This window comes from Nomascus leucogenys, chromosome 17 (genome assembly GCF_006542625.1).
Source record: "Nomascus leucogenys isolate Asia chromosome 17, Asia_NLE_v1, whole genome shotgun sequence".
Classification (NCBI taxonomy): Eukaryota; Metazoa; Chordata; class Mammalia; order Primates; family Hylobatidae; genus Nomascus; species Nomascus leucogenys.
Window position 1 is genome coordinate 11,324,439 of NC_044397.1, and position 144,179 is coordinate 11,468,617.

General features: G+C 35.2%; 1 protein-coding gene across 2 annotated transcripts; it reads left to right on the top strand.

Moving 5' to 3' along the window:
• Nucleotides 1–24,215: 24,215 nt before the first annotated feature.
• On the top strand, nucleotides 24,216–118,053 carry SCN7A (sodium voltage-gated channel alpha subunit 7). 2 transcript variants are annotated; one of them, XM_012496284.2, is made up of 25 exons: nucleotides 24,216–24,455; nucleotides 41,965–42,212; nucleotides 45,278–45,396; nucleotides 45,731–45,820; nucleotides 47,181–47,309; nucleotides 48,952–49,043; nucleotides 53,789–53,995; nucleotides 54,243–54,312; nucleotides 57,287–57,428; nucleotides 63,039–63,245; nucleotides 72,998–73,094; nucleotides 75,712–75,950; nucleotides 77,036–77,209; nucleotides 78,967–79,323; nucleotides 89,328–89,762; nucleotides 92,759–92,864; nucleotides 94,104–94,258; nucleotides 98,610–98,783; nucleotides 100,746–100,853; nucleotides 105,106–105,384; nucleotides 108,534–108,587; nucleotides 108,973–109,110; nucleotides 111,340–111,444; nucleotides 111,729–111,999; nucleotides 115,012–118,053. In XM_012496284.2, exons 2-25 carry the CDS (start codon nucleotides 41,979–41,981, stop codon nucleotides 116,076–116,078), a joined length of 5,049 nt encoding a protein of 1,682 aa, XP_012351738.2. In that variant the 5' UTR covers nucleotides 24,216–24,455; nucleotides 41,965–41,978; the 3' UTR covers nucleotides 116,079–118,053. The 2 variants fall into 2 exon arrangements, with proteins under 2 accessions (XP_012351738.2, XP_003266244.2); XM_003266196.3 differs by lacking the exon at nucleotides 24,216–24,455 and adding an exon at nucleotides 31,441–31,556.
• The last annotated feature ends 26,126 nt before the right edge of the window (nucleotides 118,054–144,179 follow it).

A 144,179-nucleotide genomic window follows, 5' to 3' on the forward strand; every position in this document is an offset into this window, starting at 1 on the left:
TAGCCCAAGTTTGCCTGTTATACTCTAGAAAGATATTCCGTATTTCTACAGTGTTGCCTTTTTTCTTTTTTTGGAGGCAGAGTCTCCCTTTGCCACCCAGGCTGGAGTGCAGTGGTGTGATCTCGGCTCACTGCAACCTCCGTCTCCTGGGTTCAAACGATTCTCCTGCCTCAGCCTCCCAAATAGCTGGGATTACAGGCGTGCGATACCATGCCTTGCTAATTTTTGTATTTAGTGTTGCCTTTTAGTGAACAAAATTATTTGCTGGTTTTGAATATGATACTCAAGAATACTGTTAGATTGACTTTCTGACTTTTTTTGAATTCCATACCATTTTGTTTTTCATATCCGGGGCACACCTTTACCCATCCTAGCAGCACATACCAGGTTAGTATCCTCAAATAACGGATCTTTCACATAATAAATCATAAGCTGAAATTCTTAATATATTAATAAGACCAATGCTAATGCCAAGCTTTATCAAAACCAACAACTTTACCCAAACACATATTTTTCATATTTTATAGCACTTACAGTACAGTCATTATTTCTGTTAACATTTCTTAAGTGCACTATGCACTTCTCAGACATTACAGAACTTGGTGTAAGACTAAACCTGGATTCCTTTTCGATGGTTATAAATAATATTCACTGCAAAATAAATTTAGAAGTACATTTAGATATCAGTGAAAGTGGAAAGAGAGTGGTTAGAAATAAGGAAAAGAAATGACCAATATGCTAATTGATTTTACAAGTTATTTTACACTTCTTTTATATTCAAGTTACAATAATACTGGAAATTGTGTTATTGCCATAAACGATGACTACTTCCTTTTAGCATCTCCATTTAATTGCATTTAGAAAATGGATTCACCTTTAACTTGCCACTCATGGCTCTTAGTAAAACTTGGAAGGAGTTACTTTTTAACTCTCCACTCAGCAGGTCCCAGCGGGCGTGAGAGGAGTATTACGTTCTTCTGACTCTTGGCATAGCGTTCTAAAAATATATCAATGCTTAAAAGCAGTTACATTAGGAAAAGTGAATATTTGGGTGAAGCGAGGGCACTTTTCTAGAAAAAATAGAGCAGCCCCTAGGAAGGTGCTTGGCTGGTGCTCAACAATAATGCAGGGAGGCAGCTCATGCAGGAGGGGGAGGGATGTAAAGAGGCAGCTCCTTCTACTCCTCGCAAACAAATACCTTAAGCTAACGGTACAAAATTACTACATTATTATATTCATGATCCTTGCCAAGCCAGTAAAGGACAGACTCTGATGTGTCTAAACTTGTAATCCGATCTAAACTTAAAATGGAGATCCCCGAACCCCACTCTCCCACTCAGTATTTACTAGGTTTTCAATTAGTTCTTCAAGCCGTTTTAATGAAAACTGAAGTTTGAGTACTATGATTGGCTCAGAATCTAAAGGTTAAGGGGTTATCCTCTAGAGGTTAAGAGCATGGACTCAGTACTTACCATGGGATGATAATTTTATTTCCCTTATGTGCCTTTAACACAGCATAGGATGTGTGCTTGATGAAGGCTAGCTATAATGACAATCGTCAGACCAAAGCTCCATAGTTCCAATGCCTTTGCTTCTTGTGTGCTGACTTTTAATAAACTTATTTCCCCTTTAAGAATGCTCAAATGATCATTTTCACTGGATTTAAAACCTACAGAATTAGGTGTATATTTTTAATTGAAAAAATAAGCATCCTGCATTTTTTTCTAAGAGGCCAGGGGCTTCTTTCTTATGATCTAGTTATGTCACCACACATGAGAAAGTCTAGAATTCTTTAAGTAGAAGCATTTTTGTCCAGTTGTGTTCAATGTCAGAGAAGCACAGGTTGAGTTGCCCCCAAGCAACTGACACATGAGTAAGCAATTCAGAATTATTTACCGTCTCAAAACAAGTGAAGAATAGATCTCAGATGGATAAGGAATGAAGGAACTAGCTGAGGAGAGAGGAGCCCCGCTGAAAAGTGAATCTAGGCTATTTTCATAGAAACAAATTATTTGAGCACAATATACTGCATTATTTACACACTTCATTCTGACTCTGACTTCAAGAATAACTAACTCTCCATGAAATGAATGCCATATAAATTATATCTAATGTCGTTAATACAAATTTAAAAAATAAATACTATTTTTAAACAATTGATTTTAGGTAAAATGAAGTGATTGTGCTCCACATACAATTGTGAGTTTTCAGCTAGACAATTATAGTTTTCTTGGTCTCAAGTCCTCAATACTTGGAGAAACTGCTGGAGCAGTAATCTATTTCTTACGTTATCCTCAGCATCTAAATGCATTTTCAGTTTTTCTTCCTCACTCTTGGACTATTGAAAATCATTACCATTGCAGCAAGACTAATTTTTGTACCATTACAAATACTGACATTTATTCTTAATGACTCTGTGTGTGGAAGCCAAAAAGCTATTGCCATCGATTATATGCAGAAAGTTCTTTTAGTCACAATTATAGCATTTGTAGAAATTTTAAAATCTGAAATTGTAGATGTCTTGGATGATAAATTCTCAATTATCAGTAAAATACGAAAGATGATTTTCTAAAACAAATTTTAAAAATATCTGGAACTTAACGTCTAATTTTGACCCCCCAGTGTGATTTTTTTTCTCAATTCCAATATAAAATGGTCTTTTTATAAGATCACACTCACCTCCCCCAAAGTGTAGCAAAGATTTCCTGGGATTCTGAGTTCTCTAAACAAATTTTCTTAAATAAAGTTTGAGCATTGATTTTATATAAATTCCCTTTAGTCTGCTAGAATTTCACGTGTGATCCTTTCCCTAAAACACTTTAGTGCATTATTTTTTACTGAAATGATTTGAAAACCTTCTATTGTCCTTCCTGCCAACTTGTTTCTTTCTCTGCTTTCCTTATTTTCCCCTAAGCCTAGTTTAGGGGAGACTCAACTATTTAGTGAGGAAGATAATGATTTCTATGTTTTATTTATTTATTTATTTATTTTTCTTTACAAACTCATCCCTATTTCCAAACAAATATCGTCTCTGGAAATATAAGCCCCTTACTCTTATACCTCTTGGTCAAATTTCTTGCAGATGCAACCAAGCCAACTGTTAATGGATTTGTGATTGAAATTGCTACATTAGTCAAAGATTAGCCATAACTTCTTATGAGAAGTTTCTTTTTAATTTCTGTCATCTATATTGATAAAAATTCTTCTTGATCCTCCATAACACTTTATATTTATTTTTAATGCAGTTATCACATTACACTATAAGTCCTATTTGTCTGTATCCTTTATTAGACAATAGAAACTGTCGGCCTTGTGCCTAGCATCATATGTGTCTGAGTGCCGATCTCAGGACCTCTCAACCTCCATAATTGCATTAAATGTGTATTGTAATGTATGTTATATATATATATGCCATGTATCATTATAAGATTATATATTATTATGAGAGAAAATATTAACAAAATGTCAATAAATATAGGAGAACAGAGACTAATACACCAAGTAATTAATGAGAGGGAGAGAAAAGGAAAGGAGCAAGGGAGGGAAGGAAGGTGAGAAAAAGAGAGAACTGATACAAACTCTGAATTTTGTATTACAGGCTGGAATTATTTCAGATATACCAATTGCATCAACTTAAACATGTCAAACACATTTACTAATATCATCAAAGTTATAGCTAGAATAAAAATAAATCTGCTTGCTGAGCCAAAATTATGCACAACACCCTATCTGCAATAGGAAAAAGTTTAATGAAATGGTGGGAGTAAGGGAAGGGGATACTGACCGTGTGGCATACAAGGCTAAATTTGAACACCAGAGGGCGGTAGGGCATTTTCTCATTTGAAATATAGTCTCTAAATTCTTGCTGTAAAAATCATTTGAAATCAGCCACGTTTACTGAATGGCCACTGTATGCAGACCCTTGAATAATATGTTGAAGAAATTTCTTAAGAAATAATATATACAGCTCACAAGATTTAAAATGCAGTAACTTTTTGTTTTCTTATTTAAGTCAACGTTTCCTAAATCAGTTAAAACCAAAGTTGCTAATGCTCATGCCTCTTTTAGCATCAGACTATAATTTACTGAGTGGCATTCTACTTTCTTTGTCCAAATTCTTTCTGAATAAATGACAGTGACTAAATTAGTGCTAATTCTCTTCTCCAGTATTCAACCTGCTTCACATCATAGTTTTCAGAAAATCACTTTTGTTCTTCATGTGAAGAAATACAAGCAAAATTTTAGAGCTAGAAAGTAGAAAAGATCATGGAAACCAACTTTTTGTACCTCTTTATTTTGCAGATGAAGCAGCTGAGAAGAGAAATATCTTCCTAATATCACACTATTTTCAAGTGCTACATTGATCAATATAGTAGCGATTAGCCACATGTTGCTATTTAAGCTTAAATTACAAAAATAAAATTTTAAAATGCTGTTTCTCAATTTCACTGCAATTGCTCAATATAGCTACATATGAGTAGTGACTACTGTATTATTCAGACAGATACCAAACATGTTCCTCTTTGCATAAAGTTGTTTTCCTTTTTTAAAAAATATATATTTATCTTAACCACATTGTAATTTATGTTTAATTACATTGCCCAATTCCAATGTAAAAAAATTGTGTCTTATCCGTAGACTTCTTTGGAGTATTTTCCAAGTCTACTCCCCCATCTTCATTTCTATAGCCACTACTGCAATAGGCTTTTATCATTTCATATTCCTTGGTGTGATCACTGCAAGAGCAGTCAACGCTGGAGAAATTTTTGCTCCTCTAATTCAATGATAATAGTAACTATCGTACATTAGGAACTACCAACTACCTGGCCCTTTGTATATACCTTATATGAAAAATTGCGTATAATTTTTTTAACTTTTATTTTAGGTTCAACAGTATGTGTGCAGGTTTGTTATACAGGTCAACACTTGTCACTGGTGTTTGTCATGCAGATTATTTTATAAAGTTCTTTACAACAGTGCTAAACCAGAGAAAGAGCTGGAATAAAACCAGATCTCTTGAGAAGATGTGCCAGAGAAATTGAGCCAGAAAAAAATGAGGTTTCAGCAAACACAAGGAAAAAGAAAGTTTCAAGAAGGAAATAATACAACAGGGGTGTTAGGCAGGTGGAAAATGAAAAGCATTCATTGATTCTGGTGTTTCATGAATCTCGTTAAATAACTATATACAATGCTTCTCAAATCCCAGGATCCTAACATAATATCCTGATTTTCCAGAAAGATAATATAATTGTAACAAAATGAGGTGTAATAAATTGTAAGACAAAATTGTACATAATATCAATTAATTAGCATTGACACATGTCCAATTTTAATCTTTTGTCATGTAAACTTTACAAAATGCTTGCGAAATTAAAAACTGAAGGAAAGCTAAACTAATATGGTGCCTTATAAGGACATCGGCCACTATCTCAGTAGTACACAAGCACTGTGTACCCTCTGCAAGGTATTTTATTCACATTAAATTCCCATGTTGGTGACCCAGGCAAAAGCATTAAAGTGGAAAGAAAGAGCCTAAGGCTAAATACCAGAACAGAATGAAAGAAAAAAGGATGAATGTAGAAACATCAACTATTAAAGACCAGGAGTTTGTTTCACTGCACTGACTACTTTAAGATTAATAGATGAACTTCAGACAAGTTCACAGATCTTATGAAACTACGTACAAAACTTTCTAGCTTTGGGCATTTGTTTCTTCTTCTGTAGATACAGTGCATAGTGTATCATTTGAAAATAAAGAAAAAAAGGTGAAAACTAATTGAGCAAGGTCCATGAGGAAGCAGGTAAGAAAAGGAATTAGGAAGAGAGGGAGAAGTAAATCTTCCTTCTCAGAGTTACAAAAGCCCCAGTTTTGATCATCAAAGTGAAGAAAGGTGGATAGGCAGAGAAATGGTCTTGAATAATCAGATCGTGGAGGCCTGAAAAATTGTTTACAGACCTTCACATTTCTTCTTGATTTCTCTCAAGCTTTCTCCAAATATTTTTTGCTATATATGATCGCTACATAGAAAACTGTATCTCTAAAACCATACAATACATTGTATAGAATATATCTATAAACATTGATTATAAACTAATTTATCAACAAATACTAAGTAAGCACTTAAACTGATTGTGATCAGTGCTATGTTTTAATATTCTGGTCTTGTATCAAGACCAGAACCCTCCAAAAAGAGATCTAGATGCGGTATAACTTTAATATTTTGAAAACATTTAGTACGTTTTGAGAATCTTCCTTTCCTTTGTTGCTCATGTTACCACTCTCCAGCCTGTCCAAAGTCCTCATTGTACTTTACAATAAGCAGTCACAGTTCCTAGGCAGCCTGTCTAATTACAATGCAGTGCTATTTTCCTCTAGCCTGTCCAGAATAATTTTACTGTAAAGTATATATTTGGAAACCATTGTTATTCTGTTATTGTTTGGATTGTCCTGAAGGTCTCTATTATCAACAATCCAAAAATAAATAAAATGTAACATTTTTAAAGTAATTACCATCTTGAAGAGCCCTATTGCATCATTTAGTCTTTCTAATTACTTTAGACATATGTACTGTACATTATTATTTTTTTTACAGATGACTTAATATATGCAACAATTCTTGAGTCTCCAAAGCTCATAATTTTAGCTGTTCACTGCTACAGCCTATCAGTCAAAAACAAATAAACATGTATCTGAGTGTCTAAAACACTGAGACCTAGTGGTAAGAAAGAGATACATTCTCTGTCTCCTTGAGTGTCACACTCTGGGAAGAAGGTACAATTAAACAAATAGTGACAAAACTAATAGCTTAATTATAAATGTAATATGAAAGCCCATAACTTGGCCAGCTAACTCAGTCTGGTAGGATGCAGCAAAGGATTCCTTAAGGACTTAAAAAATGGACAAACAATTGAAAAGAAAATACATCTAGAGGCAAAATAGCCTACTTTTGGAGAAGTTCCTGACTCATGATTAAGTAATAATTAATTCTTCATGCTTTTGTATAAACAGAAGAAACACATTAGTATGTTGAAGAAAAATCCTAATTTCTTTGTTTGTAAACATTCTGGAATAATGGATTTAGATGATCAGTTTTTTTTTTTTTTTTGAGACGGAGTCTCGCTCTGTCGCCCAGACTGGAGTGCAGTGGTGCGATCTCGGCTCACTGCAAGCTCCGCCTCCTGGGTTCACGTCATTCTCCTGCCTCAGCCTCTCCGTGTAGCTGGGACTACAGGCGCCCGCCACCACGCCCTGCTAATTTTTTTGTATTTTTAGTAGAGACGGGGTTTCACCGTGGTCTCGATTTCCTGACCTCGTGATCCGCCCACCTCGGCCTCCCAAAGTGCTGGGATTACAAGCGTGAGCCACCGCGCCCGGCCAGATGATCAGTTTTTTTATCCCAGCTGGTATTTGTTGTGCAGACAGATGCTGTTGCTCCTCCTGGAGCATTTCATTCCAAGTTGACTGATGATTCCTTCAAGATTTGTTCCTCCCTAAGCTATGATATTGAGGGAGGAGTCCTGAAGGACAATTCTATTCTGTTTCCTTGAAGAATGCAATTAGTTTTGGGAGAGAGTTGCCAGTGCCAGTGCAGGGGAGGTGATAAGGTAAGGTCTGTAACTCATCTGGAGGGCTCAGCTGAATGGAGGTGTGGGGTTTGGAAGGATGATGATAGGAAATTGCTATAAATGCAATATTGATTTAACAAGAGAAAAGCCTATTCATATCTGGTTATTTTTCTGGAAATTGCTCTCATACCTGATGAGGTGAAAAGATGGGGATACCATCTATTTGGAGAGCCACCTCTTGAATTGCTGTTTTGTGAAGTATATTACTCCAGGTTTATTTTTTTTTCAGGTGGATTAAAGAGATAATGCATCAATCAGGACAAAAGTTGGGACATTGTTTATTATCTTCATATTGGTGTGATTGGGGCCTAAAAAATTATATATTTATTTTCAATATGTTTTTATGTTTTATTAAGGTAAAACATGAACATAGTTTAAAAAGTTAAATAGTCCTAAAAGGCATAAAACTCTCTCATCTTCCTGAATTCTCTTCCTGATAACCAATCATTTAAATCATTTTAGTGGTTTCACCTGTAGTGTTCTACCACATTTACAAAAAATAGATAAAAACTGCTGTCTTCTAATTCATCCATATTAGATATTATCTATAACATTTCTATTATATAAAATGAACATTTTACCTCTCATTCACTTTCCATGCAGTCATTTCTGCCAACATTGCTATATGACACTGATTAAGCCCACACTAATTATTTTCATAATTATGATTCTGTTGAGTCAGAGAGTACTGTAATCATATTGCTTCAAATATATAGGTGTATATATATATATTTGTTTTTCTTAGAGTTAATATTTGAATAACTTTTTAAATGTATTTTTTTAAACTATTGGCCAAGTATTCTGACACCTTTCATTTCTGTAATACACCATGTTCCTCTACCTCCAGTCTGCAGCGAGTGCCCTTGGGGCCTCCTGTGCATCTCCCTTTCAGCACATCTCTCCACATCAGGAGGAAATGCCTCTTTGCATTTCTCATATATTGAAACCCTGTTTATTTGATACCAGGAACTCTTTCGTTTTGCTCCCTCTTTGGATATATTACACTTTGCAATAACTTCTTTAGCAAGAATACATAAAGGTGAAAAAGTGCATATAAAATACATTTTGGGGAACTTCCATGTTTAAAAATTATTTGTATTCTCTCATATTGATTTATGGCCTGTATGTGTGTACAATTCTAGATTAGAGATAAATTTTGTGTAGAAATTTGAAAATGCCACTCTATTGTCTACTGGATTCCAATGCTGCTATTGATACATTTGATACCATTTATAGGCCAATCCCTTGTTCTTGTTTTTAATCTACAGACTTTATTAGAATCTCGCTAGTGCCCATCAATGTCATTTTTCTGGTTCAAGATCCATTTCAGGCAATCTGACAAGATGGCCAAATAGGAACAGCTCTGCAGCTCCCAGTGAGACCAACGCAGAAGGCAGGTGATTTCTGCATTTCCAACTGAGATACCCAGTTCATCTCATTGGGACTGCTTAGGCAGTGAGTGCAGCCCATGGAGGGCGAACAGAAGCAGGGTGGGGCATTGCCTCACCCAGGAGCCAGGGGACCTCCCTCTCCTAGCCAAGGGAAGCAGTGAGGGACTGTGCTACCCTGCCCAGATACTGTACTTTTCCCATGGATTTTGCAATCTGCAGATCAAGAGAGTCCCTCGTGTGCCTCCCTGGGTATCGAGCACAAAACTGGGCTGCTGTTTGGGCAGACACAGCCAGCTGTAGGAGTTTTGTGTGTGTGTGTTCCCCAGTGGCACCTGGAACCCCAGCAAGAGAGAACCATTCACTTCCCTGGAAAGGGGACTGAAGCCAGGGAGACAAGTGGTCACACTCAGCAGGTCCCACTCCCATGGAGCCCACAAAGCTAAGAACCACAGGCTTGAAATTCTTACTGCCAACACAGCAGTCTGAAGTTGACCTGGGATGATGGAGCTTGGTAGGGGGAGGGGCATCCACCATTACTGAGGATTTAGTAGGCTGTTTCCCCCCAGAGTGCTAAGGAGGCTGGGAGGTCTGGACTGGATGGTATTCACCACAGTGTGGCAAAGCGGCTGTTGCCAGACTCCTTTAGATTCCTGCTCACTGGGCAGGGCTTTTCTGAAGAAAAGGCAGCAGCGCCAGTCAGGGGTTTACAGATAAAAGCCCTATCTACCTGGGACAGAGCACCTGGGAGAAGGGATGGCTGTGGGCGCAGCTTTAGCAGACTTAACCTTTCCTTCCAGCCAGCTCTGAAGAGAGCAGCTGATCCTGACGAGGATTCTCCCAGCACAGCATTCAAGCTCTGCTAAGGGACAGACTGCCTCCCTCAAGTGGGTCCCTGACCCCTGTGCCTCCTGACTGGGAGAGACCTCCCAATAGGGGTCAACAGACACCTCATACAGGAGAGCTCCAGCGGTATTAGGTGGGTGCCCCTCTAGAAAGAAGCTTCCAGAGGAAAGAGCAGGCAGCAATCTTTGATGTTTTGCAGCCTCCATTGGTGATACCCAGGTAAACGGTCTGGAGTGACCTCCAGCAATTTTCAGCCAACCTGCAGAAGAGGAGCCTGACTATTGGAAGAAAAACTAACTAACAGGCAGCAACAACATCAACAAAAAGGACCCCCACAAAAAAACCCCGTCGAAAGGGCATCAGCCTCAAAGATCGAAGGTAGATAAATCCACAAAGATGAGGAAAAACCAGGACAAAAATGCTGAAAATTCCAAAAAGCATAATGCCTCTTCTCCTCCATATGATTGCAACTTCTCTCCAGTAAGGGCACAAAACTGGATGGAGAATGGGACTGATGAATTGACAGAAGTAGGCTTCCGAAGGTGGGTAATAACAAACTCCTCTGAGCTAACGGAGCATGTTCTAACTCAATGCAAGGAAGCTAAGAACCTTGATAAAAGGTTACAGGAACTGCTAACTAGAATAACCAGTTTAGAGAGGAACATAAATGACCTGATGGAGATGAAAAACACAGCACAATAACTTTGTGAAGCATACACAAGTATCATTAGTGGAATCAATCAAGCAGAAGAAAGGATATCAGAGATTGAAGGTCGACTTACTGAAATAAGGTGTGAAGACAAGAGTAGAGAAAAAAGAATGAAAAGGAATGAAAAAGCCTCCAAGAAATGTGGGACTATGTGAAAAGACCAAACCTACGATTGATTGGTGTACCTGAAAGTGACAGGGAGAGTGGAACCAAGTTGGAAAACACACTTCACAATATTATCCAGGAGAACTTCCCCAACATAGCAAGACAGGCCAAGATTCAAAATTGGGAAAATACAGAGAACACCACCAAGATACTCCTCGAGAAGAACAACCCCAAGACACATAATCATCAGATTCTCCAAGGTTGAAACGAAGGAAAAAATGTTAAGGACAGCCAGAGAGAAAGGTCAGGTTACCTACAAAGGGAAGCCCATCAGACTAACAGCAGATCAGGCTGCAGAAACCCTACAAGCCAGAAGAGAGTGGGGGCCAATATTCAACCTTCTTAAAGAAAAGAATTTTCAACCCAGAATTTCATATCTGGCCAAACTAAGCTTCATAAGTGAAGGAAAAATAAAATCCTTTACACACAAGCAAATGTTGAGAGATTTTGTCACCACCAGGCCTGCACTATGATAGCTCCTCAAAGAAGCACTAAATATGGAAAGGAAAAACTGGTACCAGCCACTGCAAAAACACACCAAAATATAAATACCAGTGACATGACACCATGAAGAAACTGCATCAACTAATGTGAAACATAACCAGCTAGCATCATGATGACAGGATCAAATTCACTCATAACAATATTAAACTTAAATGTAAATGGGCTAATTCCCCAATTTAAAGACACAGACTGGCAAATTGGATAAAGAGTCAAGAACCATCAGTGTGCTGTGTTCAGGAGACCCATCTAATGTGTAAAGACACACACAGGCTCAAAATAAAGGATGGAGGAATATTTACCAAGCAAATGAACAAAAAGCAGGAGTTGCAATCCTAGTCTCTGACAAAAGAGACTTTAAACCAACAAAGATCAAAAAAGACAAAGAAGGGTATTACACAATGGTAAAGGGATCAATGCCACAAGAAGAGCTATCTGAAATATATATGCATCCAACACAGAAGCACCCAGATTCATAAAACAAGTTCTTAGAGACCTACAAAGAGACTTAGACTCCCATCCAGTAATAGTGGGAGACTTAACACCCCACTGTCAATATTAGACACATCAAAGAGACAGAAAATTCACAAGGGTATTCAGTACATGAACTCAGCTCTGGACCAAGCAGACCTAATGGACATCTACAGAACTCTCCACCCCAAATCAACAGAATATACATTCTTCTCAGCACCATATGGCACTTAATTCTAAAATCGACCACCTAATTGGAAGTAAAACACTCCACAGCAAATGCAAAATAATGGAATTTATAACAAACAATCTCTCAGACCACACTGCAATCAAATTAAAACTGAGGACTAAGAAACTCACTCAAAACTGCACAACTGCATGGAAATAGAACAACATGCTTCTGAATGACGACTAGGTGAATAACAAAATTAAGGCAGAAATAATGGAATTATTTGAAACCAATGAGAACAAAGATACAACGTACCAGAATCTCTGGGACACAGCAAAAGCAGCATTAACAGGGAAATAGCACTAAATGCCCACTTCAGAAAGCTGGAAAGATCTGAAACTGACTTCAGAACATCACAATTAAAAGAGCTAGAAAAGCAAGAGCAAACAAATTCAAAAGCCAGCAGATGACAAGAAATAACTAAGATAAGAGCAGAACTGAAGGAGATAGAGACATAAAATCCCTTCAAAAATCAATGAATCCAGGAGCTGGGTTTTGGAAAAGATTAACAAAAGAGACCACTAGTTAGACTAATAAAGAAGAAAAGAGAGAAGAATCAAATAGACACAACAAAAAATGATAAAGGAGATATCACCACTGATCCCACAGAAATTCAAACTACCATCAGAGAATACTACAAACAACTCTATGCAAATAAACTAGAAAATCTGGAAGAAATGGATAAATTCCTGGACACATACATCCTCGCAAGACTAGACCAGGAAGAAGTCGAATCCTAGACCAATAACAAGTTCTGAAATTGAGGCAGTAATTAATAGCTTACCAACCAAAAAAAGTCCAGGACCAGACAGATTCAGAGCCAAATTCTACCAGAGGTGCAAAGAGGAGCTGGTACCATTTCTTCTGAAACTATTCCAAACAAAAGAAAAAGACTCCTTCCTAACTCATTTTATGAGGCCAGCATCATCCTGATCCCAAAACCTGGGAGAGACACAACAAAAAAAGAAAATTTCAGGCCAATATCCCTGATGAACATCAATGCAAAAATCCTCAATAAAATACTGGAAAACCAAATCCAGCAGCACATCAAAAAGCTTATCCACCACTATCAAATTGACTTCATCCCTGGGATGCAAGCCTGGTTCAACATATGCAAATCAATAAATGGAATCCATCACATAAACAGAACCAAGGGCAAAAACCACATGATAATCTCAGTAGACGCAGAAAAAGCCTTTGATAAAATTCAACATCTGTTCATGCTAAAAACTTAATAAACTAGGTATTGATGGAACATATCTTAAAATAATAAGAGCTATTTGTGACAAACCCATAGCCAATATCATACTGAATGGACAAAAGCTGGAAGCATTCCCTTTGAAAACTGGCACAAGACAAGGCTGCCCTCACTCACCACTCCTATTCAATATGGTATTGGAAGTTCTGGCCAGGGCAGAACTTCAGGCAAGAGAAATAAATAAAGGGTATTCAAATAGAAAGAGGGGAAGTCAAATTGTCTCTGTTTTCAGATGACATGATATATATTTAGAAAACCCCATTATCTCAGCCCAAAAATTACTTAAGCTGATAAGCAACTTCAGCAAAATCTCAGGATACAAAATCAATGTGCAAAAATCACAAGCATTCCTATACACCAATAATAGACAAGCAAAGAGCCAAATCATGAGTAAACTCCCATTCACAATCGCTACAAAGAGGATAAAATACTTAGGAATACAACTTACAAGCACCTTCCCTGAGTGAAGGACCTCTTCAAGCAGAACTACAAACCACTGCACAAGGAAATAAAAGAGGACACAAACAAATGAAAAAAAATTCCATGCTCATGGATAGGAAGAATCAATATCATGAAAATGGCCATACTGCCCAAAGTAATTTATAGATTCAATGCCATTCCCATCAAGGTACCATTGACTATTTTTGCAGAATTAGAAAAAAATTACTTTACATTTCATATGGAACCAAAAAAGAGCCCGTATAACCAACACAATCCTAAGCAAAAACAACAAAGGTGGAGGCATCACGCTGCCTAACTTCAAACTATGCTACAAGGCTGCAGTAACCAAAACAGCATGTTACTAGTACCAAAACAGATATATAAACCAATGAAACAGGACAGAGACCTCATAAATAACACCACACATCTATAACCATCTGATCTTCGACAAACCTGACAAAAACAAGCAATGGGAAAAGGATTCCCTATTTAATAAATTATGTTGGGAAAACTGGGTAGCCATATGCAGAAAACAGAAACCGGACCCCTTTCCTTACACCATATACAAAAATTAACTCAAGGTGGATTAAAGACTTAAATGTGAAACCTAAAACCATAAAAACCCTAGAAGAAAACCTACGCAATACCACTCAGGACATATGCATGGGCAAAGACTTCATGACTGAAACACCAAAAGCAATTGCAACAAAAGCCAACATTGGTAAATGAGATCTAATTAAACTAAAGAGCTTCTGCACAGCAAAAGAAACTATCATCAGAGTGAACAGGCAGCCTACAGAATGGGAGAAAAGTTTTACAGTCTATCCATCTGACAAAGATCTAATGTCCAGAATCTACAAGGAACTTAAACAAATTTACAAGAAAAAAACAACCCCATCAAAAAGTGAGCAATGGATATGAACAGACGCTTCTCAAAAGAAGACATTTATGCGACCAACAAACATATAAAAATAAGATCATCATCACTGGTCATTAGAGAAATGCAAATCAAAATCACAGTGAGATATCATCTCATGCCAGTTAGAAGAATGATCATTAAAAAGTCAGGGAACAACAGATGCTGGCAGCACTGTGGAGAATTAGGAACTCTTTTACACTGTTGGTGGAATGCAAATTAGTTCAACCATCATGCAAGACAGTGTGGTGGTTCTTCAAGGATCTAGAGCCAGAAATACCATTTAACCCAGCAATCTAATCACTGTGTATATACCCAAAACATTATAAATCATTCTACTATAAAGACACACGCACATGTATGTTTATTGCAGTACTATTTACAATAACAAAGATTGGAACCAACCCCAATGCCCATCAGTGATAGACTGGATAAAGAAAATGGGGCACATATACACTATGGAATACTATGCAGCCATTAAAAAGAATGAGCTCATGTCCTTTGCAGGGTAATGAATGAAGCTGGAAGCCATCATTCTGATCAAACTAACACAGGAACAGAAAACGAAGCACCACATCTTCTCACTCATAAGTGGGAGGCGAACAATGAGAACACATGGACACAGGGAGGGGAACGTCACAATCTGGGCTGTCAGAGGATGGGGAGCAAGGGGAGGGAGAGCATTAGGACAAATACCTAATGCATGTGGGGCTTAAAACCTAGGTGACAGGTTGATAGGTGCACCCAACCACCATGGCACATGTATATCTATGTAACAAACCTGCACATACTGCACATGTATCCCAGAGCTTAAAATAAAATGTAAAATAAAATAAAATAAATGTTTGATAGAAACGAGCAATGAAAAAAAAAAGATCTGTTTCAGAGTTCCATGCTATATTTAATTGTTATATTGCCTTAGTCTCCTATAATCCATGACTGTTCCTTGGTCTTTCTTTGCCTTTCAAAACCTTGACACTTTGAAGAGGAAGGACCAATTATTTTGTGGAATATTCCTTAATTTGAGCTGCTCTGATGTATTCTCCTGTTTATATTGAATTATATGCATATTTGGGAAAATACCACAGAAATGATATTGATGCCTTTTCAGTGAATTATATCAGGAGAAACATGGTACCTGAAGTCTTATTATTGGTGATATTAACTTTGGTCATTTGATTATGTTGGCCTTTGTTAGGATAATCTATTATAAAGTTACTATTTTCCCCTTTGTAATGAATATCTATCCTATAACTAGATTCTTTGAGATTGTGCAAATACTTTCTTTCACTGATCTTAGAATCTATCAATGAGTCTTGCCTACACTAACAGGACTTTAAAAAAAATTAAATAATAGACTTTACTTTTTAGAGAAGTTTTAAATTTAGCAAAAAATCGAGTCAATATTACAAAGAGTACCCGTATACCCCCCAAGATATACACACAATTTACTCTATTATTAACATTTTACATTAATAGAGTACATTTGTTGCAATCAATAAAACGATGTCAAGACATAATTATTAACTAAAGTACATGGTTAATTCAGATCTCTTTGGTTTTTACCTGATGTCCTTTCTCTGTTCTAGGATCCTACTCAGCTTGCCATATTACATTTAGTTGTCATATCCTTAGGCTCCTTTTGGACATGGATATTTCCTAAACTTTCCTTGTTTTGATTTCTTTAACAGTTTTGAAGAGTACTGGGTATATTGTAGGTTGTTCTTCTGTTGGAATTTGTCTGATGTTTCCGTCATTATTGGTCTGGTGATACAGGATTTTGGAGATATATCACAGAGGTAAAGTGCAATTTTCATGATATCATATATCAAAGGGACATACAATCAATATGATTTATGACTGTTGATGCTGACCTTGATCACCTGGCAGAAGTAGGATTTGTCACATTTCTTCACTTTAAAGTTAAATGTCCATCTCTTTGTCCTTTTTTCCCATACATTCTTGATAATTTCCATAATTTTATTACCAAACCATTTAATAATAATAATAATAAGCTCTCATAGATTAAATTTCCAAGAGCTCTTTCATATACTGTTTATGTTTTAGCTTTATTGAGGTTTAATTGAGAAATAAAATTACATGTATTCAAGGTGTACAATGAGATCATTTAACATATGTATATATTCTATAATAATTACCATGGTCAAATTAATCAACACATTCATCATTACACATAATTACTATTTGTGTGGGTGTGTGTTTGTGGTGAGGACACTTAAGATATACTCTCAGCAAATTCTGACAAAAAAAATAAAATATTACTGATTGTAGTCATCATGCTGTACACAAGATCCCTAAAATTTATTCATCTTATAGCTGAAAGTTTGTGCCTTTTACCTGCATCTCCTCTCCTTATTTCTGCTATGTCCCAGCTGTTGGAAACCACAGTTTTATACTCTGCTTCAATGAGGTGGTGCTTTTTAGATTCCACATATAAGTGAGATCATACAGTGTTTTTCTATTCTGTTCCTTTAAAATATGGCATCATCTTCTTGCTTTATAAATATACCTCTCTTATTTCTCATATTGATCATATTATGTTTGAATTTTCTTCTGTGCCTTACTATCTCTACCTCCACTGAATCACTTTCTTCAATAAGTTTGTTTCAATTTTTCTCTGCCATGCTGAAGGCATTCCTCAAATATCCAATGATTCTTGTTTAGTGATCACTAAGAAACCAACAGGATACTCTATGCATTTATGCATATGTTTGGGAGTTGAGGAAGTAAATCTTGAGGACTAGAAGGCTTTATTCTAGGATGAGCCTGTAATCAGTTAACTTTTTTGTTGAGGACACTAAAATGCCAATGTCAGTGGGTCTACCCTATGGGTCAGGTCAGGTTTTTCAGAGGAAGACTTTAGAACAGCCCTTCTGAAATATAAAATATGGGGACCGGATTTCTGGGTTCTGAGTAAGGGAAAGAACCTGGAGTGAGGGGAAGAATGTCATCATTTGGAATACAAAATTTTTAATGTTCCTGTTCCCAGGGCAGCACTTCTCTTCATCTTCTGTGTTTAATACCTCAGATTTCAAGACTCTATAATGCAAATTTTCTAGAGAACACACTTCTCACCTTAAGTAGAGGATGAGAGCAGTAGTCAGGATGAGTTGGAGCTGGCCTTCTGGTGGTCTAAAGATTTTCAAACAACTTTCTGTTTTCAGCATCCAAACTTGTCCAATTGCAAAATAACCATGTCTTTTCAAGGACTGACATAGAATTAGCTTGATTCTTACCAGTTTCACTTTTCACAGACAATTAAGTTAGACTTTCTTTGTTTTACTTTACTAAATAATTTTTAATTTTTCCATCTACATTCTGTTTAATATTGTATGTTTTGATGTTACAGATGTTTCATAGTTTCACTGAAAATGTAGTTAGGAATTTCTGGGTTTTGTTTGACTTCTCTTAAATAATTGGGGAAGGGGAAAATATGTGAGAAAAATTTTGAGCTGTGTTTTATTATTAAACCAAACACAAAGTGGTAGAAATGAATGAAATAATATAACTGTGAAACCTAGTGAATTTGAGGAAATAAACTAGAATCTATTATTATACTATTCAATTGCTTGTCCTTCAATATGAATTCCTTGCTGGATAATTCTAATTTAGGTTGGAAGAAAGGTTTATTGGTAAATTTGATTATATTTTTGGAAGTTCTAAAATCTTTGGAAGTCACAACATTTTTCCTAATTCAGCAGGGGTATCCAGTCCAAACAGAATGTCAACTGTAGACACAGACATGGCATGACAGAAGTGTTAGTCATCCCCCCAAACTTATTGTTACCTTTATCTACCTTATTAGAAACCTCAATTTTTAGCTCTTGAAATAGGCACCAAAATGAATATGACATTACTCATCTTTCCTTGCAACCAGTTTTGTCTTTGGGGTTAAGTTCTGGCCAACAAGATATGAACTCAAGAACATATTAATTAATGCTTCTGGTTTCCTCTATTCTATTTTTCCACTGCCTGGAATGTAAAAGTGTTGTTAATCCATCTTCATTCATGCAAGTGGGGGTTGTCCACTAGAGGTAGAAAAATCAACAAGATTGAAAATATCCTAATTCCTTTGTATTTTGTAGCCCTGGACTGCTTATATCTGGAATGATAGGTTTGAGAGAAATAAGCTTTTGTTTCATTTAAGCCACTGTTATTTTAGGTTTTTTTTTTTATTACAGCAGTCCATTCTGACTTTTGTGCATGGCATGCACATATTCAACTATTTCATGTATATGCACACAAGTAACAACGGGACTTTCACATAAGTGACAGATTACAACTTTGTAATTATCTGTGTAATTGTATTTTATTTTTTCGCTTGAAAATATACTATCCTGGGCTTCTGCCAAGCCTGGCTGGGAATTACTTGAGACAGAATTTTTGGACATGAAATTGGTAATGGAATGTATTATGGTCAGGAACATTTTGAACACAAACTCCAGATGTTCCTATGATTTTTGGAATCTGTTTTAGGGAACAAAAAGTATTAAATAATATAGGCATAAAATGTCCAACTTATATTATGAATGTGTTTTGTCAATGAGATATTTGACATATTTTCTCTGCTGATTTCTAATGTTAAATTGACTTTTTTTTTCTAAGATTTGTATTGACTATGCCTGACGTTGGAACATATTTGAAAAGTAGAACTGGGATAATGTGTCTATGTATATATCTTAGAAAAATTGAAACCAGTTTAGAAATTTATCAATGAATTATCAATAGTCTAGAAGGGATTTTGTCTATTTTTTGTAGAGAGGTCCAAGTGACTCTTATCATCTATGACCTGTTCTTTCATTTCTGAGAATCCCTAAAAAACAAGTTGTTTACTTTTCTCCTCTATTATTTGCAAACAGCTCTTTACAGTTTTTTTTTTTTTCACTGATCAGGTACAGATTCTTATAGTTCTGGAACTTAGGACAGGGTTGAAGATTGTGGCAAGATTTTCTAGAGCAATTCCAAGGAACTCAAACACATAAGTATTAATAGTTAGAATCATAAGTTGAATGTTGTACACATAAAAACAATGACAAGAAACTGATTCTGGGCAGTACTGTGTTTGTGTAGGCATGTAAGGATGATAAGAAACTGAAAAGAACAAATAATATGTATTTCTACATGTTCTTATGAGTGGGAGCTAAACAATAGGTACATATAGACACAGAGTGGAATAAGAGACATTGGAGCCTACAAAAGGTGGGAATGTGGGAAGGAGCGAGGGTTGAAAATTGCCTCAAGTGAGGGGTACACTAAAAGCCCAGACTTCAACACAATCCATATAAGACATCTGCACTTGTAGCCCCTAAATGTATTATTTTAAAAAAATTAATAAAAGATAATAGGTATTTGCCAGCGATATTGCCCATTGCACTTGAAAAGATAACCTGCATTTGCAAAAGAATATATGAAGTATTAAGAATCATAAAAGGCCAGGCATGGTGGCTCACGCCTGTAACCCCAGCAGTTTGGGAGGCCAAGGAGGGTGGATCAATTGAGGTGAGGAGTTCAAGACCAGCCTGGTCAATGTGGTGAAACCCCTTCTCTACTAAAAATGCAAAAATTAGTGAGGCATGGTGGCACATGCCTGTAATCCCAGTTACTTGGGAGGCTGAGGCGGGAGAATTGCTTGAACCTGGGAGGTGGAGGTTGCAGTGAGCTGAGATCACACTACTGCAGTCGAGCCTGGGTGACAGAGCCAGACTCTGTCTCAAAAAATAAAATAAAATAAAATAAAATAAAAAATCATAAAATTCAAATGATTCAGAAAGACACGATTCTACAATATGATTCACATTATATTCATCTTAATAAATCTAGGCTTCCATTGTGACAGTGATCTAAAATCAGTCTCTATTTTATATTATCCTATAATAAGGCTATGGGAAGTATCCATTCACACTCTTGACACTGATATGTTTGAGGTAAGAATAAACAACCCTTATTTAAATGGGCTAAAAGGAAAGTAAAGTCTCCCAGGGCCTATCTGGTTCAAGTGCAGTGTGATAGAGGAGATTTCTGTCTTGACAAGGGAGAATATCTGGGTCTAGATCTTCTACCTTCTGAATGCATTCTAAGAAGCACAGCTCCCTTTTTTGCATTTTATTTTATTTTACTTTATGTTAAATTAATAAATAATTGTGTATATGGGGTACACTGTAATGCTTTGATTTGTATATTCATTGTAAAAAATTGAATCAAGCTAATTAACATATCCATTGTCTCACCAGCTTATCCTTTTTTTGTAGTGAGACTGTTAAAAAATCTATTCTTTAAGCAATTTTCAAATATACAATATGTTATTTTTAGCTGTAGTCACCATGCAATGCAATAGATCACTAAAATGTATTCATTCATTCTAACTGAGACTTTGTACTCTTTGATCAACATTTTCTATTTCCTTCTTCCTCCCCTTCCCAACCAAGCCCCTAGAGACCACCTTTCTACTCTCTGTTTATATGAGATTGACTTTTTTAGTTCCACATATAAGTGAGATCATGTGGCATTTATCATTAGGTGCCTGGATTATTTAATTTAACATAATGTACGCTAATACCACCTTGTCTTGAATGATGGAATTTCCTTCTTTGTAAAGGCTGTATGGTACTTAATTTTGAATGTATACCACATCTCTTTACCTAGTTATCCAGCAATAAACATTTAGGTTGCTTCCATATCTTGGCTACTGTGAATAATGCTGAATTAAAATGGAACTGCAACTATCCTTTTGACATAGAAATTTAAATTCCTTTGGATATATACCCAGGAGTGGGATTGCTAGATCATATGGTAATTCTATTTTTAGTTTTTTGAGTTTACTATTTTCCAAAATGGCTGTACTAACTTACATTCCCACCAACACTGTACAGGGTTCTCTTTTCTCCACATCCTCACCCACACTTGTTATCATTCATCTTTTTGATAATGTCAGAATGAGCTATCACCTCACACATGTTAGAATGGCTGTTATCAAAAATAGCTTAGGTTTGAGGCAGAGTGCTTTATTTCTCTGCGTCCCTTGGTATTCCCCATAGACAGGACTGGACTTTCTTATTTTTACCATTTCTTTCCAGGCAGGCCCATGCTTTATATCAAGATTCCGAAACCAGGGGAAATTCTCACACCTATATATTATAGCAGCTTTAAAGCATCCAAGCACCAGGTTTTAAGAATGAAACAGACCAACAAACAATTCTCATGTTCTTTAGATTACATGTGATCTATGGTCTATTCCTATAGTGAATCTCCACCTTTTCCCACAAAGCATAGAGTGGATTAGGTCATGAATGATGCTCAATGCTTTAGCAAATATACTGGGTACCTACTCTACTACATCCTCTCTTACAAGCACTATTGTAAAGCAGGGAATAAACAAGTCTCAGCTGTCATGCAGAATGCATTCTAGTGGAACAAGACAGAAAATAAACATACAAGCAATAGCTATTTCACATGCCAGGTAAGCGCTAAGAAGAAATACAAAGCAGTTGCTAACTATGATAGGATTCAAATTGTGAAAGTGGGAATTGATAGCAGAAATGATGTGGAGAAGAAGATAATCCATTAAGGATGAAATCAGAAGTTAGGCTTTTGGATGCTTCATCCAAATAATTGTTGGTATTCAAATGGATGAGAAAGTTTTTAAGAAGGAAAGCAAGAGTTTGAATGGAGGGAAAGACTGTCAACCACAGAATAAATTCTTAATAAATAAGAGTGTCCATAAAGGCAGAACATGATGGCTACCATGTAGCCAGGTAGAAAAAGATGATGCAACTAGAGAACATATCTCCAAAGGAAGAGTTTTGGGTTCGTTTGAGTGTTTTGGGAGAGTTGTTTGCTTGTTCTTTTTTATACAGAGTTTCGTCAACTCTGGATGTAGAGACTTTTTTGAGAATTAAAACATCGGGTCCATCCACACTTCTGACACTGACATCTCTGAGGTCACAATAAACAGCTCCCATTTAAACAGACTGAAAGGAAGCTAACGCCCACAGTGGCGTATCTGGTTCAGGTGTGGTGTGATACAGCCAGCTTCTCTCCTGACACGGGAGAGTATGTGGGGTCTAGAGCTCCCACCTGCTGAATAATACTTAGAAAGTAGAGTTTAGAAATATGCTTATAAAGTTCCTAAGGCAGAAATGTTGAAAACAGACCCTCCACTACATAGTTCTTCCTGCCGAGAAACTCAATGGGGGAGGAAGGATCCTCAGCTCATTATTAGGGGCACGATAATTGCCAAAACTTTTCAGATCCAACCTGGTAATATTACATAACCATTATATAACTGTAGTGCCAAATATTTGTCCCGAAACAAATATTTGTTCCAAAACAAGAAAATGGCTAGCCAACTCAGAATATAAACGAACACCGTTAGTTTCCCATCTATTTGCCTCTCGTTTATATGATTGGTTTGTACAATAACTTGGGATCAACTGCCTGTTCATTACATATTATAAAAAGCAGTACTTCTTTTTATTTATTTTAAATATTACATTTAAACTTTGAAATATTTGATATTATTAAGTTCATTAAATTTATATTGTGTTTGAATGTACGGAAAGGTGTGTAGAATTTTACGGGGTGAAAAGGGATATATGTGTCAGACTGCTCTAAGGGAAAATTTTATGCTCTAGAAAATTCATTTGCATCATCAGAGTGTGGAGAAGAGAAGCCTGCAGGCAGTCAATTGTCCATTAAAAAGAAATCAAGTGAATGTTTGATACTACAAAATAATTATTGTTAATTATAGATGTGACCAGGGTATTGAGTTAAAATCTTAAGAAGTTCTTACCATTCAGAGACATATGCTGATATATTTTTGAAGTAAGTGATGTGATGTGTGCATAAAATAGGGTTACAAAATGAAGGTTCTATGGTGTGGCCTTTGGGAAGAAGGTCCAACCCCTCTTGCCTTCACTCCCAAACTACACTGTATTGCCGCAGTTTTCTAAAATAGACGTAATTTTTCCTCTGTCCCTCGTGTTTCAAATCACTAGAGTGGGAAAGAGATCCAGAGTAAAACGCAGCCCCAGCTGACTCTTGACTCTTTCCTAAAAACAGCTACACACATACTCACACAACAGGATTACAAACTCTTAACTACAGCAATGTCCAGATTTGAACGCTGCAGGCTGACAATTGCCCCTCTAAGTTCTGCTGGGGCACCTAGGCAAGGGCAAAGAGAATACAACTGGAGGTTAAAGAACCAGAGTTTTCTGTCTTCCTCTCCTCTCCCTCATTTTCACTCTCTCTTCCCCCTCAACTTAGCTGCACCGCGCTGCTCCTTTTCCTCTCCTCCTTGGATGTTCCCTAGCCCCTTCACGCTCTGCAGGCCCTCCCCTCTACCCCTCTTCATCAACTCCCGCCCCCCCACCCCCCGCGCTCCTCTTCTCCCTCCCTTCTCGGCAGCTGCTGGAGGAGACGCCACAGCTGCTGCTGTTACTGCATCTGCAGCAGGTCTCTGTCAATATCACCCGCCCACGCCCGATCTGAATGCTGAAGTCGCGCACTGGCCTGGAGATGAGGGCGGGGGAGAGAGTGGAGTGGCTGGGAGAGGCGAGGGAGGAGTGGAAAGGAGACAAAAACAGCTTCCAAGCAGCGGGTGCGGCTCCACTGGACATCTGGGTAGGAGGGGTCTCTGGGTCAGTGGCTGGAGAGTCGCCCCAGTGAGTCGGTGTCTAAATGGCCATTTAGTGGGGCCCATTTACTGCAGAGCCACAGCTGGTGAGGGCAGACGCCAGCCTAGCAGCAGCTTCTGTGCAACTAGAGCTCAGAAAACCCGAGAGATCCGTGGAGAAAGAGAAGCCCAGGAGGAGGAAAGGGCTCCAAGGAGCCCTGCTCCTGAAGTTTCCCTCAGGCACTGGTGGAGACCTGTCGCTTCCTAGCAAGTAAGTGCCTTTTTCTTGCTGCTGTGTCCAGTTCCAGAATGGTGATAACCGCTATCCGCTGCCAGCCTTTCCCACCCACTCCCACCTGCCCCATCCCATATACACCCTTAGGGTCCCCAGCAGGAGGATAGAGATTTGAAATTTTGGACGTGCATTAGGAGAGTTACTTCAACAGTGTACTTCAAGAGCAGCCGTGGTCTGTGGGTGTTTGCATGGCATGTGCCGTCAGTTTTCTAATTCCCTCAGGTAAGCTTCTGAAACCAACATTCTCTGTTAGTGTAAAATTCTAGAAACCCTATATGACAATGACTTACATTACATGATACAATGACAGTATAAAATGGAGGAAAGGTTATGCAGATTGTTGTACACTTCTTCTAGGAATCCTATGTCTTATTCTAAATAACAGAGATTTCAAGATTGATTTTCCCAAAGGAATAGTCAGTATAAAAGTAGAGGCATTGATGTGATTGGCAGTGGTGTGCTCAGTTTAGTCAGTTGGGCATGTTGGTATTGACTAGATCAACAGAGATTGTTGTTGTTGTTTTTTGCATTGTTTTGCACTATAAAATGCATATCTTCTGGAGGTTTTCTTTTATAAGTGATAGTGTGACTGGTTGTATTAGCTTCAAAACAGGACATTGGTCAAAACAAGACAAATGATGAGCACATGTGGAATGACACACTGATGGCCCCTTTCATTAATGAAAATGATGGGTTCCAGTTTGGATATTGGACTGAAAAATATCTTGAAATGGGAAAGAGTTTGGGTGGTGCCTCTTGTGGATACTTTCCCCCACTGCTGTTCATTCAGGAGAGCAGTTTATGGCAAAGTAGAAGGAAAGTGAGCCCTGTAATAAACAGAATCCTGGGCACCATACCTGCTATGACTAGCCTTAATTAAAGATTCTATAATCCAGCTGCTGTTTTTACAAGTAAGACCTATAAGGAGTAATTTGCTGAGGCTACCTGGCAAATCAGTAATTGAGTGGGAAGTCCAATGAAGAAGTCTTTGGGATTTAGAACTATAAAACTTGATTTCAATTTTTGTACAAATTAAGCCAATTATTTAACTTGAATAAGCTTTGTTTTCTTTATTTATAAATGATACTCCAAAAAGTCCTGATAAAAACTAATTGACAGGATATAAAGGGTTTATGAAAGTAATATGTGTAACTGTTGATTACATAAGGGATTATTCTGTGTTTTTATCTACTTCACTATTCTGGTTTTCCTTCTAAGTCTGATTCAATATAAGCATACGGAGGGCTTTGACATGCATCTCTAGAATGCACTAGAGGAAGTGAAATTCAAATCCTTTTCTTGCCACCTGTACAGTTTAAAGCATATTCTAATCTGAAAGCCTTTATCCTCAAAAAAGTGAAAAGTGTGTGCTTTGGCTAGCTTTGCGTATTTAAACACCTTGTAATATTCTCCAAATATGCTTTACCCTCTTTCTGTTTTTAGTTTTAAAATTGATTTTAGATGTGTAGTCCTGTTTCCTGGGGATGAAGCCATCACGTATATTGGATATTGCTGAATGTATTTGGTCCATTACTTAACATAGGAGAAATCGAAGTTTAGGCATAAATACTCTAATCTTGACTGCAAAGATTCATTAAAATCTTGCACCTGGGGGATAGGTACTGTGAGTCCGTTCTTTCCCATGGATATGTTTAAAGTAATAGAAGAAAGACCTCAAGTTGAACATGGGCTCAGGAAAAGGGGTCATCACATCCCAGATGGCACATGACCCTTGGACCTGCTGCTGCATATCAGTCTTTATTGGAGTACTGGAGGCAGAGCCAAGCACTTCAAAACTGGGCATTCTGTTTCCGTAGCCTCGTGTGGTAGACGGTTTGGTAGGGGATATACACTCACTGATTTTCCCAAAGTAGGATAAATACCTGTCCAAAGCATACCAGAAATAAAAATAACAGTATTTTCCCTAATCCCTTACTCAGGGATTGGGAAATCTACACTCCAGCCCTGGATCTCATTGGGTTGAGATATGTGTCACAACTGGGGTATTCAGAGATTGACTCACCATCTACCTACCGCCTTAGACTCCCTCCTGAAAGCTTATGGTGGAGGCATTGGAGTAAAAGGGACATTCTTGATTTCTGGGAGTCTGATCCCATTATTTCCACTAACCATTTTCAGTATTTGTCAGTGTGAGAAGAACATCTATAACCTCTGCCCACACCCACCCCCACTCCAGATATCAGCAATGCACAGTCACCCATTATCACATGAGAAAATCTTGTACAAACAGATGTCACTTTTCTTTTCCTGCATTGTTCCTTCTCTTCTGTTAGTGAGGACTAACCAACCAGACAAGTGAGGTCTCATTGCAGCAACATTGAAAGAGGGAGCCTTTGAGGTTAAAGATAAGATTTCATCTGAGGGCCTCAGAGGTTATTTTTCAGTTGGTGCATATCTCTTGACCCAGCTAAGATTATTATTTACATTCATTTGTTCAATTATTATTCATTACAAATGAGGCTCCATCTTCTTATATTCCATTCTGGAATTCCTAGCAAACAGATATCCTTGTTGTCTCTGCAGTATTTATAATTGGATTGACTCAGCCTGGTGCTGGATAAGGATAACCAGCTCAAAGGACGACTCTGATGATGGTGTGAGTCAGGTACCACACTGACTGCCTAGACATCAAAGAGCTTGATAGAAATGCAGAAGCTTGGGCCCACTCGTGGAAATTCTGATTAGAAAGGTCTGATATTATGATAGGGCATTTGGTTTTAAACTAGAACAGGAGGTGATGCTGATTTGGGGGCTGTAGACCCTGGGTGAATATATTGTGTTGAGTAGAATAGTCTGTCTTTCCTATTTTAAATGCTAAGATGAGGCGTCCAGTCCACCAGCTGCTCACTCTCTGAGTTCTCCCAGAGGTGACATGGTCTAAGCACTTGATTACAGGCTCCTGCCCATATCTACTCTCTTTCTCTGGCCTTGGGGCTCCATGTTGGGCATTTTTTGCCCAACTGAGAGTGAGACAAAAACTAAATCGTGCTCACCCTAAGATATTTCAAGGCACCTTTCTAGTTTCTCTCTAATTTGAGAAAGGGATGGACATCTATATGTTTGGTTTCACATTTGAAAAGCTAAAGGAGCTTTTGGGAGAGTTGCAGGGAGGGCGGGTTGGAATCCTGGAAAAACAGACCGACATTTTCAGAGTTGTCGGAAGCAGAGGTAAATAGCCAGTTCTAAGAAGCCTACAGGGTTTCAGTAAATGTGCCAGTTCTAGATTTTTTTAATTCAGAAAGTGCCTGGATCAAAAACTTTTAAGAATTATAATCCAAATAAAATAGCAGTACAAATGACAGTCTTCTTTTTTAAAAGTCCGAATGGCATTCCATTGTGTATATATACCACATTTTCTTTATCTATTCATATGTTGATGGATACTTAAGTTTCTTCCATATCTTGGCTATTGTAAATAATACTGCAGCAAACATGGGAGAGCAGATATCTCTTTGACAAACTAATTTCAATTCTTTTGAATACACATCATTTGTGACAACATGAGTGAACCTGGAAGACATTATGCCAAGTGAAATATTCCAGGCACTGAAAGACAAAATACTGCATGATCTCATAGATATGTGAAATCTAAGAAAGACAAATTCTTAGAGGTAGAGAGTAGAATGGTGCTTTCCAGAGGCTGGGGGTGAGGGGATGAATGGGGAAAGGAAAGATGTTGGTCAAAGTGTGCAAAGTTTCAGTTAGAGAGGAGGCATAATTACAAGTGTTCTATTGCACATCATGGTGGTGATAAATAATAATGTGTTGTATATTTCAAAATGCTAAAAGAATAGATTTTAAATGTTTCCACTATAAAGAAATAAGTTTGTGAGATAATGGATATATTAATTAGCTTGATATCATTCCACAATGTTTGTGTATACGTACATATATATATTTTATATATATAAAATAACATCAACTTGTATCCCCTAAATATATATAATTACTATTTATCAATTAGAGATAAAATATTTTTTTAAATGGCAGTGCATATTTATGCCTTTGAGAAAGTTGCTTACTTACCACTTTCTTTTGTAAGATAACATATTCTAGGAATTTGTTAGCTGAAATTGTCAGAGTGAGAAAATTGAGTCCGGACTTAAGTGGACGTATTGAAGAATAGAACCTGAAGCCAAACTGGACTGACCTGGAAGCAGAACATAGCTGCAGTCAGAATCCAAGGAGAAAGTAGCAAAAGTCAATTAAGCAGCCTTGATAAACTGTTTGCCACAGACAAGTAAAAAAGTAGGCATCAGATCATCAACGCCAAATTGGAAGTAACCAACCCAAGTGAAAAAATAATCCAAAAGCAAAATCGAAGTGGGTTGAAGTCAAGAGGTATTTAAAGAACGTTTATTCACACAGATGGTTGCAAAATTTCAAGTGGATTGATGTCATTTTAGTCAAGCTGTCCTTTATTCCTCAAACTTCAGTGTGCAAATTTTCCATTTCTGGGCTTTGGTAATACATACACATGTGAGTTATGTTCAAGTAATATAGAAATATTAACTGGAAAGCAACAGAATCCTCTGACACCTTTTTGGACTCTTTCCATAGATGTAACGCTTTACTCATGTCCAGAGGGGAAAACATTATGCACATGCTAAAATATACAACTTTATGTATATAATCATTATACAACATTTTATTCAAAGGTGAATGATGCAAGTTGTTCTCAACTTTACATTTTCACTTAGTAATTGATTTGGTGAAACTTTCCATATGAGCACAGACATATCCATCTCATTCCTTTTTGTAACTAACTAGGTATTCCATGATAGCAATATACTAGAATTTTTGTTATTAGTCCCTTGGGGTAGACATTTTATTTCTACTCTTTGGAATTAAAAGTATTATGTTATGATAAACATCCTTGCAAATATGACTTCTTAAATTTCAGCAATAATTTCTATATGGCAGCTTAATTGCTAGGCCAAAGAGTACATGAAACTTTAAGAAACTGTTGGTTGGGCGCAGTGGCTCACACCTGTAGTCTCAGCACTTTGGGAGGCCAAGGTGGGCAGATCACGTGAGGTCAGAATTTTGAAACCAGCCTGGCCAACATGGTGAAACCCCAGCTCTACTAAAAATACAAAAATTAGCCAGGTGTAGTAGCACGCACATGTAATCCTAGCTACTCGGGAGGCTGAGGCAGGAGAATCCCTTGAATCATGGAGGCGTAGGTTGCAGTGAGCCAAGGTTACACCACTGCTCTCCAGCCTGGGTGACAGAGTGAGACTCCATCTCAAAAAAAATAAAAAATAAAAAAATAAAAAGAAACTGTTGACAAGTAGCCTTTTAAAAAAACTGCACCAAGTTACATTCTCACCTGCACTGTGTGTGGGTAGCCTTTGCCTCTGTATCCCAGCCTGTAAATGGTCATATTCATTGAGATGAATCTCAATTATGTCTCTACAGAGTTAGACTATTAAAATTATTGATTTAGGCAATTTTATGTCTATCCTTTAGAATTTAGTTAGCTTCAGTCATCTTCCTCATAGGTTTCTGCTTCCTAGAAGTCAGTGATAAAATTTTCATAGCCTTCCATAAAAATTTAAAAAAGCAATGCATTTACTATCATTTAGGTTGTAAACCCTGGGGGGAAAAGCATTCTAGTCAGAAAGCTCTAAGGGAAAAGGCCCTGCATTAGAGAATTTAGCTGTAAGTCATTATGGAATGTGAGAAAGATGAAATATAAGCCATGATATATCTATGAAGTGCAGTCAAGTTGCCCAAACCAACAAAAATGTCAATATAAGTTGGTCACTAAGTTGCTAAATTGATCAGCAGGTATGAATCCTACATTCTCAACAATACAGATTATGTACAATGGTCGCATTAACTCTGTATCTTTGCTTATGCAGATGGTACCTTCTGATCCCAAGTTAACTTAGTCTTATTATCATCACTGCTTTGTTTTTACACCTATCTAAATGTCATTGGTGCAATAGACATGATACATTGTCCATGTCTGATGTACAGCATAATTGTTTCAAAATAGCTTGAAAACAACTAAGTGAGAAGTCATTTTATCCTTATTTCCTGCTGCACACAGAATGAAATTGGCATTTGCAATATTATCCTCAGTCTATTGATCCACTGTCCTTACTTTTTTGTTTCATTTTTCTTAATTTATATTCTCTTGCTCTATGGTCTATATTCTTGAATGTGAACCTCAATCTTTTTGGAATGCATTAGGAATATATATTTAATATAGAATAGAACATTCGACAATTCTATTTGGCAAAGCTAATCTAACATTTGTTTTATCTCCCCTAGGATTAACTCCAGTTTCTCAGAAAGCACAGAGATTGATTCTTTAGGTGCTGTATTTTCAATTCCCTAAGATAGGAATAAATGGAAATGAAGAGGCTGTGACTGGCCTGGGCAGTCATCTCCTACAGGTGGAGAATCTCTCTCCACAGCTTGATTGCATTCCTGGCAGGCTGCGCTCTAGAAATAAAACTGAGGCACAGGGGAAACAATTGGGAATTGTGAGTAGGGAAGAAGAAAAACACTGACTTCTGGCATTCCTTTTCTTCCCCGTCCTTCATTATCTAAGAAGATGCAGCTGCAGTTGCTGTTTCGAAATGCTGTTCATGCAGCCTCTTGCATGGGAACTGGGCACTCTAGAGAGAGCATTCGCTCACTGATTGAGTGGCCATGTAATTTATCATTCAACTCTGGATGTTTCTGAAAAGGAAAAAGGATGTAATTAATAGTTAATCCTCAACAACAGGCATAAACCCAAACTGCCCCCAAGTAACCTAGAACTTTAGGAAACATTACTTAAACATGAGATTGGATGGGTTGGAAAGGAGAGGACAGAGTGGAAGAAAAAAGAGGGTTGTTATCCTGGAGGTGGGTGTTAGCCACATGCAAAGGTGAATGTCCCAATTGTGTTTGTTTGATTTCAAGCTTTAGAGCTGTTTTGCAACAGGTCCTCCACTGTGTGAATGCCAACATGGCAAGGTCATTAGAGCTGAGGGTAAACCAGTGCCCAAAGATGTGAAAAGAGTGTGGATCTTCGGGAGGAGGGCTGTTGTTGAACAGGTATTTGCGTCAGCAACTCCTGTATATGCTTTGTCTCTCATACTCAGGCTATCAGATGAGAAAAAACAAACAAGAAAATGTAATGATGTGTCTGCTTGCTTTATAAAGTTGGTTGGGTGAAGCTTAGCTATAAGCCAAGGCATCTTTCTGCCTAGCAGTCTGCATCAGATTCATCTCAAAGGCTGCAGCACAAGTTATTCTGAAATAGTCTGTCTGGATTGGGCCACTGGCTCCTAGATTTTCAATATTAGCCCCAGGAAATTTCTGACATGCAGTCCAGAGCTTGTATGATCGAAATCACCTACATCGAGATTTTCTTTATCTATAGCTCTCAGTACCAGCGTGTTAACCAGAGGTCACCATCCTCTCATCTTCTCTGTCCTCTTAGAAGCTCCAGGACTTGTGAACTGCAGATTTCACATTGTCACATCTAGTCAACCTTCCAGGGTCTGGTACATTGTTGAAGGTTTTGTGTCTATCTGAATCTAACACGGAGCCAGACTTGGTGCTAGAGGTTTATGAGTGACCTTATATGACACTGGTTCAGAACTCGTCTATTCACTGATCTAGGGTATCATTTGTGGATCTGTGAGCTTAGTTCCACTGCTGAGGAGAAGCTGGCAACAATGAAGGGTCAAGGAAATCTACAGATTAAGTCTAACCACAGATTAAGAGGATACTCAAGGAGGTCAGCTAGGTCTGAGAGGTCCCGAAGAGTCCCAGGGATGTCCTAATTCTGGAACTTTTTAAACAGAAGTTGAGAGATCAGGTCTTGCGTCTCAGGGGAACAATCAGTATCAAAGACCTCAGGATGAAAGGCAAGTCATAATCTGGTTGCATCATACAGCCTCCTTTGTATTCCACTGAGAAGCAGCACAGCCTACTTTTCTTCACTTGTTGAATCCTAATGTGGCCACTAGCCAGGAATTTTTGGTCAAGGATTTAACAGACTGGATCCACTAGAAATAGAATTCCGGGACAATCCTGGCTCCTTTACAACTTGCTCTTTTTGATGAGATAACAAAGGATAATTTAGAATTCTAGAGGCTTATTTTGCAAAGCAGTGGAAGTTTCGAGAACATCTGGAGAAATTGGGAACATTGAGTTCTTTAGAATGTGGGGCTCGACCACTTTCCCAGAGTTACTGGTAGAGAATCAAAGATCTTTGTTGTATTGGAAGCTTCAAGCAGGAACATTTCAGGCAGAACCAGCTTTACTTTTTATTCCTAGAAACCTCCCTTTCTATTGCGTTTATCACTGTCATAGTCACATTTCTCAGTGAGGCAGGACACCCTCAAAAAGATCTTATTCCCAGTGATTCGTGTCCTTTTCTAGTGTTTCAACTGCCATTAAACCTTCCTTATGCTCATTGATCTTAGTATATTTGCAATCAGATGTGACAGGTTATTTGCTTTGGTAATCTGGCACTGTTTGTGGACTTCTAATCGTATTGTGTCTGTTGACTCTGTTGACTCTCATTCTGAAGCTTAATGTCTTAGACTGTTCCTTCCCTCAGCAAGAGAGATATTAATTGTCCCATATTATTGGAAAATTTAACACATAATCTGTAGAACCAGATCCACCAGTGTTTGAGATGATTTTCATTCCAATCTCTGTTCCTCTTGAAACTAATCATTTTGAGAGATTAACAAGGTAAGATTAGCTTGCTCTCTTCTAGCACTTCATATAAATTGGATCACATAGTTTGTAGTCTTTGATGTCAGACTTGTCTCACTCAGCACAATGTTTTTGTCACTGAGTCATTGTTACGTGTATTAGTAGTTCATTGATTATTTTGCTTATTGTATTCTATTGGATAAATAGACTTCTATTTTTATTTTTATAAATCTATTCTCATCTTGATGGATTCTTCCCAGTTTTGGGTACTTATGCTTTAAAAAATATATTCCCATATATTTATTATTTTTCATTCTCTTCATTCCTTCTTAAACATAGAAATGTCCATTTGAAATATGTGAAAATATATTATTTTGTCTTCATTCTTGAAGAGTATTTTTGCTGTATGTAGAACTCTAGTTTTAAATTTCTTTTTCCTTTGACACCTTAAAGATATTGTTATACTGTCTTCTGGTTTCCTTTTTATTTTCTAAGAAGGCAGTGATCATGCTTAATCATTATTTCCTAAAATTTATAATGTGTCATTTTTTCCAAATTTCTTTCAAGATTTGACTGTGATATACCTTACTAATATTTGAGCCATGTGACTTAAAACATGTATTAGTGATGATATATAAAATCTTTAGCCTTCTAGATTAGATTTTTAAATCATAAATCATAATAGGTAGGTGCTTTTCAATATGCTCCTCTTGTAATCACTCCATAAAGAATTTCACACATTTTGCAAATACACATAATCCTTTTATTTCTCTGGGTTTCAGCTATTTATATATTTATATAACCATATAACCATATACTATATATACATTTATGTACACACTCATAGGTACATAAATATATCTATTTATATTTGCATATAAAACATGTACACATACATACAGTTTAATTATGTATATTAACCTCCAGATTTATATTTCCAATCTCTGAATTGTTCTTTTAGTTGTTTCAGATATGCTTCAAACCCACCAAAAAATAAAAGACATCTTTCCCTAATTTCTAAGCTGATTATTTCCCCATCGTCCGCATTCTTTATACGAATGACAGTCAGTCATACAAGCCAGATTTTATAGCCTTCACTATGAGAAACCATTATCTATGTAGAAAGTTAGAAACAAGCTATTAGTGTTCAAAATAATTATTAAGATATCAAGAGACACATTATTTCCCAGTTAACACTTGTTTCTATTTTTAAATCATTCTGTATGTATTTAACCTTAACATTCAATATAGTTACAGAATAACAAAAAATAATAGTAGTTCCTTTTAAGGATGTACTATAATCTTTTTTAGTGGCTGCACCTGAGATACATGTTGACTGCTTCTCTTATGTATAAAAATTACACTGCTGTGAACAGATTTGAGTACATAAATTGGTTTGACATTTGTACCCAAGGGTCAAGTCTCTGTTGCTTGAATTGCTAGGATAAAGTGTAAACGTTTTTATTTATAAACAGTACCAGATTTCCTCTTAGAATAATTATACTGTTTTATACGATCAAAAAAGTTTGAGTGTTCTTTCATACCCTAACCAGCACTTTCCTTCATTAAACTAAGATTTCCATTTTAAATTATTAAAAATAAATTTATTTATGATTGATTTTATGTTTTGTTGTTTTAAATTTAAATTTTATTTTGTATTTAAGTAGTTGAGCCATCTAGAGTTTATTTTAATGCAATTAGTGCATGGAGCCAGGGATAATGAGAACTGCCCACTTCCAAACCTTCTTATAGGTGTTCCACAAACAATGCAGTACAACAAGAAAAACAAATACAACATAATATGTACACAAAACTATGCAAATAAATATAACAAAAATACACAAACCCCATACTATCTGAGTAACTAGAAGGTAGCAAATACTCAATCTTTAAAATGCCTGTAAAAGAAAAGTAAACCCAAATTCATTTGAACTATATCTTATGCTCCAAAGCCCTTATGGAGAGAAAGTGATTGGTGGGAACTAACACTGATTCAGTGACTGACAGAATATCCACCTAAGTGTGAATATACCAATGAAAGAGCATTTTTTACAAGCTTCCCTCTATCAGTTATTGAATATCTTCTATTTCTCCACTTTCTTTTGAAACAAACTATTCAATTTTTATGTAGATTCCATATTACACTAATACTTCAAATTATGCTTAATCACAGTAACAAAATTGGCATGGGGGAATGAAATTATGTGGTAGACTAAAACTAGTACTTAATAGTCTGTGCTCAAACAGACACTAAGTTGCAGCCAAGACTACAGACAACGTCAGATGACAAAACCAGTCCAGTGGACATAAATAATACCTCATCCTCAAACGACCAAAAATGTCACACTGGAGACTGCTGTCGGATCCATTGATATTACTGCTTGCCAAATTGCTACTGAAGCTTCTGTTTCTCTTGCAAAAATGGATTATCCACTCCCCTCTTATTTTGTGTTTTTAGATCTAAATTCAAAATTTTGAGTTGGTTCATTGATTGGATTGGCCAGTCATATGTTCGCTTCTTATACCCATAAGAAGCTGGGAAGGTTATTATCTGATGCTTTCTTTCACTTCTATTGCAGTAGGTCCCCAACTACAATTCATACACTAAGGAGTTCCCTAAATCTAGACAGTGGATTACCATGCTAGGCAGTACGATGTCCCCTTTAAATTAATGTCCACTATGCTTGCTCACCTTTGGTTTTACAAAACAGAAAATATTTTACTTTGACAACATTTACCTAAAGAAAATCTCTAGACACTCCCATTACAGGTTACATCAACCTGTCAGCTACTCAGTTGGGCAAGTTTGTGGCTAAATTATCCCAGTGAGCTCACTGGTTTTTGGACGTTTCTAAAGTAGCCATACTGAAGTATCAATTATTTACACTTGCCCCAAAATTGTACATCTTATAAGTATTTTTGCAGTGTAGTTTAAGTGTACCAACATTTAGATTTAAATACACCTAGATTAGCATTTATTTCTACCACCTAAGCAGCTATGCAATGATGGAAAAGTCATTAAACTGATCAAACTCTGTTTCCCTATCCTTAAAATGGTAATCATAAGGAAGATATGTGAGAAAATAAAATAATTTAATTAGAAACGTCTAGTCCAGTGCTTCAAAAATGGTACTTGGTAAGCATGGCCATAATCATAATTGCCATAAAGATTAAAATAAATTTTGGCTCATACTCAAGTTTGAAATTCGTTTCAAGGAGAAATTTTTTTTCTATAAAAATTCACCCCATTTCCATGTACTTCTGCTGCTCCTGCAAATTTCAACTGACATTCAACAGAAATGGATTCCACTTCAGTCAACAATATAAAATATTGGTACAATGAATTTGTTAGTGTCCAAATCTGGACTTGATACAATTGACTTTGATACAATTATTGCCAAAAGCTTACTTTAGCTATTCAATTTTTCAGAAAGAAGTCTAATGGATGGATTAACTATTAATCTTTCTATATTTTTTCAGACTTTAGTGCTGTATTAAGATGGCTCATCAGAAAGCGTAGTGCCTGGACCATATTACATAAATTCCCCACAGAAATGATTTTACTGAATTATGATTTAATGATTAATAATTTAACAGTCTGCGCTCAACCATCTAGAAGTCAGATGCATGCCACTTCTATTTGATAAGTGCTTGCATTTTTTTTTGCAGTATCACAGAAGGCAATGCCTGCTGTCTATTCATTCATTCATTCATCTAGTCAACAACCTAGGGTAGTTTCATTCAACATCAAAATTATCACTAAAATAATCTTCTGGGTTAAGTGACTGGGTTGGATGACAGAATCAGTACTGATGAAACCAGTGGTGTGATCCAGGATTTCTTTGTGGTTTGATTTAATCTTTAAAACCTTGGGAGATATATGAGGGATTCCAAATTTTATATGTGAGGAAAGGTCAGGTGATGTTACTGAGGTCTCATAGCTGGGGGGTGGCAAAATGAAGAGTCCAAGATTATTTTCTTATGGAGTAGTAAAAGAAAAAGAAAAGGGATATTATACTAGGACTATGCAATAGGAAGACAGGCTAGCAAATTCGGTCTTGCGGTTTTAATGGAAGGTGTTTAAACCATTTTCATTGATGGCAGCATCCATGCAAGAAGTTTATAACCTCTTTTTGTGTCTTCTTTTAAGGTTAATATTTTTAACTTACGTTAGTTTAGTAATACTTGTTGGCAATCAGAATGGATACCTAAAAATATCAAAAATATACTGATTTTGTTAATTCAATGCTGCATAGTTTTAGTTAGCTAATATTTCAGTCAGACTTTTATATCATGTGAAACTGTGCAACAAATTCAACCAATGATCTTAACCTTAGAAATGTTCCAAAATTATAAGATGTTGAAGTTAACAACCAACATTCGGATCTATTTAAATCATCCCACTGCCTGTCAAGAAGTATGTGCATCCGCATTGGTAGTTAAGGGGAAGGTCTGATGTCTAAATCAACCCATTTTGTTTTTGACAGCTATTAGAAAGATCCTTATTTTCTTGAGCCAAATCTCTTCTGGCTTCACCTCATTGATTCTAGTTCATCCTTTTCGAACAACATGGAAGTCTAATTTCTCTTCCACGTTAGAACCATTCGGATACTTGGAAATAGTAAGATTGTACTTGAGTTTTTTCCACCTCAACTATACATTCTCCATTCTTTTAGCTTGTCTGTAAATTGTTTTATTTTACTTAATCAACCTTCTGTTTCCATTTGAAGACCCTTCAGTTTGTGGACATGCCTTTTAGGTGTGGTGTTCTTGGATTACAGCACAATAGAGACGGACTGCCTCCTGCATCTTCCATCAACACAGACAGAGGTTATATTAGTGTTCTTGGCAGACACAAATTAGTATTGATTTGTATTGCAGTTACTATTTAGTAAAATCCCTTGACAATTTTCTCTGTTTCAAAAGCACATCTCTTCTCTACTGTACTTGTGCCGATGGGTATTTTAGTCCAAATTTTGAAGTTTTACATTTATTTCTATTATATTTTTTTCTAGTAAATTTGACTCACCATTCTAATACAGCAAATTTTATCACAGTTAAAAATTTATATTTATTTTCCATGTATTATGTGCCAATCACTGTACTAGGTATTTTTACTCATATTATTTTGATTTATTCTTATTTAACTGGAAGAGGAATCCCAATTTTATGACTGAGAAAATATGTTCAGGGATATTAAATAATTTGACTGAGGTTTTTTAGAACATTAGTCACAGAGTTCAGGATTTGACTGTAGGTCTAAGTTCAAAGATCATGATTTTATTTGTTTCTACTAGGTCGTTTCTCTATCACAACCTAAATTGTTGATACGTTGAGTAAGTCTTATAGAATATAGATAACTTGGACATGTCGTATCCACTGGCCACCAGACTTTAGACAAAAACCCGGAGTCCTTATAGGCCTATCTTATTTTAATGCTATCTAGCATGTATTTTTTCTTCTTGTGAGACATTTTACGAATTGACTTACTGACGTTCAAATACATATATTTTACTTCATTTTTCCTTATTAAATAATCAAGGCTTATGGTGAGAAAGTAGAGCATGAATAGGGTTGGTTCACATAAAAAGAAAAAAGTCCCTGAGCAGCCAGTAACTGTCACAAAGCCCATGAATTTTTTCTTTGAAGAGGTTCAACAATCTTTAGTTCTTCACCCAGAAAATTTAGATATTCTCTTTCCACATAGAAGGAGGAGATTAGAAATACCAAGACAATGTCAAGTCAAGGTTGATTGCTAAGGCAGGAAACAAAAGTCTAAAAGTGTAATAGGACCATTCAGCAGTTTGGGAGCATCACTATATTTTATCATAATATAGTAAGGAATGTTTATAAAGATAACCAATAAGTTATTTATAAATTATTTAATATACACTCAAGGATATCTGTGTAAAAATATTTTGAATGGCTTTTTTTTTTTTTTTTTTTTGAGACGGAGTCTCGTTCTTTCACTCAGGCTGGAGTGCAGTGGTACGATCTCGGCTCACTGCAAGCTCCGCCTCGCAGGTTCACGCCATTCTCCTGCCTCAGCCTCCTGAGTAGCTGGGACTACAGGTGACCACCACCATGCCCGGCTAATTTTTTTGTATCTTTAGTAGAGATGGGGTTTCACCGTGTTAGCCAGGATGGTCTAGATCTCCTGACCTCGTGATCTGCCCGCCTCAGCCTCCCAAAGTGCTGGGATTACAGGCATGAGCCACCGTGCGTGGCCTGAAAGGCTATTTTAAAGGAAAAAAATTTCATATGTAAGAGAAAACTTAGTTATCTGTAGCTTGTACTCATAAATTGTACTTATTCAGAGCATCTTGGCTCCCCTTAATAAAGTTTAATATGTGAAATGTGACCATATGCATGTCTGTATATGTGTGCATATGGTATCTATAAATAATCTTAGCAAATTTTTAATGTCTCAGATATTTGGAAATAAGTAAATTTTAAGGTGAATTTTTATACCATTTGTCTGGGAAGACAGCTGTAAGTAGATGTATTTTGATCTTCTTAATACATATTCTTCCCTTTAAAATTTCCTTGTACCCTATCTCTGAAACATCTCTTGAGGGACTTGGGCATAAGAAACCACTGCTATTGCAAAAATATCCCTGTCTTTGATTACAAAGACTGAACCAGTCATTTGTGACTGGTTCTTGTGAATGAATCCAGAGGCTGGGCTCAGTCAAAGTCTATTTCTGTTTACCTTTTTTTTGAGACATATGTTATAGGTATGTGGTCAGAACTTAAACTGAAAAACCAAATAAAGTTAAGACTGTCAATATTTTTAGTCTATGTGTATTCTTAGAAGTAAGAAAAGGAAGCCATTCTTTAAGTAGAATGCAGCAGACATGAAAAGCAAAGCAAAATCCAGAAAACTTGATTCCACAAAAGGCATAAGTAGTCATCCCAATATTTTATTTTCATCTTTACTTCTCATTTTTATTTTCCAGAGAACCTTTATAACACAGAAATGTGCCATGTATCCTCCCCTTGAATGTCTATAAGATTGCGTTTTGTATATTTAAAATATATCCTGCCCGTCATTTACTTATGCTAGCCGTTGAAGTCTGATTCTTGCAATGAATGGTGTCCCAATAATATTAAATACTTGTGCTTACTTTTAATTAATAGACAAGTAATGTGTAAAAGTATTAAACAACTCACTTTTGCACAACAGTAAAAAATTCTGAAGTAGAACATATGTGTGAGTATGTATATCTGTGGGTGATTTCTGTCTTGGGAAAATCTTATAGAAGTAATTCAGCTAGTGCCAGCATTGTGAAAGAAAATTCACAGATGCAAAATGCCACAATATCAAAACCAAAATTTATTATCTTTAATTGCAATAATAAAATTACAAAGAGTGTTTAGACGAACAAATAAAGAAAAATCAATCTTTTGACATTGAATAGAATCATTGGAAGAGTAAATTTTGACAGGAATTGGACTGGAACAAATTAGTAAAATAAATATTTGTATGTGTGAAAAAAGAACCAGGTTCATGAATGGGGAATTGATGCATGAAATTATATTTAATGAACACTACTTTGAGTTGCCTATAGGATAACTTGAAATAGGTAAAGACTAGAGTTGAAATATGTGAAGACTACTAGAGTACCCCAAAGATACAATTACAAAGATGATTACGTTCAAGGACATATATAAATAAATAGTATTCAAGAATCGTAGAAAATTATTGAAAGAAAATTATTTTGTGTATAAGGATTGATGACAGAGAGAAAAGTGCCATCAGTAATTTTCAAGATGATTAGTTTGAGTTTTTATTTTTACAATAGCTCACAGGTTAAAGAGTAATTCTAGTCATGCAGAAAGATAATTTTGATTTTACCTGTTAAGTTGCTACCATTGGTGAAGTTACTATATAGACAGCTGGGGGAAGAAAGCGTTTGGGAAATATTCACATGTACTTGATAAATATTTGAATGCAAACAGTAATTAAAACTCTGTTTGCCTATGCATTCATCAGAATGATAGATATAACAGAGGAAGAAGGCAAACCCTTAAGAGATATCAGAGTTAAAATTTGGGTTAATATTTTTTTCTTTTTATATATATTATATATATATATGTTTTATTATACTTTAAGTTCTAGGGTACATGTGCACAATGTGCAGGTTTGTTACATGTGTATACATGTGCCATGTTGGCGTGAGGTATACCTGATGTAAATTTGGGTTAATATTTGACTGATACTGTAATTGATTTAAAAAAAGTAATCAGAACCCTAAAACTTAAAGTATAATAATAATAATAAAAAGAAAATAAATAAATAAATAAATAAATAAAATGGTTTTCCAGAACAACAACAACAACAAAAAAGTAATCAGAGCTACAAAAAGAGACATGGAAGAGTAGGGTGCAGAGCCAATGACGAGTAAGTTTAAAGAAGAAAAGTGTAGTCAATTGTTAAATATGTCTCACAGGGAAATAATTGGATTTGGCCAGAAAAAAGTATCTCTAGCAAAAAAGATCTTTCTAAAAAATATCTCTTTTATTTTAATGGAGAAGTTGAAAGGTAGATTTCAGTAAAAGAGTGTTAAAACAATGAATAAGTGAAGCAGATTGAGTTACTCATGAAATTACAAATTAAGTCCAATATTAAGTACAATAAAACTCGGGACAACTTAGATTTCTACAAAACTAAGGAATATGTTCTTCAAATGCATACATTCAGTTTCCTGGTCTCTATTTTTCATGTCCTAATCTTTTGTACTTTTATGTTTTATTAGTATACCCAACTTTAATATAGAATTTTTTGCAGGTACAAAATTGGAAATGTTGGCTTCACCAGAACCTAAGGGCCTTGTTCCCTTCACTAAAGAGTCTTTTGAACTTATAAAACAGCATATTGCTAAAACACATAATGAGGAACATGAAGAAGAAGATTTAAAGCCAAATCCTGATTTGGAAGTTGGCAAAGAGCTTCCATTTATTTATGGAAACCTTTCTCAAGGAATGGTGTCAGAGCCCTTGGAAGATGTGGACCCATACTACTACAAGAAAAAAAATGTGAGAATTAATTGAGATTATTTTGATGACATTTTTATTATTTTATTTCCAGACATACAGAAAATGTAATTGAGATAGGATACAAAAAGATAATGAAAAATAGGGCAAGATCTGATTTTAAATTATACAGAACTACGTAAGATATCTCATTTTGGGAGCACACATATTGGAGATTTTTATCAAAACTGATATCTTACCTGGTTAGGTAGTATATTTTGGATTACTTTACTTCATAATATATGTATTAGTATGCCTTAATGTAAGTGAAATATTTTAAGGGAACATGATGATTGTCCATTTGTGGTTATCAATTTTAAAATGCCTATAAAATGCCTAGAATATACTCAACAATTTAAAATGTTCAATATGATGAACTTACTCAGAAGTCAGAAAAGTAAATACAACCCGTATGTTGTTTATCATTTTTATTCATTCATACATACATACACTTACCCTTTATCTCCAGAATGACTTTAGGCATCTACTACTATATGTCCAATCCCAGAACAAGCACAAAATGCTAAATATGAAAGTAATTGCTTTTAGAAATCAGAGATTGGTGTGAACCAATGAAGCTGAAAGAATCAAGGATGCAGAATTTGAGTTATAGATTAAAAAACACTTCAAAGTTTTAATAAGGGAAAGAGAAGACCTATGTGTAGGCAGGAGCAGAGAATGATTCTGGAATGAGGAAAAGAGAAAGTGACGCTATAACTGGAAACTTAGCTGTTGCAAGTTATGAAATATGAGGTGAGATAATGGAGATGTCAACATGGATTTAATATGGTGATCAAAGGACTGATGCAATGAATATAATGTTTAAGTAGCATTAACCCAGCAGATTTCTAAATGATGATTGCACAGAAGAGACAGGACTAGAAAGATGAAATAACACAGAGAGTAATCCAGGACTGAAGTCGCGAGGAGACAGAGAGAACAAAGCTGAGAAGAAGCAGCATGATCTGACTGACTAAAAATGCCAAGGTTTTCAGCTTAGAGGAATGGTGATGCCACTGACAAAATGAAATAACTAGAAAGAATATCAAATTCGGGGGAGGTGACGATTAGCTTCATAGCAAAAGTAATTTGATATTCTTGTAGAGCATTCAATGATATTATCAAATGGGTGACAAGGAATTGCACCACATTCTCTGGATGGAAGACAAAGTGACTTTTTTTTTTTTAAAATAAATTACAGTTCTTTGGAATACTTGTCATGGTGGAAGCTTGTTGACATTTTACAGTAGAAATGTATATATTAACTTAAAAGACTGCAATATCTCGGGTAGCCTCCATGGGCATTATGCAGCATTGTTAATGCTTAATCTTGAGAGCATTTTAATGAAAGTATAAGTTAAGCCCTCATCTCAATTACCTCTACATTCAGTTTTTGCTATGGTTATGTCATAATAATTGATATGGCACAGTAACCGTAGGGATAGGTATTATTGCAGAGTTTTGAGTACCCTGCAGCATGTACAGACATGGCTGGCAAAGTGCTAGATGTGTTCTTGAAGACAAAACCAAAGATTTTGAAAAATAAACCAAGGCCCAGAGTTACTCTTGGTCTAGTTCCCATGAAACATCTGGAGCAAGAACTACATGGATAGCTTGGTATAAAAGTGCTGTTACAAATGACAATTTATTTGAGTTGCATTTGGTTTATTCTGTTAAAAGTGGCATAAAATAAATACTTTTATAATTAACAAAACAATTTCAGCTCTTAAATTGGGAGATTATTATACCTAAAATTAGTCATTTCATCACAATGGCATATATAACATCTTGTGTGAAGTTCGAGATTGTTCTGGAAAATAGCATGAAAAGCACATTTTAAAAAATCAGATTTACTTTGGCTCTTTTTAATTTTTATTTTCTGTTTGCATTTAAAATAGAGGAAAATATCTATAGTATAGGTCAAAGTGTTCACAGATTGTGTGTTAGAAAAATATTTTATTAAGAAGAATTATATCACAATTTGGATTCCATTTAGAACACTTATCCATGAAATATTATTGAATATATATTTGTGCTAAGTAATCTATTTTTCTGTATATATACAAATGTAAATAGAAATAATCACCTCTGTATAACATATAATACTGTAGTATCTAATAGATTATATTTAATATATAATTTTAGTATACTATAATTTATTGTGTCTCAGTATGTTATGTTATAAATTATTAAATATACTCTTTTAGACTGTAAGCTATAAAATATTCACTATTCGTATTTATTTATACCCCACAATAAGATTTTTCCAAATGGATATATAGTGGATATATATACACACTTTCACTGAATGTGTATAAATATATATATATATACACACAAATATAAAAATATGCAAACTTGCTCATTTACAGGTATATATATATACACATACATTCATGTACATACACAAGCATGTACACATATATAGATCTATGACTCAATTTTAATTTCAGAATATTTCTGATATTTCATTATTTTTTATTAGAATTTTAATGCTTTAATATCTCAATGTATTAGGTTTACATGTTATAAATTTCTGGTTTAGATATATGTATGTTAATGATATCATGCAAGTTTGGTTTTATTTCATAGACAATGGTTAAGAATTAATGTACTATTTCAATTCATTGGATCTTCTTTGCTATCATAATCCCACATTTGATTTGCTCTGAAATAAAATCTAACTTTTAACATTCATTACGTTCTCAGATACACCGGCTCTGGCATTTTTAAATGGATCTTCGTGAGCTATTGGCATACTGTGTTCTTCCTATTCTGTTAGTTCTCTAAGGAGACTGGGGGTTGGCTTGAGACAAACAACTTTCTTGGGTGTAACAGTAGCAAAAAACTCAAAAAAGCAAAAATGGTAGATAAACAGGCAAGCCTAAATATGAATAAAAACATCTAAAATCTTTCCATTTGACTTAGCCTATAAAAATATATAAAAAAAGAAAAGTATGGCTTTTAGAGTCCAAGACTATAATGATGATTGATTGGCAATTTTTTGCATAATTGATGAGATTATGGTTCTGAGTTCTAACTTCACTTGATCGCTTTTCTTCTTACAGACTTTCATAGTATTAAGTAAAAATAGAACAATCTTCAGATTCAATGCGGCTTCCATCTTGTGTACATTGTCTCCTTTCAATTGTATTAGAAGAACAACTATCAAGGTTTTGGTACATCCATATCCTTTTCTGTTGACTTGTTGACTTTAAACTGTGCTGACATTAACTGCAACTATACTATTATTCAACTATTTCTGCAGTATTTTTCTCTTTTCAATTTATATCTCATGTTGGGTCATATTGAAATCTAGGTTATACTTCATTAAGTGTTCCACATTTGAAAATACATACAAAGTATATTTTCTAATATACACAATAGTAAATATTAACAAATATTAATGCCCATTGTTGTTCAATAAGATTAATATTTTTCAACATTTAAAAAATATATATAATAGAAATATATCTTTTCCAATATTATTTATTAACTATTATTCCTTGACTATAAGCTACCTTTTTCCGACTGTTTATTCTAATTAGTGTCCTGATTGATTGCATATTCATGTCCCTGACTAATTTGCCAAAATGGAGACCAGTATTAGAGTATGTTATATAATTATTTTATACATAATATCATATATAATTGTACATTTTTAATATTTTACATTTTATTTTAATAACATTGAATTATATGATACATTATATTTTATATTATAATAAATTTAATATTTGTTAATGATTAAGATAATATTTCAGTGCTTCACATCTATTTTCCTTGCTATTGCAATCTCATTCCTGATTTGCTTCTAACTTAGGTAACTTTCATTCCTTTCCACTCATTAAGAAAATCGCTTTCTCCCTTTCTGTTCTATTCCTCTCTTTCCTAGGACATACCAGTAGTCTGACTTGCGTTAGACTGTAAGGATGGAAAGGCCCATTAAATTTTCTGGGGGAAAAGGCTTTCTTGAAGTTACCTTTTGAGTTTTAATATTATTATTAAAACTAGTTGATTTTGGAAGGTGACTATAACAATATCACCATAAAAAAATCTTTGAATATATATATAATAAAATTAGATCTTACACATGCCCTTAATGATGATTATTAATTATTGTATAATCCCTATAGGGAGCAAATTTGATATTTGATGTTTCTATCATTTACCTACATAACATATAAAGACTATCACCTCTCAGCTAGAATTTATTGAACTTTTTTTTTACTTTTTAACTTTTATTTTAAGTTCAGAGGCACAAGTGCAGGTTTGTTACATAGGTAAACTTGTGTCATGGGGTTTTGTTGTGCAGATTATTCATCACCCAGGTATTAAGCCTAGTTCTCATTAGTTAATTTTTTCATGATCCTCTCTCTCCTCCCACCCTCTAACCTCCAAAAGGCCCTAGTGTCTGTTGCTCCCCTCTATGTGTCCACGTGTTCTCATCATTTAGCTCCCACTTCTAAGTGAGAACATGCAGTATTTAGTTTTCCATTTCTGTGTTTGCTAAAGATAATGGCCTCCAGTTCCATCCGTGTTCCTGTAAAGGAAAATTCATATGGAACCAAAAAGGAGCCCAAATAGCTAAGGCAATCCTAAGCGAAAAGAACAAAGCTGGAGGCATCTTGTTACCTGACTTCAAATTATACTACATGGCTACAGTAATAAAAAAATTTAAAAGTCAAATGTCATGACAAATGCTATAAGACACAGCCTACCCTATTTAAAGCATGGAGCTAGGGCTTTAAATTCTATTTAAAGCATTGAGCTAGGGCTCAAGGAGCACTTGCTTTCTTGAATGTTGTCTAATTTATTGGTGGTTGGTTTGTTTTGGCCTACCAAGTAGACCTGGTCTCACCTTCCTGATGACTTATTCTTAGATGCCAGCTAGTTATCATAAACATAGTATTTCAGAGTTGACAATGTATTATTCTCACCAATAACATTTATATGAAAAAAATTCTGCAGGAATACTTTGCTTGGAATTTACACATTTGAAATACTTGTAAAATTCTTTGCAAGAGGTGTCTGGGCAGGATCTTTTTCCTTCCTTGGTGATCCATGGAACTGGCTTGATTTCTGCGTAACTGTGTTTGAGTGAGTATTTCTTTAAATTGAGTCTAATGTTTTGCTCAGAAAATATTTTTCATAAAAAAATAATTGACGTCTACAAAGATTTCTGCCTGCAGATAGTCTTCAAGTGAAGAATACTTCAAAGTTATAGTCATAGTGAGCTCTCTCAGCTGCCTCTGACCTAGTCCTCAGAAGATGCAATAAGAATGAAAGGAGTGGGGGGGAAGAGGGGAGGGATAGCATTAGGAGATATACCTAATGTTAAATGACGAGTTGATGGGTGCAGCACACCAACATGGCACATGTATACATATGTAACTAATCTGCACGTTGTGCATATGTACCCTAAAACTTAAAGTATAATAATAAAAAAAGAATGAAAGGAGTGGGTTATTTTCTGCTTTCTATTTGGAGCAAGAATGATAAAGATTGAATTTGTGCATTTTAAGTGTGCCTTTTAGTGATCAGTGAGCGAATCCCCTGAATACTTAGGAGAAGGTCCTGGCAGATTTGATTCTCAATTCCCAGTCTACGTTGCATGTAGCTACATTGCTTAAGACCAGCAAATATGCTAGAGATCACAATAACGTATCTTAAACACCACCCCCCCACATTTTCTGGAATGCTTCAGACAATTCTAACAATTTCATGTCTCTTTTTAAAATACTTCTATTTAGTGTATTCTGTTTTCTAGCTATGGAAATCATTACTGGCATCAAACTTGTTAAAAATAATTTTAAGTAATTTTCTATTTGTAGATTTTGAGTCAGTTTTTAAAATAACATTTATAAACAGCATAAAGGTGTCGCTATTTTGTAAGCAATCTAACATAGTGTCTTATATCACTGTAATTATTACCATCACTACTTTGACTGTTATTACCATTATCTTTGCTGTTTTGCTGTTTCTGTTAGCTAACACCTACAGAGCCCTTCCTATGTGCCAAGTGCTCTTCTATGTACTTCACATAAATTAACTCATTAAATCTCTCAAAAAACCCTCTGAATCAGGAAGTATTATTAACCCCACTTTACAGTTGAGGAAACTGAGGCAAGAAAGATTTAAATAATTTGCTCATGTTGCACAGTTAGTTCATGGTAGAGCCTGGATTTCTACACAAGCAGTCTGGCTTCAGAGTCTGTGCCCTTAATCAACACACAGTCTGCTTATACCTTCATCACCATCACCATCACCATTGTCATCATTATCACCATCATCATCAATGTCATCACCATCATCCTCTCTTCATCTTTATTCTCATATCACCACCATAATTACCATCATCATCACTGTATGTTTAAATATTTAAAATGAATCTTATTCCTTAAAACACTATTCATTTTTCATTGTAACTATCTTTTCAGTAATTAGATAACAAAAGATTTATGAACATAGTATGGAATATTTGATGAGAAATTAAGAGTATTCACAGTGTCAAACTTTTGTAAACTCTCATAATATAGATTAATATTTACCTGGCGACTTTCCACCGTAGCAATCTTTGACTTCTGATCAATAATAAAACTGTTTGCAATATGGAATCATGTGATCAAGGGAAATGTTTGCATATATGGTTTTAAAAATAAGTTTCAATAACCATAAAAAGCCAAGAATAAGTAGCATAGATGTAATATGACTTTTAAGTAACTCTAATTTAACTCCACAGGATTATTATAAGATACTCACCTCTAGACTTCATTCCAATGCTTCAAACTGCAAGAACTTTGAGAATTTTAAAAATTATTCCTTTAAATCAAGGTAAGAAATTGCACTGAATATCTTTTCTTCGTTTTGTTTTATATACTGCCATGTATTCACTTGAACTTCCCTGTTGTTGTTCAGAGGAAATATTGAATAGTGTTTCCACTTTGAAACCAGTGAGTTATCTGAAACTTACATTTATGTCACTCCAGGAAAGAGAAGAAGAAAAGTACATTCACTGTTATTTATTTGGTGTAGGCCCAATTTTTACAAAAACCAAAATATAGACATCAATAAAATATATTTTAATTTGTAATTCTTACAAATATGAACTTATAAAATTCTTTAGACTTCTGAGAGAAATAGTGGTCTAGACAGATGTCTAATCTGCCTCTTTCTTTTCCTCATTTTATCAAGAAACCAGTTGATATGAACAAAGTAATATAAAATAAGATGAATTCCCCTTTGCTTTGAGTGCTTGGATAGGGTGCAATTCACATGCCACAAAATTCATCTTCCATCAATCTTGTTGCAACTTTACCACATTGATGGAAGATGCTGAAGACTAAGTTACAGCTCCCATTTCTAAAGACATTCTAACAGAAACACACCACACCTTCTAGTTTGTTATTGTGAATGAATAAGAACAATTAGATAAGAAAACTCTACCCAGAATGTTTTAGCTGCAATTCAGAAGTGTTATGAAATAGCTGTATCAAGAAAACAAAGAAGGAATGTAATAAAAGCAAAAACAAAGCCTACAGGCAACTTTCTTAGACCAGAAAGAAGGCTAAATATATATAGGCTATGTATTTGTAGTTCAGGTAGAACAAATGAGAAAAACAGATTGGAAAGTATGGTGATAATTCATAACCTGTGAATATACTAAAACATTGATTTGTACACATTAAGTTGTTGAATTGTGGGGCTTGTGAAATATATCTCAGTAAAGCTGTTTAATAAAAACTGTCTGTGGCATGGCAGCTTTACCAAATCTAGTGAAGGAATCAATTAGTGAGACTTAACCTGGTGGGAATTTTCACAGCTCTAGCTCCCTTACTACTCCCCACGTATTTCACATGCATCTTCATCTTAAGACTAGAGGTAAGAATTATTAAATAAATCAGATGAATTCAAGTTCTAATAATACAAGAAGAATTCATTCACTAGAGTTGGAAGCCTACAGGCTAGTAGGGACCTCTTACTCTTTTTTTCAAGGGAGAATATACTAGGCACATACCAGCAATATGGAGTGTATGAAAATATTTTGCAATATAGAAAGAGAAACATAATTTAATAGAAAGTATCATCTTTTAAAATAAATGTGTTTAAAAATAGAAGCATACATAATAAATTATCTTTTTGCATTCTCTCAACAGAAGATGAAATGAGAGAGTAATATAGGCAAATATAACTAACTTTAAGACAAAAAAGTGATAAAAATTACACTACCCTAGATGAATATTCAGTGGTAATGGAAGCCGTAAAATAGTATTATCAGTGCATCAAACAAGCACACTCGTATAAAGAAAGACTAGAGGAATTCTGTATTAATACAATAGAACTGAAAAATGGAATGGATTAATGAAGGAGAAAAAACTGAATTCCATCTTAAGCATAAACAGTGATCCTGAAAACAGACCAGAATGAATATAAAAGACAAATTATTGAAATATATACAATAGAAAAAACTTTTAGAAAATTTTTAACTGGAAAAAGAACCTACAAATGAAAGAGATAAGCTTATACTAGATAAATAATAACTACAATGCACACTTGGACATATTGTAAAATGTGATAAATGTAAAGTATTAAAGAATAATAACCTGTGAATATACTCTTCAAGCAAAAGAGCGAGAAACATACATCATGGACAGGTCACCCTTAGACCGCATGTTCATAGTAAACTTAAGTAGGCAGTGGAGTTTCAGAGCTTGGGGCAAAGTGTAGGCAGGGAAGTTGAGACACTAGAATTCTATACTTGGCTTTCATTTGTATGTATAGTCAACAAATGTATGTTGTCAGCTATGCAAGAGTTCTCAAACTGTACATGTGTATATTTTCAGAATATCTGCTGAAAAAATAAGTATGGAAATGAAATATTTAGCAATGAGAGTATTTAGTTCTAAAAGTAATTGCAATGAGCTCTGAAACCATTTCGACACAGAATGGATTGCAAATTACTGCTGTTAGTGAGTTGCAAAACAGAATGCAAATATTATAAATCAGAAGTTACCACATGAACTTCTGTGGTTCATTCTTGAACTAGAGACATATTTTATTTGTGTTTTAGAAAACTTTGACATAGATGTCAATATTATAAAAATTTAATGATTTTATTTTGAAATCCAATTTAACCTGGATGAATTGTCAGGATAGGTCCACCTACATTTATGAACAGCAACAACCTGCTGTAGATGAAGAACAGCTGCCACTTTAAGTCAGGCAGATTCATCTGAGTCCTCTCAACTCTCTGTTTGTGTGAATTTATGCTTCCTGGCAAGCCCTTGTAAGGATTTGAATTTTATCCTTTCTATAAATCATGATAGATAATATGTGATACAAAATACATAATTCAACAATGATAAGTAGGTCAAAGGTCATTACTTATATTAACAAAAACTGAGAAGAATAGAGAAATGTAAGAAAATAAATACAGTTATTTTCTCGCCTTATGTGGTGGGACTGAGTAGATGCTGTCTTATTGATGTAGAGATATGCATGTTATTTCAAAATAGGAACTTAAATTGGATATAAGTTCTCAAAATATATATTTTATCTAAAATACTAAAGGAAAAAATAGATACAGTAAATTTATTGACAAAGGAAAAGAAACACAGTGAATAATAATAAGAATATAGAAATCAAAAAAATAAAGGTATATTCCAGTGTAAACCTAATCTATGAAAATAAATGCAATTGGTTTAAATTATTTTATCGAGGCAGAGACTTTAATATGAAGTCAGAAATTCAATTAAGCTCTATAATAGACTTACTTAAGCTAAGCAAAATGAAGGTTAAAATTTAAAAGAAGGAGGAAGTTATACCAGAAAATTAAGATCGAAATTGGCATATGGCCCAGAACTTTCTAACAAAATCTAATTAGTATATACTAATGAAAATTATTAACAAACTTAATTTTATAAAAATGTGATGGTGTCATTTTTTTTCCATTAAACAAAATGTCAGTGCTAAAATTAAGGCTCCACCAAAAACTGGGTATACAATGGAAATTATCTGTCTGTCTATCTATCTATCTATCTATCTATCTATCTATCTATCTATCTATATGCATGTGTGTGTGTGTGTGTATATATATATATATATAAACACAGACATATATTTTTCTTTAAGAATTGCTCTTCTTAAAAACATTTCCTACAAAACAATATGAAAAAAATTCAGTATAAAAATATACAAGGACTCATGACAGTTGCCAAATAAGCACACAGTGCAAATACACCTATTTTAAAAGTTTGGAATAGTAACTACAGAAATTACGTTGAAGTCATTTTATTTTTTTCTAATAAACTGCCAACAATATTTCAAAATGTTCGAGTGTTAGTGAAGGCTTATAGTCTGGTTTATACATTGGTTCAACATCTCTCGAAAACAATGTGAACGTGTGTATCAATGCTAAACCACTGTTGTATATTTGACAAAGAAGTTCTATTATATATCTAGTATAATACTTTGAAAAGATTTGCTTATAGTAAAAAGAATGATATAATTCTAAGTGGCAAAAGGAGGCTATAAACAAATATTTTATTATGGTGTAAAATTAAAATTGTATATTTAATCTAGATTATCACATTTCTGTAGTCACAAGAATGACTTATTTCAACCCTGTCATATTTTACTCAAGAAATCTAATCATCTGACGTCATTCAAATGAATAGTTTTCAATTCTCACAATAGGATAGAAAGTAGGTATTATTTCCATTTTAAAAAATTATAAAACTAAGATATACAAATGTTGACTACTTGCATAGTTAACATCACAGAGTTAGTATATTCTCATTCATTATTGTGCTGAGCAGTTATTAGGATACTAATGCACACAGACTAGCAAATAAGAGATCAAGTGAAAAAGAAAAGGGAGGAGGGAAGGAAGGATAGAAGAAAGAAAGAAAGTGTATACACAAAAATGTTAATAGTAGTTTATTCTATGAGATATGATTATGTTATTTTTGTTTTTTCTTGTTTTCTACTTTCAGAAGTCAGCATGTGTTATTTATAATTAGAAAAATGAATATCCTTAAATAAAGCCAGCTTTAAGTTTGAATTCTCTATTAGTATTCTGATATAAATACAGTTTACATAGATCACAGTTGTGTTATTCTCATTCCTGCTTATTGAAATTCTTCAAATTGAATTATTATAAAGTCAATTAAAGAATAATATAGAATACTGCTGTTTCAAACTGTTTCTTTTTTCAAGAACATTTTAATTTTGATTTATAACCTTATACCTTTCTTTATGCTTACAAACACTGGAGGTTGATATGACAAGTAGTAACCAAGAGAGGGAGATTGTTTTTCTTTGTAAAGAGAAACAAACAAATAATTAATTTTAAATAGTGTGTCTGAATTATTTTGTTAGGTGTTAAAAATTAGCAATAATACATAAACCTCAACTTTTGATTTAGTATTCACTTTATTTATGAGACCCAAATAATTAAAATTACATTATAAGATAAAACTGTTGATTTCAATGGAGTATGCAGTTGCTATGGGAGAGGTTTGCCAATGGTGCTTTTCTAAGATATTACATTATTTCAAAAACAAATGTTTCTCTTCCAGGTCTGAAATCCCTTGTAGGGGTCCTGATCCACTGCTTGAAGAAGCTTATTGGTGTCATTATCCTAACTCTGTTTTTTCTGAGCATATTTTCTCTAATTGGGATGGGGCTCTTCATGGGCAACCTGAAACATAAATGTTTTCGATGGCCCCAAGAGAATGAAAATGAAACCCTGCACAACAGAACTGGAAACCCATATTATATTCGAGGTAAGAATCACCTTGCCATGTATACCAAAAATTGAAACTTTTGTTAAAGGCAAAGCAGTCTTCCCAGAAATGTTGAACACAACATTTTGCTAGATTCCCAAAGGTGCTGGTTGAAAGGCAAGGATATTTGCTCTTTTCTTCACAATTGAAGAAAGAGATTTTATCTTCTGCAGAGATCCAAATAGACTTCCAATGTGGTGCTAACTCATAATTACATATAGAATATCATTTCTTGCCTATTTTTCAGAAACAGAAAATTTTTATTATTTGGAAGGAGAAAGATATGCTCTCCTTTGTGGCAACAGGACAGATGCTGGGTAGGTGGTATTAGTTTTATTCTATTAAATCATTATCACCTGTCAATAGTACTTAATGAAGGACTATTCCTTTTACTGTTGCTTCCCATTTGATTGTGTTATCTCATTTCATCATCAAAACCATACTGAGAAGTTGTCTTAGTCTACTCGGGCTGCATTAACAAAATACCATAGACTGGTTGGTTTAAAAACAACAGAAATTTATTACTCACAGTTGGGGAAGCTGAGAAGTCCAGATCAAGGTGCTGGGCCAATTTGGTATCTGGTGAAGGCCTGTCCTCTGGCCAATAGATGGTGCCTTTTTGCTGTGTCCTCACATAGCAGAAGAGGCCAGAGGTTTCTCTCAGGCCTTTTCTCTGGGGATATCGATCACATTCAAGAGGACTTCACCCTCGTGACCTAATCACCTATCAAAGGCCCCATCTCCTAATCACATTGGGAGTTAGAATTTCAATATGAATGTTGAGGGGACACAAACATTCAGACCATAGCAGAAGTCTGCAATGTGGAATACTATTCATCCAATTTTATTTAAAAAGCAATAGGCAGACTAATTCAATGATTTCTTCAAGGTTGAGAAGCTAGTAAATGGCAGAGCTGGGACTTACACAAGAATCTTATCTTCTGTTTTCAAGATGGCTCCAGAGCTAGTGAGAATGACCAAGAAAGACAATATAAATCTATCATTTGGAAAGAAGTTTTGGGAGAAAAGAAATATTAAAGAGATGCTGATGGGAGCCGGGATAGCTCAGGCCAGTTGTCCTGCTGCGCAAAGAGGCGAGGCTGCATGTTCGAGGCCAATCTGGGCAACAATGAAAGCCTCACATCCATTAAAAAAGAAAATTAAAAAGATATACTGATATTTCACTTATTTAATCTCACATGTTTTTATTACTATAATTTACATTAATAAAAACCTCGTTCTTAAAATCAGCATTTCAAAATCATTCTTGAGATGACAAAACTGTCATATCTCATTGTCCTATAATTTCAGATGAAAATTACAATTTATAAAGGGGAAACAGGGCACTTCTCGGCAGTGTGACTCACGTAATTTCCTCCTGTTGCTTTGCTCCGCTGGGATGACTTGGCAGCCATCTGTAAACTCAGCTCTTTCTTACACTCTGGTGCCCAGATTAACAAAAGGCTCATGGGGGAGGAGAGCATGAGTTATATGGTTTAGTTAAATTCAGGGGATTTTGATATTTTCTCGCTTGCTCAGCACACATATATGTATGTATATGTGTGTGTGTGTGTGTGTATATATATACACACATATACGTATATGTGTGTATATATACATATGTATATATTGTGTATATATACACATATATATATATTGTTTATATATACACAATATACTATTGTATATATATACACATATATATGTATATATTGTGTATATATATGTGTGTGTGTATATATATATATATATATATATATATATATGTAGTTTGAGACTGAGTCTTGTTCTGTTGCCCAGGCTGCAGTGCTGTGGCTCAATCTGTGCTCATTGTAACCTCTGCCTCTTGGGTTCAAGCAATTCTAGTGCCTCTGCCTCTCAAGTAGCTGGGATTACAGGCATGTGCCACCACTACCGGCTAATTTTTGTGTTTGTAGTAGAGATGGGTTTTTGCCGTGTTGCCCAGGCTAGTCTTGACCTCCTGGGCTTAAGCGATCCACCCGCCTCGACCTCCCAAAGTGCTGAGATTATAGATGTGAACCAATGCACCCTGCGCCCAGCCTCAGCACATATTTTTTTGCCCAGCTCCTGCTGGGCTCCCATTTTATTCTCATATCCAAATGGTGAACCCATCTCTTTGTATCTGTCCCATCCCATTTCAGCTAATTCCTTTTATGTACATTCCAAGCTCAAATATGACCCGAAATACATTTTGGATACACGTGGTCATGGATATTCAGGACACAAAGGTATATTTCAAGGCAAGAAGAGAAATTCATGCAGTGTTTCACCTGCAGCAGTCATACTTGGCTGCATGGTAAACTATCCCAAAACAACATGACAACAACAAAACTTCATTTGCTCAGATACTATGGGTCAGCAATTTAGCAAGTCCCAATGCACAAGTGATTTTTAAACCTCTCCTTGTTCCATTAAAACTACAACAAGTAACATGACTAAACCCAAAATAATGTGAGAGAAAACTACACAAGGGCGTGGAGAGAGGAAGCATGATTTACTGGACTACCACTGTAATAATGGAACACAACACCGAAACTCCTAAGTGGATAGAAATATGAGGACTCCCTAAAAGGAAATCAAATAAATATTTAATTTGTTCTGCCTCCCCGTGTGCAAATACTGCTTATAAATTATTGATGCGATAAATGTTTTCTCACCCTTAAATAATGGGTTCTAAGGGCTTTACATGAAGTGATTTGAAAATTATACCCTCAACCATTGCAGTTGTATTTGTATCAGTACTATTTTCCATCAGTTATACCTTCACTCTGATGTTCAGATATTTCCCCTTTAATATTGGAGTAGTAAAGATATAGTTAATACAAGGTATTTTATTCTTGAAAAATGATAAGACGATAGATTTTAAGTATTCTCACCACAAAAAAATAAGTATGTAAGGTATGCATATGCTAATTAGCTCCATTTGGCCATTCCACAATATATACATATTTCAAAACAGCATCTTGTACTTCACAAATATGCACAGTTTCTCTTTTTCAATGAAAAAATAAAGAAATACAAAAAAATGGCTTGGCAAAAACCACTTTTGAGGACCTTTTTTATTTTCACTTAATTAACACCGTTCACTGCATCAACTTATAATCTAACTCATGTGTGACTTTTTAGCAGGCAATTGTTTGGGAGCAGACATTACTCTCCCTGTGGAAGCGTGAGTTCTCTATTACTCAGGACTGATGTTCTATATTTACGATATGCCATAATCTGATAGTCACCTAACAGTAAGCAGGTTTTTTTCTTTGTCTTCTTTAGTCAGTGTCCTGAAGGATATGTGTGTGTAAAAGCTGGCATAAATCCTGATCAAGGCTTCACAAATTTTGACAGTTTTGGCTGGGCCTTATTTGCCCTATTTCGGTTAATGGCTCAGGATTACCCTGAAGTACTTTATCACCAGGTAAGAACAGAGAGAATCTGTACTGTACTTAGGAATGGCACCATGCCCTCACTTCTAAGATAATGGTCAAATGTAATATAGTTTTTAAAATTTTTATGTGCATAAGAACATAAGAATTGGAAGACAAAAGTAAAGAGAACTAGAATTACAGAATGTCAAATTATATGCTGGCCACATTGCCAGGTGTATTATATCTTATTTAATCTTTGAAACAATTCTACAAGGTCAGAGAGAGAGGAAAAGAGAGGAGAGAGAGAGAGTATCTATTTGTGTGTGTGTGTGTTTTTTTTTTTTTTTTTTTTTTTAGACGGAGTCTCGCTCTGTAGCCCAGGCTGGAGTGCAGTGGCACAATCTCGGCTCACTGCAAGCTCCGCCTCCTAGGTTCACACCATTCTCCTGCCTCAGCCTCCCGAGTAGCTGGGACTACAGGTGCCCGCCACCTCGCCTGGCTAATTTTTTGTATTTTCAGTAGAGACAGGGTTTCACCGTATTAGCCAGGATGGTCTTGATCTCCTGATCTCCTGATCTGCCCGCCTCAGCCTCCCAAAGAGCTGGGATTACAGGTGTGAGCCACCTCGCCCGGCTGTGTGTGTGCTTTTTATATGAAGACACTAAGATTTGGAGAGGTCGAGTAGCCTCCCAAAATTTATAGCTGTTGAACGTCCCAGATCTCAGATCACTGTCTTGTTTCCAAGCCTATGATATTATGCATTTGGTAATCACTAAACAAAGAACATTTCTAGGTATTAATTCTTTAGTTAAAACATTTTGAATTTATGGCATTACCATATCTTAAGCAATTATTTATTCAATATATACAGTGTCCTGTTTCTTTTTGTTCTTCTATTTCTTCTTATCCAGTTCAATATTCAATCATGTTCCAGTTACAATAACAGAAGGCTTACTGTAATGAGAATTGAAATTCAAATTCTGAGAGTCTGTGTTCATAACTAATTATGTATGTGTCATAGTTTCTCAGAAAGGTATGATATTCATGAAAATGGGGATTCAGTTTTTCTTTGAAGAGTTCTATCATAGTAGAAAATAGTGTTATTTTCAAAGCAGCATTACTCTAACTTTTGAAGTTATTTATAGTTGAAGGAGAACATTCTTTATTTTTAAACAAACATACATACACATCCAGTCCATGCTTATTTTGGTTGACTTGATAAATTGTGGGCAGTATACGTGTATATACGGGTCATTAATGATGATAGGCTAATGTAATATATTTGGGGCACAGATAAAGTTTCATAATATATTGTTAAATGGAAATCAAGTAGACCAAACGTACATGCATTATAATTGTATTTTTGGTAAAAAAAAAAAAAAAAGAAAATATTACAAGTGGCATTTTTACACAAACTATGTTTTTCTAATTTTGTTAGACTAGTACTTCTGTTGGTATTTCCAGTCTCTTTGATAAGATTCAGTGTTTTCTCCAAAACACTAGGAGGTTCTTATTTCTAAAATAATCATCATGTTATCCTTCTTCTAAAAATCCTTCAGTGTTTTTCAAATTCCTGTAGGTCAAAGTTCCAACTCTATATGCATGATATATAGTGCCCTTCAAGGTCTCATCTGCCTATATCTCCTGATTTATTTTTTAACATACTCTAATATATACTCTCTGTTTAATTATTTAAAAGGTTTGCTGCTTCCTAAATGAGCTTTTCTCATAATATCGTATTTCCATGTATTTTATACCCTCTCCCTACATTTAAGTTTCCGCCTATCTGCCTTCAGTTTCATGCTTCAAATTTATGCTGTGAAACCATGATTTCTTCCTTGAGCTTTTCCCCAAGCCCAGTGTAGGAGTAAGGCACATCCTACACTGGAATGCCACGGGCCACTATACTTTCCTTAGATTGTGGTGTTTTAGTTGCTTGTCCGGCTATTTTCCCACTTAGAGATGAACTGCCTGAGAAACTACCTGCTAACTTTTTATCTATCTGAGAAAAAAAATAAGTATTTTTGTCTTATTTTAATTTTTGTTGATTTCTTAGCATCTACACATAGAATGCTTAATGGAACTTTAATAAAAATATAAGTGAATATGTAGGGGCTATATTATTGTATATGCTATAATAATATAGGTTTTGCTCTTCACTTATTGCCCCCAAAATGTATGAATTAATTTTCTCATTAGCATTTGTTTCAAGATGGTTCTTTTCCTCTACCAAAGAAATAGGAAATCAGTCTGGAAGTGTCCTGCTATTAGGGCCCTCAGGATCTTCATTATTGTACTCCAAGTTTTGTTTGCTTTTTTTATACTGTAAGTTCTGGGATACATGTGCAGAATGTGCAGATTTGTTACATAGGTATATATGTGCCATGGTGGTTTGCTGCACCCCATCAACTCGTCACCTACATTAGGTATTTCTCCTAATGCTATCCCTCCACTTCCCCCCACCTCCTGACAGGCCCCCTGGTGTGTGATGTTCCCCTCCCTGTGCCCATATGTTCTCATTGTTCAACTCCCACTGATGAGTGAGAATATGTAGTGTTTGGTTTTCTGTTCCTGTGTTAGTTTGCTGAGAATGATGGTTTCCAGCTTCACCCATGTCCCTGCAAAGGACATGAGCTCATTCTTTTTATGGCTGCATAGTATTCCATAGTGTATATGTGCCACATTTTCTTTATCCAGTTTAACATTGATAGGCATTGGGTTGGTTCCAAGTCTTTGCTATTGTGAATAGTGTACTCCAAGTTTTTACTGACTAATGTAGATAGAGTTTGTTTTGATTTTGTCTAGATTTGTATCCTGAACATTGCCTTAAAATGAACTAATTATGGATAGGGAAATTTAGCAATTCTTCCCAAAGAGTAAAGCATATGTTTTGGAGATTATTGTTTTCCATTAATTCACAATATATTTATTTTATCCAAGTATTCTGATATGCTGTGGGTACAGAAATGAACAAAACAGTGTCAACCGGCTGGGCGCGTTGGCTCACGCTTGTAATCCCAGCACTTTGGGATGCCAAGGCGGGCGGATCACGAGGTCAGGAGATCAAGACCACAGTGAAACCCCATCTCTACTAAAAAATACAAAAAATTAGCCAGGCGTGGTGGCGGGTGCCTGTAGTCCCAGCTACTCGGAGAGGCTGAGGCAGGAGAATGGCATGAACCCGGGAGGCGGAGCTTGCAGTGAGCCGAGACTGCGCCACTGCACTCCAGCCTGGGCTACAGAGCGAGACTCCGTCTCAAAAACAAAAAAACAAAAAAACAGTGTCAACCCTCAGAGAACAAAATTATGTTTACAGTATAGCTAATATTTATTGGGAACCTGAGATGTGCTAAGATCTTCGTGTATAATGTTTCATTTTATATTCATAAAAACATTGAGATAGGGGCCATAGTTAGCCCCTATTTCAAACTAAAATGTAATAAAACTAGAAATTATATACTGTTTTATGCTAACAAGAGTATATGCTTTTATGCTCCACTAGCATTAGATAGAGGAGACAGCAAAAGTTCTGAATTCAGGTATTCCCTCATAGGCTGTGAGATCTTGGGAGCTTTTTTTCCTGTCTGATTTTCATTTGTCTTCTGTATATTGAAATAATATTGAATAAGATAATAAAAATAAAGTATAGTTGTCCTTCAGTATCCATGGGGGATCAGTTCCAGGACCTCTGGTGGATACTAAAATCCATGAATTCTCAAGTCCCTTATGTAAAATGGCATCGAATTTGCATATAACCTGCATACTTCCTGTATAAATTATCTCCTGTGTAAGTTAAATTATCTCTAGATTACTCATAATACCTAATACAATGTAAATGCTATGTGAATACAGTCATGTGTTGCTTAATGACAGGGATACATTCTGAAAAATGTGTCATTAGGTGATTTCATCATTGTGTGAACATCATAGAGTGTACTTACCCAAACCTGGATGATGTAGCCTACCATACACCTAGGCTATATAGTACAGCCTATTGATCCTAGGCAGCAAACCTGTGCACCATGTAACTATACTGAATACTGTAGGTAATTGGAACACTGTGCTAAGTATTTGTATAGGTAGGCATATAAAAGATACAGTAAAAACATAGTATAAAAAACCAAAAAATTGATATGCCTATATAGAACAGCTCCTTTGGAATCTTTTGAGATCACTGTTGTATATGCTGCTGGTCATTGACCTAAATGTTATTATGTGGTATGAGACTGTATAGTTGTTACACTGTGTTGTTCATAATGACAAGATAAAAAGTCTATATGTTCAATATAGATAAAGTTTTAATATGTATAGTTTTGAGGCATAGTTGGTTGAATCCACAGATATGGAACCCATGAATACTTGGAACCAACTCTATTTACTGATGTGCATGGCATGAAGGGTACTTTTATTCTTTTTTCTTTTTTTTTTTTTGAGACATGGTCGCTCTGTCACCCAGGCTGGAGTTCAGTGATGTGATCATGGCTCACAGCAGCCTCAACCACCCTGGGCTCAGGTGATCCTCCCACCTCAGCCTCCTGAGTAGCTGGGACTACAGGCAAATGCCACCACATCCAGCTAATTTTTTTGTATTTTTAGTAGAACTGGGATTTGCAGTGTACTTTATAATACCGATCCCTGACTGCTGAATGCACTACAATAAATAACAGATACTTTAGTGGTAAAATATTTAACCAATCCTAAATCGGTTACTCACTGTGATAACAGGGCTTATTAAAAATACTTTTAAAGACAAATAAGAAATTATTTCTTATTGAATGTTTGAACTTTCTATTAATCTGTAAACATTCTTGATTGTTACATCCACACAATATTTTCTGTAGATAATACTTTTCTGTTAATTTAATTTCTCGTTTGTTTTCTTAAATTTTGTTCATGTACTTTTGATCAATGAGGTTAAATCAATGGATAATATTTTGTATTTGTAATGTTCTACTTATAATTTTTTAAATCTTTTAATTTTATGATCTGTCTTAGGCAATTATTATGAAATAAAAAGCTAGTCAGTGCTGTGTTTGGCAATCTAAAATGTTGTATTTTGTTATCTATAAATGTCATCCACTGCAATGCCTTCATGTAAATGGATAATTTGACTTCCCCATGTAGCTTGTCTAAAGGTTCTTCACCAAAGCAGATACTTTGACAGGCAAAGAAATAGTCCTGCTCTCCATTCCTTGTAAAGACTAATTTTTTACTTTGCCATGATTTTTCCATAAAGTAATAATCAGAAAAAAAAATCTCCAAACATTCTCTGACTTCATTAAACTTCATATATTTAAAGATTCTTCTGCAAAGAAAATAACTTTCCATGTTGAGGCTGTCCAGTTTCTATATTGAGAGATGACAATTATTTCAATACTTTCTCTATCAGTGAAAACATAAAAATCAAATACTTACCCTAAGTTAATTAAATTACTAATTTTCCCTTGGTTTTACATGCATGCCTTACATGCATGTCTCAAGTTCAAAAGGTTTTCATTTATTTCTTCAGGTGGAGCCAGTGCTTAAACGGTCTTATGATTACATTCCATTTATGACTATATTATTTTCCTAACAAAATTTTGCCTTTTATTTTAAAATAGGAGAATCCTGGAAGATAAATAACATTTTACTCTTTTGCCTTACTTTCTACCTTTCCTTAGATACTTTATGCTTCTGGGAAGGTCTACATGATATTTTTTGTTGTGGTAAGTTTTTTGTTTTCCTTTTATATGGCAAGTTTGTTCTTAGGCATACTTGCCATGGCCTATGAAGAAGAAAAGCAGAGAGTTGGTGAAATATCTAAGAAGATTGAATCAAAATTTCAACAGACTGGAAAAGAACTTCAAGAAGGAAATGAAACAGATGAGGTATATATATATATTTTTTTAATCTTGAAACAACAACCATTTATTTGCTCATGATTCTATGGCTTAGGCTCTGTTAAGACAGTTCATTGCTGGTCCCATGGTGGTCACAGATTCTAAAAAACAGCAGGGGAGCAAGCACCAATGCCAAGTGCTTTAAGGCTCTGCTTGTGTCACATTTGTTATTGTCCAGTGGGTAAAGCAAGTAACATGGCCAAGGTTAGAGTTAAGGTGGAAAGGGATTTCCTAAGGAGGGTATAAATAAAAAGAAGGAAATTTGTGGCCATTTTTGCAAATAATCTACCATACTTAACGATATTTTTTTGTTTGGGTTTTAGTTCTTTTCCTCAGTGATAGTGGTGTTCTTTATTTTTCTATGCAGTTTTAAATTTTTAAATTTTTTATAATTTCAATACTTTTTGGAATTTTAAATAGTTGCTTTATTATAGTATCTTTTTATCATTTTTATACCGAATATATGTCCAGTTCCGGATCTATGTCTAGAACGTGCAGGTTACATAGGTATACATGTGCCATGGTGGTTTGCCACACCCATCAACCTGTCATCTACATTAGATGTTTCTCCTAATGCTATCGCTCCCCTTGCCCCCACCCCCAACAGGTACTGATGTGTGATGTTCCCCTCCCTGTGCCCATGTGCTCTCATTGTTCAACTTCCAATTATGAGTGAGAACATGTGGTGTTTGGTCTTCTTTACATGTGTTAGTTTGCTAAGAATGATGGTTTCCAGCTTCATCCATACCCCTGCAAAGTACATGAACTGATTCTTTTTCATGGCTGCATAGTATTTCATGGTGTATATGTGCCACATTTTCCTTATGTAGTCTAACAATACTGGCAAACCAAATCAGCAGCACATTAAAAAGCTTATCCATCATGATCAAGTCGGCTTCATATCTGGGATGCAAGGCTGGTTCAAAAAAGTAAAACAATAAATGTAATCCATCACATAAACAGAATCAATGACAAAAACCACATGATAATCTCAATAGATGCAGAAAAGGCCTTCGATAAAATTCAACAGCCCTTCATACTAAAAACACTCAGTAAACTAGGTGTTGATGGAACATATCTCAAAATTTCAACTTTTAGATTCAGGGGCTACATGTGCAGGTTTGTTATGTGGGTATATTGAGTGACAGTGAGGCTTGGGGTACAAATGATCCTGTCACCCAGGTAGCGTTTGGTACCCAACAAGCAGTTTTTCAGCCCTTGCCCTTCCCCTTCTCTTCCCCCTCTAGTAGTCCCCAAGGTCTGTTGTTCCCATTATTAGGTCCATGTGTGCCCAGTGCTGAGCCCCCAGTTAGGAAGTGAGAACATGCAGTATTTAGTTTTCTGTTCCTGTGTTAATTCACTTAGGATAATGGCCTCCAGCTGCATCCATGTTGCTGCAAATGACATGGTTAAATTTTTTTTTTCTAGTGCTTCTTAAAATCACAATGCTAGAGGTGTCTTTTTAACGTCTTCGAGTACATTGCCTTCTAATAGATGCTTATATCTGTGTGTGGTACATAATCAGAAGATCAAAAAATATTTCAATAAGAGAGCTTGCTTTTGCTATAACTTTGAAAAATGTCTAGTGTTAATGCAAAAGTGACACAACCTTCCATAATTTCGAAATTAGAAAGTACTAAAAGGATGGATAAAATTACAGTATTGAAGTTGTAGACAGAAATAAAATTACTTTATTGGCTTTCTAGTTCTTTCCAAAGGAAATGCACTATGTATCATAGTACAGGGAATTATTTTATTCCTGAAATAATTAAATCCAGATTAATAAAGCCTAACTATGTTTTACTGTAATTTTCAATTACCTTAGTGTTGTGCTTTAATATGTTTTTCAGATTCTTTAGCCTCATAGCAAAAACTTTGGTCTATTAATTTGTAAGTATTGACAGAAGTAGCATTAAGGAAGTTTTGGAAAATTGTCTTTAAAAATCTAAACTGTGCCATAAGTGTGCTTAAAGAAAGGACCAGATGGTAGAAAGCAAACAGAAGTAGCTTTCTAATATTCTGCGGGACCTGGCAATCTCACATCTCTTCTTTGAACTACCTTTCTGATAAATGGGAAAAAGGTCTATACTGAGCCAGAGAACAAAAAATAGAGAGGAGCCATACCCGGAACCCTCTCTATAAAGAGATAAAAAGACAAGGGGAAAAGTAAAGGGCCGAGATACACTCTGCCACGAAGTGGAATATATAGTAAGGTACATTAATGCCAAAGGTCCCTACTAAGTCAAAGAGGGAAATGTTAACTCCCCTGTATACAACCCTTTTATTAAGTCATCACCAGTCAAGAAGCTTTAGAAAGCTATTGTACCAAAAAGTGGAATCTGAACAACATGATGTAAGATCATACTGAATGACTCGATAGCTACTTGTGTCTGTAACATGCATACTATTGAACAAGAAGCAATTGTGGACTGTGTGAAGAAAACATGTATAAAAAAGGCTATTGAGTGTTCCCATTATATATGAGTAAGCCACAGAAAAACAAATTTCAAAAGCTTTCTGTTTCTAAGAAATGAGTCCGGGGTCCTTCAGATTGAGTGATTAGGGTTTGAATGATATGTTGAATGTGTAATTTGTTCTGAAGCGGCATTTCACAATGTTAGGGGCTTATGGCTGCACTCAACTGTATCCAGGAATGTAACAATACTTCTCTGATCCCAGATGAAATGTTTTATTAACTCTGCTTATGAAGAACTTGGATATTTCCCAATTTTACAATATTTCCACTCATTTTTCAGCTCTGGATCCCATTTTCTGATTTTTATTAAAAATTTTAATTATAACCCATTTCTTTTCCTGGAAGATTCCTAGAACATTTTATCTGAAGAATTTTCTAGGAAGTAAGAGTATATACTGTTTGTACAAGAATTTTCCTCTTTTATTTATAAATACAAAAATTAGAAAAAATAATGTAAAATGGAACAAATTGAGGGCTCTACAGGTCACCGATCTGCTTGCAAACCAGTCAGATGTCAGTTCTGATGCTGGAATTGCCAGGATATTGCTTAGGTGCTTCATATCCTCACCTTATAGGAAAGCTGTTGGTCATATTGGCTAAAAGCACAGCTCTGCAGTCAGATAAATATGGATTTCAGCCTAATTTAGCTACTTAATAGATGAATGATGTTTGCCAAGTTTGTTAGCTTTTCTAAACTTCAGCTATTTTATCTGTAAAATGTATACAAAGAACCTGTCTTATGGGTTGTAGTGAGGTCCAAATGAAATAAATGCATGTAAAGCACTAAGCAGTGCTTACACTATACTAAGCAACTGAAAAAATGTTATGAAGACTATTAATAAAATTATTATGACATATCGACATTATGCATCATGTTGAAGATAGCTTTTACACAAACTATTGCACTCAGCAATCTATATTAAGAACACTTGATTTTTATGGAAAAAGTCAGATTGAATAAACTCACGTTTTAGAAGTGAATTATCTCATAACAATATAATAACATTAATATCATGCAACATTTATTGCTTATTTACTATGTTTCAGACTCTATGCTAAATTTTTACATATACTGTTGCCTTTCTACTGTGACAACCCTTTGAGGTACTGGAATTATCTCAGTATTTCACGTAAGAAAATTGAGGTTCAGTCTCCAAAGTGGGAAATGTAGAACTAGCCATAATATTAAACAAGATATTAAAATGTTTGTTATTACACTATAAAATTTAATTCATGTTAATAAAGTTCATAAATAATCAGTCACTAATTATAGATAACACAACAAGGCAAACACAAGAAGGCATGGCTGTTCCAACAGAGAAACACCCAGCCACATAAAATTCTTGTCTTTGACTGTATTTAGGGATAATTAAAATAACAATAAAAATGACAATAGCAGTCACATAAAATGTTTATTGAGTGTCAAATATGCACCAGACATATGATAAGTACCATCATGAATTCTCAAATTTAATCCTCATTGAGGAGTTCCAGCTGCAGAGATCTGTACTCACTGATATTTGATTTCACAACACTGAGAAATAGAATCCATCATTTACCACTTCACTTCCTGGTTCTGGAGGCTCAGTGCTGAAACAGTATCATTCCTTGCAGGTGAAACTTTCTAATGAATTGTCAACTACTGGCAAAATCTCAGGAAGATAATCATGTATATAAAATTGTAGAAATACAAATATTTTAAAAAGATATTTGCCACATTTAAAATGATAGTCATAATTCATCTAATTAACACATGATTGACAATTGTACAAAGCACTGGATATAGAGTTTTAATAAATCCAAATAGAGTGTCTATCTTCATGAAGCTAATTGTCTAATGGATAGACAGACTATCAAATTATCATAAACACTAAATTGTATCTGAAGGACAATAAATTATGTATTTCTAGCTGTTATGGAATTGAAAACACAAAATACCAGACACAATATATTCTTCCCAAAATTTGAGTTAAGTCTAATAAGCGTCTTGATCCAATTGCTTTTTTTTCTCAGAGACTATAAGAGAGGAATACATTAAGTTACACTGAAATGATACAATCTGCCAAATAAAGAATGTGAAAAAGTCTAAAGTATAAGCAACCCAGAATCTTTAAAAAATAAATCATGTTGGAAAAAATAAATTAAAATTACAAGATAATTGATAAAACTTCCAAGTAAATAAAATGTTTGGACCTTGTTTGTATTTTGATTAGAACAAATCAACTGAATTGATGTTTTTGAGTAATGAATTGGGTATAATTTGAGTATGGGTTAATATTAAGGAATTACTAATTTTGCTAATTGTGATAATGGTGTTGTGATTTATATTTTTAATATTTTATCTGAAAAGTGTATTATCTCTGAAATTTATTTAAAATAAATATTTCAGAAAATAAGTAGAGTGAAGAATAAATGAAAAAGGAAGAATAGAACATTAGTAATTGTTGAGGCTGGATATTGCTTACTTGGTGGTTCACATTATTCTCTGCTTTAATAAATTAAAGGAAACTGGGGCAAGTGGAGTGAAGCAGAGAGACATAGTCCTTTGAGGGCCTTTTGTAAAGGATTCTCTGATTTGAAAAAGGTTTCTATGAGAAACTGACACTTGAGCTGAGATGTGAAGAATGTGTCCAGGCTAAATAGATGGAGTTGGCAAGGTGAGTCAGAGAATTAAAAAGACCAGCATGGCTGCAGGAAAGAGTAACCCTGAGTCCATGACAAACTTGTCAGGTATTCAGGTAAATGTGAGACATGTGACTAAGTTCTTCCTTATTACTATCTCCCCTCCAAAAAATACTTAAACCAGTTTTGAGAAGAAGAATCCTAGCCCCCTTTTCCAGTTTAATTTTAATATTGGATTGTCAAAAGTTCAGGCATATGCCCTTATTAGCTCTTAAATATCCATAGAGGAAGGATGTTGAGTAACAATCCTCTCAATTTTCACTGTAAAATAGCTATATCCTTAGTATTTGACCAATATGTGGGCATTTATTCAATATTTATAAGAAGCTCAATCAAGGTAGATATATTACTAGACAGACCTGTGGTTTATTCACTTCATATTCTAAAATCTATCCATAGTTGAAGCCAAATTAGTAGAGAATTGAGCACTGACTATATCAACGACAATATTATTACCATGTACTTTATTCCCCATTCCCCACCCTGGACAGTTATCTTTACTGAATTGCTTCTTAATGTGATTCCAAGAAACATTGTCCCTATCTCAAACAGCTCTATGAAGAGTAATTAATTCCTCTCCATTAAGGATATATTCAAGGATATTATTCTCTGTGTCACACAGTATCATCTTTATGAGATACACATATAAGAAATCCCCGTCAGATCTTAGTAACAAAAAATTACTTCTATTGGTTTTTAATCTCATGAAAATTTGGAATTGCATAAATTATAACTTACATTTTATGTAATCTTGTAGTTCAGCTAAAAATAGTTTCTAGAATAAGCATAGTTTAAACAAACAAACAAAAAATCTAACCCTTACTTCCTGAACTTTTTTGAGACAGAGTCTCACTCTGTCGCCAGGCTGGAGTGCAGTGGTACTATCTGGTCTCACTGCAACCTCTGGCTCCCGGGTTCAAGCAACTCTCCTGCCTCAGCCTCCTGAGTAGCTGGTGCTGTAGGCGCGCCCTAACTCATCCAGCTAATTTTTGTATTTTTAGTAGAGACGGGATTTCACCATGTTGGCCAGGATGGCCTCGATCTCCTGACCTCGTGATCTGCCCACCTCGGCCTCCCAAAGTGCTAGGATTACAGGCGTGAGCCACCACACCCGTCTACATCCTGAACTTTTAGATTACTTTTTTTTTAATTTCTTTTTTTTCTCAACTTTTATTTTAGATTCGAGGGTACATGTGCAGGTGTTACATGGACAAATTGCATGTCACTGAAGTTTGGTGTAAGAATGATCCCATCACCCAGGTAGTGAGCATAATGTCTGATAGGTAGTCCTTCAACCCTTGCCCACCCGCGAGCCTTCCCCCTCTAGTAGTCCCCAGTGCCCGATGTCTATTGTTCCCATCTTAAGGTCCATGTGTACACAAAGTTTAGCTGTCACTTATAAGTGAGAACATACAGTATTTGGTTTTCTGTTCCTGCATTAACTGGCTTAGGATAATGGCCTCCAGCCGCATCCATGTTCATCAAACTGCAAATGACATGATTTTGTTCTTTTTTGAGAGTGGTATAGTATTCCAGGGTACTACATTTTCTTTATTTAGTCTACTGTTGATGGGCATCTGGATTTATCCCATGTCATTGCTGTTGTGAATAGTGCTGTAATGAACATACAAGTGAATGTGCCTTTTTGGTAGAATGATTGATATTCCTTTGGGTATATACTCAGTATTGGGGCTGCTGGCTCTAATGGTAACTGTGTTTTAAGTTATTTGAGAAATCTCCAAACTGCTTTCCACAGTGGCTGAACTTACATTCCCACCAGCAGTGTACAAGCATTCCAATTACTCCACCAACATCTGTTTTTTTTTTTTTTTTTTTTTTTGGTCTTTTTAGTAATAGTCCTTACTGGTGGGAGATGATTTCTTATTTCGTTTTGACTTTCATTTCTCTAATGATTACTGAGGTTGAGCATTTTATCATGTATGTGTTGACCATAGTATACCTTCTTTTGGGAAGTGTCTGTTCATGTACTTTACCCACTGGAAAAAAAAAAAAGAGGGACTGGAGCTCTGTAGACCTGCAGAGTCTGTCATTGGTCTGAGGAAACAGAGTGTGCAGTATAATTGGCTTTATCCTCCTCTAGCTCTAGTATTTGTGAAATTACAGGGGTCTTGACTGATAGTGAAATAATATAACGATTTCCATGGCGTCTATTATGCCATTTAAGATATACCACAGCAGAACTTGCCAACCAGAATGTTGGGTTGGGTATTGGCAAGCCTCAACCATTAACTCCCTCAGTGCTGGGACAGTGGCAGCCCCTATGTCAGTTAACTCTATTCAAGAGCAGTCTTTACCTCAAGTTAACAAATATACAGATATTATCATCCTTTGCTTGTGTCAAATGTAAAAACAGGGATCACTATAGTGTAATATCATCCATCCATTGTCTGGTTCTTTTTTTTTTTTATTATACTTTAGGTTTTAGGGTACATGTGCACAATGTGCAGGTTTGTTACATATGTATCCATGTGCCATGTTGGTGCGCTGCACCCATTAACTCGTCATTTAGCATTAGGTATATCTCCTAATGCTGTCCCTCCCCCCTCCCCCCACCCCACAACAGTCCCCGGAGTGTGATGTTCCCCTTCCTGTGTCCATGAGTTCTCATTGTTCAATTCCCACCTATGAGTGAGAACATGCAGTGTTTGGTTTTTTGTCCTTGCGATAGTTTACTGAGAATGATGTTTTCCAGTTTCATCCATGTCCCTACAAAGGACATGAACTCATCATTTTTTATGGCTGCATAGTATTCCATGGTGTATATGTGCCACATTTTCTTAATCCAGTCTATCGTTGTTGGACATTTGGGTTGGTTCCAAGTCTTTGCTATTGTGAATAGTGCCGCAATAAACATACGTGTGCATGTGTCTTTATAGCAGCATGATTTATAGTCCTTTGGGTATATACCCAGTAATGGGATGGCTGGGTCAAATGGTATTTCTAGTTCTAGATCCCTGAGGAATCGCCACACTGACTTGCACAATGGTTGAACTAGTTTACAGTCCCACCAACAGTGTAAAAGTGTTCCTATTTCTCCACATCCTCTCCAGCACCTAAAATTTAAATTCAAATACTGTTTTACATCTGATCACTGGAAACATCTATGTCCACACTCCTCAGAGTTATGAATGCATAAAACTTGTAATATCTGCAACAAAGCCTGGGAGTTTTAACTGTCTTACCAATGCAAGATCAGTAAAGCAGAAGATCTCTTAAAATCATTATTCAAGAGACATGATAAACAGAAATAAGTAATTCTCTTACAAAATTATGCCTGTCCTACTCATTTAATATCATACATGGTCTATCTAAGACAACCCTTATAAATCCATTCCATTACTTGTTATTCTTCAAGACTTATTATTGCAATGCCAAATAATTTTTTATTTCATGAAGAGCACTTACAAAATTATAAAGTTAACATTATCCTAACAAAATTTAGGATGTTAGAAAAATACTCTGTTATTACTTTGTAGTATGTTTCCTGATTGGATATTTTGCAATAATCCTAAACTATGTATTGAATTACTTGTCAAATATGGATCATACCACAATCACTTCCTGGTCTTTGCTCCTTTTGTATTTGACCTTAGACCTTACAGTGTAAACTTTTATTTAATTTTAAGAACTCCTAAATCAGTTTAATAACTGCCTAAAGATTGGCAAGTGATAGAACCCAAAAATTCTTCTGGAACACTATTAGTGGGATTGTAAGTTAGTACAGCCACTATGGAAACAGTATGAAGGTTCCTCAAAGAACTAAAAATAGAGCTACCATATCATCCAGGGATCCCACTGCACGGCATGTACTCGAAAGAAAGAACGTCAGCATGTTGAAGAAATATCTGTACTCCCATGTTTATTGCAGTATTATTCACAATAGCCAAGACATGAATAAACTTAAGTGTCTATCAATGGACACATGAATAAAGAAAATGTAGTATATACACAATGGAATATTACTCAGCCATTAAAAAGAATAAAGTCTTGTCATTTGCAGCAACATGGGTGGAACTTGAGGTTATGTTAAGTGAAATAAGCCAGGCACAGAAAGACCAACTTCACATGTTTTCAGTCATATGTGGGAGCTACAAATGTGGATCTCAAAAAGTAGACAGTTTATTGGTGGTTACCAGAGGCTGCAAAGGGTATGTATGAGGGAGTATGAAGAGAGGTTAGCTAATGGCTATAAAAAATATGGTTAAATAGAAGGAATAAGATCTAGTGTTCAATAGTATAGTACAGTGACTCTAATTAATAATTTATTATATAGTTCAAAATAGCTGTAGGAGAGGAATTGAAATGTTATCAATACAAAGAAAAGATAAATGTTTCAGATGATATGTATTCCAATTAACCTGACTTGATCATTACACATTGTATGCATCTATGAAAATACCACATATACCCCTCAAATATGTACAATGATTATGTATCAATTTAATAAAAAGAAAAGGCTCTGGGAGAATAAGTGGTGTTTTTAGCAAGGCTGTGCACCTTCTTATAATCTTGGACCTGCAAAGAGAGGAAGCCAGTATTAAACCATCAAATTCCTTTTCAGTCCAAGACCATACAAATAGAAATGAAGAAAAGGTCACCAATTTCCACAGACACATCATTGGATGTGTTAGAAGATGCTACTCTCAGACATAAGGAAGGTAAAGTACTAAATAATTGGACATAATTGGACACTCACTGTTGAAGGTACTACTCATAAAATTCACTTCTAAAGAAATTCAGCAATTTCTTCAGAATCTTAGATGGTAATAACAAAAATTTAAGAAATATTTGAGAATATTAGGATAAACCATGTATAAACATTTTAGAATCATAGTGTTTTAAACATTGGAAAGAGTGACCAAAGAGTACCAAATAATTTTCTTTGTTTAACATTAAAAACATATTGACATATTAACTTGTGACTAAGTATAGAGATTGTGGTATATAACATTAACATCTCAATGTCCCTTCTAGATTTATCTCTATATTTTTATGTGTAACCAATAATTATTTATCCTGGACAATATCAAAAGGCATTAATTTGTAAAGCATGTAAATCTAGACATTGTAAGTCCCAATGTTCTCAACTATGTTCCATATTTGTTTTCTTGAGAGATGTCCCTACATTTTTCTTCTAATACATAGTTCGCTTCATTTTCTTTTGTCTAACTAAGCCAAGCATGAACACAATAGAGGAAATTCAATTCATTCCACTTTTTTATTTTCACACACAGATTTTTTTTAAATTAAACTTTAAGTTCTGGGATACATGTGCAGGACGTGCAGGTTTGCTACATAGGTATACATGTGCCATGGTGATCTGCTGCATCCATCAACCCATCATCCAGGTCTTAAGCTTCGCATGCATTAGGCACTTTTCCCAATGTTCTCCCTCCCTTTGTCCCCTACCCACCAACAGGCACCTGCGTGTGATGCCCGCCTCCCTGTGTCCATGTGTTCTCATTGTTCAACTAACTCCCACCCGTAAGTGAGGACATGCGGTGTTTGGTTCCTGTTCCTGTGTTAGTTTGCTGAGAATGATGGTTTCCAGCTTCATCCATGTCCCTGCAAAGGACATAAACTCATTCTTTTTTATGGCTGCATAGTGTTCCACAGTGTATATGTGCCACATTTTCTTTATCTAGTCTGTCATTGATGGGTATTTGGGTTGGTTCCAAGTCTTTGCTATTGTGAATAGCGCTGCAATGAACATACATGTGCATGTGTCTTTATGGTAGAATGATTCATAATCCCTTGGATATATACCCAGTAATGAGAATGCTGGGTCAAATGGTATTTCTGGTTCTAGATCCTTGAGGAATCGCCACACTGTCTTCCACAATGGTTGAGCTAATTTACATTCCCACCAGCAGCGTAAAAGCGTTCTTATTTCTTCACATCCTTGCCAGCATCTGTTGTTTCCTGACTTTTTAATGAGCGCAATTCTAACTGGCGTGAAATGGTGTCTCATTGTGGTTTTGATTTGCATTTCTATAATGACTACTGATGATGAGCTTTTTTTTCATATGTTTGTTGGCCACATAAATGTCTTCTTTTGAGAAGTATCTGTTCATATCCTTCGCCCACTTTTTGATGGGGTTTTTTCTTGTAAATTTATTTGAGTTCCTTGAAGATTCTGGATATTAGACCTTTGCCAGATGGATAGATTGCAAAAATTTTTCTCCCGTTCTGTAGGTTGTCTGTTCACTCTGATGATAGTTTCTTTTGCTGTGCAGAAGCTCTTTGATTTAATTCGATCCCATTTGTCAATTTTGGCTTTTGTTGCCATTGCTTTTGGTGTTTTAGTCATGAAGGCTTTGCCCATGCCTATGTTCTGAATGGTATTGCCTAGGTTTTCTTCTAGGGTTTTTATGGTTTTAGGTTTCACATTTAAGTCTTTAATCCATCTTGAGTTAGTTTTTGTATATGGTGGAAGGATGGGGTCCAGTTTCTGTTTTCTGCATATGGCTAGCCAGTTTTCCCAGCACCATTTATTAAATAGGGAATCCTTTTCCCATCGCTTGTTTTTCTCGAATCCAGCAGCACGTCAAAAAGCTTATCCACCATGATCAAGTCGGCTTCTTCCTGGGGATGCAAGGCTGTGGTTACTTGTCTCACACAGAGATGATTAGCAACATGGACACACATGTGAAGTGGGTTAAGGAGCAGAAAGTTTAACAGACAAAAAAGAAAGAAGAGAGAGAGAGAAAGCTTCCTCGTGCTGAGAAAGTGGGTTGCCCAAGAGAGGGTTTCCCTTCATTCAGTTTTTTATTAGGATAGAGTATTTCTGTTTTTGAATTCCATATCAGAATTCTATCTTCAAATCTCTCTTTGCATGCAAAAGTCAAAGTTGTCTATTAGTTCATTAGAACTTAAAACAATTTGCGAATGTTTAACCTTCCTCCCTCCCTCCCTCCTTCCCTCCCTCCCTCCCTTCCTTCCTTCCTTTTTTCCTTCTTTCTTTTGGCAGAGTCTCACTCTGTTGCCCAGGCTGGAGTGCAGTGGCACAATCTCAGCTCACTGCAACCTCTGCCTCCCGGGTTCAAGCAATTCTCCTCCCTCAGCCTCCCGAGTAGCTGGGGTTACAGGCACCCACCACCACACCAAGCTATTTTTTGTATTTGTAGAGACAAGGTTTCACTATATTGGCCAGGCTGGTCTCGAACTCCTGACCTTAAGTGATTCGCCCACCTTGGCTTCCCAACGTGCTGGGATTACAGGCATGAGCCACTGCACCCAGCCAGAATGCTTAACTTTTGTATTCTTTCATTTCAGAACTTGAAAAATCCAAGAAGATATGCCCATTATATTGGTATAAGTTTGCTAAAACTTTCTTGATCTGGAATTGTTCTCCCTCTTGGTTAAAATTGAAAGAGTTTGTCCATAGGATTATAAGGGCACCATTTACTGATCTTTTCCTTATCATATGCATAATTTTAAACGTATGTTTTCTGGCCTTGGAGCATTATCCGATGAGTAAACAAACTAACAATCTTCTCGACATTGGAAACCTGGTAAGACTCTCATTGTACATTATTTTCATTTGTAGTTTCTTAGTTATCATTGAACTTTTCTTGGTTCATCATTATTCCCATTATTTTATTCTGTAACTCCAGTATGTTGCAATATGCATAATTATTGAACGAAGCATTGTGTTTATGCTTTATCCCTCCAACCCCTGCTTTGTAAATGTTCTTATCATTGAATAGTTTTACAGCTGGAATTTAAAATTCCCCAGTTTAAATTTGGGATTCCTAGCCAGATGCTTGGCAGTTACATTACATGGAAATTATTTATTGCCCCTCCCTTCCCAAATATACAGTCTCTTGGTACCATTAGCTCATAGATCAGAGAAGGGCAGAGGTGAAATAACAGGCACCTGACTCCTGAATTCTTAATTCTGATTAAAAGAGCAGTTGGCCCTCTCTGTTCTAACCATGTATCTTTGCCCAGGATTGGAACTTACCATTTTAGCCTGGTATTTTTGAGATTCACCGGTCCTTTTCCACATACAATGCAAAAGACAAAACATATTCCTGTGAGTTTAAAAATAAGTCACATTCAAGCAAATGTATATTGTTTAAATGTATTTTCTTTCGCCATTGTTGTTGTTTAGTTGCTTGGTACTAATAAAAACAGCCAAACTGCTAGAAGTTTCAAATTATACATTTATTTGGTACCAAAACAGCAATTTAGTGATTTCTGCCAGTACAGTTTTTAAAGGACAGCTTCCATAGGTTCATGTTATGTTTTTTCAGAGGTTGAAAAATTAAATATCGTATCATGTACTCTGTACCTCAAAAATAACTATTCAGAATTGAAAGGTCTTCACCCTGAAATATTCTTTTGTTTTCTTCGAGGATGAATTTTATTAAAATAATAAAATATTCTGTATATAGTGTTTGACATTAGATTGTTAAATAAAATGTATGAGTCTGTCCTTATAATGCAGACTCTGCAACTGACCAGATCTTGACAGAGAAGCTGTGAAGAATGTGACAGTGACAAGTAAACAGTGTGTGTTACAGATTTTGTGTGTGAAGATTCTGATACAGCTATTGGAATCATATTCTCACCCATGTATTTGGTTTTGATTTAGGTTTTCATTGGAATTTTCACAGCAGAAATGATTCTTAAAATAATTGCAATGCATCCATATGGGTATTTCCAAGTAGGTTGGAACATTTTTGATAGCATGATAGTGTTCCATGGTTTGATAGAACTTTGTCTAGCAGATGTTGCAGGAATGGCTCTCCTTCGATTATTCAGGATGGTAAGTGGAATCCAATACCTAACTTTTATTTGATCAAAGTTTATCTCAGTGTCTGCAGACGTAAAATGGGGCTACAGTAATACCTGTCCCATTGGGACACTGGAAGTATTAAATGAATTGATTAGTATATAAAGAGTTTATTGCCAAGGAAAGAGTAAGCAGTCTCCAATGCTGTTATTTGACCACAGTGTTAAAGGAAATAATGCCATATATGCAGCAAATCTGAGATACAGTTTTAGGAAGCAGGGTCAGGGTAACTGAGTACATTTTGGAAAGCAAGAAAACGAGGAGTCTCCAAAGTAGAATGCTAATATGTCACCAAGAAGCTGAAATAAGGTGAGTATTTCTAAATGTCAGGTATAAAGGAAGACCAGTCAGGCCAGCAGAATGTTATTATGATAATTATTAGGTAAAAATTAGTGTATGTCTATGTGGTAGGGTAATGGTGAGACTCAGAAAATTAAACAAGGGAGTGATGTTATGAGAATAATGTTTATTGAAATGATATGCTTTAGATAAGTTATACATGGTCACATTCTGGTGACAGGTTGAAGGAATGTAGCAGGAACTAAGAACAATTAAGTCCATTTAATCTTATTCTAATGGTTACTTCCTAGAGGGCAGCTCGTTCAGAATCCTATCTTAGATCCTCATCCATAACCTTTTCTAATGAATAAGAGAAATATATACAGGATGTTGTCACCAAATTTATGGATGAAACAACACGGACAATTGCAGAAAATGTGCTAAAAGATAGTATCAAAATATTTTAAAGGCTAGTAATAGACTGAATTTAAGATGATTAATTTTTTTCATAGATAAATGTAAGATCTCACTCTCGAGTTCAGAAAGACAGCTGAACACTAGACAAAGTCAAGAAGTGAGGCCAGGAATTTGGAACCAGCCTGGGCAACATAGTGAGACTCCACTTCTAAAAAAGAAATAAAAAATTAGTCATAGTGGTGGTTCATGTCTGTAGTGTCAGCTACTCAGGAGGCTAAGGTGGGAGGATCACTTGGGCCCAGGGGTTGGAGGCTGCAGTGAGCCATGATTGTGCTTCTGCACTCAGTCTGGGTGACAGAGAGAGATTCTGTCAAACAAACAAAAAAAAAATTGAAAAGAAAGTGTCAGGAAGGTATAGCCTATATAAAAATGATGTATGAGATCTAGTCGACGGTAAGTTTACTGTGATATAGTGACCAAAAATATTAAGGTAATCTTGTTCTGTATAAATAGAAATTTTAAAAAATCTAGTAAAAGGAAGGGGACTATTCAAAATAAACCTAAAATGTTGTGTTTGGTCTTTGACGTGTTATTTTAAAAGGGAAATACATGATAGTACCTTCATCAGAATCCATTGGATCCTGAAAGACTTTCAATATCATTTTCATGTCAATGTATGGAAAAAATGTGAAAAAATATTCAATATATTGTGTAAAGCAAAAACAAAGAATGCATACTTGCCCTAACAGTTAATAAAATATAAAGCTAGAGGAATTGTAACAGTATAATGCTTAATGGGAATTGGCAAATACATCAGTAGAAGAGGATATGTATAGACTGAGTATACAAAATTATAGAATATTTAAGATGTATTAAGAATTTTTCACAAAATGAATGTTCAGTAGTTAATATTAATAATGCTTAAAACTCTAAAGGCTATATATGTGTATGCGTATAACGCTGTACCTTGTAATATACACTGATCAAGTTTTTTGTCATTTGTTTCTTGTCTTGATTTTACATTGCTCTATTAGCTGAGAATTTTCAAGTTGGGAAAGTATTGGCCAACATTCCAGATTTTGATGTGGTCTCTTAGTAACTCATGGGTGGCCCTGAAAGACTTGGTCCTGTTGTTGTTCACATTCATCTTCTTTTCTGCTGCATTCGGCATGAAGCTGTTTGGTCAGAATTATGAAGAATTTGTCTGCCACATAGACAAAGACTGTCAACTCCCACGCTGGCACATGCATGACTTTTTCCACTCCTTCCTGAATGTGTTCCGAATTCTCTGTGGAGAGTGGGTAGAGACCTTGTGGGACTGTATGGAGGTTGCAGGCCAATCCTGGTGTATTCCTTTTTACCTGATGGTCATTTTAATTGGAAATTTACTGGTAAGTAGTCAATTCTTTTACATTTTCCTTGAAAACTGGTATAAGGTAGTTTGGTATTTTCATGATGTGCATTGATGGGATCTAATGGTCTGTAACTGTGGTAGTCCAATAGAGTAACCCACTAGCCAGATGTGGTCATTATCAACTGATATATGATTAGTCCCATTTGAAATGTGCTGTAAATGTAGAATATGCACCAGATTTGAAGTCTTACACAAAAATTGATGTGAACTATTTCATTAATAATTTTTATATTGAATGCTTTTTTTAATGATAATACAGTAGGTCCTCCTTATGCTCAGTTGCACTGTATGTGGTTTCAGTTGCCTGTGGTCAGCCATGGTCTGAAAACATCCAGTGGAAAATTCCAGAAATATAAAACTCATAAGTTTTAAATTGCATGTCATTCTGGGTAGTGTAATGGAATCTCCTGCCATACCACTCTGTCCTGCTCTGGGCATGAAACTTTCCTTTGTCTAGCATATTCATGCCATATACGCTACCTATTGGTCCTTTAGTAGCTGTCTGGGTTGTCAGATCATGTAGTACGCATAGGGTTTGGTACCATCCTCTGCTTCTGGCATCCACTGGGGGTCTTGGGATTTATCTGTCCTGGATAAGGGGGGACTACTGTATTTGTATTTAACTAAATACAAATACTGTTAGTTAAATACAAATACAATAGTCTCCCTTTATTTATTTGTATTTAGTTAAATATATATTTAGTTAAATACAAATATGTTTGTATTTATTGTATACAAATTGTATATTGTATTTAACTAAATATATTTGTTAAATAAAATGTATTAGTAAAATTAATTTTGCCTGTTTTTCTGTGCTTTCTATGTGGCCACTGGAAATGTAAAATTGCATATATGATTGCATCATACTTCCATTGGATAGCACTAGCTTCCAACCTTGTTACTCAATGTAATATTGGCATCACATGGGAGGCGGTTAGAAATACAGACTCCCAGACCCCCAACATAATCTCATGTACCTCAGTGATGTGCCATAAAATAAATATAACATGACAAAACATATGCCAAGACCATAATCGTCATACATTGGTTAAGCTGTTACCACCTGGTTGTTCCTCCTGTCAGGTTGAATTTGGTGTGGTGCCCATATTAGAAATTTTTATTTCATTTAAAAGAACGAACACATTTTATGCATAGTATTCCATGGTGTATATGTGGCACATTTTCTTAATCCAGTCTATCGTTGTTGGACATTTGGGTTGGTTCCAACTCTTTGCTATTGTGAATAGTGCCGCAATAAACATACGTGTGCATGTGTCTTTATAGCAGCATGATTTATAGTCCTTTGGGTATATACCCAGTAATGGGATGGCTGGGTCAAATGGTATTTCTAGTTCGAGATCCCTGAGGGATCGCCACACTGACTTCCACAATGGTTGAACTAGTTTACAGTCCCACCAACAGTGTAAAAGTGTTCCTATTTCTCCACAACCTCTCCAGCACCTGTTGTTTCCTGATTTTTTAATGATGGCCATTCTAACTGGTGTGAGATGGTATCTCACTGTGGTTTTGATTTGCATTTCTCTGATGGCCAGTGATGATGAGCATTTCTTCATGTGTTTTCTGGCTGCATAAATGTCTTCTTTTGAGAAGTGTCTGTTCATGTCCTCTGCCCACTTTTTGATGGGGTTGTTTGTTTTTTTCTTGTAAATTTGTTTGAGTTCGTTATAGATTCTGGATATTAGCCCTTTGTCAGATGAGTAGGTTGCAAAAATTTTCTCCCATTCTGTAGGTTGCCTGTTCATTCTGATGATAGTTTCTTTTGCTGTGCAGAAGCTCTTTAGTTTAATGAGATCCCATTTGTCGATTTTGGCTTTTGTTGCCATTGCTTTGGTGTTTTAGACATGAAGTCCTTGCCCACGCCTATGTCCTGAATGGTATTGCCTAGGTTTTCTTGTAGGATTTTAATGGTTTTAGGTCTAACATATAAGTCTTTAATCCATCTTGAATTAATTTTTGTATAAGGTGTAAGGAAGGGATCCAGTTGCAGCTTTCTACATATGGCTAGCCAGTTTTCCCAGCACCATTTATTAAATAGGGAATCCTTTCCCCATTTCTTGTTTTTGTCAGGTTTGTCAAAGATCAGATAGTTGTAGCTATGCGGCATCATTTCTGAGGGCTCTGTTCTGTTCATGATCTATGTCTCTGTTGTGGTACCATACATGTTTTGGTTACTGTGCCTTGTAGTATATTTAAAGTCAGTACTGATGCCTCCAGCTTTTCTTTTGCTTAGATTGACTTGCATGGGTCTTTTTGTTCATATAATTTAAAGTATTTTTTAATTTTGAAGAAATCATTGGTAGCTTGATGGGATGCATTGAATTATAATTATTAGTATGCATTTTCACATATTGATTTTCCAATGAGCATGATGTTTTAAATGTAACATTGCCATCAGTCTTTTCCTGGCATTGGAATTACCTGGGGAATTAATAAAAATATGCTGATGCCTAGAATCCATTCTTAGAGATTCTGATTTTATTGGTATGTGGACATGACCTGGTCATCAGCATTTTGAAAATCTTCAGTTGATTAAATTTTGTAGTCAAGATTGAAAACCACTGGTCTATAAAAATGTTATGCATTAACTAAGAGAGAAAGCCTTCACTTATAAGTTTCCTAATAACTGAAGTGTTTTTAATGAATTAAATAAGTAGCTTTCACTGCATCTATGGAAAAGGTATGGCTTATTAAAAAAAATGATTCTTACAGGAATACAAGACTTGGTATTTTCTTTTTACTCATGTCATAAAGATCAAGTACATTTTCCGAAAGACTGAAAAAAAATCGCAGGTTAGACTCAATTTTACCTGTCCACATTGCTTGTGTTTCACCTTGAGAAGACCCTTTTCATACAATTATCACATTGGCATTGTATTTAATTGTTAGTGTACTTCTCTATTTTCTTTATTAAACTGTAAGCACCATGAGAGAAAAGACCGTAGCTCTCCTCTTTATTATAAAACCTAGAACGGTGCCCAACATGTAAAAAATACTTCAATATCTTCTGCTCTTTGTGGTTATAGTAGTACACTTTTCATTCCCAGTGATATAAAACACCACTCTAACTGGCTGAAACAAAAAATTATCATATATATCAGCATACATAACTCATAACTCAAAATATCAGAGATAGATCTTGCTTCAGTTTGGGTGTGACACAAATGACCAAATGGGATCATTACAGAGAGGTCTTTGTAGATCTCGATTCTCTTTTTCTCTGTGCTCCTTGCTAGCTAGTATCCTCTGTTTTATCAAGATGGCTGCTGCAGTCTAAGGCCTCATATCTTTGTATTATATCAGGTCTAATAGAGGAAAGAATTTCTTTTCTAGAAGCCACAGCCGATTTTTCCTATTATCTCATTAGCTGAATCACATGCCCATTCTTAACTAATCTCCATTGCCCAGGGTGTGGAATGCATTTATTATGTTAAACTGTACATAGCTCTCTCTTACAGCTGGAGATGGGATAAGATCAAACCCAAATCCTATGACTAATAAGAGGATAAGTGTAATTTCCTAAATAAATTTTATGTTTCTGTTTCCAAAAGGAAGAGTTATGGCTGTTGAGGAAAGCAACAACAACACACACATACACATAATCCAAAGAGAAAGAAGCAGAAATACTGAGGCATTATATATATATATATATATATATATATATATGTGTGTGTGTGTGTGTGTGTGTGATGTATATATATGTATATATACATATATGTATGATATAACATATAAATATATAATATATATATTTGCCTAAACATTCCTGCTTCTTTGATTTTGAACTCCAATCTCTTTCTATTTTTTGTTGTTTCTACTAACCAGAAACTTCATCAATGTGCAGAGGGATTCTAGGATAAATGGAGTTACATGAACCTCCATTTCCAATTTATTGGCCATCGTATTTCTTGGCTCACTAAATCCTTCCAGCTTAATTTTCCTCAGCAGTCATCCAACTGTGAAACATCATGATAGTGGCAGTAGAATAAGTAGAAGAGGGAAAAATATAAGGAGATAATCTTTGAAGCTGTTGACCTTTTTAACCTCCACACTTCTAATGTGGGTTGGTGTAAAAGGAAGGTATTTCACATTTTAAAAAATTAATTTTGTCTTACTCATCTAAGAAAACTCAGCAGTGATTTTAAGCCTTAAGCAGAAACCTTACAAAAATTATTATATGCCAAAGGAAATGAATTGGTTTTTAAATAGTTCTGTCTTGTTGAGTTGTAGAAAAAGCAAAGTTCAGAATCAAAGAAACATAGGTTCAAATTTCAGTTCTATCACTGTATTAGTCCATTCTCATGCTGCTAATAAAGACATACTAGACACTGGATAATTTATAAAGTAAAGAGGTTTAATTGACTCACATTTACATAGGGTGAAGGAGACCTCAGGAAACTTACAATCATGGCAGAAGAAGAAGCAGGCTTGCTCTTCTTCACATGGTGGCAGCCAGGAGAAGTGCATAGTGAAGCAGGGGAAACCCCTTATAAAACCATCAGATCTTCTGAGAACTCACTCACTATCATGAGAATAGCATGGAGGTAACCATCATCATGATTCAATTACTTCCCTCCAAGTCCCTCCCATAATACATGAGAATTATGGAAACTACAATTCAAGATGAGATTTGGGTGGAGACACAGCCAAGCAATATCATTCCACCCCTGGCCCTTCCCAAATCTCATATCCTCACATTTCAAAACACTATCATGCCTTTCCAAAAGTCCCCCAAAGTCTTAATTCATCCCAGAATTAACTTAAAAGTCCAAGTCCACAGTCTCATCTGAGATAAGATAAGTCCCTTCCACCTATGAGCCTGTAAAATCAAAAGCAAGTTAGTTACTTACTAGATACAATGTGGGTAAGGCATTGGATAAACACACCCATTCCAAATGGGAGACACTGGCCAAAACAAAGGGGGCACAGCCGCCATGCAAGTCTGAAATCCAATAGGGCAGTCATTAAACCTTAAAGTTCCAAAATGATCTCCTTTGACTCTGTGTCTCACATCCAGGGCATGCTGATGGAAGAAGTGGGTTCCCATGGCCTTGGATAGGTGTCTTTGTAGGGTACAGCCCTGATCCCAGCTGCCTTCACAGGCCAGTGTTAAGTGCCTATGGCTTTTCCAGGTGCAGTGCAAGCTGTCAGTGGACCTACCATTATGGGGTCTAGAGGACAGTGACCCTCTTCTCACAGCTCCAATAGGCAGTGCCCCAGTGGGGACTCTGGGGGCTCCAACCCTACATTTCTTTTCCACACTGCCATAGCAGAGGTTCTCCATGAGAGCTCTGCCCCTGTAGCAAACTTCTGCCTGGACATCCAGGCATTTCCATACATCCTCTGTAATCTTGGTGGAGATTCCCAAATCTCAATTCTTCTTTGCACCAGCAGGCTCAACACCACATGGAAGTTGCTCAGGTTTGGGGCTTGCACACTCCAAAGTGATGGCCTAAGCTATACCTTGGCCCCTTTTGGCCACAGCTGGAACAGCTGGGACACTGGGCACCAGGTCCCTAGGCTGCACACAGCAAGGGGACCCTGGGCCTAGACTGCAAAACCATTTTTTCCTCCTAGGCCTGTGCCTTGTTATGGGAGGGGCTGCTGCCAATGTCTCTGACATGCCCTGGAGACATTATCCCCATTGCCTTGGTGATTAATATTTGGATCCTCATTACTTGTGCAAATTTATGCAGCCAGCTTGTTTCTCTCCAGAAAATTGGTTTTTCTTTTCTACTGCATCATCTGGCTGCAAATTTTACAAATTTTTATGCTCTGCTTCTTGAACACTTTGCCACTTAGAAATTTCTTCTGCCAGATACCCGAAATCATCTCTCTCAAGTTCAAAGTTCCACGGATCTCTAGGGAAAGGGCAAAAAGCCACCAGTCTCTGCTAAAGCACAGCTAAAGGAGTCACTTTCTCTCCAGTTCTTAACAAGTTTGTCATATCCATCTGAGACCACCTTAGCCTGAACTTTATTGTCCATATCACTATCAGCATTTTGTTAAGACCATTCAACAAGTCTCTAGGAAGTTCCAAACTTCCCACATCTTGCTGTCTTCTTCTGAGCCCTCCAAACTATTCCGACATCTGCCTGTTACCCAGGTCACTTCCACATTTTCAGGTATCTTTACAGCAGTGCCCCATTCTCTGCAGTATCAATTTACTGTATTTGTCCATTCTCATGATGCTAATAAGGGCATAACCAAGGCTGGATAATTTACAAAAGAAAGAGGTTTAACTGACTCACAGTTCCACAGGACTTGAGAGGCCTCAGGAAACTTAAAATCACGGTGGAAGAGGAAGCAGGCATGTCCTTCTTCACATTGCAGCAGCAAGAAGTGGAGAGTGAAGGTGGGGTAAGCCCCTTATAAAACCATCAGATCTTGTGAGAATTCACTCACTACCATGAGAACAACATGGAGGTAACTGCCCCCATGATTCAGTTACCTCCCACTGATTCCCTCCCACAACATGTGGGGATTATGAGAACTACAATTCAAGATGAGATTTGGATGGGAGCAAAGACAAACCATTTCAATCACTTAATAAATGTCTTCGTGCATATTACGCAGCCTCTTTGAACCTGACCATACTTAATGGAGGAATGAACATAATAATACTTGCCTTATACGGTTATTATAACTTAAATGTAATCATTTAGCACCCTATAAGTAATTCATAAATTACATAAATCATTTCTTTACACTGTAGAAAAATTTAACCCCTATATCTTTACCAGATTTTTGTTAGTTATTTACTATTATTAACAAGTTTTAGTTAGGCAAATTTTAATTTCATTCCAGGTGTTTTACTTGTGATTTAGTTAATTGTCACCAAGTGAAATATAGTACCTGACTGGTTACATAAACCAAAAACTGAGGGATAGAAACATGAAAATAAAGGAAAGAGAAAACTTAATACAAAATTCAGTTGCCTTTTAAAAATAAAAAATATGATCATAGATACATGTTATTCCATATATATTTGTATAATCCCAAATTAAATGTATGTTAAGCTGTAACTCAAGAAATTTAAAATTAAATAGCCTCAATACCTGTTAAATTCCTTCATACCTGTTTATTTGTTGATTACAAATCAGAAAGTAATTACTTAAATCTTGAACTTTCTTCCTCTTTCATGCTGCTTGATTTTGCTATGAGTTGCTCAATTCTCACTCAATTTATGGATATCTTTGAGGGGCAAGAAAACAAAATTCAGGGGAATTTTTAAAAAAGTTTTGTTTTATACACATTATTTCACCTTTTCTCTCTTAACACAAAATTAATAAATATATGTTTTTAATCTGGTTACAGATTTTGTGACTAGAATAAAGTTACTCTGAGTTTATATAATACAAATCTCTGCATTTTCTGCTCTCTTTTTTGTTAATGCTCAAATTAGAAGTAGTAATCAGTTGTCTGTAACTTGTGCCACTTACACAGCCTGTCTTTTCCTTTAAATCCTTAAAGAGAGTAGGCTATTTTTAATTCAGACCACATCTGAACAAAGCGGTAGCATTTGTTAGTGTTATAAAATTCTTATACTACAGTTTCAGAGCACTTAGCACTTTTAAGATTACGTTCATTTTTAGGCATTGAACATTTTCACTATATATATATATGTATATGAATGTATGTGTGTATATTTGTGTGCATGTGTGTCTAAGATATAAGAAATCTTTGATGTAATTTCCTTAAAATATGATTAATATAGCATAAACTTTTTCTTGTTCAAATCCTAGCACAAAATCTATTTTTATTCATTCTATAATCAATTATTTTTTAAAAGAAATATTTGTTTATTACTTATTTTGTGCTTAGCAGGGTGCTGGTTGTGTAATTAAGAGAAAACATGGTTTTTGTTCATATGAAGCTTACAGTCATGAAACACACTAACAGCCTTCCCTTATTTCAAACTGTGCCTAATACTTAGCCAAACAATAGAAGGAAAGGAAACAACTGTCTTAAATTATATCTGGTCTCAGCATCTTATATCACGAAACTGTTGTCCTTTGAGAATGATAGAGTTGCTAATAGTGTGGCTCCTATGGGGGCCATGGAGGTCCTGCCTAGATTATCTATAAGTAACCCTCATTGCCAAAGGAGATGCTAGTGGGAGAACAGAAAGGATCAAAGGTTACATAGATTAGACCTAAGTCTGCTTTATTTCTTTATTTCTGAAGCTATTAGCATTTGATCATTGTCCTTTCTGTTTTAGTTTTTCTCTTCTGAGAATCTTGCATTGTGGCTTATAAAAGATATCTGCCAGTTTTTCAGATGCTCTCACCCACAAAACATTTCCCATATTGATATATCTTATAACCAAAATTTTATTGCTATGCTAAAACTATGGATAAGATTATCTATTTGATGACTTTATTCACTGCAAAATACTTTGATTTTTCTATACAAGTTTTATTTGAACCTTCTCTATTCCTAAGAAATAGGAAGATCTAGATAGAGAGAAGTAAATGTAACCCATTAGGATTAAACACTATTAGGTGGGAAGTTCTAATTATCCCAGATGTGCATGTCCATGAGAAAAAGAGTAATTATTGGAGTGTTTGAGAAACTCAACTGTTGACATAGATCTAAAATTTTGAAAGAAGTTTCAAAATATGAGTCTTTGGAGATGCTCACATACTTATTTTATGTACACATAAATAGCCTAATTATCCAAAACTGTAATACATGCCTTACAATTATAAACAAGTTTAAAATCTGATTCTCTGGAAAGTGATTAGTACTTGATCATATTTCTAAGTGATAGTAAAAGTCAAAATATACACTATCTTTGAGTTAAAAATAAGTTACAAGTATTAGGAATGAGTCTTCCATCACTCATCTGTTTCTTGTTTGACCAAATTTACTACAACAGATAATCAACTAACCTTCCTAGCATCTGTGTTTTCATCCCACAAAAGCCATTAGATATGGTATTCAGGACCATGGATAGCTCTTTCCCCATATCATTCTTCCTGGGTTTGCAGAATTCTTACATGTTTTCCTGGAACAGGGCTGAAGTGAAGTGAGCTGCCTGGAAAAACAACTTATTTGCTCACCTTGGGTGAGACAGCTTGACTCAGTGAGAAAATAAGCTTTGGAATAAAGCAGACTTGGGTCTAATCTATGTAACCTTTGATCGTTTGATATTTGACATCTGTAAACCTTGCCTTTTTCATCTGTAAAAGAGAAACAAATCATATTGCATAGGATGTCATGAGCTTAAAATAAATTCTTGCTATACAAATCCCTAGCACGGCACCTGACACACTGTTTATTCCCTGTGGTAGATGGATAAGAACTGACTAGTACTGTAGTTCATATGCTTCATTTTCAAATCTCAGGTCAGCCTTTTTGGGTCAAATTTATTTTTTAAGTTAACACATAAAATTGTATGTATTTATGGTGTACAAGGTAATGTTTTGAAGTAGACATACATTGTGGAGTGGATAAATATGGATAATTAACAAATGCATTACTTCACATGGTTATCATTTTTATGGTGAGAACACTTAACCCATTTATGCCAGAAGTTGCAATTTTTGTGTGAAAAATCGACCTTGGTGATGACCTTGAGCAATAGGATATAAATAACTCCCACAAGCTTAGCCTTCCAATAATGGAATACTAGGCATAAATGGGTTAAGTGTTCTTTCACACTCTGGAAGGAGAGAGCAGAATGGTGGTTACCAGAAGTTGGGGTGGTTAGGGGAAAGTGGACATTGAGGACCTGTTGCTCAAAGGACACATAATTACAGTCAAATAGGAAGAATAAGTTTAAAAGATGCATTGTACAGCATGGTGACTACAGTTATTAATTACAATGTATTGTATTCTTGAAGAATGCTAGCAGAGTAGATATTAAATGTTCTCAAGTCAGTTTTGTAAACAAACTTTTTATTACTTAAAATGAAACAAAATGAGATACTTTTAGCCTCATTTTACTTCCTTGTTTAGGTACTTTACCTGTTTCTGGCATTGGTGAGCTCATTTAGTTCATGCAAGGATGTAACAGCTGAAGAGAATAATGAAGCAAAAAATCTCCAGCTTGCAGTGGCAAGGATTAAAAAAGGAATAAACTATGTGCTTCTTAAAATACTATGCAAAACACAAAATGTCCCAAAGGACACAATGGACCATGTAAATGAGGTATATGTTAAAGAAGATATTTCTGACTATACCCTTTCTGAATTGAGCAACACCCAAGATTTTCTCAAAGATAAGGAAAAAAGCAGTGGCACAGAGAAAAACACTACTGAAAATGAGAGCCAATCACTTATTCCCAGTCCTAGTGTCTCAGAAACTGTACCAATTGCTTCAGGAGAATCTGATATAGAAAATCTGGATAATAAGGAGATTCAGAGTAAGTCTGGTGATGGAGGCAGCAAAGAGGTAAGATGTTTAAATATCCTGATTGCTTAGTGGTGATTTATAGTATTGTTGATAAGGAAGTAAATCAGTGCTGAAGTTCCACAGCCAGATTATCCACTCAATTCTAACTCCATCACTCCTAGCTCCATCACTCTTAGCCTCTGACTTTATGCTTTTGATCAAATTACTTAAACTTTTCAAGCTTCAGTTTTCTCATATTTAAATGAGGCTAAAATGGTATTTACTCCATGGGGGGGTGGGTGATAGTGCATAGAACAATACCTAGTAAAGAGTAAGCACTTAGGAAACATTAGATGATATAATTGTGACATTCTATAAATTAATAACCAGGCAGTTTGAGGATGCTGAAAAGTATACTGAGGAAACCAAAGTTTTCAAAATCAAGGCGTATGATTTAAGAAATCACTAAATTTCCATGGATTTTATAATCTTAAAATGGGAGATTGAATTAGAAGAGTGCTACAATTCCTTCTTGCTTGCTAAAATTCAAGATTTGAGTCAGATCATTTCTGCCCATATTTGGACATTATAATTAAGTTGGACTAAAGGAATTTTTAAAACCTCCCAGTTTGAATTGTGAACAGTTGGTAGCTTTGTAACGCACTGGCTTTAAAAAAATCAGGGTCACATTCAAATAAGGGTAGATACTGTTGTTCACTCAGCTTCTAAAATATATACCCTACTGGAAACAGTCTTATTGTCTCCATTTGCAAGCAGCATTGTGTTTTAGAAGGAGGTGTCACTTCACAGAAATCTACACCTACAGAGATCACATCTGCACAAGGGCTTTTTACCTTGGACCCCACTGGGGAATCATTTCGGATCACTCAGGGGCACTGGAGGGTCAGGGAATGTCTCTTTACAGGTCCCCATCATCTCTGGCACCATCTTGTTTCCCAGACCTCTTCTGTTTTGGCAGATGCTCTCTACTATAACTTCACAAATTGTCTTCTAACAGGAATTCAGTTTCAATTATCCAAGGTCCTTCCATCACCTACTAAAGCCATCTTTATTTTAGAGAAACATTTTTAATCCACATGCCCAATAGTCTAAGATTCATTTACCTTTTAAATTAATACCATTACTATAAAACAGGCATAAATTCTTACTCAGCACACTTCTCAATCTTCATTAAAGATTTTGATTACCATCCATTTCTGGGTGAAATTGCTGTTTACTACAGCACACTTCATGCTAATCTCCTTAGAAATTCTGGAGTATGAAAATACATAGGAAAGCTGTAACTTAAAATAACTGTAAATATTGAAATTGCAGTTGTTATTTATGCTGCATAGTTATTTGGTCTTGTTGGTTGATTAACTACTCACAAAAGATGTATTCATTTATTTATATATTTAGTTATATATTTAGTTAGATGCTTTCTAGATTGTGTAGCCCGTGACTACTTAGGATTTTGATATACCCACAGCCAAAAATAAAACACAAAAATATTATAAATGATCTGATAATTCAGAGATACACTGTCTTGTTTCTTTGGTATTTGTACTTCCAGCCTATTTTTATTAAAAATATGCATATATATTTACATATTATAAAAATAACATCAAAATTCACATCGTATTTTGTAACTTGTATTTTTTGTAATGCAGAAGTATATCATGGTCACTTTCTTATGCCATTAAGTAATCTTCTATCAAAATAAATGATTTATAATTTGAGTCTTGATTTATTTGTAAAATTAGAAAAATACCTACTCACAGGTATTTTGGAAAAATCACATCAAATAGGATATGTACAAGGCTTTTTACAAGTCTTTAAAAATATGAATGTATGATGTATAATTTTAATTACTCAGTGTCAAATATTATATTTAAATTACTTAATGCCTAGTCTCAAATAAATATATTGCTACAGACTTTATTTCATTAGAAATAAATAATATATAAAAGTAATGGAAATAAAAAAGAATAATATTCTGCTGGATACTTTACTTTTTTTAATTGAGCACTATAATGATTTACTGACAATTGACCACATAAGGACTAAAGCAAAAAAAGCTTTCTAATTATATTTCCTTGACCCCTACTGTGTATAAGTCCAAGAGGTAGGACAAAATATTGATAATTTCTTTTTTTTTTGGCACTCGACTTTACCTAGATTTTTCTCTTAATTTTTGCGAAATAAGATTGGTTTCATTCCAAATGTTAAAATACACTTGCTTTCATTTTTATTTTAATTAGAAAATATTACTTACATGCTATTAACCTTAGAATCTTGGTGATTTTAAAGAATGATTTATGGTATACTTATTTTAAAATAAAGTAAAATATTGTGAGAAAATAATTTTAAATAAAGGCAAAGAGTATCATTTGCACTATTACTTGTGTAAAGCAATGACCACCTTATTCTACCCAGCCTTGAACTTCAGTCAAAAGCAGAGTGAGAAAGAAGGTCAATTCTGCATCTGGGTGCTTTTCGTAAGGCTGTGCCCCTTTCCCAGGCCTGTCCTTATCCCTATTTCTTGTGCCTTTCCCTCATTTTACTTCATGATAAATCCCATCCTATGATGACATACATAAGACCATCTGGACTGAATTTTACAATGAAACCCAGGTGCACTATTATCTACCCATCTTTAGCATCAAGGAATGATTTGTTTTGATTCTACTCACCTAATTGAAATAGCATACTTGGGAAACTTGCGACTTCAAGAAAACTTTGGAACGCAAATCCTTTTGGGAATTGGAGACAGCCTATACATCTTTAAGAAGCAAAGTGTTATAAACTAAACACTAATTTTAATCTAAATGTTATTTTAGCTTAAAATAAGTATCATACAATATTTTTTGAACTTCACCTCTTACCAATATGTATGCATTTTAATCTCAGTCATGAAATTGGCCTAAAGTCTTTTAAACCTAATAATATTATTTCTGTATAAAATTTTTCTTACTTCTGAAAATGAAATAAACTTTGACCACCGTGGGTAAATGAAACTTTAATCACAACTTTTTTGGTGGGACTTCACCTTTTAGAAAATAAAGCCATCTAGCTCATCTGAATGCAGTACTGTTGATATTGCTATCTCTGAAGAAGAAGAAATGTTCTATGGAGGTGAAAGATCAAAGCATCCTAAAAATGGTAAGAAAATGTTGTTAATCTTGCTGGGAAACTAATTTGAATTATAAGTTGTCAAAATGTATATGTTCCATATCCAGTATGTCAGTCAATTGACTGAATCTTTGTACATTTCTTAATATTCATGTTAAATATATAAGTGTCACCATTACAATTTGTTTTCCTCTGACAGTTATAGGCCATTTTTATACGAGTAACTTAAATATTGGCCCTATTTCATGAGATCTAAGAACACTTCATTTGACTTCAACATATATAGGTATATGTGTGCATGTGTATGTGTATACACACACATCTCAGTGCTGCTTTAACTATACTGATTTTCTGTTTTACTCCTAAATTGTGCTCTGTTCTAAAGCACACAGTGGTATAGCTACCAGTATAAAATCAAATATGAATGTTATGTATTTTTACCCAATATTACTTACAGCATGAAAAATGTGTTTTGGAATCACCATTATCAATAATATTCCACTGCCACAATACTACTCATAGTATAATTTAACACAAGACAAAATTCTAAAATAAAATGTTTTGGCTTCAAACTCCGCCTACCTCCATATCTTCGTTTTGTCACCTGCATATCAACGTCTTCTCCAGCCTCAGATTTCCATTTTGCTAACCCTTTTGGCCAGAGCACAGAGTGCAGCCCCGTACATATGTACTCTACCCACAAAGTACTCCACAGTCCATGTTACTTCTGTAATAGTCTCAATAAAAATTCCCATTTCCATGCCACCTAAGAACTGGAATCAAAGCAATTAATTTGATTTAACTAATTTTATGCCTCTTAACATCTCATAAGTATTTATGTTTTTAAACAGGAATGCATATTATGCCATGTGAATCTTCAAAGAGTAAATTTTCAGGCATTATATCAAAATGTAACATTCAGAAGTGAGATATTTGTGTGTATTTTCTTTTGTAGTATTAGCGAATACCTATTCTCAGACTGTTTTGCAGAGTGACAAGATGTTCTGGGTCATTTCTGCCTTTCACAATGCCTTTCCTCTCATTACTACCAAACTCCTAAGTCCAGTTTTCCTTTTTCTGCTCAGTGATTACAGTGGTCACTACACCATGGGTAAAAATTAAATGTTTATAAATCAGAGACAACCTGGATTAGAATTTGTAAATAAATAATTTGTAAATAAATAAATAATTAACATAGTAGAAAGTTTTGGGTGTTTACTTTTTCATGAGTTTTCTAGGTTGCTGTTCTTACCAGTTCAATCTTGACAGGTTGTGGACGCGGATCTTCACTTGGTCAAATCAGTGGAGCGTCCAAGAAAGGAAAAATCTGGCAGAATATCAGGAAAACCTGCTGCAAGATTGTAGAGAACAATTGGTTTAAGTGTTTTATTGGTCTTGTTACTCTGCTCAGCACCGGCACTCTGGTAAGTGAGCAGCCAGGGTGTTTGATACTTTGCTGGGGACAAATGTATCATGATTCTGTTAATTCACAAAGTCAAAACCAGGATTAGATTTCCAAGGATATTTAGTATAGCACCAAATTTCATATTCTGTGATTTAAAATCTAAATATTATACTTTCTTAGAAAGTTTATATATGCATCATTAATATTAAATTTAATATTGATTTTTAATAAATTATTTTGCAATATTGAATTTCAAAATATATGAGTGACAGTGGGAAATGGAATGTGAATAGATACCGGATTCTTCTGATTTTAATGAAGTTTCATGTATGAAACATTTTAACGATTTGCACATCCAAAACTGCCATAATATGCTTGTATTTTGGTACCTATCAAAGGAAAGGGAACTATTGCATATGCTTTAAAGGATCTGTGAACTACAAATGTATTTGACCCTACAATCTTAATTCTGCACCCAGAATCTTAATTCTAAAAAAATTCTACAAATATCTGCACATTAAATGGTTCTACAAGGTAATTCACTGAAGAATGTTTTGTAATAATAGCAAAGGGTTAGCAAAGAAGGTCTGTAATAGCTGACTTTATACTATGAAAAATCATCCAATGGAAATCTGTGCAGCTATTTTAAAAATTTAGAAGCTATATGCATATTACACTACAATTCATCAAGATATAGTAATAAGTGGAAAAAGAATGGTGTAGAATAAAGTGTATGGCACTCTGCCTTTTATGTAGGAAAGGAATAAAAATAGAATGTATATTGGTATTTGTTTGTATTTGATTAAAGAAGATCAGAGATCTTTTAAGGATAATTCTTATATACAAGATCTAGTTAACTGTGAGGTGCACAGAACACAGAAGATGGAGTCATGGTTGTGAACTGGACTTTGCTCTGCCTATATTTTTTAAATAAATTTTATGTTATTTACCACACATATTGAAAACTCTCCATGGGTGTGCAGAAGGAATGATTTTCACAATGTGAATGCATGTTTGTGACTTAGATTGAGAAACAGAACATTACCAGGATGCCAGAACAACACTCTTCCCCCTCAGTTACTTCCCTACTCCACAAGGATAGCCAGCATGTGGACTTAAACTGCCATAGATTAGTTTTATCCATTTCAGGCTTAATAAAAATAGATTCAAACTGTGTGTTACTTTTGTATTTCTTCTTCCTCTCATTTTGTTACAGCATCCCACTTCCTCATAATGATCAGGTCAATTATCCTTGCTGGTATAGTAACTTCTTTCTTTCTTACTAGTTGACTGGTACAAGAAATCAAAAATTGAGCAAATGACATCTAAGCTTGAATTTTAGTAGGAGACATACTATGTCTCCTAATGCCCTATTCTGGGAGCAAAGACCCCAGAGTCCACCTATCCTAAGGTTGAGAGAATGGGAAACACAAATACTCCCTAGTGGGCTTGCCAGATCCTCCATACTATGCCGTTCTCCATCACAGATTCTGCTAGCATCGTGGATCTTCATATGGCTCAAATGGAAAGGCTGCTTAGAATATAGTCAACCTATTTTAGTATCTTTTGTTGCATCAGATTCTACTGAAAAATAGCAATCTTCTGCATCACCTGATAATGCATCTTTGGATCAATATTCCCAAGTGTGAAATTTTGCTTTCAAATCCTAAAGAGGCCTACCAGGCATTGTATCTCTTTCTTAGAGTAGGAGGCACACAAGTCTCTCTAAAGCATCTAGAGAACTTACCATTTCTTGTTCATCAGGTCTGATTAACATGATATCATCAATATAATGAATCAATATGATGTTAACTCCTGTGGTGCTGGAGTTAACTGTGACCACCATATCAACACATTATTCCTTTTATCCAGCTTCATATTCTATGCCCTTTGATCCAGCCTGTGGTAGGCTGATAAATGGTCCTCAAATATGTCCATGACATAATCCCCAGAACCTTTCAGTGTTAACTTATATGGCAAAAGGGTCTTCGCAGATCTGATCAAGTTAAAGATGTTGAGACAGGGAGATTATTCTGAATTATCTAGCTGAGCCCAAAATAATCACAATGGTTCCTGCAAAAGAGATACTGGAGGAGTTGGAGTCAGAAAAGAAGGTGATGTGAGGATAGAAGCAGAGACTGGGGTGTCGTCCTTTGAAGACAGAAGAATGCACCACAGGCCAAAGTGTATAAGCCGTCACTAGAAACTGAAAAAGGAAGGAACTCAGACCCCTCAGAGCCACCAAAAGGAACTAGCCTTATCACCTCGATTTTAGCCCAGTGATTTCTGACATCAAGAATGAGAGTATATAGAGTTGTGTTGTTTTTAAGCCACTAAATTTGTGGTAATCTGTTACAGTCACAATAGGAAACTAATAAGCAGCCCTCTCTAGATCCACTCCCAGGAAAGCTCCTCCATTTCCTGCTAGTACATGTTTCTATGTCCTGCATAGGTACCAAGTTTTCTGGTATATAATCCTTCTCCTTCCTTAGCAATCTTAGTACTTCCCAGGCCACTGTATGAAGATAGTTGTCTCTATTTATACATCAGGTGGCCAGGAGAGGAGGTAGAGGTAGACCTTAAAGAGTTTTTAAAAGACACCTACCCTATGTAGGCCTCTTCATAATTCTCAAGAAAGACTCAATTCAGCTTAATCTTTTGGGGAGGCCCTGGAGCCCAGACTGCACCACACAATTTCACCTTGAGTGACTCAAGGCAGCTGGCATTTATATCTCTATTCCACTCAGCCGTTGATTGTGCTGGGTCCCTCTAGGAGTGGAAACATTGCCTCTCAGGTGGGGTGGCTCTTGTTTAGCAGAGGCAGTTCTCCAGAGAGGGCTTCAGTTGTGTGTAATCAAGCAACACTCGGTCGCTGTGGAATAGATACGCCAGTAAAGGAGTTCTTGGTGGGCAACTCCAGCATCTACTACAGTATTCAACATGTACTTGAAAAGCATGTGTCATATGATGTAGCTAGGTGCAATTATAGTTTGTTATTTCCATTGTTCCCATCTACAATGGGAGCCTTAGTGATATAGCAAAAATGTTTTTCTTTGATTGCCTATAGATACAATGTGTTAAATCATCCCACTATGATTGCTTTTTTTTTCTAAATCTTCTTTTAGTGTCATCAGTTTTGCTTTATATATTTTGATGACCTATTATTTTGGACATACAGATGTACACTTGTAGTAGCAATCCCCCTATTATTATGAACTATCCTATGTTATGTATCTTGCCTAATTTGATACTAGCTTTATTTTTATTAGAATTTACATGTTAAATCTTTTTGTTCTGAACATATTCTTGACCTTCTCCTTTATACAATTAGGGCCCATCTGCTCTTTATTGATACAGCAGCTCTGTGATGCCTTTAAAAACAAATGCTTTTTAAACTTTGTACTGTTTCTCTGGTTCTTTGCAGCAGGATCATTGGTCTGGTGAAATCTACTCTACCCATGCTAATTGAAGTGGAGGCTTTTGTACATCTTTTTATTATATTTTGCATTATGTACCTGAATAATTGAAAAATAAATACATGTAACAAAATACAATTTTTAAGAACTTTATATTTATAATCTTTATGGACTCGTTTGCACCATAATTTGTTCAATTAAAAGTCATAAAATCTATTGTTATTTTGTATTTACTTCCATTTAACAAGAGGTTTTAAGAATCACATCATTCTTTATATGAGATTATTTTAATCCTTGCTTGCTTTTTGTCCTTTTATGTATATTGATATATTGAAAGTCTGCCTGCCTGTTTTCAGTGCTAAAATATTTATGAAATTGCTTTCAATGACATGATCAGATTTTACATATTCCATAGTCAAACTAAGGTTGACATTAAAACTGAGAAGCTTTGGAGAAACAATTATAGTTTTAATTAATCTTCAGTGTTTCAACTGGTTTACCTGATAGCCTTAGGGATTTCTAAAGACATTTTAAAAACATATCTGTTTCTCTATGAGTAAGTGGCATATATCTGTGAGTTGGCTACCTGGAATTACATATAAGATCCATGTCAGATGTGACTAAAGGTTTTGTCTTTTATGTTAAGTTTGATTAACTGATTTTGGAGGGGATTTTTGGATCGTTATTTAAAACAATTATGTAGCCAGGTTCAGCCTATGTCTAAGAACTAGTTCTGGGATCAATTAATGATGTCTGGCATAGGCATGGGGTCAAATAAGAATACTTATAGATTATGTCAATAAATACAAGCATAGTGAACCAGCCCTGGAGCCTACAATCTCTGACAGTGCTCACCATATGCCTATTAGAGACAAAATTTTGTTCCCTTCTATGTCAAAAGAGTTTTTAGAAATTACCTGTACACCTAATCCTTATTTTTTTTTTTACCCACAGGCTTTTGAAGATATATATATTGATCAGAGAAAGACAATTAAAATTTTATTAGAATATGCTGACATGATCTTTACTTACATCTTCATTCTGGAAATGCTTCTAAAATGGATGGCATATGGTTTTAAGGCCTATTTCTCTAATGGCTGGTACAGGCTGGACTTCGTGGTTGTTATTGTACGTATTTTAAAGAAAATGTAAAAGGCTATTTGATTTACTTTTTCTTCCTCACTCTTACTCTTTCACTTCCTGTCAATTTATTATATCTTTCCTTTCCCTCTCTCTCTACATTGTTGGTACATGACACCTTTCTTAGTTTGTAATATTTAACATCTATCATTTTCTTCTCATTCCAAAATTTTAAAAGTTCAACACTTTATTCCTGGGTTATTATAATAATCACCTTGAATTTACTGTTAACCATGTAAGTTTGTTGCACAGTATCTTGATGATATCAGCACCCTAAAATCTTTAAGTTCTTCTGTTGGCTTAACTCTTAATCATATATCACAATTAGACTACTTATGATGTTCACAAGTGCGGGGCTAATCCAAACTCCCCAAATTTCTCACTTAGATCTCTGCAATAGATTCCAAAGTGGTGTCCCTGCTTCTGCCCTGCATACCTTCATTCTGTTTTCCACATAGCAACCAGAGTAACTGTTGTGAAATGGAAGTCAGCTCATGTCACTTCTCTTGAAACCTTATGATAAACACCCATCTCATTCAGGGTAAAATCAACAGTCTTTGCAATCAATGCTCTACAAGTATCTGTGTAATCCAAACATATTCCCTGCTGTGCTCCCTTTCCCCTGTCCAGGTCTATTTACTGATCCACCAGCACCAGCCTTCATGGGGCACTTCAAATATGCCAAGATTATTTTCATCTTAGTGCCTGTGCACTTATTTTTCCTTCCAACTGGAACCTTGGCTGGCATTGATGCTTTAGCCAAAATGAAACCTTTGAAGGTCTTTCCTTACAACACTATTTAAACTGCAACCACAACCACTCCAATACTCTCTTTCTCCATCTCCATACCCCTTATTAATATTGTACCATTTGTTCATTTATTTTGTTTATTGTCTGTTTTCTCCCACTAAGTTATAAGTTCCATTAGGGTAGAATTTTTTCTTGGTTTTCTTCGTTCCTTTAAGTCCTGTGCCTAGAACAATTTCTGTCATATTAGAAGGTTCTCAGTATTTTTGTTGAATGAATGAATGGCTCTCTATTCTATAAACAATGATAGAAGCTCCCCAATCTACAATTAATGATTTAAAATAGCTGACCTCTCTTTTCTAAGTTCGCTCTTTCAAATTAGCCTTCTGCTCTAGCCAAATCATACTATGCCTGCAACTCGCCTTCCTGTTTCCTAGTCATTGTTCTGTGTCCAGATTCCTTCATGCTTATGAAAATAATACCCAAACTTCAAAGCCTACTTCAAGGCTGTCTCTTTAGTAAAGAGTAAAAAGAAGAAATTTTTCATAACGTTGACTTGAAAATGTAGAAAAATCTGAAGATATTAATAAAAGTTAATCTTAGCTTTACCACCTTAGTATTTGTGAACATTTATTAACCTTTCATATATTTACTTTTAAAGATTGCCTTAGTTTCTGGTTATGCTTTTTTGTAATGTGTGTACTTTTGACTTAACAATATTCATATCTTCCTTGATGCCTATCCTCTGAAAGCCTATCGTGTATATTGTCTTAACCATATTTGTATATGAATGCATTTGTAAATATATTTCTTATTTTGTTTTAATGAATATACTGCATATGATTACTGTATTACAAGTAATTATGAAACTGATTCTTAATCTAATTTCAAACAAAAAAGATATGTCATTGATCATAAAGAGTATAAAATATACAACTTTTATTTATCTCACTAAAATATGTTCCTTATTACCAGAAAATAGTTTAATTTTATCTTTTTAAAGTGATTTTAACACTGAACAATTTTCTTATAACTTTCTGTAAGTCATTATTAATGTATTTTGAAATATATGTAAAAATAATTCACAAATTTACTGGTAAGCTTTTATTGTATATATCTGTTGTAACAAATGCAACATTTATTTTACATGTTATTTTGATTAATATGGAATCCTATTCACTTTTTTTAAAAAAAAATATATAGGTATTTTGTCTTAGCTTAATAGGCAAAACTCGGGAAGAACTAAAACCACTTATTTCCATGAAATTCCTTCGGCCCCTCAGAGTTCTATCTCAATTTGAAAGAATGAAGGTAAGAGATAAGTTTCTAAGCTAATCTACAGATTTTTATTTGGAATTACTAAATTTGCACAAATTGGGAAGCTTTATTTTCTTCTCATTTGTACCTTTAACAGTATTAATACAACAAAAACTTTACGTTTCATTGCTTAGAAATAGAGAGGAATTGGCCCGTTTATTAAAATTCTAGGTTCTTATTCCTCATAAAGTATAAAAATCAATACAGACAAGTAAAAGAAACTAGTATTTGAGACAGAAAATATAGTTTTAAAAATATATTTCTACCCCATATACATATGCATATTACCGCAATTGTCTCCATTTTAAAAATACAATTGTCAGAAAATGAAACTTGGATCAGTTAACAAACTTTAAAATTATACAAACATTGTATACCCTAAGTGGTTACTCACTGAATGAAAGAAAAGTTTGAATTTTAAGATAAATTTACTTTTTTAATGTCACAGTCACAAGCGATGATTTCTTACCTGTCCTGTCTTCATCACTCACATGTTAAAACCTCTTCTGGACAATGTAAAGAAAATTAATAGATTGAATATTATATAATGGCCATGTCTGAACAATGTAAAGAAAATAGATTGAATATTATAAAATGGCCGGTGTTCAATCTTTCGTACCTGAAATGGAAATCCCATAATAGAAAAAAATGGAGTCTATGACCATTACAAGTAGTATAAGTATGTAGCTATACAGTGACCCATTGTATACAGAAATGGGAGAACACGTTCAAATGTACCTTTTATTTTATAATACATTTATGTGTTTTTGCATTTTTATTTACATAGAGTTTTTTCATATCAGTCTGCCACTTTAATTACTACCTAATATCACATATTCATTGCTATGGTAGAATCTAGTGAGAAAATTATTAATGTTTAACCTTTATCTTTATCCCTATAGTTTATGTATTATGTGTTACATTTAAACTATTATTAATTAAGAAACCTTAACACTTAAACTCTTTCCACTTGGTAAAAAGTGGATGTTTATTTTTCTCTCAAAATTTGAGTGATTATTATAAATACAAACAGAAATATAAATAATTTAAAATATGTATTGTATTTAAAAAATAATTTCAGAAATTTTAATAATTTCACTTTTATATGATTGTGTAAAGTACTTAAGTACATTAATTATATTTGTATATATATACTTAGTCCATGATTCATGATAATATTCTTGTAATTCATACAAATGTGTCGTTGACTCATTATAATAGTACTTAGGCCTTATCTATCTGTTTCTTAAATACATTTGATTTATTTGTGTTGGGAAATTAATATTTTGATTATTTAGTAAATACATAAAAATTCCAAATGTGGCAAAATTCCAATTATATACCTCAGAAAAAAAAATCTGAAATAGTAATTGTAACATACAATAAGAAACAGACTTCATTAACCATATCATGAAGATCCACAAGGTGGTGATATTGCCCAGTACTTTTAAACCAAAATAAGGTGGAAAATAAGCTGAAAATAAGGTGGTTGAATGGTTCGATAAGATTGAAGTTAAAATGACAAAACAGCCTAGGCACGGTGGCTTACACCTGTAATCCTGGCAATTTGGGAGACCAAGGCGAGCAGATCGCTTGAGCTCAGGAGTTTGAGACCAGCCCGGGTAACACAGTGAGACCCTGTCTCTACAAAAAATACAAAAATTAGCCAGGTGAGGTGTGTGCACCTGTAGTCCCAGCTACTTGAGATGCTGAGATGAGATGAGGTAAGAGGATCACCTGAACCTAGGAGGTCGAGGCTGCAGTGAGCCGAGATTGCTCCACTGCACTCCAGACTGGGTGACAGAGTGAGACTGTCTCAAAAAAAAAAAAAAAAAAAAAAAAAAAGGACAGCCACATTTCCAGTATAAATACAGTTTAGTGATAGGAAAACATTATAGAATATTCTAACATGTAAACTACAGAGGGCCTATTTACTCAAAATACACACGTGCACACACACACACACACACACACACCCCTAAGTAAATATGTAACTAAAATAAACAAACTCCTTTTTATTTTCAAAAAATGGGATAATACCAGTTCTTTTTCCTAATAAGTTTAGACATATAGGGAGGAAAAAAAGGTAACAAAATCAGCAAGTTGTCTGCCCCAATTTAGAGAAAAGCAGGAAGAGATTTGCCAGGGAAACTGACTCTGTCAGAAATTAGGCCCTGTACCATTTAATGCTGTACATTCATTAGAATGGCAATGAGACAGTGGCTGTGGATAACTCAAGGTCAGAAAAACTGTAGCCATGCTTAGGTCAAAGTCAGATTCAGACCTGAAGCCTCATCTCAACCTCTGGAAGTTCTGTAAATTATCACTGAAGATATATCATTGAGTATATTAGGAAGCTACATGCTTACAAAATTAATGATTTGTGTTAATAAGTTTAAGGTCTTAGGTGCTGACTACTTTTCAAATATATGTGTCAACTACATCCACTCTTTTTATTCTTTATATGTGGATTTTCTAAAAGACATGGCATTTTTCTTCAGCAGAACCATTAATGGACCTTTCAAATTTAAAAGTATTAACGAAAGATCTGTGATCTAGTTTTAGAAATAAAAGTGTTAGTGAAATCATAGTTATAAGCCTAAATATTAATTCAAAGATAGACAACTATGGAACATAAGCAAGAATATGCAGGCAAAAGAATTAGTATCTAGTAATGGCTGAAGGAAGGAAAGGTTAGAATGGTAGAAAACAGAATCAATGGTGCCTTAGGAAGAAAGTGAAAGAAGGTCAGGAGAGGGAAATCAAAAGTATAAAATTAAGAGAGGCCAGGCACAGTGGTTCACACCTGTAATCCCATCACTTTGGGAGGCGGAGGTGGGTGGATCACCTGAGGTCAGGAGTTCAAGACCAACCTGACCAACATGGTGAAACCCCGTCTCTACTAAAAAAAAAAAAAAAAAAAAAAATTAGCCTGGCAGGGTGGCGTCTGCCTGTAATGTCAGCTACTCCGGAGGCTGAGGCAGGAGAGGGTTCAGTCGCTTGAACCCCAGAGGCAGAGATTGCAGTGAGCCAAGATCGGGCCATTGTACACAAGAGCAAAACTTGGTCTCAAAAAATAAAATAAAATAAATAAAGAATATAAAAAAGCTAAGAGAAAAATAAGTAGTGGAAATAGTAAAACTATTATTATATTAGATATAGCAACTCATTTGCATTTGCCGTAGCAGCTTCAGTGGAGTAATGAGAATACAATTCTGATTTGAATTTTAAAGAGTGAAGTCAGTTGAGGAAATAATGACAGTGATTATCGATTATTGCTGGTATTCCAGTTTAGGTGGTGGATTCATCTCCCAAGCTTCCTACTCTGGAGTGACTCACCAGTGACACCAAATGGTTCAGTGAGGATTGCATCTTTGTGAAGTACAGCAACCTATTTAATTTCCTGAAGCAATCTCTTCCCTTGGCTTCATTGACAGTACAATCTCTTGGTCTTCTGATTCCTCTGACTACTCTTTCACATATTATATTTCACTTAAAATATATAATATATATATATTTTTAAGATAATCTCACACATACATATGGGTTCAATTATCTTGAATGATCATTTCTGGCACGATACAGGAAATCAATAAGCATATATACATATATATATATATATATATATATATATATAAAGCCAGCAAAATAATTATTTATTCTGGTATTTGTACTAATTAGCTCTGTTGCCATTTAATGATTTTTTAGTACAAACATTTTAAGAATATCTAGATTTGAATGTATTTTCTTTTTTGGTGGGGGGGGATGGAGTCTGGCTCTGTAGCCCAGCCTGGAGCTCAGTGGCACTATCTGCTCACTACAAGCTCTGCCACCTGGCTTCAAGCGATTCTCCTGCCTCAGCCTCCCGAGTAGCTGGGACTACAGGTGCCCGCCACCACACCTGGCTAATTTTTTGTATTTTTAGTAGAGAAGGGGTTTCACCGTGTTAGCCAGGATGGTCTCGATCTCCTGACCTGGTGATCCGCCCCTCTCAGCCTCCCAAAGTGCTGGGATTACAGGCATGAGCCACCATGCCCAGCCCGATTTGAATGTATTTTCTAAAGAAAAACTGAATTGCTATTTAGGTTATTCCAGTACCAGCATGTGGGCTGTTAAATCTTTAGATATGGCCTTTTAAGTTTTTTTTAAAATATGTCATTATATCAATTAGTACTTTTCAAACTGATCAAAAACTAAAACAGTTTCAGATTTCTTATCTAAAGTTTACATTTTTTCTATATACCAGGTGGTTGTGAGAGCTTTGATCAAAACAACCTTACCGACTTTGAATGTGTTTCTTGTCTGCCTGATGATCTGGTTGATTTTTGGTATCATGGGAGTAGACTTATTTGCTGGCAGATTCTATGAATGCATTGACCCAACAAGTGGAGAAAGGTTTCCTTCATCTGAAGTCATGAATAGGAGTCAGTGTGAAAGCCTTCTGTTTAATGAATCCATGCCATGGGAAAATGCAAAAATGAACTTTGATAATGTTGGAAATGGTTTCCTTTCTCTGCTTCAAGTAGTAAGTACACTTTTGACTTTTCCTTATTAATTATATATTCATCCATATTGTAGGTTGAATGTAAAGGACAAAATGTGGGCGATTAATACATTTGGTTATAAAATATTTTAGCAATTAGTAGATAAATGTAATGGGACATAACAACTATCAGGGGAACCCGCTCCAAATATTTCAGTGTAGGTTCCTTCTATTTTCCGTAAGTGTCAGCCAGCTGAGAAATAAAGAGAAAGAGTACAAAGAGAGGAATTTTACAGCTGGGCTGCCGGGGGTGACATCACATACTGTTAGGACCGTGATGCCCACCTGAGCCTTAAAACCAGCAAGTTTTTATTAAGGATTTCAAAAGGGGAGGGGGTGTATGAACAGGGAGTAGGTCACATGCTTCAAGGGGCAAAAAGCAGAACAAAGATCACATGCTTCTGAGGAAACAGGACAAGAGCAAAATCACAACTCCTGATAAGGGTCTATGTTCAGTGGTGCACATATTGTCTTGATAAACACCTTCACAGAAAACAGGGTTTGAGAGCAGAGAACCTGTCTGACCAAAAATTTACCGAGTTTCCCAATCCTAGTAAGCCTGAGGGTACTGCAGGAGACCAGGGCGTATCTCAGTCCTTATCTGAACTGCATAGGACAGACATTCCCAGACCGGCTGTTTATAGACCTCCCCCCAGGAATGAATTCCTTTCCCAGAGTATTAATATCAATATTCCTTGCTAGGAAAAGAATTTAGTGATATCTTCCCTACATCCATTTATAGGCTCTCTGCAAGAAGAAAAATATGGCTCTTTTTCCCCAACCCCGCAGGCAGTCAGAACTTATGGTTGTCTTCCCTTGTTCCCTAAAAATCGCTGTTACTCTGTTCTTTTTCAAGGTGCACTGATTTCATATTGTTCAAACACACATGTTTTACAATCAATTTGTACAGTTAACACAATTATCACAGTGGTCCTGAGGTGATGTACATCCTCAGTTTACGAAGATAACAGGATTAAGAGATCAAAGTAAGACAGCCATAAGAAATAATAAAAGTATTAATTTAGGAACTGATAAATGTCCATATTAAAATGAAATCTTCACAATTTATGTTCTTCTGCCGTGGCTCCAGCAGGTCCCTCCATTTGGGGTCCCTGACTTCCCGCAACATACAACACTAGGCTCATTTAAAGAGATAGGCCAGGTGCGGTGGCTCACGCCTGTAATCCCAGCACTTTGGGAAACCAAGGTGGGCAGATCATGAGGTCAAAAGATCAAGACCATCCTAGCCAACATGGTGAAACCCCATCTCTACTAAAAATACAAAAATTAGCTGGGCGTGGTGGCACGTACCTGTAGTCCCAGCTACTTGGGAGGCCGAGGGAGGAGAATCCCTTGAACCTGGAAGGCGGAGCTGAGATCATGCCACTGCACTCCAGCCTGGTGACAAAGTGTGACACTCTCTCAAAAAAAAAAAGAAAAAAGAGACAAAAGTTAAATACTGTCTCTGCCCCATTGGATGAAGGAAATGGAGATGCAAGTAAATTTAACAGAGGAAATACAGATACTGGCCCAAACTATTTTTACCACCACTGATCAGGTTATAGGGTAATGTATTAGTCAGGGTCCCCTAGAGGGACAAAACTAATAGGACATATATATCCAATTATATATTATCCTATATAATAATATATATTATATATATCCTATTATATATAATATATCCTACTATATATTATCCTATATAATAATATATATTCTATGTAATATATATATTCTATATATATTTTGTGTGTGTGTGTGTGTATATATATATATATATATATATATATATATAGTGGCAGAGGTGAAGTAAGCTCGTGTATCTATGTCTATTCCCACTGTGAACATATGGTGAGCTCACACAATGAATCCCAGGAAGCCAATTGATATTATAGCCCAGACCATGCCCATGTACCCAAATGGTTCTTTTTTTCCGGAATAATATGTTACGATGTGGGAGATTATTCCAAAGCCTGGTAAGATGAGGATATAGACTTTGGGGTGACCGAAAAATCAGAATAGGTGCTGATATAGGATAGGATATATATATGTTATATATATATCCTATTAGTTCAGTCCCTCTAGGGAACCCTGACTAACGCATTACCCCATAACTTGATCAGTGGTGGTAAAAGTAGTTTGGGCCAGTGTCTGTATTTCCTCTGTTAAATTTACTTCCATCTCTACTTCCTTCATATATAGATAGATTAGATATAGATATAGATATAGATATATTTACATATATAAGATATATATATACACACACACAGACACATATATATATATATATAAAGGGGAGTTTATTAAGCATTAACTTACATGATCAATGATCACAGGGTCTCACAATAGGCTGTCTGCAAGCTTGAGGAGCAAGGAGAGCCAGTCTGAGTCTCAAAAGTGAAGAACTTGGAGTCCAGTGTTTGAGGGCAGGAAGCATCCAGCACGGGAGAAAAAATATAGGCTGGGAGGCTAGGCCAGTCTCGCCTTTTCACATTTTCCTGCCTGCTTTATATCTGCTGGCAGCTGATTAGATTGTGTCCACCAGATTACAGGTGGGTCTGTCTTCCGCAGCCCACTGACTCAAATGTTAATCTCCTTTGGCAACACCCTCACAGACACACCCAGGATCAATACTTTGCATCCTTCAATCCAATCAAATTGACACTCAGTATTAACCATCACAGGTAATAATTCTTTGGTCCAACCGAAGTCACTACTTTTTATCTCTTTAGCATTTTGAGGAACTGCTACTCAGTGACTCAATATCTAGCAGATGTGAAGAGTTGAACAATTCCTTTTATGTCTCTCACAGAAAAGCACATGTATAGCAGCTACAAGTCACCATGACACATTACGCATGTATTTATTTACCATTTATACATCTGTTTCTCTATTTATCTTTTTCTAGTCATACTATCTTCAAATATTTTGTTATTAACTACAAATAAACTAAGTACTTGAAATAGTTGTTAACAGACAATATAATAATGAAAATGTTAAGGATCCCAATTACACAGTATATGGAAGTGTGGCAAGCCTATGTCAAATGTTTCAGTGCACTAATAAGAGATTGAGATTTTACTTTTTATTTGCCAGTAAGCATAAATTTTAAATGCATGTCATTTTTACAGGCAACATTTAATGGGTGGATCACTATTATGAATTCAGCAATTGATTCTGTTGCTGTAAGTATAATATCATTTTAAAGCCATTGTTAGGATACAAGCAAAGTCATTTTTGCAATTCGAGCACAGGACACCAGTAATAATGAATAGAAATCAAATGCAGTTCAGATTGGATATTTCATTGGCAATGAAATTCTTCCAGGGTTATTATATACAATGATTGAGGCCCCATAGGTCCATTTGAAAGATTACCAGACTTTGCAACAATGATTAAATGAATGAAATGAACTTTAACATTCATACAAATCAATGATATCCTTTTACCAAAGAACAAAAAAGAAAACATTTTCTTAGGTAGCATTGTTGGGTTTTCTTGTCATAAATTGTTTTATAAAACTTGTTTTAAAAAGCCAATATCAATAATTTGCTTATTTTAAACTTCTAGGTAAATACACAGCCTCATTTTGAAGTCAACATCTACATGTATTGTTACTTTATCAACTTTATTATATTTGGAGTATTTCTCCCTCTGAGTATGCTGATTACTGTTATTATTGATAATTTCAACAAGCATAAAATAAAGATAAGTATAAATATTATTTGTTTATCCAATGTCTGAGAAAATCAGGCATATACATAAATATATAAGTGCCCTGCTTCAAATAATTGGCTTTGGATTCAGCTTAATGTCATTTTTATTTGACATGTATCTTAAAAAATCATGATTAATGTTCCTGCACATTGATGAACATTGCCAAAATGTTCATCTTTACATTGACTTCTAAATCCAAAATATGTACTACACAGTCAAGTTTAAAAGTTAAACATTACAAGTGTCTGTGTAAAAATTACAAGTGTTTTAAAAATAATGATGTGCTGAAAAATAAATACTGTAAGTAAAATTTTCTATCTTCACAAATATGTGAAGAGTTCCAGAAGAAAACACTCTTTTACTCTCTGTTATATTTAAAGCCTTCACAGTCAGCCAGCATGGACATCTTTCAAAGTTAGAGTAGTTCTTTCTGCTAGAAGTAGAGAGAGTCATAAATCCTAACTGGGTGGCCTAAGTAGGGGTGCTTGAACCCAATAAGACAGAGCTCAGAGACAGAATTGAATAACTACAGTTTCATGCCATTTCTAAAAAGCGACTTACTTCAGGGCCTCCACAAACGCAAAGGACTAAAAAGACATCTAAGTCAAGTTATTTTACACAGGCACCTAATCTATTTTGGGAAGCCTTCCAAAAAAGTCAAAGGAAAGAATAGTTTAATTTTGAAATTTTATCTTCAGCCATGTAATCAAACTTTAGCCATGTGTAAAATCTGGTACAGTAGACCCTCCTTATCCAAGGGGACTGTGTTCCAAGACCTCCAGTGGATGCCTGAAACCGCAGAGTAGTACCTAACCTGATTGCTGTAAATCAGAACATGTTTGTGTTCACATTCAGATGCCTTTTCCGTGACTAAGACTTATCATGCGCTGTGGCCATTTGCAGTTTGAAGTACAACAGCAAATCAAGCATACATTTATTTTTCATTCTTCACAATTTCATGGACAGAAGATTCATTCATACCATAGATTTAGCAATCTCAGCATATATATTTTTTTCCTTTCCTTAAGTCAAGCATTTTCACCTTTTCTCTTAAAGGAAGCATTTTGCAGCTTTTTTTTGGCATATTCAAATGCCAGCATCACTTCTCTTGCATTTTGGGGGTTATTATTAATTAAAATATGGATTACTTGAACACAATCGCTACGATAACAGAGATAGCTGCAAAGTGACTAATGTGTGGGTGGCATAGACTGAATGGGTGTGCTGGACAAAGGGATAATTCACATCCCAGTCTCCACAGAGCAGGATGACACAAGATTTCATCACACAACTCAGACCCACATGAAATTTAAAATGTATTAACTATTTATTTTTAGGATTTTTCATGTAATAATTTCCAACTGTGGTTGACCATGGCTAACTGATACTGTGCAAAGTGAGACTTCAGATAAGGGGGGACTACTGTATGTCACTCTTGAGTTTCCACCAGTGAAATAGGAGTAGAGAGCTGAGTGATCAAATGTGATTCTGATTGGATGCTTCAGCTTTCTACGAATATCAACCCTGTAGGATAACATACTAGGATTTGCTTCTAGGCTTCGAATTGGTGTCTGCTGTCAATTTAAGTGACCAGGTCCTGATTTAGAGCAGTAACAATTCCTAATTCCTAGGACATGACATTATTCACTTCACATATATTACATAAGATACTGAAATTAGCACTAGAAACACAGAAATGAATAAGCCCTCAAACGTGCTATGAAGAAGCAAGCGCAAGGTACTTTTGGAATAATAGTAAAAAAAATCTTCTGATAGTATTTGAAAAGTAAAGCAATATATAGTCATATAAAAATGATCCCATATGATCATTTCTGTTTATTTCTGCTTATTAAAAGATACAAATCAACTTTTCCTTTAGCTATTGAGCTCAACCTTTCTTAGTAAATATTTCCAGATATCACCTGCTGTTTCTCCTTTGTCCTCTTTTACAACCCTATGTGAAAATAGAGTTGACACTCTCCTAAGAGAGTGCACTTAGAGATTACTGAATTTCTGTCACTATCGGCATGTATTCTGTATGTACTTTTTACGGATTTTTGGGCAGAAAGTCAGACATGTTCAAACATGATTTCATTCACTGCAGTTAAGCCTTTTTTTAGAAGATTAAATCAATATTGCCAAGTCTTTAAAATGCGTATTAACATAAGGGAAAATTTGGATTAAGTGTGATTTTAATATGTTTTTCTTTCCTTTCTTTACCTGGGAGGCTCAAATATCTTTATAACGGTTAAACAGAGAAAACAGTACCGCAGGCTGAAGAAGATAATGTATGAGGATTCTGAAAGACCAATACCTCGCCCATTAGTAAGAAAATGTCTAGATTTTTTGAAACTTCAATGGAGGTGTTCTTTATATATTCTCTTTTAAAGCCTTAACAAATGCTTTTGACAAAATTTTTGTGTCCCCTGACAAAGCTTTTCATGGTCATTTTGTTTGTTTGTTTTAACTATATGTTATAGTTTGGCAAAAATTTAGGTTCACACTTATTCTCATTTATTTTGGGAAGAAAGTTGTAGCATATAAAAGACCATATATATGTATATGTATCCTATTAATAAGACTATTACACCTGTTGATTTTACCCACAGAACAAGCTCCAAGGATTCATTTTTGATGTGGTAACAAGCCAAGTTTTTAATGTCATTGTTATGGTTCTTATATGTTTCCAAGCAATAGCCATGATGATAGACACTGATGTTCAGAGTCTACAAATGTCCATTGCTCTCTACTGGATTAACTCAATTTTTGTTACGCTATATACTATGGAATGTATACTGAAGCTCATCGCTTTCCGTTGTTTTTATTTCACCATTGCGTGGAACATTTTTGATTTTATGGTGGTTATTTTCTCCATCACAGGTAAGATTTTGTTTAGTCAAATTTTTACTGATAATAATATTAATGCAAGCAAGCTCTTACAGTAAATATCTCATGAAATATAGTCTCCTAATAAGCAAAACAGGTAGAGATCTTTTTTTATTTTCAACAGGAATGCTTCACATTTGTAATCATATATGTACCACCCATGCCTAATAGAGATAAGATGTTCAAAAATATTTCTAATAACATAAACTTTGCATATAAGCCACCAGGTGAATGTTTAGTCACCCCTTCATTCTATAATATACATTAATTTTCTAGATGACACTAGAAAGATCTTTATGTCTTAGAATGATGTAACCTTTCAAGTTCGCTATTATTTCCTTCCCTCTAATCTCTAAAACTATTTACAACTTATACAACATTAGAGTTTCAGGCTTTAACAAATTTGTTGCTTGTTTTCTCTTACTTTGGAGATCTCTCTCTTATTTAATAAATACACTTGATAATTCTCTTTGTGAATAAAAACTGTGTTATATGCAAAAAATTCAGTAGTAAACAAGGTAAGTATAATTTCTGTGTACACATAGCTTAGAGTCTATTAAAGGATATAGATAATTAAACAGTACATTTTAATATGTGTTATTAAGGTCATGGTAGGGAAGTCACAGGGTGCTGCAGCAGCACAGCAGAAGGAGGTCACCTAATCAGTAAGTAGAGGTCAGAGAAAACCTTATGGAAGACGTGAAATCTAATTAGAGACTTTTCAGATAAGGAGACAGCCAAGCAAAGAATTTAGTGTCAAAGAGTTTCAGGCAGAGAGAAGTTCATCTGTTTCCCCATAACACACATTTTAGGATGTAAGTTCCATGAGAGTAGGAAAAATATTTAAGTTTGCTGCATCAAGCACTATTCTATGTATTGAGTAGTAGAAAATGCAGATAAACTGTTTGCCCAGATGTGCTTCCAAATATTCACTAATTCAGTTGATAGTGGAAACAATGCAACTAACTACTGAAAAAAAACCATAAGAAACTTCAGAAAAGAAGAAGCTATCAGAAAAACTGATAGAAAAGTACATGAAGACAAGAGGGAGCTGACAGGAACAAGGCAGAGGAATGATGGAATTAGAGTCCTATGAGACTGAAGGGGACTTCATGAGAGAACTGGAAGGAAAAGCAATTGCAGTCAGAGAGAAAGCAGTTTGAATTTGAAGCTTCAGAAGGCAAGGTATCCTGGGTCCAGAATGTGATTATAAATGTGAATTTATAAAATGATGGAGAAGAGTGTAATAACTTTAGAAGATCAAAGACAGAAACTGGCTTTTAAATGGATTGTTGATGGTAGGTGCTAAGGTGAAATGAGAGACAGTGAGTCAATTATTGAAGTCTTCAATGAATATGAATGAAGAATGAGTAGGCTATAGAGCCAAGGAATGGTAGGAAATGATATAGCTGAATGGCATGATCCACAAAGTGTCAAAAATCTATTTTATTTTTTTCTTTATAAAAATAATAGGAAGGAAAAGTGACCAGAAATCACATCGGAAAGAAAGAAAGATACGTGTTTTTTCTTTCTAACCTGAGGAAAGTGGAGTGGGGAAGAATGAGCTCCCTGTATTTGAGAGGGTTGCAAGGGAAATAGAGTCTTCAAGATAGAGACAGATTTAGCCATCATCCTCTGCAAACAGAAACAGGGACAGAAATCCAAACACCACATATTCTCATTCATAAGTGGGAGTTGAACAATGAGAACACATGGACACAGAGAGGGGAACAGCACACACTAGGACTTGTTGGAGGGTGGGGCGTGAGGGGAAGGAACTTAGAGGACTGGTCGATAGGTGCAGCAAACCACCATGGCACATGTATACCTATGTAACAAACCTGCATGTTCTGCACATGTATCCTGGTGGGTTTTTTTAGAAGAAATAAAGAAAAACAAAAATTAAAAAAAAGAAATTCCCCCCAAAAAAGAGACTGGGTTAAAAAAAATTAGTGACGAGAATGTAGAGGAATTTATTCACAATTTAGTGATACTTCCTGCATAATGAAAAAGTTTGGAAGGTTGAAGGGAAATGAGAATTTGGGTCAGAGTATAAGATTCACTAAAGCACTATGGAGATAGGGTATTGATAGTATAGAACATCAGAGAGAAATGTCATCTTAGGCAGAGATCAAGTTTAACAAAAATGTGAGACATGATTCCTCCAGATTCAACAAACCTACCATATCACTTAGAAGCCTCGTGGGATTCTTTCTTTCACTACCTTCTCAACTCAAAATAAACTACATTCTGTCTAATACTTCCAGAGAACATCTCTTATACCTTTAATGAATTATGATTTTACATTGTTTTATAGTTCTTTTGTTAATCACTGCCATACTTCCCTCATCTAACTACCACAGCTACAAAAATGTTATAAACAAAGACTTATTTATTCAATTCACGTTTAAAGTTCCTGGAGCCCCAGTACTATTTATGAAATAAAGAAATTAAATTACAATCTATGAATCACTGAGTGCCAGACATTTCTGTAATTATATTTATCAATTAGGTCTTTCTGCCTTATAGTTATTGTAAATGTCTATCACTAGTTTGTAAATTATAAGGTTCCTGAAGACAGAAATCATGTCATTCATCTTTGCATATTGTTGTGATATATTTATTGGGCATTCAATAAAGGTTGCATGGAACTAAATTTCTTGATCCAATAGCAATAAAAAAATTATGACTATTGTCCTGCATTATAGAATCAGGTCATCTGTAATTCCAGAACTACTTGGTCTATAATACTCTTAGATGATGTTACAGAAAAATAATCTTCCAAATATAGCTAGATACCCTGAGCATTGATACAATTGGTGTTTGGCCGACACAAACTTTCAACATGCTAACTGTTAAATGAGAATGCTTAGTAAAATGGAAGGGATCAATAAAGGATTAATAAAACATGGGGAAAAACAATTAAGTGTAAAATAAATTATAGTCCTCAAAATACAATTGTGTTTGAATAATTGTATAGCCTGCTTTATCTTTTCCCACCCCCAGGTCTATGTCTGCCTGCGACAGTAGGATCCTACCTTGTGCCTCCTTCACTTGTGCAACTGATGCTTCTTTCACGGATCATTCACATGCTGCGTCTTGGAAAAGGACCAAAGGTGTTTCATAATCTGATGCTTCCTTTGATGCTGTCCCTCCCAGCATTATTGAACATCATTCTTCTCATCTTCCTGGTCATGTTCATCTATGCCGTATTTGGAATGTACAATTTTGCCTATGTTAAAAAAGAAGCTGGAATTAATGATGTGTCTAATTTTGAAACCTTTGGCAGCAGTATGCTCTGTCTTTTTCAAGTTGCAATATTTGCTGGTTGGGATGGGATGCTTGACGCCATTTTCAACAGTAAACGGTCTGACTGTGATCCTGATAAAATTAACCCTGGGACTCAAGTTAGAGGAGATTGTGGGAACCCCTCTGTTGGGATTTTTTATTTTGTCAGTTATATCCTCATATCATGGCTGATCATTGTAAATATGTATATTGTTGTTGTCATGGAGTTTTTAAATATTGCTTCTAAGAAGAAAAACAAGACCTTGAGTGAAGATGATTTTAGGAAATTCTTTCAGGTGTGGAAAAGGTTTGATCCTGATAGGACCCAGTACATAGACTCTAGCAAGCTTTCAGATTTTGCAGCTGCTCTTGAACCTCCTCTTTTCATGGCAAAACCAAACAAGGGCCAGCTCATTGCTTTGGACCTCCCCATGGCTGTTGGGGACAGAATTCATTGCCTTGATATCTTACTTGCTTTTACAAAGAGAGTTATGGGTCAAGATGTGAGGATGGAGAAAGTTCTTTCAGAAATAGAATCAGGATTTTTGTTAGCCAACCCTTTTAAGATCACATGTGAGCCAATTACGACTACTTTGAAACGAAAACAAGAGGCAGTTTCAGCAACCATCATTCAACGTGCTTATAAAAATTACCGCTTGAGGCGAAATGACAAAAATACGTCAGATACTCATAGGATAGATGGTGATAGAGATGTTCACACTACTAAAGAAGGTGCCTATTTTGACAAAGCTAAGGAAAAGTCACCTATTCAAAGCCAGATCTAATCCCACTTACCACCTCTTTGCATATTTCTTCACACGTCTGAAAAATGTTGAAAGCCTAAGCCAGGAATAAAAGAAGAGATAATAATCAGTTCTTTACAACTGATGGTAATTAAGCTTGTATTCACAAGACTTCATGCCAAATTCACTTTTTAGCATTATATCTAACAAATCAAGAGAATCCTTAATATTGCTGCAGTGAGTTTAAAGCGGGTTAAAGTGGCCATTTGACAATCTCATGTTTGTTTTCTCTACATGGTGTATATGATGTGTGCCCTCTAGTGAATGAAGGGAAGTGGTGATAGAGATCAGCAGCAGCAGGGGCTTTCTTTTATATTTTATGTATAATTTAATGGGCTTCAAGTCACCACTATTAAGACTTACAAATAAGCAAATACTTTCCTGATGTGGGATGGTGAAATGCTACTGGCCATTAAATCATAAACTTGGCTAGACAAATGCCAATTGGAAGAAGGGAGAGAGCAGTTCTTTAGAAAGTGCCTTTGAGATCAGCCTCAGAGATTCTTGGGCTGATTAAAACTGCATTTGAAAAAGATTGGTTGAAGCTCTGTGTTTATTTCTGTATGTTCTTGTTTTCCTTTCATTTGGAACTGGGAATGAATAGGATATCATTGTGCTCAAGCTCCCGGTTTCTCATCTCTGGCTAGTTCCACCTAAGCCCTGGCTCTTAAGCAGGGCAGATTTGTAAAACAAGAAGCGTAAAGGAGAGTTATAGCGTAATTTTTTTGCATTTTCTTCTCATTTACACCTATTTCTTAAAAAAGTATACATTTACTAAATGATGTAATAGGTAATATGTTAATAGACTCAAGCTTTACCTTATGAAATTGATGTATTTTTAGCAGTTATTTCTAATGTAACATTGAATATATAAGATCTGACAAATGTATGTTTAAATATGAATTAGAAGAGTTGACAGCTACCATTATGTACAGGGATTCTCATAGTGTCTTGACTTTTAATTGGAAAGTTGTGGCAACTTTAAAGTACTTTTTACTGTACGTTATAATTCTTTATAACTTAGAGAAAGACAATGGTCACTCAAACTATGAGAACTATCAATTAGGAGATAAAAGTTTAAATTTGTTGTTGTTTTATAACAGTATGTACAAGTGAGTTCTCCCTTATATATTTACGTTTTCAAGTTTTTTAATCTCATCATGTACATCAATACTCTATAAAATGTTCTATATTCAAAGAACTGTAAAATCCTAAACATTAGTTTTCACTATTGAAATTATTTTTTAAAGATAGGCATAAATAGTTGTCCTTTGACTTATTCATACAAATATAGTCATTTACTTCCATGCAGTTGAGATTCTGAGAGTTATTCCAACTATATGAAGATTGATTTCAATGTGCCTGCTAAGTCCTAAAAGATTCAGAAAGAAAATTTATATATTATTGATTTAAATGTCATCCTTTAAATATGTTGTATAACATTCAATATAATTTATGTATCAGTGATTGTATTTTATTCTGAATGCATGATCTCAAGCCTTAACTATTATAATCTTTTTCTGCCCCTCAGAAATTGAATAACCTAACCAAGATGCCTTCAGGGGATGCCCTAAGTAAATGTATTTCAGGGTTGTTGTTTTGTTTTGTTTTGTTTTGTTTTGTTTTGTTTTTTTCCTCTCTAAGTGTTCCTTCCCTTTCTCCTCCTGCTCTCCATCATGTTATGGGGACCAGTGAGGAACCAGTGTTAACTTGGTGACAATGTGACAGCTGGTGCTTTATCTAAGCTTCTCCGTTTTCTATTTCTTGGGAATGCTTTATTGTGGAAACTGCTTTAGATACTTAAACTGAATCATAACTTGCTTCTGTAAATTGCATAAAGACAACAAACTGATTTTAGTTTGAAAAGTATATCTTTTACTTGTAAACCTTGTTTGCCAGTTACCTTCCGAAAGCTGTGTAAAGAGTTATTTCTAACCAAGTCTTAATATATGTTACTTTTTAGATACTATATAAAATAATAAATATAACTTGTAAACCACATTAAGCTATGTTTGTTTTTAATTTGATAAATCACGTTGGCAACTTTGTGTAGTATACTTTTTAAAAATAAGCTTTACATTAAAGTTTGTTAATTCAGGCTTAAAACTGGAAAGAGTTGTGCTTTCTTTAGATCACATAATTTTGTCAAATACATTTTAGTAAGCTTACCAGTGGCCCCTACACATTAACAAGATGAAAAAGATCACTCTTCTTATCAAAATTGTAATGATAATTTTACTAGATATATTTTCATATTACTAGAATTTGCTTTCTGGAAGATAATACTGAAATTAAATTTATTGGTACATTACTATTTATCAATTTCTGCATCTTCAAAAATTGTATTGTGCTTCATTAATAAATATAATACACTTGAAATTGTTTTAAAGATAATGGTAACAGCTACCATTTATTGAGCACACTCCTATGCCCAGCCTTATCCTATGTATTTATCATGCATTAAGAAGTGATCACTCTCAGTTCATGAGTAAAAAAAGTTAGGTTTAGAAAGGTTATGAAGTTTTTATATGGCAGAGACCTTATAAGTAAAAAGGCCAGGACTCTAAACCAGGTCCAGGTACAGAGCCTTAATGTGTTTTCTCTCACACTCTCTCTCTTGCTGTCTCTCTCTCCATCTTCCTCTGTCCCACTTTCTCCATTTGGTGGAGTAAATTTTAAAAGCAGAGACATTCCCTGGAAAAACGGAAGTCATAAGGGATAAAATTATAGAAGTTGAAAAATTCAACATTTTGTGAATGCTGAATACTAAAGGTAAACTCAGATCCTATTCAGATAAAGATATATCTGAGACTGAAGAGCTTACTGACTACTGGGTGGAAATGTGACTATGCAGCTGGTAATAATATGTGATAATTTTTATACTACGAGTGTACATTGTAATACACATATAGGCAGGAATGATGGGTTCTGTTTTGGATATCAGAGGTGAAGTGAGTAAAATGGGCCCCTGCAGAAAAAGGAGGACTTTGTCAATTAAAGAAGGCAATTTTATTAAACACAGAGTCACTTGTAAGGAGAAGAGTCCACGACAGATATGTGACCTAGGCATCCAGCTTATAGTTCTTCAGCCTGGAGGATAAAGAGATGTGAACCAAGGAGAGGATGAAATCCCTATTGCAGAGATTACCTAGAAAATCTGAGCAGAATTACTCTGGACACCTCGAATCCCTTCTCAGACATGTTTTATTTTTCCCTTTGGTTTTTTGAACTTTCTCTTCTGTTGTCTGTTCCTTTCCATAAATTCTGGGTCTGCATTCTTAGCTATAATGGTCAATAAAGAACTCCAATGAATGACTGAGTCTTCACAAGTGGAAATTTTCATCTTTATGTTCGGTAAACTAAAACTCTCAGGCTTAGACACTTAATCATCTCCTCATCTATATGGAAACCTCTGTCTTCAATTACTTATAATCACACACTGGCTCAAATAATTCTATCTCAACTCCAGCCCTAGGTTCTACTCACTATCCAGGTGGCGCAACCCTATACTCCTGGATTCTAGTCTAGGCTCTTTGAAAGTCTACACCTTCAAATGATCCATAAGTTCTCATTCCACATTTATACACAATTTTATCACCATTTTTCCTTATTTTCTCCCTCCTTTTTGTCCTTTTATAAAAATCTGTTGAGCACCTTCTAAGTATTAGGCACAACAATTTAGAGATAAATAGGATTGCTCTTATCCTTAAAAAGTCATTTCTTAGTGTGACAAGTAAAACACCATGTTGGAACTATTTGTTAACTCCCTTCCAATAACGGAGATACTCAACAAAGGCTAGTGGAAAGTATTACTGAGCTTAGCAGAAAAAGCTGGATCTTGAGCTAAGTGTTCAAGCAAATGGGATTTTGTTGGAGGTCATGATGAAAATGAGGAATGACATCCTAAGCTGAAGTAACAGCAAATACAGAAGTGTGAAAAATAGAGTCCATAAACCCCAAGTCTCTCTACTTGTATGTTTATGCAAAAAGGCATTCAAAAAATGGCATGAGATGGTAGAGTTGGATTCTAGGATGTGTTAATGTGAGGGAAAGAAAAATGACAAGTCAAGAGTGTTAAGGTTGAGATGACCTCAAAGGAACACTTAGACTGGGTGCAGTAGCTCATTTCTGGAATGCCAGCACTATGGGTGGCCAAGGTGGGAGGACTGCTTGAGCCCAGGAGTTCAAGACCAGCTTGGGCAACATAGTGAGACCCTGTCTCTAAAATTTAAAAAAAGGAGAACACTTAAAGTGGGCTTTCTCAATTACCAAGCAAAACCTATCTTATACATTAAATTGCTCATATTGTCTATCATTCTTTTTAAAATATATTTATTGAGACATGATTAACATATCATGAAATTCTCCTTGTAAAGTATATAATTAGATGGTTTTAGTATATTAACAGAGCTGTACAAGCATCACAGCAATTCAAGTTTATAACAGTTTTATCTCTGTTGATAGTCACTCCATACTCCACCACCACCTAACCCTAGAAAACCACGAATTTACTTTCTGTATCTACAGATTTATCTGTTCTAGACAGTTCATATTAACGGAATAATATAATATGTGATCTTTTTTCTTTTTTGTTTAACTTTTATTTTAAGTTCAGGGATGCAAGTGCAGGTTTGTTACATAGGTAAACTTGTGTCATGGGGATTTGTTGTGCGGATTATTTCATCACCCAGGTATTAAGCCTAGTACCCATTAGTTATTTTTCCTGATTCTCTCCCTCCTACCACCTTCCACCCTCCAATAGACCCCAGGGTGTGTTGTTCTCCTCTATGTGTTCATGTGTTCTCATCATTTAGCTCCTATTTATAAGTGAGAACATGCAGTATTTGGTTTTCTACTTCTGTGTTAATTTGCTAAGGATAATATCCTCCAGCTCCATCCATGTCCCAGCAAAGGACATAATCTCATTCTTTTTTATGGCTGCATAGTATTACATGGTCTGTATGTACCACATTTTCTTCTTATACATTGTTGGTGGGAGTGTAAATATGTGATGTTTTTTGTGACTGGCTTCTTTCATTTAACACAATATTTCAAATGTTGTAGCAGATATCATTACTTCATTCCTCTTTATTGCTGAATAATATTTAGCTATGTGGATATATTATATTTTATTTATCCATTCATCATTTGGATTGTTTCCACATTTTGAATATTATGAATAATGCTGCTATGAACATTAGTGTACAATTTTTGGGTAGATCCATTATTACAGTTCTCTTCATTATATACTTAGAGGTGAAATTGGTACCACTATGTTTAATTTATTGATAAACTGCTCTACTGGTTTTCAAAATTGTTGCATCATTTTACATTCCCACCAACAATGCATGTAGGTGCCAATTTTTCACATCCTTGCTAACATTTGTTATCTGTATTTTTGTTTATAGCAATCCTGAGTATGAAGTAGATTCTCACTGTAGCCTTGATTTGCACTTTGCTTATGGCTAATTATGTTGAGAACATTTTCATGAGTTTACTGGATATCTGTATGTCTTCTTTGGAGGGATGCCTACTCAAATCCATTGCCCATTTTTAATTGGGTTATTTATCTTTTATTGCTGTTCTTCCTATATTTTAGATAGCATTTCTTTATTAGACGTATGATTTGCAAATATTTTTATCACATTATGTGAGTTTTCTTTTTACTTTCTGGATTATGTCCTTTGATACACAAAAGTTTTAATTTTGTTGAAGTCCAATTTATCAAACTTTTGCTTGTACTTTTAGGATATTTGAGAAACTTTTGCCTAACCCAAGCTTACAATGATTTACTTCCATGTTTTTTTCTAAGAGTTTTGTGCTTTTAGCTCTTATATTTAAGTTTATGCTTCTGAGTTAATTTTTGTGTGTCTATGGTTTAAGAAAGGGGTCTAAGATCATGCTTTTGCATATTGCTATCCAGCTGTCCCAACACCATTTGTTGAATATTGTTCTTTCCCCATTCAATTGTCTTGACACTCTTGTTGAAATCAATTGACCATAAATGTAACACTTATTTCTGGATTCTCTGTTCCTTTGACCTATATATATATTCTTTTTCCATCACCAGACTGTTTTGATTTCAGTAGCTGTGTAGTAAGCTTGGAAATAAGAAGATATGACTCCTTCAACTTTGTTCTAAATGTTTTTCAAGATAGGTTATTCTAGGGCCCTGTCCTGTTCCTACATAAATTTTATGATATGCTTGTTAACTTCTACAAGAAAGCCAAGCTGGGATTTTGATAGGGTTGCCATCAAAACTCTATCAAATGGTTTTGAGAATCGTTTGGGTATTTTTGCCTTATTTTTCTTTATTCATTAATATGGTATGTATTTTACTTTTATTTACAGGTTTATCAATTTTATTGACTTTTTTGAAAACGGCCTTTTGTTTCATTGATTTTTCCTGTTGTTTTCCATTTTTCTATTTTATAGGATTCTCCTATTATCTTTGTTATTTCATTCTTTCTGCTTGCTTTAGATTTATTTTGCTTTTTATAATTTATTGAGTTAGGGAATTTGGGGTTTTTTGAGACATTTATTCATAGCCAATATACCCTTTAAGATAAAAAGTTTTCTCCTTGACACTATTTAGTGGCATTTCACATATTTTGATATGTTATTTTTTTTTCATTCAGTTCTGTGTATTTTAAAAATTTCCTTTAAGGCTTCATCTTAGGCCCTATGTATTTTTTAATTTCCTTTAAGGCTTTCTCTTAGGACCATGGATTTAGAAGTGTGCTGTTTAATTTCTACAGATTTGGAGATATTCCTTCTGTTTTATGTTATTAATTTATAATTTTAATCCTTTGTGGTCAGATAATACACTATATATGACTTTGATACTTTTAAATTTATTGAGGTTTGTTTTACAACCCTGGATATGGTCTGTCTTAGTAATTGCTTCATGGACTCTTGGAGAAAATGTGTATTCTGCAATTGTTGGATGAAGTGTTGCATACATGTTTGTTAGATCCTGTTCACTGATTGTGTTGTTCAGATAATCAGGATGTAGAATTTTGCTTATTTTCTGTCTGGTGTTTTTATCAGCTCCTGAGAAGGAGTTGTTGAAATCCCCAACTACAATTATGAATTTTTCTGTTTCTCCTTTCAGCACTCTCAGATTTTCTTACATGTATTTTGTAACTGTTTTTTGATGCATATATATATATGACTGGCATTTCTTCCTAATAGCTTGCTTTTTTGTCATTATGTAATGTCCCTTTTTGTATTTAATAACTTTGTTTCCTCTGAGGTCAACTTTATCAGATAACAATATAGCCCATTCTCGTTTTTTTTAATTAAGGTTTGCATGGCAATTTTTTTTTCACCATTTTACTTTCAACCTATATATGTCATTGAATTTGAAGGGAGTTTCTTGTAAGCAGCGTTTAGCTGAGGTACATTTTTTATCCATTTTTTGTTGATGTATTTAGACCTCTTACACTTGAGACAGTTATTGATATACCAGTACTTAAGATTACCATTTATTAGTTCTTTTCTGTTTGTTTTCTCTGGACTCAGACCTCTGTTTCTCTTTTCTCTTCTTCCTGCATGTTCCCGGAACATATTTTAGGATTTCATCTGGTTTAATTACAGTGATTTTGAGTGTATCATTTTTGGTAGTGGTTGTTCTGAGTATTCCTGTTATCTATTTATTTCTCTATCTATCTATCTATCTATCTATCTATCATCTATCTATCTGTCTATATCTTTATGAGTCTACTGGTATCACTATTTTAACCTTACATTTTCTTCCCCATTTTTATAATATCATCAAGAGAATGAGATTATGCTATAATTTTGTTCCAATCATCAAACATCACTTAGAAAGCTCATTGTAAGCACCTATATTTCTGCTTTTTGTATTATTATTTCTTCTTCCTGATGCTCCATGAGCTCTTCTTTTATTCATCTTTTCAGTCAGAAGAATTCTATTCAGCCAATCTTTAAGAATTATGTCTGCTAGAGAATGTAAAATATCTTATGTTCTCACTTATAAGTGGGATAATGGACTCTAGGGACTCCAAAGCGAGGAAGGTGGGAGGCAGCTATGGGTTGAAAAATTACCTATTGGGTACAGTGTTCAATATTTGGGTGAGGTGATGGGTACACTAGAAGCCTAAACCTCACCACTACTCATGTAATACCCATGTAACAAAGAAGCACATGTACATCTTGAATCTTAAAAAAAATATATCTACTCTCCGTGGGTGCATATTCACAGTTGAAAATTGTAGTTATCTAAGAGGATTCTTTTTAAATAGTACATCTATGTTGTATACAGGATTTGGGGGCCTAATGTTTCTCATTCTTGTTTTATAGTTTCATATTACTGTGTTTCTTATTTAGAACCATTTCTTGACATCAATGTATTGTGGTTCGGTTTTACCTATGTGTTATGATTGAATTTCAATGTCAATTTGCAACTCTGTGTGTACACTTTAAGTCAATGTGGGGTTTAATGAAAATATAAGTCAGCCATTTCTATCACCATCGTCTCTCTCTGGCTGCATCATCTGTCTCTGGCAGCATCCCAGATTTTTCTGCCTTTAATTTTCAACATTTTAATATGCTGTGTCTGGAAACTTTTCAGAAATGCATATTCAGTGGCCCTACCACAGAATCAGAAATTATGGGAGTGGGGCTTGTGTTAGCAAGCCCTTCAACCGATTCTAATGCACAGTAAAGTTTAAGAAACAGTTACTTAGATCTGTACCGGTAGCTACTAGTCATATGTGACTATTCAAATTTAAAATAATTAGCAAATAAAATTAAAACTTTGATTTCTAAATCCCACTAGCCACATTTCAAGTATTCAATAAAAGCCTATATCTAGAGTCCACCATATTTGGCAGCACAAATTTATTACATTTCATCATCTTAGAAAGCACTGCTAAACAACATTGATTGAAGAATAAATGAAATTTGTCAGGGTAGTATATTTGTAACAGTTTATCAGCTGTACTGGATATCTTCCATTTACTCTGCCAGAACTACTCTTTACACTTCTCCTTGCCCTCAGCTCTTAGAGACTCACTCACAAGAGCTGTTTCAATGGGTTCTCTTGACCTCTGGCTTCTGGTTGGGTTTGACCAATGGGAAGCACCAGACCAAGTGTTTGCTCCCTCCCCAGTCACTGGGTGTAGTTTCTGTTCTTTACCTATGGCCACAATTTCTGTAAATGTTTCTTACATCTACATCTAATCGCTAGGGCAATTTTTGGAAACTATTCCCTTCTTGTCCCTTCAGTCTTAGAAGCAGAATCCCTTGGTTTCTCCTTAAACCTTGCCTACAGTATTGACGGGCCCCTCGGATTACTTTTCTTCAGATGGTCTCCTTGGAGTGTGACTTATTCTTTCTACAATAATTGCATATCCCTGGTTCATGCATCAGCTGAACTTTTCGCCTTTAGTAGGTTTAGAAACTGAAATAACTCAAATTTTATCTCCTATAGTAGTGTTCCCCAGAGTAAGCTTAAATCTTATTTCTCTCCATTAAAATCAAGATAAAGAGAGAAAAACAGAAAAATGAAGGAAAGATGGAAGGAAGGAAGGAAGGAAGGAAGGAAGGAAGGAAGGAAGGAAAAGAAAGAAGGAAACTATTATAGGGTGCATACTATGATTCTTGTATTTTGTTGAGTATGATGCACAAGCTTGGAACCACAGTAGAATTGCTCATAAAAATGTGTGCCATACTCTGTCATTCTGAGGAGCAAAACTGCAAACAATTCAGGACACACACAGCGATTAAAACTCTTCAATATTTTTCTTAATAAATAGGAGCTTTAGCCGGGCACAGTGGCTCATACCTGTAATCTCAGAACTTTGGGAGGCCAAAGTGAGTGGATCACAAGGTCAGGAGTTTGAGACCAGACTAACCAACATGGTGAAACCCCGTCTACTAAAAATACAAAAATTAGCTGGGTGTGGTGGCAGGTGCCTATAATCTCAGCTACTCAGGAGGCTGAAGCAGGAGAATTGCTTGAATCTGGGAGGCGGAGGTTGCAGTGAACAGAGATCATGTTACTGCACTCCAGCCTGGGTGACAGAGCAAGACTCCATCTCAAATAAATAAATAAATAGGAGCTTTAGATGGAATAAAACTTTATTTTCTAATTAGATATCATCATTAAGATGATTACATTATCTGAAACCTAAACCTGAATATAATTTCACAGTGTTAACAGGTAGCATAGCTGTCTAACATAACATTCCATTATAATTGACTCTTAATTAACTGTATAGGTATTATAAGCAGTAGTTGCTAATCCTACATTGACTTTTACTTTTTTGCTTAGTAGAAATCTCTCCAAGATTCCTAAACAAAAACTAACAGGAAGGAATTTATCATGAACCCATGAAACAGTGCAATGTAAAGCAGGAATGCCTTTTTGATCTTTGAGTATTTCATCTTGTTTCACATGTGAAAGAGCCCCCTTGGTTTGCTGAATAAATATTTCTTTTTAATTGTTCTAAAAATCATGCTTGACAGTTCTGGTCAAGAAAACGATTTGTTTTCTCAACTGAGTGAAACTTCTTTAGACCAAGTTGGAGCACTGGCATATTTAGGACAAGCAAGATTCCATGAAGTAACATCAGTTTGATTAAGGGAGATGATTGTTTTTTTTTTTTTTTTTTTGTTTTTTAACATCACAGAAATGACGAATATTCATCTCTAAGATGTCTACTTTTCTCTTGACCTTTAAATTACTAAATATATTGCTGTGTCCTCACATCGCTTTCTGCAGAAATACAACAACAACAACACTGGATCCTTCCAGTGTACACAAAGTTTCTACTGCAGGGCAACCCAAGCACAACCAGCCAAGGTCTGCTGGGGATCTCTGCTGCTGCAGCGTTTTACGCACACAGGAAAGGTATTGTGAATAATGTACAGTTATGAACAGGTGACCATATCAAGCTTCCTTCACTTAATGCTATCCCCAAGTACACTCTGAGGGAAGTAATTGGATACCTTTATTAGCAATTGATCTATCCAGGAAGAAAGTGTGATGAAAAGCCTTGCAAGGCATTGATTGCATGTGCATTAGCTTACACTGATCTGCAGTACTTTTACAGAAAACTCACATAAATTAGAACAATAACCAGAATTCTATCACTAAACAGAAATAGAAAATATTTAAAAGCCTCAAGTGTGAAAATCCAGAGAAATTATTTCACTATAGAGTATTTAAGAAGCAAAAGCAGCTATCATGAGGCCATCTTATAATTGGAGAAGTGTTTGTGATATAGTATTCAGTGCTGATGTGCCACTGATGGACTAGCTTGTAGGATATGAATCCACTCTGTTCTATTTTCTTAACACCGATGACAAGAAGTGTCAGGAGATGCCAGGCACCTTCCTGGAATAGCTATCATTATTCCCCAGTATGATCACATTACCTTTTTATTATTTTAGATGAAAAAATAGAGGATATTTTCCCCTCAATAACAGACTATGCATTAAACGTACAATATAACAGCCTTTGTGAATTTACTTCAATTAGCCAAAATTATTAATACAATTGCCTAAGTGTAATTGCTGCTATTGATGGGGGGAGAGTGGATGACCCCCATGGTCTGATCATATACTACAGATATCAGCCTCTTGACTTTTTACACAAATCGACAAGATAATGGAAATGTGGTATACTATCATAACTATACCATGAATTATTATGTAGTAAACACAGGCATGTCTAAGACATTACAATGTTGTCTGTATGTTTTATATTGATTGTTTTCCCTTGGTGAATATTGTTATTAATAAATCTTGTATAATATTAATTGTATGGGATATTTTTCTTTCTGAGATTATAAGATAGAGTCATTCATATCAGTGCTCTGGAGATTCTATGTTGTTGATTATAGAAAGATTTAGTCATCACTCTGCCATTATGCTCTCCGTATCTTAATTATCCCTCCTCATCTTCATTGGTTTAATGCATAAAAATTAAATATTCTAATGCCGAAGAGAAAAAACGAAATTTCAAGCTGTCATTATTGTGGGGGTACAATCACTGAGAAAATTAGATTTATTTAAGGTTATTTAAAAGTAAAGTTAGGGTCTTCTGTTTCCATTTAGGATGGATTAACTGTTGTGGGAACTGCTGTGTCATTGTAAAACTAGAAAACGAGATAAAAGATATGAAACAAGTGTCTGTAGACATTGAAAAATAGGTAACACAGGACTGTGAAACATGACAGAAGGGATCCTGAGACAACAAAAATGTGAGCATCCCTGTCCTGTATGAAACGCTGCTCTGGACCTGACTTAAATCTACTTTAAGCCTCAAAAAGGTTAAACTACTCTGAACATAGTTTAAGTGCCTGGTATGTTTTAGAAATATAATAAAATATAGGACATTATAAAATTCACAATGTCCAGTGTCCAGTGAAAATATTTAGGGTAGGGAAGAAGCAGATAATATGACTTCTAACTAGAAGGAAAAAGAAACAAAAATCAGTTACAATATAAACTATGAAATCAGCAGACTAGAATATTAAACTAGCTATTATATATAGTATAACTATGAACAAAAACATAAAGGAACACATAAATATAATAAGAAGAGAAAGTGGAAATGTTTTTTAAATATCCAAATGGAAGTGTTAGGGATTTTTAAAAAATCATCCAAAACGAAAAATAAACTGAATGGGTTTAAATGCAGATTAGACACTGCAGAAGAGATCAATGAACTTGAAGTTGTAGGAATAAAAACTATCTAAATTTAACAAGGAGAGGAAAAAACAAAGTGCTTCTGTGACCCATGAGCCAATAGATAGCAATTTAAAATATGGGTAATATTTCCAAAATGAAGATAAATAGATATTTTTTAAGACAAACACAAAATAATTGAATTTACCACCAGTAGTGCTATACTACAGGAAAGGCCAAGGTAATTTCTTCAGGGAGAAAGCAAATGATATCAGATTGAAATGTGGATGTAAACAATAAAATGAAGAGCACTAGAAACATAAACGTGGATTAATGTAAAAAACATTTTATCGTTTTGAATATACTTTAAAAGATTGTGTAATGCAAAGATAACAATGTCTGTTGTTGATAATGTATTTGTAATACATATTACATATATATAAGAAAAATGTTTAACAATAGTACAAAGGACAAGACTGATGAAATAGATTTATACTGAATTAAGGTTTGTATACTACACATGAGGTAGTATAATAGTATTTCAAGTTAGGCTGTGATAAGTCGAAACAATATATTGTAAATTGTAGAATAATAATCAAAAATATAAAGCAAAAAGAAAGGCTAATAAGCCAATAGAGGGAATATATTAAAATCCTAAAAATAGCAAATTATTTTTAAAAATTTGTAAAACAAAAAGGAACAGATTGGAAGAATAGAAAACAAATTGCAAGATGATTGATTTAAATGACATTATATATTGATAAAAATGTTAATAGTTACATCATTAAAATACTTCTAAACATGACTTAAAATTAACAATGATGTCAAATAGAAATTTTAAATTACAAAGCCCACATTACATATGAAGATACAAACAGATTAACAACACAAAATTGTGATAAAATATATATGCAAACATTAATTCAAAGAAATTTGGACTGACTGTATTAAAATTGAAAATAAGTAGATTTACAAGAAAGTGATATTATCAGAGATAAAGATGTATATTTTATAGTAACAAAGGAGGCAATTAACAAGAATAAATAGCAATCTTAACTGTGTATGAATATAATAGCATAGCTGATAGAGATAAAAGGAAAAATAACCAATTCCCAAATACAGTCAGAGTTTTCAACACTCCTCTTTCAGTAATTAGTAGAACAAGTACACAGGTAGTCAGAAATAATGTAGATGTGAACAACCAACTTGACTTTATTGACATTTACAACACTCTCCTAACAGTAGCAGAAGACACATTCTTTTCAAGCACAAGCAAAGTATTAACTGATACATACTAAGCTGGAACATAAAACAAGTGTGAACAAACTTGAAAGCATTGAAATTATTCAAATATGTTCTCTGACTCCATCAAAATTAAACTATAAAGCAACAAATAAGAGCTATATGGAAAATCACCTATCTAAAAAAAAAGGAAAAGTCATGTCTAAATGATCCATAGATCAAAGATGTAGTAAATCTGTATTATTTGCAGACAAATACATTACCTACACCTAAAATCTCACTAAGTTTTTAGAAGGAGAAAACTATTCCACCTAATAGAATTTAGCAAGGTACAAGATCAATAAACATAAAGTGTTTTCTTATAATATGATTTAATTACTGAAAAATTAACTTAATTAAAATGTCAAATTCAATGTACAGGAACTTTTTTTAAATGAAGTACTTAGAGATAAATTTGACAAACTATGTGTAAGACCTGTACTCTAAAGAAGACTTAAAGAAGACCTAAATAAATGGAAAAAAATACGTTGCTCATGGATTGGAAAATCCAATATTGCTAGGATATAAATTTTTTTCCAAATTAATCTGCAGGCTCAACATGATCCCAATCAATATCACAGTAGATACCATCAAACCAATTATAAAATTTATATGGAAATGCAAAGATCCTAGAATGGCCTAGATAAATTTGAATAAGAGTAACAAACTTGGAGAACTTTTATTACCTGGTTTGAAAAACAACTAGAAAGCTGCAATAATCAAGGTAGTGTAGTATGAGGGTAAGGATTATGTGCCAAGCTCAGTGTTAAGGTCTTTATATAAATACAGTCTTATTTAATCCTCACAGACTCATACAAGGCAGGTGTTATTATTCCTATGATGAGAGAGCTAGGGCCCAGAGTGTTTAAGTAACTCTCATGATAACACAATTAACAAGCTTCACCTGCCTCTGAAGCCGAGCCTTTTAAGACACTAAAGTATGTTTTATCCCTTCATAGAGTTGTTTCATATTCTTTCTAAAAATGGATGTTCTTTAATACTGACTCTAAACATATTTGTTCAGATATAGAAATTCCAAATTTAAATGTAGGACAGAGAAGATGATATCTCATTATTTTACAGCTCATTACCCGTCATATTTCAAAGTAAAATCACTGAAAAATAGGATAGAAAGTCAAGTGATTGCGGGAATAATGTTAAAGAAAATAAATTAGTCAAAGGAAGTCATTATGTTTTCAATTCCTGAGAACTCCAATGTCCTTGCCAACCCAAATTGATGACACAGATCATTTTCCAAATATATATGATAAAGGTGACTTCCAAAAACCTGTAGAGTAGATCATTTAAAGCTACAATGGGCCAGTAGCCATCATTTCGGCTTTCTATCGCCCTCCTCGTCCTTCTCCAGATCCCATGAGGCTGATGCTTGTGACGACATCCCTTAATGCCAATGGCCTAGAAATTTAGCAGAGGTAATTGTGTCAATTGGGTCTCAGTTTGCACATCTCTGGGGATCTGGTTCAGATATATATTTTTGAGGGTGTCCAAAAGTTACAAGAAAATATGGATGGCTGAACCTTCAGACAAATCCCTTTTGTTCCAACAACGTTATTGAAGCATAGAATTTGATATGGCTTGGCTGTGTCACCACCCAAATCTCATCTTGAATTGTAGCTCCCACAGTTCCCACATGTTGTGGGAGGGAACCAGGGCGAGGTAATTGAAACATGGGGGTGGGTCTTTTCCATGCTGTTCTCCTGATAGTAAGTCTCACGAGATCTGATGGTTTTATAAGGGGGAGTTTCCCTTCACAAATTCTCTCTTGTTGCCACCATGTAAGAAGTGCCTTCTGCCATGATTGTGAGGCCTCCCCAGCCACGTGGAACTGTGTGTCTATTAAACCTCTTTTTCTTTGTAAATCACCCAGTTCGGTTATGTCTTTATCAGCAGGATGAAAATGGACTAATACAGAATATGATGATGAATACTCTGAAAAGAACATGGAGTGCAAGTTATCTGTGTTTATTAAGTCCAGAATTTTTGTGCATTGTTTAAGTTGGGGTACTCTCCATGGTTTAATCACACTACAAAATCTGTGATAAAAAATAATATAATAATAGAATCTCCAGACAAGAGGTTGTCAATACTAGCCCATGACTGGTACCAGTCAATGAGGAGTTTTTGCCTCTCCTCAACTTCTGACTTTTCCATGGTGGAGATTAGTACCTTCAGTCTACGATATAATTATAAACAGCCATAGTTCTGGGGATGGCGGGACTTCCAGTTTCTTTCCCACAGCTCTTACAGTTCTAACCATTAGCCAATTCATGCCCTGGCCTCGAACCCTTTCATTCTAATTCTTTCATAGAATGAGAAAAGGTCATAAATAGTGCCAGATGCTGGAAGATGAGACTATTTTCCTCAAAACTCCTGTAATTTTTCTAGAATGATATTACATGTAGCAACTGACTTTATTTTCCTCAATATTACTATGCAATAAAAACTTATTTCTGATACAGAAGAATCAGAGAAATATTTGTATGGAAGTTCATTGGGAAGTACTCTCTATAATTATAGCTGAGAGGAAGCAGGAAACAAGATTGCGCAGAAGCAGCAGAATTGCAGTGCAGCTGCAACAGCAGCCTCAGTGAAATCATGGGAAACTCTAACTTGTACCCGAGCAAACGAACAGGACTTTAATACTCATATTAACCAGTCATTAGATGTGGGCTGCCTCTGAGAAAGGGTCAGATCTTTGAGTGCGGCTGTTTCCTTTAGTTAAGGACAATTCCCAGAGAGAATCACAGCTATGAGCCATCCACATCCCATACTCTCTCCAACTGAAGAAATGAATCTGTTGTTCATTGCTCCTGAAGGGGGTTGGGCAACATAACACAGTTCTCTGTATATCTTACTACCTCACATACATTGGATCCTGGGATATGCTCAATATTTGTTATCCTCTCTGTGTATTGCTATCAAATATGGATCCCTAATGTGACAAGTGTGAGCCCAGAAAATAATTACATACAATATGATATTGCAAAATGAAATTGTAACTTTTAAATTTTGTAAATAAACATTATTTCTCTACACATTAAGAAATAGAGGGATTGACAAAAGTTTTTTTTTTCTGTGAAATACATTACTTTATTCAGAGATTATGTTCTATATATACTCATTTGGTGTTAAAAATGTATTTTAAAAATATGTAATATAGGTATTAAATAACATATTTGGCCATTTTTCATAAATGACAACATCATGTTAATCTCTACACATTCAACTTCTTCCTAAATACTTCCACTTGGCTGTCTCACAGCATCTCAAAATCAATATGTATAAAACTTTACTCATCATCTTTCACCATTAAATCTATTTCTCTTATAATACTAACTCTTTTGTGGGATGGGGGGGAGTGTTAATGAAATTATCATTGCCATCTATTGTCACTAATGTCAAAAACTTTTCTGTTTATTTTATATGCCTCTATCTACTGTCCTACCCAAATTCAATAAGCACTTACTTCTTCTCAATTCTACTTAGAAAACAAACCAAAAAAACCTACCATTTCTGACCATACTGCTCCATTTTCACTTCCCTAATTTCTTTAGGTCTTTATTTTTCCTCTCGTATATTATTGTTCAAACCTTCCTTCCCAGCATTATCAGAGTAATATGTATTTTTTTCTTTTAAAATAGGAATAATGCTTCTAAAAATCAAATATGATGGTGACAATTTATATTTCCACATTTAAAATGTCTCCTTTCCTCATTAAGTTCAGGCAACTCAGCAGGGCCTATTCAAGACCTTTATCACCCATGCCTCCTTTCCTCTGGGCTTACCTTCCCTCATTCTCCCAAGCCTTCCCTCAACTTCATCAGTACAGAAACTGAAGATTTGCAAAGGGCGTTGTTTTTGCATACCATATTCCCTCTGCCTGCAATTCCCCCTCAAGCCCCATCCATCTAATTCTTGAACAACCTTCCAAGGCCAGCTCAAGCATCACTTGTTCTGGGAAGTCTTTGCTGGAGCCCAAATAAAGAATTAGAATAAAATGTGACACATACTTTGACACATACTTTGAGGGCAAAATGGAAACATGGAGGAGGGGAATCTAATCCATACTTGGCAGGTCAAGCAGGGTTTAGAGTGTGTGATGCCCAGGATCTGAAGGACAAAAGAGGTGGCTCAGAAATAAGTGCTGGAGCAGAGTGGTCCAACAAAGGAAAGTGCAAAAGCAAAGACCTTGATGCTAGAGATCAGAAGGGATGTTAAAGAATTTGACCTTGATCCTGAGAACCACTCATTAAATAAGAGAATGTAGACAGTTGGTTAGAATTAGGAATGCTGGCAGTTGACAGAACAGTATGGAGTCTGTTTCTATAGTCCAGATTAAAGATCATAGCACTCAAGCTAAAATAGTGCAAGCAGTGATAGAAATAAACAAATCTGAGAGACTTCAGCATAAATTTTTCAAGAAAAAAAGGAAGAAGAAATCTCTGGTAAAAATAAGTTTTCTCTATGCTTCTTTCTTCTTTGCTTAAATAAAACAAACCAACTTTTCTTTCCTAGGGACCACAGAATCTCCGACACTTGCCCCCAACCTCTTTGTCTTTTGTTAACATGTGGTAGAATTCCTTTATTACACTTTTGTGAAGAAAGGAAATACAAAGTTGACACAAAAGCAAAGATATAAAGTTCTGGCATAGAGCTCTTATCAATAACATCTATATTTCATCAAAATAGGCAGAAACCATTGCTAGATACCTCTCCCCACATCTGCCTTTACTTATGATTGCTCTGCTTTTCTTTTTCTCCTTTCTTTCAAGAGAATAAACTAGTGAAGATAGGAAAAAAGTGAGAGGGAATATTAAAGGTATCATTCAAATTTCATATCTGTTTAGAAGACTACGGGTGTCTATTCAAAGCTGTGCCACACTCAGGAGTAATCTCCATTTAACAGTGTGTCAGGTCTTGGAAGACAACCAAGGGCCTGTAACTAAACAGACCACAGCTCTTCGGAAGAGCGCGACTCCACCACTGGTGCTACCGCCTACCTTCCCTCAAGTCTCCTCAAACAGTGCTTTGACTCTTTGGGCATCGACCCTGTTGTACTGTACTCATTGGATACCTGTCTAGCCAGGGCTTCTACCTGTTACCTCTAACCAATCCCATCTTGAATTTCCTCCAATCTATTTTATTGTAATGGAAGGAGTAAAAATGTTTTCATAAATTTAAACAAAGTTTGAGATACTATATTTAAAAACTAATACTTCAAAAAAATTAATTGTATTTAAAATTTTAGAATAAAGCTTTTTAAAAAATTCCAGTATTTACATCCATTTCTACTGTCCCTCTGCCTTGTCTTGTTTTAATTTAATATATATTTCTGAAATACCATATTTTCTTTCTTTTTCTGTTACTTTTTTTTTTTAAAATCAAAAGAGAATTTAACACAAGGTTATATTATTAAAGGAAAGCCTTTCTGTATCAGGTGTGCCCTTTGCATAAGCTAAATAAATATTTGTGGACAAAAATCACAAGTAAGCAAAAAGAAGTTCCCATAAAACAATTATAAATTGTTGAAATTACGTCTCAGCAAAAGCAAAAAAAAAATTAAAAAAATCTAAATCAGATCTGTGACGTTTACTAACTCAAGTTATGTCCTTGAAAATTACTCTTATATATAAAACAGCCAGAAGTGGTTGTTTCAGCTCATCTAAAGATGGACCTTAAGTCTGAACACCAGCAAAATGTACTTTCCGGGCCAGGCACAGCTGCTCACCCCGTAATCCCAGCACTTTGTGAGGCCAAGGCAGGAGGATCCCTTGAGGTCAGGAGTTCGAGGCCAGTCTGGGCAACACGGCGAAATCCTGATCCTACAAAAATACAAAAATTAGCTAGGCGTGGTGGCGGGCGCCTCTGATCCCAGATATTCGAGAGGCTGAGGAGGGAGAATCGCTTGAACCCGAGAGGTGGAGGTTGCAGTAACCCGAGAGGTGGAGGTTGCAGTAAGCCGAGATTGCGCCATTGCATTCCAGCCTGGGCAACAGAGCAAGACCTTGTCTAAAAAAAAAATACACACACACACACACAAACACACACACAGACACACACACACACAGACACACACACACACACACACACGACTTTCCCCCTTGCTTCGAATGTAAAGAAACTATTAATATCAAAAGGTTTTTTAGATCACTTCGTATAATAAAACATTCTACTTATTTTGAACACCAGGCAACAGTAAATGTGGCATTTAGCCAAAAATGAAGGTGGAAAGATGAAACTGATTTTGAACTTTATGCATGCAAAGGAATAAAAAATAATTTAGTACAAACTTTCCTGTTTACAGAGGAGAAAACTGAAATACATAGAAATGAGGAGACATGCCCAGAGATACAGTAGTAACTGGCAAATCAGTAAATAGCTTCTGTACTGTATCCACTATACTACAATGCAGTTTAACTTTTCTGACTTGTTTGATTTAAACTCCACAGGTTTATTTGCAAATAAATGGATTACTGAGAGATTTATTTGTTTAATATTTATTTTGTTCTTCTACGTGTAACAAATTTTATTTTCAATTCATAGATATAATGTAGGTGGCCAGTATTTTCAAAACGTATGTATTGCCTTTAGGAGACATAGAAGAGCCACTTCTTTATGGAGATAGAGTAGCGTGGTGCTTAAGCACACAGGCTCTGGAGCCAACTTATTTAGGTTGTCTCCTTGGCTCTTCTGTATATTAGCTGTGTGGCCTTGGGCCAGTTGTTCAGCCTGAAAAAAAACTGGGATTATAATAAAATTACCTGCCTCTAAGAGTTGTTGGCTGGGCACTGTGGCTCATGCCTATAATCTCAGCACTTGGAAGGCCAAGGTGTGAGGATCACTTGAGTCCAGGAGTTCAAGACTCGCCTAGGCAACACAGGGAGATCCTGTCTCTACAAAAAATAAATCAACTTCACCAGATGTATTAGTCTGTTTTTACACTGCTATAAATAACTGCCCAAAACTGGGTAATTTATTTAAAAAGGGGGGTTTAATGGACTTACAGTTCTGCATGGCTGGGGAGGCCTCAGGAAACTTACTATCATGGCAGAAGGTGAGAGGGAAGCAGGGACCTTCTTCACATGGCAACAGGAGAGAGAAGAGATGAAGGGGAAAAAGTCCCTTATAAAGCCATCGGATCTCCTGAGAACCCACTCGCTGTTAGGAGAATAGCATGGGGGAAGCTGCCCCCACGATCTAATTACCTCCCTCTCTCAACAGGTGGGAATTACAATTCGAGAAGGGATTTGGGTAGGAACACAGAGCCAAACCACATCACCGGGTGTGGTAGTGCATGCCTGTGGTCCCAGTTATTCAGGAGGTGAGGTGGGAGAATCACTTGAACCCAGGAGGCTGAGGCTGCAGCAAGATGTGATCATGCCACTGCACTCCAGCCTGGACAACAGAGTAAAACCCTCTCTCAAAAACAAAGAAACAAACAAACAAACAAAAAGTTTGTTACATGGATTAAATGGGTCAAAAAATAAAGTTTATTAATATAATGCCTGGTATATGTTACAACTTCAGTAACTGTTATTAATCTCACCGGCAAGAAACAAAATTTCAAGAGTTAAATCTATGACTTTTCCGAATATTTTATAAAATCATGCTGATCATTTTTACACAGTATTGTTTTTATATGGTATTACCATTCAACTTGTCTTCTCCACATTTCACATGACAATACATTTTCAGAATATCAACAGGTTTTTTTGAGTGTAAATAAATTAAGACTTTGCTAAAACAGGCCTCTGGTTTAAAATTTAACCTAACTTATTAGACACTATACAAATATATTCTGTTTTTTAAAATTTTTATTTTTTGATTTTTATTCTTCATCACTACTATGAAAATTTGAGTCTATTTACTGAATTGCTTAAAATACAGCAATGTAAAAGTAGTAAATGCAGTTAGGCCGAAAGTAAAAGAAATGTTAGAAAAAAAAATCCTACCATGGTAATCAATAATTTGAAAATTTTGATTTAAAAGATAAACTCTAACTCAGCAGTCCCCAATCTTTTTGGCACAGGGACCAGTTTCCTAGAAGACCATTTTTTTCACAGACAGAGGTGGGAGATGGTTTTGGGATGATTCAAGTGCATTACATTTATTGTGTACTTTATTTCTATTATTATTATGTTGTAATATATAATGAAATAAATATACAACTCACCATAATGTAGAATCAGTGGGAGCCCTGAGCTTGTTTTCCTGCAACTAGAAGGTCCCATCTGGGGGTGATGGGAGACAGTGAGAGATCATCAAGCATCAGATTTTCACAAGGAGCGCACAACCTAGACCCCTTACATGCACAGTTCACAACAGGGTTCGCGCTCCTATGAGAATCTAATGCTGCCACTGATCTGACAGGAGGCAGAGCTCAGGTGGTAATACAAGCCATGGGAAGTAGCTGTAAATACAGAGGAAGCTTTGCTCACTGGCCTGCAGCTCACCTCTTGCTGTGTGGCCTGGTTCCTGCTGTGGACTCCTGCTCTGACTGATTATTACTTTTATGATAAAAACTTGCAGTGTGAGAAACTTTAAATAAGAAACTTAATATTTAGAATGTGGATTTCTATAAATAGCGAACTAGTCTTTTACAGCTGCATTGAAGGCCCTTGGACCATTAGGTCTCTGTAGACTTCCCTGGCCTCACTTCTTTCTAAAGCCTCTTTAAAATCTTCAGAACTCGGTCCACAAACTGATTCTATCCCCATCATTGCTTTAAAACCTACTAACATGGCAAGAATCAGTTATCACCACATCTTAGACTACACATTCAAATTTGCCAATACTCCTTCTTAAGGTAATTAGAACAACAAGAAAAATACCGATATTTTCAAACTCCATTTCATAGTATATAATTAAACTTTCAATTTAGTAAAGATAATGGAATAAATAAATTTAAATAACTGTTATCTCCTTTAGAGTAACAGCTTGGGAAGTTATATCTTGTATCATTAGTGATAGGTTTGATGAAATATTTTCAAATGTCTCTTTTGGAACTATCTTGAGGACCTACTTATGTCTTTTTTAAAATTAATTTTCTTTTCTTTTTCTTTGCTTTTCTTTTCTTTCTTTCTTTCTTTTTTTTTTTTGAAACAGCATCTCAGTCTGTCGCCCAAGCTGGAGTACAGTGACAAGATCAGAGCTCACTGCAGCCTCGACTTCCCAGGCTCAACTGATCTTCCCACCTCAGCCTCCCAAGTAGCTGGGACCACAGGTGCACACCACCATCTCCGGCTAATATTTTATTTATTTCTTTGAGAGATGGGGTTTCCCTATGTTGCCCCAGCAGGTCTTGAACTCCTGGACTCAAGCAATTTTCCTGCCTCAGCAACCGAAAGTACCAGGATTACAGGCGTAAGCCACTGCACCTGGCCATATATATCTTTCAGGGAAGAAAAATTTCTGATCCTTGGGAATTAACTTAATAAATGTAATACAAATATGTTAAATGAATATATTAAAATATTTATTAAAAGTTAAAAAAGATCACAGCTACCTACAAATTATTATAACTGTTTAACAAAGGTTGCATTAATATTTTATTGTTTCAAATACTATTAATGATATACGTATTCATATAGGAAAATAAAAGTCTGGAACAATAGCAGTCAAGCTGTTAAAACAGGTTGTGAATGAACTTTGTTGTTATAGGGATCACTAGTTTTGAGTGTGTATATATATTCCTTAACTACTATTCCGAGTGTTGCCTTTACAATACATTGAATTTTCATTTCTGATATTGTATTTTTCATATGTAGAAGCTCCATTTTTGTGTGTTATATTTCTCTCATCATATTCAGATTTTTCTTTACTGTCTTAAGTATACATAGCCAACTTAATATTACAAAATTTAATTCCTAATTTGTTAATTCCATTATCTTTGTCATTTCTGGGTCTGTTTTTGTTGATCGACTTTTCTGCGGGCTCTAGCTCGTATTTTCCTTCTTCTTTGCATGCCTGGTCATTATTTTTGATTGGATGCCAATCAATGTGAATTTTACGTTGTTAGGTCCTTTGAGATGTGTTGGATTTTACTCTGGCTAACATATAAACAAATTGAAATCAGCTGGGTCCTTTTAAGCCTCACTTTTAAGCTTTGTTAGGATACATCCAGAGCAACGTTAATTAAAGTTAATTCAGCCCCACTGCTAAGACAAGACCTTTCTACAGAGTCTACCCAATATCTCCTGTGTTATGAGGTCTTTTCACTTTGACTGGGGAGGATAAACTATTACTATCCCTGTGTGAGGTCCAAGAATTTTTAACCTGCTACTTAACATTACAGTCATGTCAGTCATGTGCCAGATAACACTTCAGTCAAGGACAGACTGTATATATGATGGTGGTCCCACAGATTATAATACTGTATTTTTACTGTGACTTTTCTATGTTTAGATATGATTAGACACACAAATACCACTGTGTTACAATTGCCTCAGTACAGTAACATGTTGTACAGGTTTATAGCCTAGAAGCAATAGGCTATACCATAAAGCCTAAGTATGTAGTAGACTATACCATCTAGGTTTGTGTAAGTACTCTCTTTATGATGTTAAAATTGCCTAGTGACACATTTCTCAGTACATATTTCCACTGTTAGGCAAGGCATGACTGTAGTTCTTTCTCTGGCTTAGGGTATTTTTGTTTTCACACAATTGCAGAATGCTGTCAAGCAAAAACTTGAGGTCTCTTTCTATAGATCTCTGGTATACTCTCTGTTCAGCTCCCTTGTCTTAGGTGTCCTAACAAATTCTAGCTCCCTCAGCCTATCAAACTCTTGTTTTCTGGCTCTTCATGTTTCCATCTTCCTGAGCCGTGGTTTAGAAACTTCATGTAGTATGCAGAGACAATCATAGGCTCACTTTCTTTCTCTTATCTAGGGATCACCGTCTTATAGATAATGTTGCCCAGTGACTGAAAACTAGTGGTCATATATTTTGAAATAAATATTCATATATTTTGTCCCCTTATCTAGTGGAAGACTTCTACAAGGGAATGTCGATAACAGTAGTTTTGATCAAAAATAACTCCACAGAAAGCACATTATCAGCAAAACCATTGTTAGGGTAAAGGACCCATCAGTGGACTATGACACTGTGGGGAAAATTCTTCAGGAATAAGTAATCAATTAATATACTTACTAAGCATCTACTACATGCAAGACAAAACATTTATTTTTCTTCACATCAGTTTTCTGGCCAAAAAATCCAGACCATGTCAAATTAGACGAGCAAACACTCAGATGCCAATACATTTAGGAAACCTCTTTTCTTCAGTTGTTTCATTAAGCATCATTCGTCCATCTCATCACTCCAATCTATGTCTGATAATCTTCATTGCGTATTCTATTTCTTTTTAGTTATAATCTGAAGTTCTACTTTTGAATCCTACTTTTTAGCTATGTATACACAAAACTTGTAACTTTATTCTTCTATTTTCATAATAGAATAATTGTTTTTTTCTTACTTTGTAATATTGCCGTGCAGCCAATATTAGAAAGTAAAAGTATTTTTCTAATCTATTTAATTAGAGAAAAACAAACTCTTTCAGTATTGTATTAATTTTATTGCCTTAATATTACTGTCTATTTTTTGTTCTTCCAGAAACTTCTACAGTTTTGAAAATTGCAGTGGCAATTGTGGAAAACACAGAAGTGTGGATATCCATTTATTTCTCACTAAGGGAAATAAAATTCTTATTCCTATTCTGGTATGGATTGTATGATGTTAGTTAATTTCCATGACTTAACATCTCCACATTTTTCTATCCAAGTTACAGAAGGTCAGTTGTAAATATTAGGAACTTACTGGTTATTGGCTTGTTCAACCCGACAGGCTTTGTGCTTCCCTTAATTCAAGGCTACCCTTTAAATTTTAAAGGCACCATCTACTTATGTCTACATCTGACACTGTCATTTAGTGTTTAATGAACTCTCAAGGCTGTGCAGTGTAGTATTTAATAAGAAATTTGGAAAGATACTTTTTCTGGGTTTAAACCGAGATAAAATGTCTAGGGCTGCCAAAAGAGCAAGAAAAACACAAACAGCTAATGTTCTGTAGACTAGGAATGGCGCATAAAAGAAATGGAAAGGAAATAAATAGTTGGAACATGAAAGAAAATTGGGAAAATAATGAATAATATACCTAATGCTTTCCCTATGAGCTCACAGGGAAAATCCTGCCAGGGATCCCTCAGTCAGACCAAGAGGATTTTATTTTTGGTTTTATTATTTTCCAGGATTTTATGTTTGAAGATCTCTAACAAGAACCTAGATATATTGAGAATAGTAAGTTCTTGTTAATGGATACTTAGAGTGGAATATATAATATGTTATATATTATATACAACATATGTATTATATATAACATATATTATAACATAATATAGTAATATAATATATAACAACATGTTATAATATATAGGTTATATATAATGTATAATACATTATATATTCCACTCTAAGAATGTATCTAACTTATGTGTTATTCTAGATATAACACCAAAGGCATAATCTATAAGAGACATAATTTATAAGGTGAACTGCATTAAAATTAAAAACTTCTGCTCTGCAAAAACAGACAACAAGCCAGTGTTAAATATTTGCAAAAGACACATCTGACAAATGACTGTTAACCAAAATATACAAATAAAGCTTAAAACTCAATAATAAGAAAATAAATAACCCAATGAAAAAATGGGCCATATATCTTAACAGACCAAAGAAGATGCACATATTGCAAATAAGCATATAAAAAGGTGATCCACGTCATATATCACAGGGGAAATGCAAATCAAATAACACTTATGGTATCAACAATGGGCATGAGATACCACCACATATGTATTAGAATAACCAAAATCCAGAACACTGATGATAGCAAGTTCTGGCCAAGGATGTGAGGCAACAGGAACTCTCATGTATTGCTGGTGGGAATGCAAAATGCTCCAGCCACTTTGAGGACAGTGTAGCAGTTTCTTTAAAAACTAAACATACTCTCACCATACAATCCAGCAATTGTGCTCCTTGATGTTCACCCAAAGGACTTGAAAACATGTCCACACAGTAACCTTCACAAAGATGTTTATAGAGGCTTTACGCATAATTGCTAAAACTTGGAAGAAAACAAGATGTCCTTCAGTAGGTGAATGAATAAACTGTGGTACCACCAGTCGATGGAATATTATTCAGCACTGTAAAGAAATGAGCTATCAAGCTATGAAAAGCGGTGGAGGAAAACTAAAAGCATATTGCTAAGTGAAAGAAGTCAATCTGAAAGGGCTATATTCTGCATTATTGCAACTATAGGACATCCTGGAGAAGGCAAAACTATAAAGACAGTAAAATGATCAGTACTTGCCAGGGGTTGAAATGGGAGATGAATAAGTGGAACACAGAGAATTCGGGGGAAACTGAAATTACTCTGTATGATACTGCAATGGTAGCTACATGTCATTATACATTTGCCTAACCCCATAGAATGGACAACACCATGAGCTAACCCTAAATGTGAACTACAGACCTTGGGAGATAATGAAACCTCAAAGTAAGTTCATTAATTTTAACAAATGTTTCATTCTGGTGGGGGATGTTGATAATGGGGGAGGCTATTCTTATGTGGGAGTAGGGGTTATGTGGGAAATCTCTGTACCCTCCCCTCAATTTTGCTGTGAACCTAAAACTGCTCTAAAAAATAAAATTTTAAAAATAAAAGAATTGCTTGCATCTAATAAAAAAGACCACTATTCCTATTGCAGTTGAACTCTTCTTGCTATATCTACCACCAATCAGGGAAAAGAAGGTGATTTGTCCAGGATATGGCACTGAGAATTATCACAAGTGAGCTAGTTCACCTTCAGTCTCAGTCACTGAAGTTTCCTTCCTTCAATAGCACATCTTACAAGTCAAGAATGTAAGGTCCAAAGCCCCAGGACAAATCTCGGAAGCAAAGAAAGCAGCAGGGAAAAGTAGACCCTGGGATTTTATTTCCTTCCGGTTACCTCTAAGCATCATTTCCATGATAGAAGGTATGGAAGCAAATAATAGAAGTGCAAGTGCCTGTCACTAGTGTTTATCCTGCAAAGTGGTCTGCCCTTTTGAGAGGCACCCTGCCG

Excerpts from the sequence above, each read along its gene's own strand:
- SCN7A (XM_012496284.2), top strand. The coding sequence starts at position 41,979 with ATGTTGGCTTCACCAGAACCTAAGGGCCTTGTTCCCTTCACTAAAGAG. Across the intron at positions 79,324-89,327 it reads TTTTAATTGGAAATTTACTG|GTACTTTACCTGTTTCTGGC; the intron begins GTAAGTAGTCAA and ends TTCCTTGTTTAG. Across the intron at positions 89,763-92,758 it reads GTGATGGAGGCAGCAAAGAG|AAAATAAAGCCATCTAGCTC; the intron begins GTAAGATGTTTA and ends TTCACCTTTTAG.